The sequence below is a fragment of the Mytilus edulis genome, chromosome 12, assembly GCF_963676685.1.
Source record: "Mytilus edulis chromosome 12, xbMytEdul2.2, whole genome shotgun sequence".
Lineage (NCBI taxonomy): Eukaryota > Metazoa > Mollusca > Bivalvia > Mytilida > Mytilidae > Mytilus > Mytilus edulis.
In genome coordinates, this window is record NC_092355.1 from 73,988,699 (window position 1) to 74,132,877 (window position 144,179).

At 32.3% G+C, this 144,179-nt stretch overlaps 2 protein-coding genes and 1 long non-coding RNA gene across 4 annotated transcripts in view; all 3 read right to left on the reverse strand.

Annotated features, from left to right (window-relative positions):
• Positions 1 to 5,640, reverse strand: part of LOC139499159 (uncharacterized) — a 12,790-nt gene extending 7,150 nt beyond the window's left edge. Inside the window, exon 1 of one of the 2 annotated variants that reach the window (XM_071287843.1) lies at positions 5,479 to 5,640. The gene's annotated coding sequence lies outside the window, so the exon portion shown is untranslated. The remainder of the gene's footprint in view (positions 1 to 5,478) is intronic. The other variant, XM_071287842.1, reaches the window with a different exon arrangement.
• Positions 5,641 to 25,427: 19,787 nt separating this feature from the next.
• LOC139497836 (uncharacterized) lies at positions 25,428 to 88,425 on the reverse strand. The gene is made up of 19 exons (XM_071286074.1): positions 88,306 to 88,425; positions 87,668 to 87,746; positions 87,035 to 87,135; positions 85,652 to 85,750; positions 84,282 to 84,389; positions 75,796 to 75,858; positions 69,370 to 69,421; positions 56,846 to 57,106; positions 53,757 to 54,197; positions 41,184 to 41,335; positions 39,144 to 40,352; positions 38,085 to 38,165; positions 37,474 to 37,554; positions 36,783 to 36,862; positions 36,117 to 36,252; positions 35,748 to 35,828; positions 33,220 to 33,241; positions 32,187 to 32,471; positions 25,428 to 25,715 (listed from the first exon to the last, which is right to left on the reverse strand). Exons 1-19 carry the CDS (start codon positions 88,423 to 88,425, stop codon positions 25,630 to 25,632), a joined length of 3,537 nt encoding a protein of 1,178 aa, XP_071142175.1. The 3' UTR covers positions 25,428 to 25,629.
• On the reverse strand, positions 26,724 to 27,437 carry LOC139498087 (uncharacterized). Its single transcript, XR_011657806.1, has 2 exons — positions 27,322 to 27,437; positions 26,724 to 27,072 (listed from the first exon to the last, which is right to left on the reverse strand). It is a non-coding gene; the product is annotated as an uncharacterized lncRNA (long non-coding RNA).
• Positions 88,426 to 144,179: the final 55,754 nt, after the last annotated feature.

The window sequence follows — 144,179 nt, forward strand, 5'->3', positions numbered from 1 at the left end:
TATTGTTTTGCTTTTATTTTACTGAAATATGTCCTTGTTATTTTATAATTCATAGGAGGCTGCGGGTATAAAATTTCAGAAAAAAAATAAAGTTTTATTTTTCATTGCAAATTTTATCTATTACCTTTTGTAGTTGTTACTCTATCATATGGTACAAAAATCATTCCAAAAAATCAATTCGTGTCGGCCCCAGGTGCCTTTTAAAGTATAGATATCATTGAAAAAGCTCCAAATTATCTCCCTTTGGTGCAAAAACACCATTTTTGGGCACTAAAATTGAAATATATTTTTTAACTCATCGGTGACCTATATTTTTTATTGTTGTATTCGAAAAAGCTGTGCATAAACTAAAAAATTGTAAAATCTAAGCGATTTCTGTAATTTAGTTCATTTTTTATTTCGATATTACCGCTATTTCTCCTATTAGTTCAACAGAAAAAAAGGACATTAACAAAAATGTATGCTTCTTTCGAAGGCAGATTGTGAGCGTAAATGAACGGTGACCCCACTTTTTTATTTCATTTTTCTATTAAGTATAAGATGAAGTTCATTTATAGAAAAATATAGAGAAATCCTATATTAAATAAAAAAAATGATTTAGACCCGCGAGCACCCTTAAGTGTAAATTATTTTTCTTCTCATACATTGCACATATATACCAAAATCCCAGATACCGCGTCGGACGCAAAACAAAATTGCAAACACTAATTAAATACCAAACAAAGAATTATCTGTGTATCAATACACAGCCTTGAATTAGAATTCTGTTAAGTGTTTTATTGGCTGTTTTTAAGGTCTTTCCTCTCCGCGAGGAAAGACCTTATTGTTTTTCTAATGTTTTTTTAAGGTCTTTCCCCTACGTGGGGAAAGACCTTACTGTTTTTCTAATGTTTTTTTTTCCAACATTTTTTCTAAATGCCCTCCCACCGTTTCTATTGATGTCATTAAGACCAAATATAGACAATCGGTAGACCTCATCATGAGGTATCACCAGATGAGGCTGTGTAGGATTTCATCATCCCCTTTAGAAGTTATCTCCCTTTTATTGTTTTTTTTCGACATGGCCCCCCCTCGTTGTTTTTAAAGATATCATGACTTTATTTGGACAATAGTTAGATCTCATCATGATGTGTTACCATATGAGGCTGCTAAGGATTTCATCATTCCCTAGGAGAGTTATGTCCCCTTGAAGCAATTTCTTTCTTTTACATTTTTCTCAAAAAGTATTCAAGATAGAATCGATTTTAAAACGGCAACATGTACAAGACCAGATGGCAATGTTAATTAACATATACAATCATTTTGTTAATAACCCTTATAAGGAGTTATTTGCCTTGAAAAAATATACACAATTTTTGAAAAATTGTATCTCGAGAACCGGAAGTCGTAAAGACTTGGGACCTACACCAATAATCTTAAGTTCATGTGACCTTTAATTTGCACCCAAGGTCAAAGGTCACCGAGTGCATAAAAAAATTACGCTGCAATTTCAAGCTTTCATATTAAGAAAACGATAAGAGTTTGCTGCATACTTACAGTGTATAAAATGTTCCTCTCGACGAGCTCTACATTTTATACATTGAGCCTAAAAATGTCCGACCGTCTGTTCAAAAGTTACGACGGGATGATTCTTAAAAGTATAGTATTGTGTGTATATCTTTTTAAAGGTCACAGATATCAACCTACTATAAACTGCAAAGATGATCAGTAGTTCAAGACCTTCAATTTGAGGTCAATGTCGGGTCATGATGAAATTTCACCTTGACCTTCACATTATACTATGACCTTGACCTTGTGATATTTGAAAGGTCAAGTGGTCCTGAGTTGAATGGTGATAGTGCCATGTCTCTACGACTTCCGGTTCTCAAGTTTGGTATTGCATCATATATTTGATGATTAATTGTGACCTTGGTGAACTTTGAAATTGTCCCAATTCTTTTTCTATAATGTTGTCCTTGAACTGTAGATCATTTACCATTGAACAGATTTGAGATATCTATTGTCGTTTTAGAGATAATGCAGTTTGAAATTTTGCGAGCGGCGGCATGTATTTCTGAATCAACAACAGCTTACCACTTAAAATGTTGAAGAAATTGAAGAGGTTAACATAGTTATATTTTTTGACCAAATACCAAAAACATTCCATTTAAAAAAAACACTAAAAAATCATTTTGAAATTTTCATGTTTTGCATTGACTTTGTAAATTTCATAACTTCTATTTATATCGTTGATATTGCATCATTTTTGGCACTTTGTCAAATGGGGTCATCTGATATATCAAATTGAAGGTCTCAATAAACTCTACTTAAAAATGAAAATTTTAAACCTCTTTTTCATCCCAGGCGGACGGGTGGGGTCATTTAGTGCAAAAATTCAAATTTCTCAGATGGTAAGGTTGTCGCATATCAAATGAAAGAACATAAAGCGTACATTTCAAATTTCAAATTGACGTCCCCCAAAAATTGGTTGGATGGGGTCATTGAGTGCAAAAAATAAATTTTCTTTTACTTTAGGGTTGTTGTATATCAAATGAAAGGTCATGATGTGTACATTTGAAATCTCAAATTCCCAACCTCCAAAAATTGGTTGGTTGGGGTTATTAAGTGCAAAAATCAAACTTTTTAGAACATGGCGTTGTCGCATATCAAATGAAAGCTCATCTACCCTGTGTTACATATATCATACTTCCGATTTCAAAAATGTAGGCGGATGAGGTCATTAAGTGTAAAAAGCGAAAAGTTTCAGAAGGTATGCTTGTCGTATATCAAACGAAAGGTCGTACAAAGTACATTACGAAAACATCACTTTTACAGGAAAGACCTTTCAATTGTTTTACAAACAATTGAGATACTAGTTTTTTCTTTTTTTTCTTTTTTTTCTTCCAACATTTGTTTGACAAGGCCTCATCCCCTTTCTGTTGAAGTTATCAATACCAAATATGGATCATTGATAGACCTCATCATGAACTTTTACCAGATGAACTTTTGTAGGATTTCATCATCCCCTTTAGAAGTTATCTCCCTTTTATTGATTTTTTTCAACATGGCCCCCCTTAAATGTTTTAAAAGATATCATGACCTTATTTGGACAAAAGTTAGATCTCATCATGATGTGTTACCATATGAGGCTGCTAAGGATTTCATCATTCCCTATGAGAGTTACGTCCCCTTGAAGCAATTTCTTTCTTTTACATTTTTATCAAAAAGTATTCAAGATAGATTCGATTTGAAAACGGCAACATGTACAAGACCAAATGGCAATGATAATAAACATATACAATCATTTAGTTGTTAACCCTTATAAGGAGATATTTCCCTTGAAAAAATATACACAATTTTTGAAAAATTGTATCTCGAGAACCGGAAGTCGTAAAGACTTGGGACCTACACCAATAATCTTAAGTTCATGTGACCTTTAATTTGCACCCAAGGTCAAAGGTCACCAAGTGCAAAAAAAAATTACGCTGCAATTTCAAGCTTGCATATTAAGAAAACGATAAGAGTTTGCTGCATACTTACAGTGTATAAAATGTTCCTCTCGACGAGCTCTACATTTTATACACTGAGCTCAAAAGATTCCGACTGTCTGTTCAAAAGTTACGACGGGATGATTCTTAAAAGTATAGTATTGTGTGTATATCTTTTTAAAGGTAACAGATATCAACCTACTATAAACAGCAAAGATGATCAGTAGTTCAAGACCTTCAATTTGAGGTCAATGTCAGGTCATGATGAAATTTCACCTTGACCTTCACATTATACTATGACCTTGACCTTGTGACATTTGAAAGGTCAAGTGGTCTTGAGTTGAATGGTGATAGTCCCATGTCTCTACGACTTCCGGTTCTCAAGTTTTGTATTGCATCATATATTTGATGATTAATTGTGACCTTGGTGAACTTTGAAATTGTCCACATTCTTTTTCTATAATGTTGTCCTTCAACTGTAGATCATTTATCATTTAACAGATTTGAGATATCTATTGTCGTTTTAGAGATAATGCAGTTTGAAGTTTTGCGAGCGGAGGCATGTATTTCTGAATCATCAAGAGCTTACCACGAAAAATGTTTTAGAAATTGAAGAGGTGGACATAGTTATGTGTTTGACCAAATACCAAAAACATTCCATGGAAAAAAACACCAAAAAATCAATTTGAAATTTTCATGTTTTGCATTGACTTTGTAAGTTTCATAACTTCTATTTATATAGTTGATATTGCATCATTATTTGCACTTTGTCAAATGGGGTCATCTGATATATCAAATTGAAGGTCTTAATAAACTCTACTTAAAAAATGAAAATTTTAACCCCCCTTTTCATCCCAGGGGGAAGGGTGGGGTCATTTAGTGCAAACATTCAAATTTCTCAAATGGTAAGGTTGTCGCATATCAAATGAAAGAACATAAAGCGTACATTTCAAATTTCAAATTGACGTCCCCCAAAAATTGGTTGGATGGGGTCATTGAGTGCAAAAAATAAATTTTCTTTTACGATAGGGTTGTTGTATATCAAATGAAAGGTCATGATGTATACATTTGAAATATCAAATTCCCAACCTCCAAAAATTGGTTGGATGAGGTTATTAAGTGCAACAATCAAACTTTTTAAAACATGGCGTTGTCGCATATCAAATGAAAGCTCATCTACCCTGTGTTACATATATCATACTTCCGATCTAAAAAATGTAGGCGGATGAGGTCATTAAGTGTAAAAAGCGAAAAGTTACAGAAGGTATGCTTGTCGTATATCGAACGAAAGGTCGTACAAAGAACATTACGAAAACATCACTTTTACAGGAAAGACCTTTCAATTGTTTTACAAACAATTGAGATACTAGTTTATCTCTTATTTTTGTCGATAATAACTAAATGATTATATTAAGCATCAAGCACTATATCAGCAAAGCCCGTGGCCTATTTATTTTTCAAGTTTTTATTAAAAAGCTAAGGATAAAAATTATGACCATTATAAGACTTTTGGTGTAGCTGTTTATCTTCTGCTGCGTCTGCATGTGTGAAAAAAATGTATATCAATGTTCTTTCAATAATATGTCAACAGTATTACACTGTCACAACTATTCTTTGATCGAAAATAGTATGACAACACACATCTGGCAATGTGACAATAAAGACGGATCACGAAAAAAATACACATTTGCTTTTATTAAATGTCCTTTGTAAGATAACTATATTTAGAAAACACACACATTTAATTTGTACAAGATAACATACAGGAATATTACTGAGGGAATTGTCAACACTATTGATCAGTGGTTTGTCAGTCATTTAAAAGATAAAGAACTGATTTATAAATGATAATTATTTCTATATATTTGTTCATTGACATAACTGATATATAGCAATACACTTTTCCTTAACTTATGTAGCGAATTCTTATGTGCTTGCTTTTAATGTTAGGTGAATAAAACAAAATAGGAACTAGTTTACGTGAACAAATGGTTCGAATATCAACACTTACTCTTCCAATCAGTACGAAAAAGTTTTCTTCAAAGCATAAACAAGTCTGTACATCGGTGTGTGTTTGTCAACATTTTCCATGTGTATCTAAACCAGTTCACGCCAGGTAAACGAACTTTTAAAAAACAAATATTGAGTAAATTATCGTTCCTTGCCTTCAAGTTCATTCAGAATATTCAAAATTGCATCGCATGACTGGCAAAACATTCTGCTATTATTTAAATGTCCTTAAATGTCACACCACAACAAGCCTTGTTATCTCATTATGTTTCATGCTATGCTAATTGAAACCCATTGTATATCACGACCGACACTCGGCTAACTGAGAGATTGGTCGGTTAATCTATATTGAGTATGCGGCTATATCGGCGGTTGGACTGTTAATCGGGTTGGCTAAAGTCTTTTAATCAGGTGTTATCGAGAAAATCATTGAAAGTTAAGCATGTTTCATTATATAACTTTTTAAATATATTGTTATATAAACCTTTGTATTTTATTTGAACCGTAGTTATTAAATGATAGAATAGATTATTTAGATAACGACGGGGTTATACAGATAGTTCAATAACTATTGTGTTTAGAGTTGTTAAATACATTAATATTGATATCGAATGTCAATTTCGAATTCAATTTATCTAGAGAATATTCTTTATTTCTGTTGGCGTTTTAAAATTTACGAATATGTATCTAATGCAAAAACTTAACAAAGATAATATGCAATTTGTATGTCAGATGCGCTTTTAAATCTTCTTCAGCCTCATCGATAGCGCTCGAATCAAAACAGTATGAAAGGCAAATACGGAATTGAAGCGCAAGACAACAACACAAAAACACAGAGAAGATGTGCTTAATACCACCAACACAATTCATGATTCGGGATAGAAAGCCAGTGTTTTGAATGATCCAATATTTCATTTTGTCATGACAAGATATTGCTGCTTTTCTGTAAATTATTGGTGCTTCTTAAGAATATTAGTTCATTTACAGAAACTTTACAGAATCAGGAATGGTTTCCAAGAAGAGATCATGGTATAGCAGCTATGAACTTCCCCAAAACCATTACTTGTGCAGAACGGGAATACGCGCTCAGAACCAATATTAGTTTTGCACAGATATGTCTTTACATTGCTGTACCCCTGTGTTTACCTATAATGTCTGTCTTGTTCACCCAACGTTGTACATGTAATGAAATTTAATGCGACTGTCATACAAGTGAGAGGTTTAGCGCTATAAAACATGTAACATGTGAAGAATATGACAGTTGGTGTCCATTGGTTTGGTGTGTTTTATCATGTGATTAGGGACTTTCCGTTTTGAATTTTCCTAAGAGTTCAGTAATTTTGTGATTTTACATCTCAATAGTCTCTGAGCAGATTTAAGGTCGGTACATGTCCTAAGTTATTGGAATTAAGAAATAAATGTTTTGGAAAACAAGGGCCCAAAAATGACGAGTGATTCAATAGGAAACAGGAAAACTAATAGTACGGCGGCTTTGTGAAAAATTGTGCACATCCTGCTACAAGCATGAAATTTGGCATAGATCTTCATCAACTATTACTTTTTGATTTCAGATAGGGAGGTCTTTGAAAAAATGTCTCACTTTTGCTAAAATACAAAATAGCGCCATCATACTTAAATCAGCCCAATATCGAAGGCTAGTATGTGAATAGGTGTTATTATCATGCTACTATCATACTATTTAATTCAAACCTTTGTTTCTTACTACTTTGGGATATATTACATAGATAGATGTCTTTAAAAACCCTACTTCCGGTAAAATCCAACATGTCGGACGTTGTACTAAAATAAGCTTATTTTTTAGGAAGATAAATTGAAATGCGTTTTAACGTTATGCTACTATCATTACATTATCCAGGAACCTTTCTATGTTGCTTCTCAAGGACACAATGTATGACACGTATATCTGTAAAACCCTTACTCCCAGTAATATAAAAAAATAGTGAACATAGAAATATCTTATTATTTTTTAAAAATTCAACTTTTTTCAGCATGTGAAGAAAATGTTTTTTTTTGTCCTGCTCATTAAACTTGTGGCTTTAAGTTATCCTTCAAACCACTAATTCTATTCTGTTGTAAATGTTTAAATACAAAAGTGACACTTCTGGTAACAAAATTGGCGTAAATTTCAAAGGTAACCTTCAAGCCCTATCTTCGATGAAGTTCTTTGGATAAATTGATTAAAACAAAATAAAATCACTTAATTACTAAAACATTTCTAAAATTACTACTATTTGGCCAAACAACATGTTTATTCATGGGTACCACAACATGCACACAAGGCAGTGCAAAAAAAAGGGGGGGATTTAACCCATACACAACGACCGCGGCATTCTTTTTTACATCCACAATATACAAACTTCTAACAAAATGATTAGGCCTCAGAAACAGTTTTTTTAAAAGGAATCTTCTTTATCCCTTCTCCATCCATTAGCGCCTGAACTGGGTTACATAAGAGCCAACCCAAAGTTCGTCCCCCTAAACACCTACCTGAGTTTATTGCATGTTTAACATGCTGGAAAAGACTAGACCAAGTTGAGGCAACAACCTCAATTAGCCTTCCCCGTTGTGCAAATATTTATTTTCTTGCTTCGTTAACCATGTTAGCCCCATTTGATAAGTTTGTGCGATCTAACAGTAACACCCCGGTGATTTAGGATGATTAATCACCATTCTGTATGTTAAAGTCACATCTTCAAATGCCATCAATGTCTCCCACGCCGTTTTTTTTCCTTTTCAAGCAAACAGAGAACCGTATCACAACCGGTAAAGGCATGGATGAAAATACGTGTGTGTGTGAACACTCATTGCCTAGTTCATTTGAAAGGCCTTTGATAGATATTAATCCAAAGTGTTTTGCCTTCCCAAGGACAATACATAGTTCGTCTACCCCTATGTCACGGAATAGCGAAACAGTAATGACAGGATCATCAGTAACGACTATTCGAATCATGACTCGTTTAAGTTCGTGTTTCACTGCATAGGACACATGCACAATGATTCTAGTGTCTGCCCTGCCTCTAAACTTAGTGCTAAGCTTGAAATATATCATGTGGTGGATAAGATAGTATATCCTGAGCATTCTTTGCTACAAATACCATACGCAGCCAAGACTTCATCCACTTTTTTTACAGCTTCAAGGTATTTTTTTTAGGTAAGGACATAGTTCCCAAACAGCATACTTGTAAGGCCGCAAATACATGTTTATTCACAATCGGAGAGCTGATTTTCCACATTTACAAAGACTGTGGTATTGTTTCTTACATCCATAATGTTCTACCTCCTGATAAGATGAGGAGGGCTCACAAAGGGTTGTTCAAAAGGGTTCCCATGGATGATATTTGTTCAATCGTCATTCATAAGCGTATTCTCTTCCCCTAAATGTAGCTCTTGCATTTCGTAGAGGCCTTCAAACTACCAGTAAATGTACGCATCCGAGACAACATCCACTATTGTTACAGTTTCAAGGTGTTTCCTAACGAGTTTGCTGATTGAGTATTATGTCTTTAATTTAGTAAAATACCTTGAAACTGTAACAAGAGTGAATGAAGTCTTGCATACGTATGGTACAGTACAGCCTGTGACATCCTCTTACTAATGTCCACCCTCTTGCATGGTCAACATCCAATGGTGGACATTTATTTGGGTATTCAATATTGAGATGTTGGCCATTTATTGGGGGTCATAAATCATAGGTTGATTTTTTCTCTAATTATGTTACCTGTTAAAATCAACCTGAAGTTTTTAGCTGGTATGTTTTATTAAAATTCACCTGTACAGGTAATTTGGGTTTCTTTTAAAATTGACATTTCACCTTTTTTGGAAAATGTAGAATAAAATATTGTTTTACTAAGTCTGTTAAATTTTTATAATTTTTTGTCTTTAATTTTATTTAAATTTTTTTTTTTTTTAATTGTTATTTTTATTTCATACTGTTTTGTTTCTTATTCTTTTATAATTACTTCTTATAGTAAGAATCTTGAGTAAAAATGGCAAAAAGTCAAAGATAAAGTTATTGACTAGAATTTGAAATATACAGACTTTTAATAATTGTTTTTTAAGTAAAAGGTTTGTATAAATGTACATGTTGTACATTGTATTCAATCGTTTTTTAACATTATTAAATGAGTTATTACTATTAATAAAAACTAATAATCATGCAAGTATATTTTAAATATAAAAATAAGATGATCAATATCTATCCTTTTACAATAAATTTTGATAACATCTAATGTCCTTATATATATATATCTGAATAAAGTGAATCTTATGAAAAGAAATTATTTAAAGAAATTGTCTTGAAACTTATTAAATACGTTATCTTCAGTTTGGTGAATTTCTTTCAAAATTTGTCTCCAGAAAAAATGAAGTGCACTTCTAAAGATGGTGATACTTTTATGGTCTATTATTTAAATCATTTTTTTTCCAGTGTATTATATAGTCAATAGTGCTGGACTGACATGATACATATTCTTGGTATACATTTACTATGATTTACAAAGAATATGTCAATTGACCTAGGCCTTTCAGATAAAGTTAATAATTGCAGGGACTTGAATGAATTAAGACTCTTAAAGTCCTTAATAAAAACTGAATTTAAATCAAAATCTAAAAATAAAAATTTATGATAAAAACTGTAAACTTGATTGTGTTAATAGGTAGAGAATTTTTGGTCATAATTTAGTAATAGAAAATAGTGGACAATATGAAATTCCTAGAAGGATAGAGTGTGTAAAATTAATTACCTTCTCATTATAATGTCTCTTACCCAAGAACAAAAAGTAAAAGAAATGCTTAACCTCTAAAACATGGATCATGTTCAAAATATCATATGACAATAAAAATATTATCAAATGTTGCTGTAATGAATATTTCAAATACTTATAAATATTCTATTCAAAAAAGAAATAATGAAATGCCTAAATTTTATTTAGCTTAAGTCCTAAAGACAATCTTAATCATTTGTTAAACCATGTTGAATGCAGATCAGTTTATCTACAATAATAAAACATTTTGATTTTAGAAAAATAATTTGAGAAACACTTTGTCTATAAAAAAAAAAAAAAAGGCATGCATTGTAAATAATATTCATTTATTCTTCACTTACATGACTTACCAAAAAATAGAATTATTATAAAAAAGACTTAAAACTGATTAAAAATTATTTAAAGGGTATAATAATAAATATCAAAACTAATAGTCATGAGACATTTATTTTTTAATTAAGCTGTGTGTTCAACTAGTTTTATTATTTCATTTTATATTCATGATATTTGAAAATATATTTTGTCATTATCAGTTATTAAATTTGACAAACACATACATGTATATTTTACCTGAGACATGTGACCTGTAAGTTATATAATTTTAACACTTCAATGCATTCAAGATTTCCCTTTGTCCTTGACTAGTTTTTGATTAATACCTTGTGTATTAGAAAAGCAACAGGGGTATGATGATGGACATATAGGGCCACCATGGTCAACATAATTTTTATGGCCACCATTTATAAGATAAAGTCACAGGTAGTACTGTAGTTGTAGCAACATATGCTCAGGATGTTCAGTGTTATCCACCACGTGATGTATTTCAAATTTTGCCCTAAGTTCACATTAAGAGGCTGACACAAGAATCATGGTGCATGCGTCTGATGCATCGAAACGCGAACTTAAACGAGTCATGATTTTTTTTATCAATTTCCTGTTTACAAAACATTGAATTTTACGAAAAACTAAGGATTTTCTTATCCCAGGCATAGATTACCTTAGCCGTATTTGGCACAACTTTTTGGAATTTTGGATCCTCAATGCTCTTCAACTTTGAACTTGTTTGGCTTTATAAATATTTTGATATGAGCGTCACTGATGAGTCTTATGAGATGAAACGCGCGTCTGGCGTACTAAATTATAATCCTGGTACCTTTGATAACTATGATGTTACTGATGCTGCTGTCATCACTGTTTCGGTAATCTGTGACATAGGGGTAGACGATCTATTGATTGTCTTTGGGAAGGCAAAACACCTTGGATTAATATCTATCAATGGTCTGTCAAATGCACTAGGCAATGCGTGATCACAAACACGTATTGTGATCTTTGCCTCTACCGGTTGTGATACGGTTCTCTGTTTGCTTGAAAGGGAAAAAAGACTTCGTGGGAGACATTGATGGCATTTGAAGATGTGACTTTAACATACAGAATGGTGATTGATCAGCCTTAACCACGGGGTTTAACTGTAGGATTGCACAAACTACCATGGTGAACGAAGCAAGAAAATAACTATTTGCACAAAGGGGGAGGCAAATTGAGGCTGTTTCCTCGACTTGGTTTAGTCTTTCTCAGCATGTAAAACGTTCAATAAACTCAAGCGGGTGTTAAGAGGGACGACCTTTGAATTGGCTCTGATGCTAGTCCAGGCGATAATGGATGGTGAAGAGACAAAGAAGGTCCCTTTTAAAGAAAACTCTTTCTGAGGCCTCATCCTTTTGTCAGAAGTTTTTACATTGTGGATGTAAAAAGGGATGCCGCAGTCGTTGTTATGGGGGAAAATCGGGTCCCCCGAGCACTGCCTTGTGTGCATGTGGTGGTGACTGTGAATAAACATGCATTTTTTGGCCAAATAGAAGTAATTTTAAATATGTTTTAGTAATTTAGTAATTTAGTGATTTTATTTTCTTTTAATCAATCTATCCAAAATTCTACATCAAAGATATGGATTGAGGACTTACCTTTAAAATTTACGCCATATTTTTTACCGGAAGTGTCAATTTTTTATTTAAACATTTACAACAAAATATAATTAGTGGTTTGGGGGATAACGTAAAGCCAAAAGTTTCATGACCAGCACAAAAAACAACATGTTCTTTACATGCTGAAAAAAGTTGAATATTTAAATAATAAATCGATATTTCTATGTCCGCCATTTTTTGATATTACCGGACATAAGGGTTTTAAAGATATACGTGTCATACATTGTGTCAATTAGAAGCAGTAAAGAAAGGTTCCTGCATTATGCAATGATAGTAGCAATACATTAAAACACACTTCAATTACCCTTCCTTAAAAAAATAAGCTGATTTTAGAACAATGTCTGCCATGTTGGATTTTACCGGAAGTAGGGATTTTAAAGACATCTTATCTATATAAGATATCTAAAAGTAGTAAAACATAAAGGTTTGCTCTAAATATTATGATAGTAGCATGATAATAAAACCTATTCACATAATAACCTTCGATATTGGGCTGATTTAAGTACGATGTCCGCCATTTTGAATTTTACCGGAAGTGAGACATTTTTTTTCAAATGCCTCCCTTTCTGAAATCAAAGAGTAATAGTTGAGGAAGGTCTATGCCAAATTTCATTATTGTAGTAGGATGTGCACAATTCGTCTGATATATGCTTGTAGCCGCCGGACTACATGTATAACGATCTAATCTTTAAAATAACAATCAACGAGAAACATGTATGAACAACATCAACAAACGACAATCACATGTCAGATTTGAAAATCAAAGCATAATTTTCTGACGTTAGACACGCGAATCAATGAATGTGTTTGTAGAGAGATGTTTTTGTGTTCTGTTAAATTGTTTCTTTTAAAGTTGTTACACGATGATGACTGCTGTACCCATATTTTGACTATATTATTTATTATGTCTGTTTAGTTCACGCATCATTGTAAATATAACGGAATTTGGTGAGACTGTCAACAAAGTGAGAGGTTTGGCGCTATAAAACCAGGTTTAATCCATCATTTTCTACATTTGAAAATGCCTATACCAAGTCAGGAATATGACAGTTCTTTCCCATTCGTTTTTTATGTGTTTTGTCATTTGATTTTGCCATGTGACTATGGACTTTCCGATTGGATTTTCGATTTTCGACGGTTTTGTCGAGAATGCGATGTAGACCGTTTTTATCAGAACTAGAAAAGGGAATTTTTAAGAACACTCATTTGGAACAAAGAAAATGTTAAATGTGCGACAGTGGTGAACTAGAGAAGATGTGCTCCACGTCGTAACTACATCCGTGACGGACTTCTTTGCAAACTTTGAGCACTAAATGTCTGTGCTTTTGCAAATCTTTCGTCCATAGATGAATAAGTAAAAACTCCGTAGTAATAATATCTAGGTTAAAACTGTCGTAGATGTCTCTCCTCGAGTAGAAATCTGTTAATTACAACGAATTTCAAAAGAGATTGATTATTTAAAAAATTTGAACTGTCCTGCCTGCATTTAACATATATGCACTACTGAAAAGGGCTCATTCGTATGTATAGGCATAACCACGTAGACACAGGGAGTAAAAAGAAAATTTATCAGTGTACATATAACCCACCTATGACAAAGAATAACAAGGTTCATTTTTTGAAGGAAATGCATGATTGTAAGAAATGTACATCGTTTAATATATGACACAGGTTAAAACAAGAATGTGTCCAAAGTACACGGATGCCCCACTCGCACTATCCTTTTGCATGTTCCATGGACCGTGAAATTGGGTAATAATCTAATTTGGCATTAAATTAGAAAGATTATACTATAGGGAACATATGTACTAAATTTCAAGTTGACCGTGAAATTGAAGTCAAAAGTCTAATTTGGCAATAAAATTAGAAAGATCATATCATAAGCAACAAGTGTACTAAGTTTCAAGTTGATTGGACTTCAGCTTCATCAAAAACTACCTTGACCAAAAACTTTAACCTGAACGAACGGACGCACAGACGAACAACTGAACGGAGCTACTGGTGCGCATGCGTGACAACGAAAGACGTATCCTTTTTGGTCTCTGTAAATTTTCCAATTTTTCCACTGTTTACTTTCATAATTACTTCCTCAGGAGGGTAAGATCGTTCCATAACACTTCCAAAGTAATCACCAATCCACTTATCCATCAAGACAAGAAATTATTAGAGCAGAAATTTATTTTTCTTTCGAGTTTCCAACGTCAACAAAGAAAAAGATGGCGGCAAATATGAACTTACAGCGACCAAGCAGTTTGAGAAGGTGTGTGTAGGTGAGTTCATCTTAACACCACATTCTTCTCCATCACAACGCTATAATCATGTTAGGCCTCACCATATTCTTAACTCTGAATATTACTGGACAACTATTAAAAAATACACATCCTGTTCACCAGAAAGATCGTAAATACCAACTTACAATCATAAACAACATCGATGGTTCAGAACAAGATACCATACTAGCAAATATAAGAATGTACATCAGCTCCAGAAACAAATCAGGAATATCTCATGGAAAACTATGTAAACAATCATGTCATCTTGCATACCTATCATTGCTGCTCATTATCACATCAAATGACATAGACCTAAACCCTGGTCCAGAATCAACTATTTTCCCTTGCGGAACTTGTGACGAACCTGTTACATGGGCAGAAAAGGGTATAATGTGTGATACCTGCAACCAGTGGTATCACGTCTCCTGCCAGTCTATGAGCTCAAGAACATACAACATCCTTGCAGAGGACAGTGCAATAGCCTGGGATTGTCTCATCTGCGACTGTCCGAATTACAGCTCTGTATGCTTTGACCTAGTGCTTTCAACATCAAATTCATTTAGTATTCTGTCTGACACATCACTCAAAAGTCCACTTCCATTAGATTGCATCAAACCCATTCATGCATCCACACCAGAGAGGAAAAACCAAAGCTATAGACCAAAAACCAAAACTATACCAATCAAGATGCTTACTGTGAATTTTCAATCCATCAAATCTAAACAAGGACAAGTAAAAAATCTAGTAGAAAGTACACAGCCTGATATTGTCCTAGGAACTGAAACATGGATAGACCCAACTATAACAGACAATCAGATCTTTCCACCAAACTATCATATATACAGGAATGATCGCAACCTGAAAGGAGGAGGAGTACTAATAGCCATAAAAAATGACCATCTGAGCACACCTGTGCCTGAGCTCCACACCAACTGCGAAATTGTCTGGGCCAAAATAAGCCTAGTCGGGAATAAAGATATGTATCTGGCATCATATTATAACCCTAAAACATCAAACGAAGACAGTATCCAAGAACTTGGAATAAGTCTAGAACGAGCGAGTACAACTAAAAACGCCTTCATAGTAGTTGGTGGTGACTTCAACCTGCCAGGTTGGAATTGGTTAACAAGAACCCTAAAACCAGAATCCACCTGCCAAAAAAACCACTATAAGTTTGGTGATATCCTGGACGACAATGGTCTTGTACAGCTAGTAGATGAACCAACAAGAGGCCCCAACACACTGGACCTAGTTATTACAAATAACCCATCACGCTTTACACGTACCAAAATAATACCTGGATTGTCCGACCATGATATTGTATTTAGCGAAATAGACACCAAGCCAATATCAAGGAAACAAAAACCAAGAAAAATTCCCCTATATAGAAAAGCAAACTGGGAAACCATTAAGAAGGAGATGAATGACACCCATCAAAAGATCAAGGAACTAGCAGCAAACGGCTAAACAGCTAACTATGCTCTATAAAATAGAACACGACAAAGTGGCTGTAATTAAGGAAGGTCGTCTTATGCAACCAACACGACTGTCGAGGAACATGCACGACAAAAGTTTCCAAATTCCAGCAAGCAGAAGTGATTACAGAAAATACTCATTTTTCCCAAGAACAATCAGGGATTGGAACGCTCTCCCTCCTGGGGTAGCATCAGCACCGTCAGTCGAGGCCTTTAAAGCCTCACTGACAAAGCTGAACTAATTTATTGAAATTGGGGGAGGGGAGGGGGGGGGGGTCTGCATGCGCACCTCAGTCATGACATAATAATCAGCTCGTTGATTGTGGTCATTATCAGGCAGAAGCAGAAACAACAAGTGTACTAAGTTTCAAGTTGATTGGACTTCAGCTTCATCAAAAACTACCTTGACAAAAAACTTTAACCTGCACGAACGGACGCACAGACGAACGAACGGAGCCACAGACCAGAAAACATAATGCCCCTCTACTATCGTAGGTGGGGCATGAAAAAGGCTAGTCAGAGTAAAATTGAGAATGGAAATCAAGAAAGTGTCAAAGAGCCAACAACTTGACCATCGATCAGAAATCAGCCGGGTACCACTAATGACTCTCCAACACAGCGATCGAACCCGCACTCGAAGACAGGCTTCAGCTGGTCCTAATCAAAAATGTTAACTATTTGCGCATTTATGTATATATAGTGTCATTATGTTTTTGGGATATACAATGCAAGTACCCATGCAGCCTAGTCAACTCTTGTGTTTTTGTTAAATGTATTTATATTCAGTGGCGGATCCAGGGGGTGGTCCCACGGCGCACCGGACCACCCCCATGACGAACCTCAAATTTTTAAAGTGTTTATTTTTTCAATAACTAGCTAATTAACAAATTAACACTTAAGATTAATCCTTTCATCGCACTAATTGGTTATGGATTACCTGGATACCTGGAGGTGTCACAATGATAGAATACGGATCTATGCGTTTCACCTGTATATGTTCCGGACCATATGAGTATTTGGACCATACGCGTATGGTCATGACCATATGCGTATACTCCTATGGTCCGACCATACGCGTATGGTCCGACCGTACGCGTATGGTCGGACCATATGAGTATTATACTCGTTTGGTTATTAACGGGCCGGACCATATGAGTATTTGGTGACGTAACAACCAGAAGGGTCACACCTAATGAAGGGTTTAAAAGTATACGTGTTGATTACCCCGACCATACGCGTATGGTCGGACCATATGAGTATATACCCATATGGTCATGACCATACGCGTATGGTCCAGATACTCATATGGTCCGGAACATATACATGTAATTAAATTGTCAAAACAGCTCGTAAATATGAAGAAGTTGACTTCTTATTTTGAAAGGTAAATACAAATTATTTTTGTATTTTTAAGTGAAATTTCTATATATAATTGCATTCTCCAACTAACGGAGTCTCGGTTTTAAATTTCATTTATGTACATTTTGAAAAAAACCCAATCATTATGAATGAATTAAATTAAATTTGTTTATTAATCTCTTTGAGCCCCCCCCTTTTCCCCAAACATCAACAGCAATTCAAGCACTGAAGTTGGTACCGGCATTTGTACAAAGCGCAACATTTGATGAAATTAAACATTTTGTAGACTGGCTTTTACCATACTGATTTGCCGAGTCCATCTACAATGCCTTCCGTACTGCGTTTTTGGCAAAAGACTTGCGAGTCAATGCTTTCAAAACCAGACACTGTAGCCGGTGCTCTGAAAGAATGTTGCAAAACCGACTTTCCAATTATTTCTGATATCTTAAAAATCATAGCTACCATGGGGGTGTCGAGTTGCGAATGTAAGCGATCCAACAGTGAGTTATCACTTCTAAAAACCTACCTGAGAACAACTATGGGACAATCGCGTTTAAACGGACTTGCGTTGATGCATGTGCACTACAGTTTGGAACTAAACATAAAACAAATTAAAGATAACTTTTTTACAGCTTGCCTTATTCAGATGACAGTTGTATGTTGTGCTATTTTAGATTGCAAGATATTGTATAGAGTCTTAAATAAAATTCAGTTTTACATGTCTTTAAATTCTTTTAGCTAGGAATATGTGCATCGCATGGTGTTGTCCAAATTCATGATCTTCCATAATGTCGAAGGTATTTTTTAACCTTTTTCATACATTCAATATTCATTTGGGACCACCCCCAATTTTTTTCTGGATCCGCCACTGATATTTGTATCGATCTGATGCATTAAGCCTTTTTCAAAAAGTAAAAACACAAAAATACTGAACTCCGAGGAAAATTCAAAAAGGAAAATCCAAAATCAAAAGTCCAAACACATCAAACGAATGGATAACAACTGTCATATTCAACTGATTTTTATATTTTGTTCTTATGTTTTACTGTGACACCACTGTCAAATGATAAGGTGTCGCGGTTAGGCACCAGCTATTATAATTAACCCCATCACCTTATGTATGTGCTTCCCAAGTCTGGAGCCTGTACTTCAGTGGTTTTTCGTTTGTTGCTTTGTTACAGATTATTTTGTACATATATTAGGTCGTTAGTTTTCTCGTTTGATTAGTTTGACATCTGTCATCTTGGTTTTTATATAGAAGAGGGACGAAAGATACCAAAGGGACAGTCAAAGTCATAAATCTAAAATAAACTGACAACGACATGGCTAAAAATGAAAAAGACAAACAATAGCTAGTACACATGACACAACATAAAAAAACTAAAGAATAAACAACACGCACCCCACCAAAAACTAGGGGTGATCTCGGGTGCTCCGGAAGGGTAAGAAGATCCTGCTCCAGATGTGGCACCCGTCGTGTTGCTTATGTGGGATTTTATATAGTTGACTGTGGTATTGGCTTTGCCCATTATTGAAGGCCGTAAGGTAACTACAGTTGCTACTTTCTGTATCATTTCTTCTTTTGTGAAGCGTTGTCTTATTGAATTGGCAATCATACAACATCTGCTTTTTTGAAGTTCAGTGAAAATGGACGTCATACTCAACTTCAAAATATACAAATAAACCAAATTTATTACAATAGTGTTCTAAATTTTGAAGTTCATATATAGATAAAGATACAGTTACTTGTGCATGTTGTGTAAAACAATTCTAAGTCCCAGCCTTGGTTTTAATTTCTGTTTTCTCAAAAAAGCACAGAAATCACCCCTTGTCCTTATTCAAAAATATTGATGCAACACTATAGTTAAGTATTTTGAAGGGTCACACAATAGTAAAATGATTTTGTTTTGTTTTGTTGGTAGTGTACTTATATATTTGACTTGAAAACGCAATGCATTTATAACGGTTGTGAATAAACTGGGACCTAAATTCTTATATTGTATGTTTTTTGTGCATGCCGGCTGTCGTATATTGACGCAATAAAACAAATATCTACAAAACACTAAAGGACAATAGACCGAAGAGAAGAAAGCGGCACATTCCCACAAATGGGTATATTATGCACCAAGAAAATCCGCAACCGGAGGAGACTTAAGTTTACCCCTAAACAATAATGTAAAACAATATAATCGACCGTTTCAGATTATCATGGGTTGTCTATGTCGCTAAAACACACCCGCGTTGTAACTGACTAATGCTTGAAATAACAAAACAAAAAAATCAATGGGTATTCTTTTGCTTTGAATAATTAAGAGTTGATGAAGTTTTCACCTACACACAAGATTTTTAATGAATATTTTTAACACTAAAAGTGTTTAATTCAGATCCTGTAATGTATATAGGTTTCAACTAACACAGGCAAACTTGATTTAACAGGAGCCTGTTTTTCAGTGTATGTCATTGATTCATGTGTTTTTGTAATGTTGAAATTACTACTTAATATAATCAATTTATTTTTATCTCTAGTGATAGAAATCTTGCAAATCTCCTGTTTTTAATATGTTATTGTCATGCTCATGTCCGTGTCTGAGGTTTAAAGGAAGGAAAAACTTCTTCCTGGTAAGACAATTATAGAATCCTGGCTATCTATGTTCATGAATATAGTATTTTTGTTTTCGTTGTACAATCTGATCAAACTAAATAAAAAGCCCCCTAAATAAATCAAAAGTTGTTAATAAAATCAACGGTACCAATTTTGTTGCACCAGATGCGCATTTCGACAATACATGTCTCTTCAGTGATGCTCGTGGCCAAAATATTTGAAATCCAAAGCTTATATAAAAGATGAAGAGCTATAATCCAAAAGGTCCAAAAAGTATAGCCAAATTTGTGAAAGGAATCAGAGCTTTGCACGAGGGAGATACATTCCTTAATTTAAAATAATTTTTAATATTTTGTAACAGCAAATTTTAATAACACAAAAAATCCGTATTTTCATGCCAGTACCGAAGTACTGGCTACTGGGCTGGTGATACCCTCGGGGACTAATAGTCCACCAGCAGAGGCATCGACCCAGTGGTAGTAATAAAATCAACGGTACCAATTTTGTTGCACCAGATGCGCATTTCGACAATACATGTCTCTTCAGTGATGCTCGTGGCCAAAATATTTGAAATCCAAAGCTTATATAAAAGATGAAGAGCTATAATCCAAAAGGTCCAAAAAGTATAGCCAAATTCGTGAAAGGAATCAGAGCTTTGCACGAGGGAGATACATTCCTTAATTTAAAATAATTTTTAATATTTTGTAACAGCAAATTTTAATAACACAAAAAATCCGTATTTTCATGCCAGTACCGAAGTACTGGCTACTGGGCTGGTGATACCCTCGGGGACTTATAGTCCACCAGCAGAGGCATCGACCCAGTGGTAGTAATAAAATCAACGGTACCAATTTTGTTGCACCAGATGCGCATTTCGACAATACATGTCTCTTCAGTGATGCTCGTGGCCAAAATATTTGAAATCCAAAGCTTATATAAAAGATGAAGAGCTATAATCCAAAAGGTCCAAAAAGTATAGCCAAATTCGTGAAAGGAATCAGAGCTTTGCACGAGGGAGATACATTCCTTAATTTAAAATAAATTTTAATATTTTGTAACAGCAAATTTTAATAACACAAAAAATCCGTATTTTCATGCCAGTACCGAAGTACTGGCTACTGGGCTGGTGATACCCTCGGGGACTAATAGTCCACCAGCAGAGGCATCGACCCAGTGGTAGTAATAAAATCAACGGTACCAATTTTGTTGCACCAGATGCGCATTTCGACAATACATGTCTCTTCAGTGATGCTCGTGGCCAAAATATTTGAAATCCAAAGCTTATATTATTTCACGAAGGCCATTACGAGTCGGTTGCCATTAATGGTCTGTCTGTATGCATATGCCTGTCCCAAGTCAGGAACCTGTATTATGTGGATGTTGTTTGTTGATGTGTTACATATTTTTTTGTTTCATTCATTATTTTTGTCAATAAATTAAGTTATTAGTTTTTCTAGTTTGAATTGTTTAAAATTTATTATTTCAGGACCTTTTATAGCTGACTATGCGTTATTGGCTTGGTTCATTGTCGAAGACCTTCCAGTAACCTATATTTGTTAATTTCTGTGTCATGTGGTCTCTTATGGAGAGTTTTCTCATTGGCAATCATACCAAATCTTATTTTTTATATTTTAACAATTGAAAGCACATATGTTTCATATATTGTAATATATTGTAACTCATGACGTGTCATTGTCAGTTTATTTGTTTCGACTAGTGAGTTCGAAGGTCACTGTGGTATCTTTCTCCTCTCCTGAAACCGGAATTCGCTATGACCAACCATTCAACACTGTTAACCAACATATAATCATTGTCTTTAAATTTTGTTGGGGAAATCTAAAGTGTATGAAAGTCAAATCATATCATTTATTTTATACTTTAATACAAATTTGGACATGTATTTCTATACATGTACCGGTAACAGAGCTATATACATACATATCATGTGACAGTTAAGTTCCCTTGCCTCAACACATATCATTCAAGTGAAATGTCAGTATGATTAAACTCTACATCAAGTAGAATAACATTTGATAATACAAACATTCAGATTATATAAATGTATTTGTTAAGGATAAATTGTCATGGTGCATGCAGACTATGAAGGAAAAAAAATATACAAGCATATATACAAGTAAAGTTATCAAAGTGTCATGACTACAATTGAAAAAATCTACCTGAAAATCTATCAATATAGCTCAAAGTGTAACTTAATCAAATGAAATATGTTAAATGAATAATAAATCTGCTATGACATCGTTATCTGTTTAACAGTTAAATCACTAAATAACCTAAATCAGAATGCTCAAAAAAATTAAACGAAACGAAAGATACAATTCAACTGAGGACTATAACTTATGAATGTCCAATTGAAAGTTGGCAAATTTAAATGTGGTCTCGTAACCTTTGGCTTCTTATCACAATTTCAGTACATATTATTTAAAAAGTCAATTATGAAAACCTTGTGAACTTTCATTTGCTAGGTTCAAGGGACCCTCAATTTGGTTCAATACTCTATTTTCGCATTACAATTAGAAAGATCACATCAAAGGGAACAAGTTTAAAGATGATTGGACGTCATCTTAGTTAAAACTACAGGACCTTGACCAACAACGTTGACCTGAAGTAGAACAGACATACAAACAAAGGGTAGGTCGGACGAATGGACGCACAGACCAGAAAACATAATGCCCATGATTTGAGCATACCAAATCTTATTTGTCATTGCATTTAAAAGGGAAAAAAAGGTGCCAACTTTGGTTAAATATAAGAATAATCAATATAAATCCTTTCCCTCCAAAAAAAACATCGGTTTATGACTCACATTGAAATGAGGACCTGCAGTTTCTAACACAAGCAACATAACGTTCTTTATTTACTATAACCACGGACCATGATTTCTTAAGGCATAAGAGAAAATTTTAAATTTCCATTTGTTCTTAAATATTATCACCAGTAACATTTTTTTTCGATTTGTCAACTGGATTTGCTGAACTCTTAAATTCTATTTGAACAGAAACAACAGAACACGTTTATTACAAAACAGTTCACGACTATAATGTATGAACTGCCAAAATAAAAAAAAATACATCATGAAAATGTCATAAACAATTAATGACTAAAGAATGACCTGCATTCTGCCTGAAAATTAAACTAAATTACAAACAAATAATGCACTGAAAAGTACAACTTCTCGTGTATTAACAGGCAACTATGCTAAATAATAGAGTGTCTAAATTATTAGAATAATGACTCATATTTCTTTATTACTTTTATAATCAAATGTATTGAAGAAAAAAATGAAGGATAACATGAGGTGCATAATATACATTAAATGCAATGAACAAATTACAGAATATGGACTAAAATACATTGTACAATAACATACATTTCAATGCATCTATCAATTGATGTTTGTTAATATAATTTATACAAAACTCCAAGCATGCATTTGCTAACTGTTTATCAATGTTTATATATCAAAGAGAGAAGGTGTTGGTGGCGAGCAATTTGACCCTCCTATAATATTCAGTCATGATTTCAAGGTAAAAAGTTATCAAACTTACTGTATCAACTCAAAGGAAAGAATAGTAGAACGATATTTTGTAACCTTTTTAGACAAATGTTGAACTTTTAATAAAAAAAAAATAACATTAATCAAAATTTTGGAAAAACAAGAAAAAAATGTAAAGGACTTCAACCTTATAAATAATATATACAAATATTAAATCTACTTTTCATTTAAATCCCTTGAATGTTACATGCAGATAAAAGAGGGACGAAGATACCAAAGGGACAGTCAAACTCATCAATCTCAAACATAAAAAACAGAAAAATAGCAAATATACTTCTCATCAAAACTCTCATAAAATAGCCTTCAATTTAAAGCAGCAACTTAACCGGTTAAGTTAATATGTTATAGTGTTTCTGTTTATTTTAAATGAAAACAAGGAATTACTTGAATATTTTTTAGGAGTGTTTAATGAAAACTAATATAATTAGGGAGGGTAAGCATGGCTAAGCGGGATGAATAAGTTCCTACTGGAATATTGGTGAAAGTAAAATGAACCTTAGACATGTGTGCTAGTTAACCCTATTTAACCAGGTTAGTTTTGATCATAAACTTCTAATTTATTTTCCAGAATGCCAAATTTTTCCAGATTGAAATAATTCCTTGGTTGGAATAGATTTAATAATTAATCATTCTGATTAATCTATAATGGACACTTGCTATCAATGATTCGTTTCTAAATCACATATCCTTCTTTCAATTGACTATTAACTGTTCAAACATATGTAATTAATCTTCACCAAATTACAGCTCAACAATAAGATGCAGCAGGATGGTTAGATTAACAAATAACGAGCTGACAATTGATGTGTTTTTCAAACAAGAGTGCACACACTGAAATGTCTCGCCTTCTTTACTAATCATTGATATTATGTTGATAGTCCTAAGTATAAAGGTTTATTACAACTGTCACATAAACTTAACATGAACCAAGATAGCTAAACAAAGACCAATGAACCATGAAAATGAGGTCAAGGTCTGATGAACCATGCCAGGCAGACATATACAGCTAACAAAGCCTCCATACAACAAATATAGTTGACCTACTACTTATAGTTTAAGGAAAAATAGACCAAAACACAAAAAACTTAACACTGTGCAATGAACCGTGCAATTGAGGTCATGGTCAAATTCAACCTGCGGGACGGACATATAGATCATAATTTATTTCCATACACCAAATATAGTTGAACTTTGGCAAATAATACTAGATAAAAGACCAAAACTTAAAATTTAACTTTGACCACAAAACTATGAAAATGAGGTCAAGGTCAGATGACATCTGCCCGCTAGACATGTACACCTTACAATCATTTCATACAACAAATATAGTAGACCTTTTGCATAAAGTATGAGAAAAACAGACCAAAGCACAAAAACTTAACTATAACCACTGAACCATGAAAATAAGATCAAGGTCAGATGACACCTGCCAGTTGGACATGTACTCCTTCCAGTCCTTCCATACACCAAATATACTAGCCCTATTGCTTATAGTATCTGAGATATCGACGACCACAAAAACTTAACCTTGTTCACTGATCCATGAAATGAGGTCGAGGTCAAGTGAAAACTGTGACGGGCATGAGGACCTTGCAAGATACGCACATACCAAATATAGTTATCCTATTACTTACAATAAGAGAGAACTCAACATTACAAAAATTCTGAACTTTTTTTTCTAGTGGTCACTGAACCATAAAAATGAGGTCAAGGACATTGGACATTTGACTGACGGAAACTTTGAGCATGAGGCATCTATATACAAAGTATGAAGCATCCAGGTCTTTCACCTTCTAAAATATAAACCTTTTAAGAAGTAAGCTAACGCAGCCGCCGCCGGATCACTATCCCTATGTCGAGCTTTCTGCAACAAAAATTGTAGGCTCGATAAAAAAACAACCTATCAGTAATTTGGACTGCAAACAAAATCGTATTAAATCCGCTATATCTGGTGCACCTCTTTTATTTCTGGTCTTTGTGGTCTTCTTTAAACAGGATGTATTTGTGTAGATTTGAAAAAAAGTCAGTTGAAATTGTGTCTTCCTTTACAAAAAACATTTCCCATTTTCCCCTGCACTTTTATATTCCACTGTTTCGAACGATCTACTGGTCGCTGTGTTTTAATCTGTTGATTATTTCCAAGTAATTCTTCTGTAGACGTATTTTATAAGCTGGAACCTTTTCTAAATCTAAAAATAATAGGTACATATGTATATTATAAATCAGTCAGTCCACTTTAACAATCCTTGAAATATTTTATATTTAGATAAATTATCATTTCAGATATAAATGTAACACTCACAAACGTGTCCCTCCCCCCCAAACGTGTCCAAGTGACGTCACTGAATAAGAAAACTTGTATCAATTCAAACGGGCGCCAAAGCATGTCATTTTTGTAGACTCCCAAACGTGTCCATTTTTCAAATACCGCTCAAACGTGTCCAATCCCCCAAACGTGTCCATTATTTGGTTATTGCTATCTCATTAACGTATACGAATTTTACCATTTCATTAAAAAATATAGATAAAGTATTTTGTACTTTTTTATGCCACTAGTACAAACTGGGTAAAAATTGGAGCGTAATTTCGGCTATGTTATATTTTCAAAAATTGTAAGCAAACATGTTTAGTTAAACTATACAGATACCTGGTTAAAAATGTCCCTTTGTCTATGCGCCATACAACTTTTTTCTTTAATTATCTAAATATGCATGAAATACTGGCAACTGAACAATACGCAATCAACAATCTCAAGTTAATTTATTCTGTACAAATGTTAAAACATTAAAACTGGTATGTTTTTTTCTAAATATGCATGAAATACTGGCAACTAGACAATGCACAATCAACAATCTAAAGTTAATTTATTCCGTACAACTGTAAAAACATTAAAACTTGTATGTTCTCTCTGAATATGCATGAAATACTTGCAACTGAACAATAGGCAATCAACAATCTAAAGTTTATCTATACAATATAACTGTAAAAACATTAAAACTTGTATTTTCTCTCTGAATATGCATCAAGTACTTGCAACTGCACAATACGCAATTTACAGTCTGGGGTTGATTTAAACAGCAAATGTAAAAACATTACAACTTGTTTGTTCGCTCAAAATATGCATGAAGTATCTGCAACTGGACAATACGCAATCAATCGTAAATAAAAAATATAATAAAAAAGAATTTGTAAAACCATTTCTAGTACAATACATTTTTATTGCGCAATTCTTATTTGGTGTCTATTTATCTGAAAACAGAAGTCTGTAATATCATCTTTTACAGTGTAAAGCGTGCCTCGTCTAGGACATTTGTCTATTTTGATCACTAAGCCTCTTCTCCAAAAACCGCTACTGAAAACCGCAGTCCCTTTGTTCATAACAGGATTAGTTCTATAATCAACGATATCACCTTCATTGTAGTAAGTGTAGCTTGTTATATCGTCTAGAGAGTTTTTACTGAACAATTCTACAGGATACATTTGTTCACTATCAAAGTACTGCATGATACCAGCGTGGAAAAAAGTGGACTGGTTTCCGTTGATTTCCTGTTAAGAATAAATTAAATACATGTTATAAAACAAAACATTAGCATTAATTGAGAAAATAAAAATATACACCAAAAAAGTTTTTGTTTAATTAATCATAAATAAGCATTTTTGAAGTAATGCAAACAATCGAGCTTACATAAAATCTTAACACGAGTAATTTGAAACTAATTTTTAAATGAACAATTTTCTGTTGCGTTGTTTTTTTTTAAAGTACATGTATTGTTAATATTTTTTGTAAAGAAATACCTGTAAATGAATTCTTTTGCTTGGACTTTCTGAGCTTATTAAAGATGGGGGTCTCCCAAATCTTTTTCTATACATTTTACTGTAGTAAGGAGAAGCTGTGTTATTTTGTACCACCTAAAAATACAGGTTACACATATTTTAAATATACAAAATTATAATACATCTTATAAACTATTTGTTTTATAAATAAAATTCTAAATGAAGTGTAGTTGACCTTGCAAAACATATAAAAAAACCTATCCAAATTGTTTAAAGACCCTTTCAGTAGCATGACCAAAATTTGCATATTGGTCTTGTAAACAACGTTTTATTACAAACTGTATGGATTTATATGCACCTTAATTATTGGATATGTATTTATATCATAAGAAAAAGGTTACTACTGTCTAGTCTGAAATAATAAATGGTACAATAACTAGTAAATGTTTTAAACATAAAATGAAAATTGGTTACTGTAAGTTTTTATATGTACATGTACCTGGTTTTCTTTTTCTTTCATCATTACTACTTGGCAGCTCTGCACGTTTCACTTGTGAAATTCATTTCCTAAAAAATATTAGTAATTAACATATTAGTTTGAAATTAGCATTATGCACTGATTATACCTATACAAATTAGTTTTATAATTTGTTTCTATAAATAAGGCTGTTAGTTCTCGTTTTCGTCATTTAGGGGCTTTTCATAGCTGACTATGCGGTATGGGCGTTGCTCATTGTTGAAGGCTGTACGGTGACCTGTAGTTGTTAATGTCTTTGTCATTTTGGTGTCTCATTGATAATCATTCTGCATTTTCTTTTTTTATAGTTCAAAATCAACAGCAAGCTTACTTCCGCAGTTTATTTTTGGTTTTTTTTATTCATTCATGCGTGATTTAAAATTATACATGAAGTTTATACTGATATAGATCACAAACAGTGGTCATTTTTTGAAATTACTAAGCCAAAACATGTTCAAATATTGAAATGCTTAATACATGTTAACAGATAATAAGATCATTAAATAAAGTAAAAATGCAAAAGAAAATACATTATTATAAGTTAGGTTATACAAAAACAACATGTTATCGTTTATAAACTCAGGGAATACATACTATATTCTTTTCAGGTGTTTTATCTTTCATTATACAGTCTTGCTGCGTGTTAACTTCATTGGTTTGGTCTTCAGTTATATCCTTGGTAGGCGATGCGATGTTAGTAAAGTTTCTAATATTAAAAACTTATAAGTTACTTCTACAGACAATAATTCTAGTAGTTTACTCTAAAATTTACTAATTATCGTTGGCATTTATAAATATTTTGATGTTCCTTTAAGGATTTTAGCAATTTAGAATACGGTTTGTGTTTGGTAGGTTTTTTTATTTATAGGATTCTAACAGTTTTGACACAAATAAAATAAAAAAAGTTATTGTGTATGTGTGAACTTAAGAATTTGTTTTTAAATTGTTAAGCGTAAAACGCGTGAGGATGTAAAGTAAATCACAGAATCGCCGTCTAAACGCTTTACACAAGTTTCTTTCCCCTTTTCGGAGGAAGAACTTTTCAAAAGACTTATATGTATATAAGTAATAATGCTTTGCTACCTTTAAGCAGCTTCCGGTAATGATTTACTTTACGGCTATGAAATGTAGTACCAACAAAAATTTGCAAAGACGTGCACATCAGATAAAAATTATAATTTACGAAGACAACTAAAAGGGAAATCAATACATTTTAAGATAATTTAGTTTTTAATTTTGTTTTATCCCATCATCATGATCATTTGAAGCAAGTAGATTTAATTGCAATAGTGTATTAAGTTGACTACCTGCTAATGATAGCTGTTCATCAGACTCGTCAGTTGCCGTATCCACAATCTGCTCTTGTTCATTATTTTCTGCACTACTTTCACACTCATTTTTTTCTTCGCTTTCATCATCATGATGAGTGTTTCTTAAAAACAATCTTTCTTCTTCAGTTTAATTTTGTTACGGTATCTGAAATATACTAAAAATAAGTTTATTATAATACTTTATAACTATTTTTATTAATGTTATGGATATATAATTATAGTTCATCATTCTGTCATGACTGGAACTTATATAGTTTACGATCTTGTGTCCTTAGCATGCATGGAATATTTGTCACTGGACGTTAAGCAACCAACAATCAATTGTTATCAAGCAATGGGTTTTATAGCAATATTTTACCATAAAATAAATATTTTTTTGTATCTTTAAGAGAAGAAAGTTTAAAACTAAATACAAAATGAAAAGTGTATTACATTATTACAGTATATAATTTATTTAAACTTGGCCTAAAACTTATAAATTGTGTTTAAATGTAAATATTTTTGATAAAAGTTGTATTAAAGTTTCAATCGAAAAAAACCAACATTTTAACATAAGTTCAATAAGTATACAAACCTGTTCTTCCACCGGTGTTGCAAAATTTGATCTTTTGAAGTACATTTGATAAGAAGTTAGCGGCTTTGTAACTGAGTTAACTCTGTTGTTGTAGGTATAGTAAAAATGTGGAAGTTCCTCAACCCAATCTTTCACAGTGATCATTTTTATAAGAAAAAATGTGGTCATCGTCCGGTTAATAACAAGGCATTTTTTAAAGTCTATCTGCCATCTCCTATTTGGATAAGTGGCTGGAATTGGTCTTCTGGTCCTATTTGTTTTAGGCAGTTCAACAGCTGCATTACAGCTAGAGCAGGTAATTTCATTTTCAAATAAGATTTTGATACTCGCTCTTCTTACAGGAAAAACAGCATGTCTTATCGTCTCATATATGGTATCATTTTTCCTATGATCTGTTTCGTGATTTGTCTTAATAATCTGTATCCGCTCTGGTTTGGTTACGCATCTTCTATGCACAACATTTAGGCTTTCACTTCTTCTATAAACCTGTGTTGTTTCTTTGTCAAAATTCAATTGAATATATTTTTTTATCATTCGTTCTGTTACACCTTTTCCCATCTCTGAAATTTTCCTAGGTCCCCATTTCGGATTTTCGTCTTTCAATTCAGTAACTCTTTTAATTTCCTGTAGTTGTGCCCAAAACACTTCTGCATTAATGTCTTTCGATAGCGGTTTTGATCTTTTTTTAGAGTCTAAACGAAACCCAACATCTTCAATTGTGTCCCCCATTTTGAAATTGCCGTCAACATTATTGACGTCATTAAAGACACCTTAGCACAAAAGACGAGAGACGTTTTGGCGTTTTTAATAACAATTCGCCGTTTCAGAAGCTAATACATCCTGGGTAATATTTTCAAAAGCTTACACCAAAGCGTTTTGATTGGTTTAAAACGTTATAAACAATGGAAATTCAACCAATGACATAATGTTATTTTCACTTTGGGGTACGAACAATGAAATTACCCATGATGCTTTAGATTCTGAAACAGCCAATTATTGGACACGTTTGGGGGTTATAAAATCGGACACGTATGGGCAACGTTTAATAATTACGGACACGTTTGGGGAATTGAACACGTTTGGGGGGAAGGACACGTCTTGGAGTGTTACATACATAAATGAACATTTAAATTATTTGTATATCTTGCCACGATGTACATGTGGAATTAAGCTTGTAGAGCAATATCTTCACGAAGGACAAATGTTCTCATCATATAAGCATTTTTAAACATGTTTAAAATAACATCTTCTAGACCATAGCTGTTGTTTTTTCGCCTCTCTATCAGAAGATTTTAATATATAGGCAAAACTCGTAGAATTTCGAACAGCAATCATCAATAAACATTATAAATTAAAGGTAATTATAAGAGAATAGCATATTGGTTGAATCGCGCGACAGCTTCCCCAATTTTAATCCTGGTATCTGTGATGTGTTTATTTGTAGGGTGATTAAATTTATATGACTTCTGTTTTAAGAATTTAGTGATGTCTAAGGGTCAATAAGGGACCTATACAAATCCGCTATGTCGTGATACCTTATCACACAATTTGATATTGTTTAAATAATGAGGTAATCTTAAACACTCAACCTGGGTTATATTAATTCTGGTCAGGAATTTGGCCATTGTTATATTATAGATCGTTTCTGTGTGTGTAACATTTTAACGTTGTGTTTCCGTTGTGTTGTTTGTTTTCTCTTATTTTTGAGTGTGAATTAACATTACTATAAGACGTATCACAGTACTTATCGATTCGAGCCTCACTGATGAGTCTTTTGTAGACGAAACGCGCGTCTGGCGTATATACCATTTAGTCCTGGTATCTATGATGATTTTTTTTACTACTGTTGCCTTTATATATAGCCAGGGGACCCAACAGAGAAAAGTTGGATGAACATCGAAGTTTAAAAAAGACCATCAGTATGTCAATATACATGTTTTGATATTATTTGATTTTTTTTTTCAAATAGGATCAATGCTTTAAGATTAATCATTGCTGGACTAACAGCTGATTGATGAAAACTAATGACACATTCAGTATCAGTTACTACTGTTTATAAGAGATAACTGATAATTTCTATATTACTTAAGAATCAAATGTATTACATCCGACTTTACCAAACACTCGAGTGTCCCAATTACCGTATAGCGGGTTATTTCCGTGAGGTATACATTTTCGCTTATTTTCGCGGATAAAACTAATCGCCAAAATCAATTCAGCCAAATTTAAAATGTATATGCAGAGGTATTGATAAAGATATGAATTCGCTAAAAAATAGCCGCTAAAATATTTCGTTTACCCTATTGAATGAAAATCGCGAAATTTTACACCCGTGAAAATAACCCCTATATGGCATCTGTATTAGAACAATGACTCCGCCCGGTATACTACTGTTGTCTTTATTAATTTATAACCTTTAGCTTTAATTTAAAAATGATATACTATGCACATATATAAATCCTACCCGATTTTGAACTCAGGCTATCATTCACTGACACTTTTGTTAAATTGTCTGCAAGTTCGTTGTAACCACATTCTTGTAATACATCAATAAACATATTGTTGGTTGTCCCTCCCCTTTCAATCACTATATCTAGCAATGCTTTAGTCTGACTATTTTGCATTTTATCATGTTCAATGTTGCGCCTGTCGTCTACTGATATAACCAAACGTGTCATCATTTGATCTAAGATACCACTAATATCTAACTTTTGCTGCACAATGAAGTCATATTTATCTTTAATGGTGCCTGAAATTGAATAACACTTATATAAAGATGGGATACTTATTCATCACTGTTCTTTTACTAAATTCATTTTATTTTACTGTGTCTTTTTCTAAGACCCTTCTGTACATATTGCATGCAAATGTTACATACGATGTATCATAAACATAACAGACATGTTGTTAATCATTGAGATCGAAACAACTTTGTCTCTTTGTTAGTTATTTTATGTTATGTCAATGGACTTTTACATGTTGGTCCTTTGTTGTGCTGTAACATAATTTCCCCAGGTCCAGTAGATGATTAGACGTCCACAAACCTGTTTTAATACTGGAAAATTATGTCTGTTCTTAGTCAGGAAGATGTTATGCAGAGGTTACTGTTTTTGCTGGACTGTAGACAGTATTTATTTTTTTGGTTTAGGAGTTCATCAAATTCCTCATCTTATTTTTGTCACTTAAAATTGGTCTTCCTAATCAATGTGTACGAATTAACTCTGGGAAACTACTGTTGTCTATAACATTCATGCTGATAGATAAGGAGATCTTTATCAATATTAACCTAATATAGATGGCATATTTGCTAGGTGTTTAAAAAGACAAAGACATTTATGCCAGTCTTGCACAGTTAGAAAGTTTTTTAAAGGTAATATGGCTTTTTAGATAACAGTAGTGGTTCTAATGTAGCAATGTAATATACGGGTGTTTAATTAATATACAGGGTCGATGTATAAAAAAGGATGACAACTTAAAATAACGAAATTAACACTTACTTTTATAATCACCCTTCTGTTTCTGTAAAAAAAATGACACATTTAAAAGAACAAACTTATATTTTTTCAATAATCTCTGAATACTACAGCATGATACAATTGGTTTTGATCAAGTATGTTTGTGTTGTTCTTGTCTCATTGAAATCTCTAAATACATCGTTAGCTTCTTATATAACAGTAGTGGTTCTAATAAAGAAATGGGATAGACAGGTTTTTTATTTATATACAGGGTCGATGTTTACATTTGGTACCAATTACAATTTCCCATTTTTTCTAGTGATTGCATGGCAATCTAAATTTTAAAGATCCGTGGTGTAGTGGTTAGTGCATCAGACTATACTAACACAAAGGTTCCTTGTTCGATTCCCGTTCTGGGATGAGCATTTCACGAACTGAAATGGTATTGAGGAAACTATGATAGTCCATCGGAAGGGGACGATAAATGGCTGACCCGTGTTAAGAGAGAGCCATATCTCTTGCACTTTAAAGACACTCTTTTAGATTTCGAAAAAGAGAAGGCTAATGCCGCTACAATGCAGAACTTGCACCAGCAAAGTAGAAAGGTATAAAAATAAGTTGCAAAACTTGTTTCTCTAATCCACTATAAATAGATCTGTTTAAAATAAATCTAAAAGTAATCAGCACTTTTTGTGCTGACATGAATTGTCGTTGAAATGGTTATATTTATAAATTTACTGTTTACAAATTTTTGAATTTTTTGAAATTCAAAGGCTTTTCTACCTCAGGCATATATTACCTAAGCTGTATTTGGCAAAACTTTTAGGAATTTTGGTCCTCAATGCTCTTCAACTTCGTACTTTATTTGGCCTTTTTAACTTTTTTGGATTCGAGCGTCACTGATGAGTCTTTTATAGACGAAACGTGCGTCTGGCGTATATACTAAATTTAGTCCTAGTATCTATGATGACTTTACTTTCACGTCAACTTGTAAAACTATTTAGAAACTGATTGATTATGATCATGCTTATAGATAAAAGGATAATTGTTAAAGACTGATATTTTTTTTAATGGCCTCATTTCTACGAAAAAATTAACTTTTTGCACTTCAACAAAGATAGGTCAAAACAAAGAAAGCCATGCTAAATGTATTGAAAAAGAGATGTTAAGAACTGCTGTGTTATTCTAAGTTCATCAACTGTCAATATTATATTACAGCTGATGTAAAGATATCTAAACAGACGTGATAGAAGTGATACATATTTAAGTAAAATATTGATTAATATTTGTTTCTCCCCATTGAACAGAACAGGACATGCAATAACTAGAGGCTCTAAAGAGCCTGTGTCGCTCACCTTGGTCTATGTGAATATTAAACAAAGGAAGCAGATTGAAAATTGACTACAAAGGTCAATAACTCCTACAGGGGTCAATTGACCATTTCGTTCATGTTGACTTATTTGTAGATCTTACTTTGCTGAACATTATTGCTGTTTACAGTTTACCTATATCTATAATAATATTCAATATAATAACCAAAAACAGCAAAATTTCCTTAAAATTACCAATTCAGGGGCCGCAACCCAAAAACAGGTTGTCCAATTCATCTGAAAATTTCAGGGCAGATAGATCTTGACCTGATTAACAATTTTACTTCATGTCAGATTTTCTCTAAATTATTTGGTTTTTGAGTTATAAGCCAAAAACTGCATTTTACCCCTATGTTCTATTTTTAGCCGTGGCGGCCATCTTGGTTTGATGGCCAGGTCACCGGACACAATTTTTAAACTAGATACCCCAATGATGATTGTGGCCAAGTTTCAAATAATTTGGCCCAGCAGTTTCAGGGGAGAAGATTTTTCTAAAAGATTACTAAGATTTACGAAAAATGGTTAAACATTGACTATAAAGGGCAATAACTCCTAAAGTGGTCAACTGATCATTTTGGTCATGTTGACTTTTTTGTAGATCTTACTTTGCTGAACATTATTGCTTTTTACAGTTTATCTCTATCTAAAATAATATTCAAGATAATAACCAAAAACAACAAAATTTCCTTAAAATTACCAATTCAGGGGCAGCAACCTAACAACGGAATGTCAGATTCATCTGAAAATTTCAGGGCAGATAGATCTTAACCTGATTAACAATATTACCCCATGTAAGATTTGCCCTAAATGCTTTGGTTTTTGAGTTATAAGCCAAAAACTGCATTTTACCCCATGTTCTATTTATAGCCATGGCGGCCATCTTGGTTAGTTGGCGGGGTCACCGGACACAATTTTTAAACTAGATACCCCAATGATGATTGTGGCTAAGTTTGGTTAAATTTGGCCTAGTAGTTTCAGAGGAGAAGATTTTTGTAAAAGTTAACGCAGGACGACGACGACGGACGCCGGACGCCAAATGCAAGTGATGAGAAAAGCTTACTTGGCCCTTTGGGCCAGGTGAGCTAAAAATTGTATTTTGTATCCATAATTGCATATAGTATTCTACATTATCAACCGATTATACTGTTTAGCTATTACTTAAATATTAAGATGATGTCTATAAAATTTTAAGTTTCTTACGTTTTTAGAAATAATTCCAGTTAGGCTGGTGCATTCTGTGTTAGTGCTAAATCCTGAGGCAGCTGTAGAACTCTTTAGTGGCTGAAATAATTTACAAAAAGTCATCATTGTCTGCATTTGAAACCACAATGCCGCTACATTTAAGATCATATTACAATTCATGTGTAAGTTTAAGCATTGACGAAATAACGAATGAAACAATGTGAAATTTACTCCAGTGTATATTTACTATGAAGTAATTTTGCAAATTATGCTGATCTGATTTACTATACAGAATTGCAGAATACAAATTTTAGAATACTGTCTTTTTCCCATAGACTCCAACATAAAATACTAATATTATTGTACTATATTGTAACAGCAGTTTACATTTTCTGGAATGATGCCGGTTTTAGTGGTGCCTCCTATGTCTGATGTCAATTCTATGGCAACTTCTAAACTCTTAGGTGGCTGTAAACAATATAAAATATACGTAGAATTGTCACAATTGTCTGCATAAGAAGTCCTGACGTCAACACATTTCAATCATAGCATAATACATGTGCAATTATAAAAGGAATATGAAATGTAACAGTTTACTCCAGTCTTTCATCACATGTTTTTATTTTATGTGTGAAGAAACGAGAGTGTAAATAAAATGTTAATACATGTACAGTAACTCTGAACATTATTTGAAAAAAAAAATATAAAATAGCTAATGACTTAAAAAGAGTTATTATTTATCTTATAATCCACTTAATTCAGAAAAAAATAGTTTATTTTACTAAAATAAAGATATAGGACAGGACATTCTATTTTGAACCAATTGGACAATTTCAAGGTACTATCTACTGTGATAGAACATCTTCGAGGGTTCCCATTGATCTATATGGATTGTATGGCAATCTCAACTATAAAGACATTTTCTAAACTAGTCAGAATTCAAATACCTATACTGAATGGTAGGTGGAAATTTTCTAAATCCTGATTTCATTTTGCCTGTTCTCTTTTAGAAAATATGTAGACGATGTTTACTAAAATGTGACAGCTTCTTACGTTAATGGAATAATGTTGGTCTGAGTTGTGACTTGTATGTCAGATGTCAATCCTGTGACAGCTTCAAAATTCATTGGCAGCTCAAATGATTTACAAAATATATATACATGTTCACCACGACAGTGTCAAAATATTCTGTATTATATCACAATACATTTGTAGTTTGGAGCATACAAGGAATATAACATGTATCAATTAACTCCAGTGTATATTCACAGGTTTTAAAATGTGAGGAACCAGAGGGAAACAGATACCATCCTACAGTAGCAGTGTAAACATTATTTGAAAGTTTGAAGTTTACAATTAATTTTCAATTGTTTGAGTTGATCTTATATCACAAGTAATGAAACATAAATAATTGATTTTATATTAATATAATTAAGAAACAGTACAGACGTTTAGATATGGAACTAATTGCACAATTTAATGTAGAAAATAATATCACAAAAAACTGACACTCCTGGGAAAATTCTAAACAAAATATCCCTTATCAAATGGCAAAATGGCAAAATGGCAAAATCAAATGCTCAAACACAACGACTTTCATATTTCTGATTTGGTACAGGCATTTTTGTATGCAGAAAATGGTAAATTAAACCTGGTTTATTTGCTTAGTCAACTAAACCTTTCACTTGTATGACATTCGTATATAATTCAGAATCTGGTTCACAATAACGTTACAGCGTCTTACCTTTTCTGGGATAATGTTGGTCTGAGTGGTGCCTTCAATGTCAGATGCCAATTCTGAGGCAGTTTTAGAACTCTTGTACGGCTGAAATGATTTACACAATATACGTAAAATATTTACTATTGTCTAAATAAGAAACCACGATGTCACCACTTTTAAAATAATATCACGATATATGTTCAATCGAAGACGAATGTCAAATTGTGTGTATGTTTACATTTTTTGATATGGAAATCATTACATGAAGAATGAGAGTAAACATTTTTTTTAAAAGAAACTGCAAACATTATTTGAAATACAATCGTCAAATAGCCAATGATTGTCCAAGAGTTTTTGTTAATCTTTTATGTTATTGAATGGAATGAAGGTAGTTTTTCTACTAACATAATTCATATACAGTACAGATGTCTATATATTGCATAATTTTAATTAAGTTATTATATTTTCTAGTTGATTAACTAGAGTTCTGGGTATTTCATGGGAATCTCAAATACATTTTCAAACTCTGCAAAACCTGTTTTCCTATACAGAATGGCAGTATAAAAGTTCAGATTGCTGATTTTTTTTCGCTAGACATCTTTATTAATATTTACTATAATGTTACAGCTTCTTACGTTTTCCAGAATACTGTTGGTCTGCATGGTGCCTTCTTTGTCAGATGTTAATCCTGGGTCAACTTCTTTACTCTTAGGTGGCTGAAAATGTCAAATATAAGATAAATGAGCACCATTGTCAGCATTCTGAACTTGTACTTAATATTTTTTAATTGTTTGATGATACAAAAGATGATAATACATGGCAATATCAGTATAAAAAACCGTATGATCCCTAAATACCAATATCAACCCGATGAATATTTAGTTTTGAATAAGGTCTGTTTTAAATCTGAGCTGATCAATAGTTCAGGATGAATATGCTTTATGTTTTGTTAGATGTATGGCATTCCTTTGTGTGCATGCACCAGTTTATTGATATCTATAGCGGTTTTAATCTAAGTTAAGAAATACGGATATATCGGCAGGTCATTTATCAAATATTCAAAAAAATACGATACTTACTGTTGAATATATATTAAATAATTAAAATCACAAAATTGATGATGTGTATTTTGTTTTCATCATTAAACAAGTCAGACTATGAAAGATAGAAATAAGTAAAATAACAAACTTACCAAACTCGAAAGGACAAATCAATTCGGAATGTCACTTATCAAATTGCAAAATCAAAAGCTCACACATTAAGCTAAAGGAAAACACCTGTCATGTTCCTAACTTGGTACAGGCTTGTGACTATGTAGACAATGGTGAATTAAACCTGGTTTTATAGCTAGTTAAACATCCTACTTGTATGGCAGTCAAATTCAATTCCAAATTTAACATTATTATCTGTAAGTGATTTGAAAAGGTTAATAAACGACACTGATTGTTTTCCCCATCCTTAAATTGAAAGTTTTATATGTTTCTTTTGTATCTTAGATGATATTTGGTAAAATATTTTTTTAAACCAATCAAATTATACTCACAAGGGTGGCAGAAAAAAGACTTCAGATGTGTCTAACATATTCGACTGCTGCTAAATACTTAATTAGTATGTTAACTTCTATGATTTTAAGCGGGAAAAATACAACAAAGTGTTTCTATGTACAAAATGTGTCATTTACATATTTTACTTACACTTGAAGGGTCTGACCATTCATCAGTGAAATGGTGGAGTAGTCTACAATTTTCACAGAAATATGTTGTACCATGCTTAATACTGAAGTCATTCCGACCTTTAACAAGATCTGGCTCAGTAAGGCCACATTCCCACTTTTTCTCAAATTTTACATTTGACATCTGGAATCTAAAACTTATAATCTTGTTTATTTTATCTGTCACAAAGTCGATAATGTTTTTGTAAACACCTCTATTAGATTCTTTCACATATTCTAAAACCTGAATAAGAATAAGGCTTGGATATGTCTTTACAAGAAGTTTTCTTAATTTTAATTTTTTGTCTATCTCAAAAACAGCAGTTCCTTTGAAAAGAGCAATTTGTATTGTTTTCTTCTTGCTGTCAATCACTTCTGCAACTGTATACTTCCTACTCAGTGAAGATATCAAATGATTCATTAAATGTGGTGGTAGAAACTTAAACTTGAAACAGAACCAAGTTGATCTTTGACCAATATCTTCTGTAATATTAAACATCTCATAAATGTCACGGTCAGGTTCTGCTTTAATCATGCAAGGTACATAGTAAAAGGGATTTTCATCAGCACCCTCTGATTTGTTTGGACGTATAATGATATCAAATTTCTCCATTACTTTCAGGATATAGTTTTTATGTTTATACAAAATTGTTGTTTCTTTCTTAAATATATCTTCTAAAACCTCATAATTTAATTTTCCTGTATGGTAAAATTCATTCCACTTTTTTTGATTTGTAGTACTAGCTTGAAATTTCTCTGCTGTAACAATACATTTAAAAGCATCAGCCAGCCATTGTGTATTTATAATAATATTATCTGGAAGATCTTTGAAATAAACCAAACCTCTGAGTTCATGGTGAAATTCAAGAAAAAATTTCAGTTCTTCCTCATTTAAAGGCTCTGGTATATCAGTTGAAAAGTCCTTTATTTTCTGATAGGAAATAATCGGTAAGTCTTTTTTCTTTTCTTGAAGTCGTTGTTCCAGTTGGATGAATTTTGATGGATACTTTATGTTCCAGGTTCTCATTCCTCTGGCTAAATTTAGAATCTGCTGACGTATCTGCTGGAATGTGCTGCATTCATCGTCTTTATTGGAAATGAAATATTTACACCTTACATGTCTACGTTCATCATCCGCCAGTTCATTAGTGTACTTTAACAGATTTTCTTTGCATGCAATCTCAATCTTTCTCTAATTAAAAACAAAACATGTCACATAATAAAAATCAATTTCAAATATCGAAAAACAGTTGCTGCATCTGTATGTTATAAAAGTAATACAAGTGTCCATCATTTCATATTATATCTTTTTTTTTTATTATGAATTTGCTTTTTTTTCTACAAGATAGGAAAACTCGAATGAACAAGGGTAACTAGAATGTTCAACATGAATATTTGTTTAATTATCTACAAAAAGGGCGTACTATTTTTTCTTGAATATATATTTAAGGTGTTTAAATCAAATATAATAAAACATTAGCTAACATTTTAAAACTGTTAATTAGTCTTTAAAATTAGAGGTCAAATGTAGATTTCAGTCATGTTCACTTGATCTCATTCTGTTGTCAGATCCTTTTTACTATTTAAAAGTTTCTGTTTATCTGTTATAAGTATGGCAATAATATTAAAGAAAATTAATAAAATAAAACATGGTCATCAAAGGACAATATCTTCTGCAACATACTGTCTGATAGTTTTGTCGTAAATAAGAGCCTTACATTTTGAACATTTTGCCACTGTCAGATTTTCTTAAAGTAGGTTTTCAAATCTATTAACAAAAATTACTTTTCACCCCTTTTGTTCTTCCTTCAACCATGTCTTTCATCTTGGTTGGCAGACCGGATCATCAAATTAATTAATTCCACACTTCATACAAAATGTATTTTTTACCCATAAGAAAATACAAAAAGAACTTAGATTGGTATACTAGTAATTCCACTTAAACATAATGATGTAATCCCTTAAAGACAAGAACAAACAATAGCAGTGTCTAAATATTTTACAATGTGTAAACATGATATACCGTGTCTGTTTCCGAGGTCACAGCATCTTTCCATGTGCCAACAATAACTACTGGTGGATCATTATCACCCAATGGTTTCTTGTCAGATGTATTGTTTATCTCTTCCAGTCTACTGTAGCAATGTATTGAGTTAATCCATAGTCTGAATAAGGCTACAAAGTCAAAGAACAACTATTTTATATCATAATTTATCAAAAGTTCCTACTACATATAATTATGAAGACGGAAGTTTTGGGATATCAATTGTATACAAATCGTAAATTGATTCAGAAGATACAAATCAAAGTTTTCACAGCAACTGAAGGCATGGCATGATATACATCTTTTCTTGCATCACTCGCAAATATTACACATCATGGTACGTACTGTTTTATCAGCTTAGGTTTTGCTTTAAACATTTTTTTAAAATTATTTGTGTAAAGGGATAAATAGGTGAATCTCTTGACAAACAGACTATACAATGTGTCTTGCTCACATAACAAGATATGATAGGAATGGACATGTGACAACAATACAAGGATGTTAACAGTCGGCACTTAAGAATATTGGTATCATGATATTTAAGTTAACTTCAACCAGAATAATTGAGAAATTATAAAACTCGTTCGTGCTTTAAGAGTGGTAATTTCTAAAACGTATATATAACACTTGAATCAGGTAGTTTAACTTCTGTTTACCAACTTAATTTATTAATACTTTATTTTGCACTACGCTATATCTGTTTGACACCATTGTCTTACTTGATTTAGTGAAATATACAGTGTGTTGCATTTTAATGTTGTGTCGTTTGTTTTCTCTTATTTTTGAGATATTAAGATCAGACGTCGCACGGTACTTGTTTATCCCAAATTCATGTATTTGGTTTAGATGTTATATGTGTTATTCTCGTGGTGTTTTGTCTGATGATTGGTCCGTTTCTGTGTGTGTTGCATTTCGGTGTTGTGTCGTTGTTCTCCTCTTATATTTAATGCGTTTCCCTAGGTTTTAGTTTGTTGCCCCGATTTTTGTTTTTTGTGCATGGATTTATGAGTTTTGAACAGCGGTATACTACTGTTGCCTTTATTTATATATTAACGACAATCTAGCATGTTAAGATTAGATTTCAACATGTTAAACAATTGTCATACGGTCCCTGACAGTAAGAAATTTTAACAATTCCATTACACAACTTTATCAAAACTCGTAGTAAGTTTAGACATTATCTGATAGTGGAAATCTTGAAATAATTAATATAATCCCTGTCAGACATGCATTATTCACAAATTTAAAATGATTACCATTAATTAGAATTAAATTTAAAATTAAATTTAAAAGGCATGTAATTTTTAAATAGATTGTTACAAGTATGTTGCACTTTGCAAATACAGCTGTTTCGTAAACCATCCCTCTTTCGGAATGTTCATAGAAAACTATTTTTTGAACATATTGGTTCCCAGTTATGCACCCTGTGTTGCATCTCACGGAGACATAACTTTGGACTGTTACCCATAAATACACATTTGTACACATGTGTATATTGCTGATATTGAAATCTGTGATAACCTTACTGTCGCGGTAGGGGTAGTTAAAACATTTAGTGTTATCTTAAACTTTGAAAAGTTCAGGGCATAAACAGGTTGAAAATATGCCGTACGGCCCTATTTTTTGACCTTTGAAAACAATGTGGTGCATATAAACTTTCAATTCTATGATATGATTGTTTCCAAAACTTCATAGTAAAAGTGGTACAGTGTTTGCCACAAAAGGAGTTCCAATGGGTAATTGCATTGTCAATATTTACAGAAATGTAACCTACAAAAAAGTAATAAAAATCCAACTCTTCATTCGCTCTTTCAGATATGTGATACTCAATTCAAATGCATACTGTTGTTTATAATCAAAGTTGTTGACCAAGGTTAAGACCAACATATTAATATGATCAATAATAAAACTAAATGATAGTATCACATTTGATTAAACGTATTCAATTATATTTGAAAACCAGGAAAACGTACGATATATATTAATTTAGGGGCCAGCTGAAGGACGCCTCCGGGTTCAGGAATTGCTCACTGCATTGAAGACCTATTGGTGAACTTCTGCTGTTGACTAATTTCTATGGTCGGGTTGTTGTCTCTTTGACACAGTCCCCATTTCCACTCTCAATTGTATTGATCTTTTCTGTACTCTTATTTTGAATTGCTGTTGCATTTGTCTAATGCTAAGTTCATAATTGACAACTGTACGATAGTTTTAGGGTTTCCAGTGAAAAAATCTGTCAGATTTATCCAACTTTTCATGTAGAAAATTAAACCCCTCTTTATATTTTCAAATTGTCAGAGCTATACACACTATTGTATAAAAGCTTAACGTAATGTACATTTGACATTCATTCTAATAATACAGGGGGTTGAATTTTCAAGGAAGGGAAAATTGATCCTTTTTAATTTTCAATCCGGGATGTTGACCCAGGGTTAAATTTTCAATGATGAAAATTTCACCGGGTTCAACTTTCCTAGGGTCCAATTTTTTATATGACATCCTCTTGCCAAAATACTGCTTTATATAAACTTGCACAGTAAAATGTATACATTATTTTCTCATGTCACCGTCATTGTAAAACAATAAATAACATCTTGTAACAAAGATTAATTATTTTTAACTTTAACCTTACAATAAAGGTCTATTTTAAAGTAGAAGAAAAGTCTTAAACGGATGACAAACATTTTCTCTTCTAAAATATACAGTCCACCAAAAGATAAGCACCACCTATTTCTATTGCATTGATTGTTTTTCACTTAAAATATCAGATTATCCTCGAAAAGGAGAAAAATATTTTTGTAGCAATATTGCTAACATTTATCATCAACTTAAGTTTGGTCACTAATGCAGGTTCTGAGTCAATTGGATGTGTAAACATCTTTCTTCCGGGACAGATCCATAACTCGGCGTCTCACACTCTGTACAAACCTTCTGGACTTTAGTTGAGCAAATTAAATAAAGTCTGCAACAATTGCCCCTCTGAAATCGCTAAGATTTTGCCAAGCCGGATCTCTGCGATTAAGCTCGAGAATTCTGTTAATAGCTTCCCAAACATGTTTGATAGGGTTTATATCTGGAGACATTGAAGGCCAATTATACTTTTTAATAGTGTAAACGGCTTCTTGCTCTTTGAACTCAGTTTCGATCCTTGCACTGTGTGGTCTAGTATTTACATATATGTACAAGGGTCTTGACGCAAGTGGAGGATTGTCAAAATGATGGACTGCAATGTTTCTAAGCACCAAATACCTATATGTCCGTCCGTTCAAGCTACTCTTTAGAATATGCATACCAACGTTCAACAGTATGAGAAGAAACCTCATACTGAAACATTACTGGCAACGTATGCAGGCGTTAGGCAAATGTTGTTTTGGTCCTACAAAGTTTTTTCCCCCAGCCAAACTCGTATTCCTCCGTCTTTCGCTCGTTTCAGAAACATACTCTCATTATGACCAATGAATATTGTATTAGCTTCTCATGTTCCAGCGTGTATGGTCATAAGCCTTTGAAACCTGAGTATTCAGTGCCTCGCTATAAGTGCAGGTCACTCGACAACATGACATGCTCTTACATGTAAGTAGCCTTTATGAAGTAGACAGACCAATATTCTAACACATCCACCTTGAGTCCCATGGTATCTAAGCTTTGGGGCAGGAGTAAATAAGTTGGCTTAAGCACGTCCAATAAGCAGTCTGACATCACGATCGGTAATTAGGCGGAGTCGTTCGGATCTTGGTTTAACATTTACAGTTCCTGTGTCAACATGACGTTGCGAAAATCTGACATGATGGTGTTATTAACATTGAAATAGTTACCTATGCTCCTAATGCTTCTACAGGCATTTCACATGTCAATTGCTTGTCAATGTTTAACCACAGATAAATTATGTTTGCCATATGTCACAGTGACTTTGTGAAGGTCACATTTCCCCTTCACCAGAAATACATTTTTCAGTTAACGTTTCAGCAAAATTGTTATCTTTCTTTGTCTTATATTCATACTTCCGAAAACCCTTCTGATTATTTGTCTAGAGTATATTCTAAGTCGGATGCATCTATTTCAAAAAGAAATTTACATACAACAAAAATTTGGACCACATTCAGTTGACATGTTTTCATTAGATAGAAATGCTATGTTAGATAATAAAGGTTTTGAAATATCCCATTTTACTCCTTATAAAACACCATTATCTTTCGGTGTAGATGCCTTTGCACAGATTTTCAAGTCAAGTGAAATTTATTACGCATATCCACCATTCTGTTTAATCTCAGCAGTTGTCAAATTTATTTTACAAGAAAAAATTAAATGCACTTTAATTTTTCCTGACTTTAAACCGGTGAAGCCATGGTTTACGGTTATTTTATCTTATTCTAAAGAGATTGTTATTATTGGTTATAAAGGAGACAAGGGAGTTTTATTGTATCCTTCAAAGAAAGGGTTTTTACCAGATAAAAAAGGTCTTCAGTGCAACCTATGTGCTGCTAAATTTTCTTTAATTGGAGACAATAATACATGTGTAGATATGTATTCGAAAATAATTTCCACAAATCCCCAAAAAATCATTCCAGTGTTATTCATTAGGCGTAATTGTTAGTGCAAAACTAGTTTTAGTTCGTTAAACTTTCCATTTGTTCATGAAAACCAGTTTGAAACTAGTTTCGAACCTAACTGGTTAGCCGTTTGTTATTCTCGAACCCAAACTGGTTCCAGAAACTATGCAAACCATGTCCAGGGGTGGTTTGTGGCTTCGGTTTAGGGTTTACAATGGCGGCAATGTTGATGCAGTGTAGTGGTCGCGGAAAATTTTATGCAGATTCGATATACTAGATATGGTCAAATTGATCTTTTTAGTGGATTTTCAATGCTAATGTACTAGTATCACCTTTTTGTGTTTTTTAACTTCAAATATTTTTATATAGATAATTATTTATGTTAATTAAGAACACTATATGCATTTGTTTGGTCGTTTATTAGTTGCTGTAATTGCTATTTTTCTCAGTCTGGCAGTTACCTTCTTGTAAAAATTGGCATTAAAAAAAGTTTCAAATTGTAAATTTTTATTTGTTGTTAATTTGAAAATACTGAGATGACGATTAATGTTATGAAATAACAATCAGATAAAAAAAAATGTAAGCATTACTAAAATTCATAACTGAAATAAATTGAAATAGCCTATGAGAACAAAAGCTTTTGAAATTGTTAGAATTGTTAAAATTTGTGATTAAGTCGTCATTTCTACAATGTTCTAGGTCAGTGATGTTTGGTATAATTATATGTTGTTGCATTAAGATAAGCACAACTCATTGTGAAATAAAAAAAAATGGCTCCATTCTCGAATTGGTATGAACACTGAAACTTTTGACAGGTACATGTAACATGTTGAACTTAATTGTGACTAGGTATGGTGCACCACCATTGATAATTCATTGATATTGGTATACAGTGTTCACATCTCTTTTTAACAGAGATTGATATACTTTGACTGGGTGTGTCTGTCCGTATCTAAATTATCAAGAGATTTTTGATTTTTTTTGTCTAAATTCCAAGCAAAACTACACCTCTTTCTTTCTGCAGTGTCAAGGATTATTTAACACAAGTTTAAAATGGTGCTAATTTCTAACGCCAGTGACAAATATTTCATGCATGTTCAGGAAAACACGAGATTAAAAGTCAGGTATATAATGTAAGAATCAAGAGATGTGATATTATTGCTAATGAGGCAACTAACCAAATATGAAGTGGATGTAAGCAATTAAAGGCAACCTTAAGGCCTTCAACAATGACAAAACCAGATACTTTAAAGGTGTCTATAAAAGAGGGACGAAAGATACCAAAGGGACAGTCAAAATCATAAATCTTAAACAAACTTACAACGCCAAGGCTAAACATGAAAACGACAAACAGAAAAACAATAGTACACATGACACAACATAGAAAACTAAAGAATAAACAACACGAACCCCACCAAAAACTAGGGGTGATCTCAGGTGCTCCGGAAGGGTAAGCAGATCCTGCTCCACATGTGGCACCTGTCTTGTTGCTTATGTGATTACACATCCGGTATATAGTCTAATTCTGTAGGTTACATTCATGAAGGGAATGGGATTGTATTTACGACGTAAGGAACATATCTGATATATAAATGGCCATGAAAAGAAAACATTCAAATGAAAAAAACTAACGGCCTAACTATACAAAACAAAACAAAAATATGAGTTGAGACATGAACCAACAACAACCACTAAACAGGTTCATAAAGAATATGGCAGGTGTTGATATTAAAACGAATATGTGGTATGATTGCCAATGAGACAGCTCTTTTTAAGATACCAAATGATACAGCATAGGTCACCATACAGCCCTCAACAATAAGCAAATAGTCGGCTATAAAAGAACCAGAAATCACAAATGTAAAACCATTCAAAGGAGAAAAACCCGCAACATACATACAGAATGTGGCAGGTTTAAACATGTACAAAGCACTCAATCCTCCCCAAAACTGAAACAGTAGTGTGGCAGTACAAAAAGAAAAGAAACCGGCCAACTTACATTAAGAAAATAGACTCAAAGCGTCCAACTAAAAGTATTTACAATTACTAGAAATTTGTTCAAAGCTAGCTGCAAGTGGTACTGAAAAAAATATTGTTCCCCCAGACTGAAGCGTTTGCTATACGTTGTATCGCTACATATACATTCAAATACAATGAAGACTTTAAAAAGTCGTAGTGCAAAGGTTTTGACCATCGAAGTTTTGCATTAGAAATAATAGTTAGGACTAGAAGATTTTCTTGTAGAACCATCAGAGAAAAATGATTTTGATAACTTTCTGATATCTTTGCTTTATACAAAAAAATCAACTTCGGTTACTTAAAAAAACAAGAATGTGTCCTCAGTTTACAAATGCCCCACTCGCACTATCTTTTTCCATGTTCAGTGGACCGTAAAATTGGGGTAAAAACTCTAATTTGGCATTACGATTTGAAAGATCATATCACACGGAACATGTGTACTAAGTTTGAAGTCGATTGGACTTCAACTTCACCAAAACTACCTTTACCAAATCTTTGACCTTAAGCGGGACAGACGGACGAACGAACGGATGGACGAACGAACGGACGAACGAACGAACAAAGGGACGCACAGACCAGGTCGTTGGTGGGGCATAAACATGGATAAACTAATATCTAAGATGTCCTCAGTTTTTTATCAGTAATTTTCACAGGCACTCGTCCCAGGCACTTGTCTCAATTTCATGTCATCGAACATAGCAAAATTTTTATTTTATTGATCTTCACCAAAAGGCATTCTGGAGATTCTGCAAAAGAGACGAACATGCCCAAGTATTTTGACATCATGTTTTTTAGATAAACTTTTTGAAAAATATCTCAACCAAAACCAGTTTTAAACCTGCACCTAAACCAAAACCAATCAAAACCAGTTTTAAACAAAAACCTAAAACTAAAACTAGTTTTTCTGTAACAAATACGCTTTATGATTCGATTTTTGACAGATGTTTATGATAATGTACATGTAGTTTCAAATGGTGGTGCAAAATTGCTGGATTCTTTCCATTGTTTGGTACGTTTGATTGGTATATTAGATGCATTCATTGTTATTTTTCATTCTGAAACTAATGATTTAAATAAACATTTTAAACCTGGAGACATCCAATTAAAAAACGCAAAAAAAGATATACTGTATGTTTTCAGTTCTATACGTGCATCACAAACTAAGCATGATATAGCATTTGCTTTTTCTGGATGTATAAAAACATGCAACCAATGATGTAGTAAACTCTAGAATTAATGATTTTAATACACACAGTAACGAATTGTGTAGAAGGTTTGATTTTGTCTTTATTGATAACTCGAACATTTCAAAGAGAAGACTTGTATATACTGTACATTTAAATGAGACAGGAAGAAACATGTTTATTCAGAACCTAAATGGATTCATGAGCTAATAGTGTGAAATATAGCATAAAATTGAGAATGGACATGGGGAATGTGTTAAAAAGACAAAAACCCGACCAAATAAAAAAACAACAGCAGAAGGTCATCAACAGGTCTTCAATGTAGCGAGAAATTCCCGTAGCTAGCCCTTAAACAATTATATACTAGTTCAGTGATAATGAACGCCATACTAATTTCCAAATTGTACACAAGAAACTAAAATTAAAATTAAAAACCAATTGTTCAGAGAACCATGGTCTTTCCACCCGTAAAGATTTTTTCATATGAAAATATTAAAATTTGGTTTGAAATGTCAGTAGTAGCGTCAAATGACAGCTTATTGAACGCTGATTCAAAAAATGTATGGTTTCTATGGGGAAAAATATAGATAAGGGAGATAATTGTTTACTTCCAGTTCAAATGATGGTATTTCCGGTATAGTTTGATAGTTTAATTGACACTGATTAAAAAAATATATGGTTTTACATACTTTAACAATAATTTAGAACAAAAAATAGCTATTTCCGGTAAACAAAAGGTCACTTCCGGTTCCGTTTACAAGTTCACATTGCTTGCAACCTATTGCAAAAAGTCCCATCTCTTTATCATGTATAACATATGAAGTAAAAGCAAAGGTCAAAATCTAGAACGTGAATTTTGTCTATGACCTTGAGCTCAATTCCAAGGTCAAAAACCAAGGAACTAAAATCAAAAGACCCCAGGCCTCTACTTTATATTGTTAATGAGTTATATTATCATACAACTAATATAAGATATAAAAGGGGGGAAAAGTCGCATCAAATGTTTACGTACTTTTTTAACTAAAATTTACGTGTTATGCCATGTCACATTACACATCTTGTGAAAATATTTTGTCGATATCTTATAGGATTTCTGAAAATATGAGATAACAAGCCAAAATCATATTTTTGAACATGACCTTGACCTTTGACATTGACCTCATTTTCATTTTTTGGGACCAAGGACCTCAAATCAAAAGACCCTAGGCCACTATCACGTTTTCCAGTTACAAATTTATTTCATTTATTTCAATACAAAAGGGGAAATAACTCTCATATGAGTCTTCGTAAAGCTTCGGTGAAAATTAAACGTAACATCCTGAGGATATAACGAGCAATTTGGAAAAATAAATTTGTGGCTTTCTTTTATGGTTGCGGAGTAGATATGATAACAAGAACCAGATGCTTCGCAGGGTGCAGCTTTATACGACCGCAGAGGTTGAACCCAGAACGGTTTGGGCAAGTATGGACACAACATTCAAGCTGGATACAAATCTAAATTGGGATTGTGATTAAATAGTTGACACAGCATAGGTTTCGGACACATAATGAATGTGGTCTAATGAACTTAAAAATTTTGTTTTGCCTTTGAGAAATTCACTATGCTGTTGAATATTAATCCTCTCAAAAAAATGGTTGAAGAAATTTCTTTTTATTTATGAAATTTCAAATGAGAAAAATTGAATCCCCCCCCCCATTTTTTTTTCACATCCCCCTATCATTTATTCCAAAACTAATCCCAATTCAAATTTCTAATGGAGTTTGCAACAATAATTACTAATTTCAATACATCATAAAATATTAAAATGTAAAAATGTGCTTGTTATCACTGAATGGTAAAGATTGTCTTAATTTATCAGTTGGTAGTAAAAGTGAATATACATTGTATATTGTATAAAACAATGATTTTAGTTGATTCAACTACCTATTCTTGACAAAGAAAGATAACTCCAATTGAAATTCTTGCTATTGCACAATATTGTGCAATTAGATATTTCTTGCTATTGCGTAATACTGTGCAATTGAAAATACTTGCTATTGCACAATACTCTGCAATTGAAGATTTCTTGCTATTGCGTAATACTGTGCAATTGAAGATTTCTTGTTATTGCTGAGTACTGTGCAATTGAAAATTTCTTGCTATTGCACAATACTTAATATAATAATTTTAGATCCTGATTTGGACCAACTTGAAAACTGGGCCCATAATCAAAAATCTAAGTACATGTTTGGATTCAGCATATCAAAGAACCCCAAAAATTCATTTTTTGTTAAAATCAAACTAAGTTTTATTTTTGACCCTTTGGACTTTAATGTAGACCAATTTGAAAACAGGACCAAAAATCAAGAATCTTCATACACAGTTAGATTTGGCATATCAAAGAACCCCATTTATTCAGTTTTTGATAAAATCAAACAAAGTTTGATTTTGAACCCTTATTTGGACCAACTTGAAAACTGGGCCAATAATAAAAAATCTAAGTTCATATTTAGAATTTAGATTCAGCATATCAAAGAACCCCAAGGATTCAATTGTTGTCAAAATCAAACTAAGTTTAATTTTGGACCCTTTGGACCTTAGTGTAGACCAATTTGAAAACGAGACCATAAATTAAGAATCTACATACACAGTTAGATTCGGCATATCAAAGAGCCCCAATTATTAAATTTTTGATGAAATCAAACAAAGTTTAATTTTGGACCCTTTGGGCCCCTTATTCCTAAACTGTTAGGACCAAAACTCCCAAAATCAATACCAACCTTCCTTTTATGGTCATAAACCTTGTATTTAAATTTCATAGATTTCTTTTTACTTATACTAAAGTTATGGTACGAAAACCCCAAAAAATGCTTATTTGGACCCCTTCTTGGCCCCTAATTCCTAAACTGTAAGGACCAAAACTCCCAAAAACAATACCAATATTTCTTTTGTGGTCATACACCTTCTGATAAAATTTCATAGATTTCCATTCAATAATACTAAAGTTATGGTGCAAAAAAGTTGATTCAACTACTATTTTATACAAAGAAAGATAACTCCAATTGATTTCTATTTACTTAAAAACCAAGAAAAAATGCTTATTTGGACCCCTTTTTGGCCCCTTATTTCTAAACTGTTAGAACCAAAACTCCCAAAATCAATCCCAACCTTCCTTTTGTGGTTTTAAACCTTGTGTTAAAATTTCATAGATTTCTATTTACTTAAACTAAAGTTACTGTGTGAAAAAAAAGAATATGCTTATTTGGGCCCTTTTTTGCCCCTAATTCCTAAAATGTTGGGATCAACACTCTTAAAATCAATCCCAACCTTCCTTTTGTGGTCATAAACCTTGTGTTAAAATTTCATAGATTTATCCCTTTTACTAAAGTTAGAGTGCGAAAACTAAAAGTATCGGACGACGACGACGACGACGCCAACGTGATAGCAATATACGACGAAATTTTTTTCAAATTTTGCGGTCGTATAAAAACAGTGTTTGAGGCGATAACATTTACAAAGAAAAGTGTTCGTTTAAACAGGATCAGTTTCAAAAGCGTATAGACTGTATGATATCATATACAAAAAAACTAAGCGACATCTTTTGAAACATTTTTACACCACAAGAAAAAAATTAGGCGGAAGAAAACAAAATTAAAAAAATAATCAGAACAAATTCAACAGGTCTTTTCACAAGAAAGGTGGAAAGACCTAATAATACAATCATGCATGTTAGAGATATAGTTTAGTGATATGTAATTATTTGTTGTGGTAATAAAAATATGAATTACAACAATAAAGTTATTTAGAATTTGAAAAATTAGTTAATTTTCTATTATCAATAACAGTTGCTTGATTAATTGTTTGGTAAATATGCCAAGTTTGATTATCATGGTAAAGATACTTGGATACTGTCAGAATAAGTAGCTTTATCTGGTATTTAGATGTTGTGTCATTCGACAGTATCATGTGCTTCTTAGTTATCTTAGTATATTATAAAAAGTGTTTATGGGTGTTGATAAAATTTGCAAATAATCATTAAAAGTTTTAGTTGAAATGATATGGTTTAAGGTTTATATACATTTTGAATTTAAATTGAAATTTAAAATTTGACGGAACCATTTTATTTTGGGGTCCTATGTTTTATTCAGTGAAATTTTCCAAACAATATTGCTGGTCACTCGACAACATGACATGCTCTTCCATGTAAGTAGCCTTTATGAAGTAGACAGCCCAATATTCTAACACATCCACCTTGTGTCCCATGGCATCTAAGCTTTGGGGCAGGAGTAAATAAATTGGCTTAAGCACGTCCAATAAGCAGTCTGACACCACGATCGGTAATTAGGCGGAGTCGTTCGGATCTTGGTTTAACATTTACAGTTCCTGTGTGAACATGACGTTGCGAAAATCTGACATGATGGTGTGATTAACATTGATGATTACGCCAGACAGTAAGAACAAGATTTTACGGCATCGAAACAGTGTATTCAAAAACGTGCAGATGACCTTTAATAAAAAGCTACTTGGCGTGTTTATCGGGGTTAAATTTTTTTGGTCGTTGTAAATGTATGTTATAGGCAATTCTTAACACAAAACATTTTTGCAATAGTTAAAAAAATATTGCGATTTATATTGAGGTGGTGCTTTACTTTTTACGAAGTGGAACAGCATTGAGGACCAAAATCCCTAAAAGTTTTGCCAACTACAGCTAAGGTAATCTATGCCAAGGATTATTTATTCAGTCTGTTTGAAAACAAACTTTAAAATAAATAAAAAAAAGTATAATTGTTAAACATACTCATTTATCAAAGAATATTACCTTGTGCATTATGATCATCAGCTTCATTGAGCTTTGTAACAACAAGATACATTGCATCTTGGGACAGAAAGGTTTGATGTGTGTGGTAAAATTCTTCATCTCCTGCAAAATCCCATAGAAAAAATGTGGCATATTCCTCTGTGTCATTTACATCAACTTTAGATTGAGCGGTTAGCATATTTTCGAAATCCCTTGCCGCTTGTTCAGAGGGCTGCTGGGGAGTTACTTGAGGTTCTGATTGAGGTTCAGCTACTTCTGGAGGTTTTATTATCAGCTTGGATGCAGTCTCTGATTTCTTTGATTCATCAAAAGATGTTACTGATGTGTTGTCTTTAAAGTCTCTGTGGGATTCTATTGGTTTTTGAATTGGTCTTTTGTCCTGAAGTTTTCCTACATACTGTTTTAAAAGTCTTGCTTGAGTTTGAGTATCTTCATAGTTTTCTATGATTAAAAAATTAAATTATTATTTTTTGTCTAATATTTTGTGTAAAATACTACAAAGATATGAGAAAATTCTAAAGATAAGAGTATCAAAAAAGCATAACACATGGAGAAAGATACCAACTTCGTACTTAAAAAAACAAAATGACCACAGCCGAAGGAAAAACAACTGTAGAGAAAAAACGACATAGAATACTAAATGGTTTTAGAGAACATAACTAGAGGCTCTAAAGAGCCTGTGTCGCTCACCTTGGTCTATGTGAATATTCCATAAAGAACATAGATGGATTCATGACAAAATTGCGTTTTGGTGATAGTGACGTGTTTGTAGATATTACTTTACTGAAAATCTTGCTGCTTACAATTATCTCTATCTATAATGATTGACCCAGTAGTTTCAGTGGAAAATGTTAGTAAAAATTTACAAATTTTATGAAAATTGTTAAAAATTTACTAGAAAGGACAATAACTCCTTAGGGGGTCAATTGCTATTTCTGGGGCAGCAACCCAACAAAGGGTTTCCCAACTTGTATGAAAATTTGAGAGCAGACAGATCTTGACCATGACAGATTTGCTCTTAATGCTTTGGTTACAGAGTTATAAGCCAAAATCTACATTTAACCCCTATGTTCAATTTTAAGCCATGGCGGCCATTCAAGTTGGATGGACGGGTCACCGGAAACATTTTCTAAACTAGATACCCAAATGATGATTGTGGCCAAGTTTGGTTTAATTTGGCCCACTAGTATCAGAGCAGAAGATTTTTGTAAAAGTTAACGACGCCGAACGACAGACGACAGACAACGGATGACGGATGCAAAGTGATGGGAAAAGCTCAATTGGCCCTTTGAGCCAGGTGAGTTAAAAGTAATTTAAACTTCGCACCTCTTTCATTCTCATTAAAAAGATTCAAATATCAATAGTCAAAACATGAATTATATTTATACTAACAGTACTCACAAATTATAAATTAAAGAAATCTATTCTACAAAATAAACCCGAAAAACAGTAACATTGTTATTTATTTTAAAGTTGCTGGACCATAGAGTAAATTTAGTTAATAATGCATATTTATAGAAATTATCATTGTCTATCATAACTTATTCCAATTAAACATTGTTTTCAATTATTTTAACAGAAAACTTTAAATTGAAAGCTGCTAATTAATTACAAGTGACTGGCTGATGACACAGAAGCAGGGCTTCAAAACAGTCGTCAAACTCAGCTGATAGTAATTCGACTACAAACACACAATCATTGATATATCACATGTAGATCTTACAAACTAACTTAACAGAAAACGTAACATTGCAAATTACTGATTAGTTCAAAATCACTAATAATAGTTGCCAAACTACTGTATAGATATAACAAAGATGTGGTATCACTGGTATGAGCCAAAGAATCACAGAAGAAAGTTTGTTAACGGCTAATTTTGGCCTAACATTCAAAGTACATCAAATGAAAGATTCTTAACATTTCTGAACACTTAAGTGTCTATATATTGATTCAATTGGTTATTGTAAAACATTTGTAAAACATTTGGACTATATTGGTCATTAAAGCTTTTAAATATACCTTTTAATGTCACTTGTCATATGTTTTTTTTTATTGTCATGAAATGATAGTGGCCACGTTTGTGTTCGCTCTCAACATTTATAAATATTATGTATCATAAAATACAATGTATGAATAAATATCAAGAACAAACTCTCAATTTTACAAATGCAAATAAAAAACGACTTAAAGTTAGCAAAAATGTTCAAATAAATATTTTTTCAGTAGCTAGTTCCTAATGCATGTCAATTATATAACCTAACAGTCCATATTTATGTTACAAAAGTGTGTTACTTTCTAAAACATTTAATAGATAATTAGATATAATCAATTTAACATTTTTGTAAAAACCCTATATATTGTGGCCAAACAGGTGTCTTACCGGGCATACTTCTAGTCCATTGAAGGGAAGATAACTCCTTAAGTAAAAAAAAACATATCTTCTAATATTATTTTTTTTCAGAACTCCACCTCATAGATTTCGTTTTATGCAACATTTTTTTTTCATTAACAATATCAGCAAACTTTGTCAATATTTAGCGACATTTGTCATAATACAAGAAACTCCAAAGAGCCTGAATCGCTTACCTGCTACATTTTGCTTAAATCTTTGTCCAATGATTATTTTTGTTTTTCAATATACCTTTTAGAATTTGAGCATGAATTTCCATTTGGGATACACTTTATAAACTAGATACCCTAAAGAAAATTCAGTTTAAGTTTGAAGCTATTTGGTCCAGTAGTTTCAGAGGAGAAGATTTTTGAAATAGTTTAAGATGACATAAAACGACGACAGACGTCGACGACGGACGGAGTTTAAGTGATGACATCAGCTCACATAGAGCCTTTAGTACCCCGGTGGTCAATACTTTTTATCATCATTTAGAAAAACCATAGTAAAATCTTCTTTTTGGTAAAGTATAAGAACATTCTTTCCGCATGTTCCGAGGAAATATGTACCGATGATTCACCTCAAAACAAGACTTTAAAGAACTTGATACCAACAGATATATGAAAGACTATACCATCAGACCATTATGATAAGTGTACCAGATAAGCCACACAAATTTTTTTAATTACCAATACCATACCTTCTTGTTTATTCCATATGCCATCATCAGACATCGCTTTGCATTGAATTTTGTGAATTTCTATTCCATTTGTACTGGTAACATCTGTAATTTCTTCACCAAACAATCTTCTAATCAATGATGTCTTTCCAGCACCTTTTTTCCCAACAACTACTAAACGTATATCTCTCTTTAATTCATAGCCTGACTGAAGTAGTTTGAGGTACATATCAATTGATCTTTTGTCGGCCATTAATTTGATCTCAGTTGGAACCATATCACCTGCAATGATTTTTGTTCATGAAGATTTGGTTTATAAAGAAGAATATCACAACTTCACTTGATCCAATTAAGTATACACATATAACAATTCTTTGGTGTGCCTGTATTTCATGCATTTACTGTATTTAATTTTTAAATGTTTATTTAGAATCTGAAGTTTAAATTGGCAGACAACAGCCATGTGACATTCAAAAATTTAATATCTTATCTAATATTTTATACACATACGAATGAGCAAACATATGGACATGATAAACACTTAATGGGATTACGACACACACACCATAACAAAATAAACAGCTATATATACTAGTAGTGCAAGATTTGCCCTTCATATTCATATCGAAATTGGTGAAATCATAAAACAGAATAATGAAAACATCAAATTGGTCAATATGCACAAAAGATTTTCCATAGGCGGTTAATATTAACTTTTTCTTCTGAGGCTCAATCCATATCGTAAACTTGGATAAGTATGATGGCTTGTTTTGAAGCCGAGACATTTTCACGTGTGTGGTTAAATTTTCGAGGTATGAAGTGAGATTCATTTTCCTGTAAATTACCATACCTCAAAAAAAACCTCGTGATGCGGATCCTTGTAGTAAAGAATCCATTTTCGCACAATAAGTTCTATGAAAATTTAATACTTTGAATACATTTAATAACTTCATAGTTTTTAAAAATTTATCCTATGATCCTCTTCTTTTTAAATCAAAACATACGGGACAAAAAATATCATGGTATGTATTTCCCAAATGAATACCCTTCGTCAATATTTTATCATTGATCTTCTATGAACTGTTTCCTCTGATAGAAAGATGGAATAAAAGTTCAACACATTATCTATTTATCTGTGTCTGTGAGAGGAAAAAACTCCAGTAAATCTAGCATTTTCAAAAAGCCATTTTTTTTCACCACGCTATAGTGAACTTTTATTCATTGGGATGAACGGAAATTTTAACTGTTTTAACAAAACTTTGAATTTTTTAAATACTAAGGCTTATCTACATCAGGAATAGATTACCTTATAGCTGTATTTGGCAAAACGTTTTGGAATTTTTGGTCCTAAATGCTCTCCAACTTCGTGTTTTATTTGGATATAAATATTTTTTGCTCTGAGCGTCACTGATGAGTCTTTTGTGGACGAGACGCGCGTCTGACGTAAGTGTAAAATTTGAGTCCTGGTATCTATGAGTTGATTTATGGGCAACTACTTTGAAACTGGCTAATAGGTTTTATATATATCTCATTTAATTTCACAATAGCAGCAAACAACTGCTAGAAATGCGGGAAACACATTCGATCATTTATGGAAACAACTTGTACAAGCTGCTGTGTTTCTTGCAATTTTTGATAAGGATCATACATATTATCATGCCAAATGCCTTATACTAGATTCCCCTCCTGGCATGGTCTTCAACAATGGCCATTGTTTATTACACATCGTCATTAATGATGAATATTTCTATGAATAATTAGATGATAATTTAAATCATGTGACAAATGTGTGGATCGTATCCTGCTGAACTTTTTTTCTTTTTTAAATTTCTATTTATATTATATGTTAGAATTTTTAAGATAATTGACAAAACTATGTTAACGATATCATTACATATGTATGTTAAAGGAAAATAGTCGACAGAAAGACCATTCTAGCTTATTTGTGGATTTGTACTTGTTGGTCGAAAGTGTATGGTATTTTTTTTACAGTTTTCAGAAATACAGACCAAATAATGTGCAAACAAATCATCATTAAATGGCAATAACTTCAATAAATAGTCGTAAACAGTTTTGGTCATGTTGACATATTTGTAGATCTTGTCTCTCTAGTAATTTTCTATTAAAGATTCAATATATTTATTGTTGATTTTAAGATATGTCGAGGCAAAACCGCAAAAATGGTAAAAATTGTCATTACACTTAATTACGCTGACTCTAATAAGAAGTCAACTAAGATTTCAACACTGAATCATAATGAGGCTTAACAGAAAAAGGTTTCTCTATAAATATCATGTCTCTCTCTAAATATCATGTCGCTCTCTAAATATCATGTCTCTCTCTAAATATCATGTCTCTCTCTAAATATCATGTCGCTCTCTAAATATCATGTCTCTCTCTCTAAAAATCATGTCTCTCTCTAAATATCATGTCTCTCTCTAAATATCATGTCGCTCTCTAAATATCATGTCGCTCTCTTAATATCATGTGTCTCTCTAATTATCATGTCTCTCTCTAAATATCATATTTTTCATGATAAAAGGCAATACACAGGTGTGCTATTATCGCATGATGTGCCCGTCACATTTTCAGAGAATTAAGTTCAATTAATTTTCAATGTCATATTAGACATTTATGAAAATCATAAGGGAGCTCAGGCCTCGACAATAACATTGTCCGATTGTCCGGTACCAGAGGGAAAAAGGTTGGACAAGTAAAAGCTGTATCACGCTTGTCCGTCGGGACAAGTACAATTATTCTGCAAAAAACAAATTTCATCCAACCTTGATGAACAAGTATAATATTAAACAAAAAACAAAAAATAATTTGACATGTTTCGGTATTCTGTTTATTCAAATGCAATACATTTTTCTTCAACATGTTTACTTGCAATGGATAATTTTTAACTGTTTTTTTGTAAGGCACTTTTTAACAGTTAAAAGGTATACTATTTTAGAAAACCAGTCTTACTGATCCGAATCAATGATGCACTTTGTAGATAAGGTAACTTTACAGGTCCTACTAAAGAGCGCCCGAGAGCGCATGGGAAAAGAAGAAGCGCCCGGGGAAAGGAAAAAGCGCCCGGGGAAGGAAAATTAGCGCCCGAGAGAATAAAATAATAATATTTTATAACAATAAATGTTTTCATTAAAAAACAAAAAAATCACTGCTTGTTTTATCCTTAATATACATGTGAATACGATGCCTGAAGTCTAATATTTTCGCAACTGCATGGTGAACCCTTTTTTATGCAGATGCTGATATACATTTATTATATCTTTTTTATGAAACTAAAACTGTTTCAATGGCTGTGCTTTTCAGGGTTTTAATGCTTATTTTTAAATTTAAACCAAACTCCTGCTTTTACCCCCTTGTTTTAACTACGGTACATGTATAGTACTGCTTTATTTGCTGATGTATTATGTGTAACTCTTTTAATTTTGATTAAATTAATATTTATCTGTGAAATTTAAGTCGCCGTTTTTTTTACATTTTTCATTTTGATATCGTTTTTTGATGTCTTACATTTTATAAATCTTCCGCATAAACTGTGATCTATTATAATCAGTCTTTCGAAATAGTATTCATAAATTATATTATTGTTAAAATTGAAACATTCATTATTGTTTTATAACAAATGTCTACTATCTGAATTTGAAAATTACTTGTCTAAAATTAAAAAAAATTAATGTGCATAACTTATTTCATCAACACAAAGTTGTCTCATACCAATGAAATATCTATACATTTTCCCCGGTCGCCTTTTCTGTTCCCCGGGCGCTATTTTTTCTTCCCCGGGCACTTTTTCTTTTCCCCGGGCGCTCCCAGGCGCATTTTAGTAAGACCCAACTTTACAGGACAGTTCGTCACTTGGAAAGATTGAGCTCCAAGTTTAGCAGACAGTTAGGCACCGTATGAGACATATTTAGTAGACATGATTGATAGACAGTTTGGCAAGGCAGGAGACATTTCGGGACCAAGACAAATCAGTACTTCATTTTGCTATCTTATTTTGTTCCTTATAATAAGAAATACCATGCTAGTAATTTTTCACAAAAATATTGTTTTTTTTAATTATTTATCATAAAATTCACAAAATCATATTTGATCATAAGTATAAAAAAACAATACTTGCAATATGGTGACCTATAGTTATTAATATCTATGTCATTTGGTCTCTTGCAGAGAGTTGTCTCATTGGCAATCAGACCTTATATATATCTTCTTCTTTTTATTAATTACATTTGAATACACTTTTTTCAACTTGAAAAAAACAGGATACAAATCCAATGAGTGTAAAGGCCTATCAGATGGTGCCGCATGAGTCTAATGAGACAGGCATTGATGAAAACTAGATCCTAAGTCCTGTGACATAACAAGTTGTACCTGACTCATATTTTTGAAGAGTATTTCAAAAGAAATGCATCCAATTCTGTTCTATTGTTTGAATATGTTTTGTTCTACTTTAATGAACTTAAAATGTAATTAAAAAGGGTATTTGTAATAAGAAAAAATTGGACAAGTAACAATTTCATTCGGACCAGTAAGTTTTGGTATATGTACTTGTCCTACTGGAATTTGTAGAGGCCGTGGAGCTTACATCAATAGATATAAATAATCCATCAAAGTTTAATGAGAATTAATGAAAGCATTTTTGAGTTATTGTCCAAATACCGAGAAATCACCCCTTTGATAAGAACAAAACCCCAAAACTCGTAAACATAAAATCTAAAATTTATAAAATTCTAATGAGGCTCACATAAATAGATTTAAAAAATTTACCAAATTTTTATGAGAACTGCTGAAAGCATTCTTGAGTTATTGTCCAAAAACTGGAACATTCCCCCTATTTTATGAATAAAACCCTGTAACTCGAACATTTTTTTTGTCGAAAACATAAAATCTAAAATGTATAAAACTTGAAATGGAGCTCATGTCAATAGATATAGGTATAAATAATTCACCAACATTGCTTGCAAGTTCAGGTGAAAGCATTCTTGAGTCTGAACACTGGAAAAATCAATCTTTTTTTAATGAAAAAAAAAAACCAAACTAAATGGAGCTCATGTCAAAAGATATAAATAATTCATCAAAGTTGTATGCAAATTGGTTAAAGTGTTTTTAAGGTAATATCTAACATGTTGAAGTTGGATGGACAGACAGATGGACAACAGTATACCATAACAAGTCCCATAAACAGGCGTATAGAAATGAAAAAAATCGTAAAATTTGCAATTTATGGGCAATTACTTCTCTAAGAATTTGTCTAACAATTTAGACTTTTATATGGACAATTGGTAGAGCTCATTATTCTGAACATGTTTCCTTTCAGATTTTCTCTATTTATAACGGTTAAAAAAAACTAGACAAAACTGTTGATCCCTATGTTAAATTTTAGCAATGACAGACATTTTGGTTGGTACGCAGGGTTATCTGACAAATAATATATAACTAAATACCTTGATGATGATATTGGCCAAGGTTGGTTAAATTGTCTCAGGATTCAATTGACCATTTTGGTCTTTTGAACTTATGTGTAGATCTTATTTTGCTGTTTACAGTTTATCTCCATTCATTATAATATTCAAGATACTAACCAAAAATTTTAAAATTTCTATAAAATTACCAATTCTAAGGCAGCAACCATACAAAAGGTTGTCTGATGCGTCTTATATTTCAGTTCAGAAGATCTTTACCTGATTAACGTTTTTATACATGTCAGATTTGCTTTCAGTGCTTTAGTTTCAGGGATATAAGCAAAACACTGCATTTTACCCCCATATTCTATTTAAGCTATGGCCGCCATCTGGCTAGATGGGCAGGGTAATCGGATATTTTTTCAAACTACACATCCTGAGGATGATTGAGGCCAAGTTTGATTTCATTTGGCCCAGTAGTTGCAGAGGAGAATTTTTTTGTAAAAGAAACAGAAGCTCACTGGCTGAGTAAATGGAAACAATTTTATAATGTGAAATTTAGTTAAAGGATAAACTTGATGAACTTTCAACAACTGAATTAAAAAAGAAATCTAGAGGCTCTAAATAACATGTACGGTTCACCTGGATTTATATGCATCTTCAACAATGGACACCCTTTAACATCATAGACCAGAATATAAATCATGACTAAAATATCTCTTTCTGAGTTTATATGACAGAGAGTTTTTTCTTTTTACAGTTTCGCTCTTTCTACTAAAGTGTTGCCAAAATACACTATAATGGTTAACTTTTACAAACTGTGACATGGAAGGAGAGTTGTCACATTTACACTCATACATTTAACATCTTCTTATATCTATAACAACTATTTATTTAAGGGCAATCACTTAATTTCGACATGGGCCATGGTTTATAAACATTCTTTAAACTAATATGAGCTGATAGTTATGTAACTTTCTAAAAAATATTGATCTATTACTGTAAATAACGAGTAGTTACTATCAATCTAACTTAATTCTAAGTGTTCGGTAAACAGGAAGTTGTTGAGTGATGATCATGAAAACGCATCACACGGAATAGCTGACTTATATAAACCCAGAAACCAAATTTCAGAAATCCATTTAATGTAATTCCTGAGAAAAAAGCGACGAAAATATTATTGGACGGTCGGACAGACTGAAGACAACCCATGTGTAAAATGATGTAAGATGTAAAGTGTTTGGTTAACAGGAAGTTGTTGAGTGATTAATCTGAAAACACATCACACGGTATAGCTGACCAATATATCAACCCTGAAACCAAATTTCAGAAACCTTGTAATGTAGTTTATGAAAAAAAAATGATGAAAATTTTCAACTTGGATGGCATGTGTAAAATGATAAAATGTTTTGTAAACAGAAAGTTTGAGTGCTGATTATGAAAACGCATCACACGGTAAAATTGACTTATATAAACCCTGAAACAAAATTTCAGATATATCCTTGTAATGTAATTTTTTGAGAAAAATGGGACGACATTTTTCAGTTTGGATGCCGTATATAAAATGATGCAAGTGTTTGGTAAACCGAAAGTTGTTGAGTGATGAATCTGAAAACCCGTCCCACTGTATAGCTGACTTATATAATAAACCCTAGACCATATTTCAGAAATCCTTGTAATGCAGTCCCTGAGAAAGATGCAACAAAAAATATTCATGGGACGGACTGACGGACTGATGGATGGACTGACAGATGGACAGACAGAGGTAAAACAGTATACCCACCTTTTTAAAGCTGGGTTATAATTAACCTAAAAGTGGTACACTACACTGTAATCTCTTTATTGATAAAACATGATTGTTTTAATTTACATGTATTGTTCTAAAAAAATGCACTATGGATTAACTGTGTTCTGATACGGAGAGTTGCTATAACATGGAACTCTCATGTTTGATCATATATTAAAATAAAGAACAGAAGGTTCTGAATGTTATGAGCCATACCAATACAGCAATCTGTATCAGGAACCAAATATCTATTATAACTGCAAATATCTTTGACTTACTATTTGTGGTTCATCTTAAACTGACCTAATCACAAAGTTTAACATGTAAACTATATGCATACTTTTAAAAGTTAACAGACCATGACTGTGGGAACAAAGGCCAAATAATCTCCATGAATATGAGATGTGCTTATTCTAATACAACTGCATATCAAACATTGTTGGTCAGCCTTAAATAGATCTAATCATCTAAATTTTCAGATTTATACTTAGTTAAATCGAAAGTTGATATACCAGAAGGTTCGAAATTGACATTTTTAACAACTTGCCTTTTAGGCAAGTGACCATGATACATTACTTGTACGAGAGCATGGAGAGAGAAAACTTGTTGTCCAAATTTTGTTCTTGGTTCATAAATGTTTACTGCCATTTATGGATATAAAATCATGTAAATGCATTTCAAAACAGAATAAAATGTAGCCCATTTGCAAAATTGCAAACAAAGCTATTTGCTCCACCTAAGTTCAAATATTTATGATGAGATGTTTAAGCAAAGTATCAAAATAACATTTCAAGACATCATAATTATTTGGATTATAGTGACCAAAGAGAAAATTTGAAGAAGAATATATGGTTTAAGTCATCAGATAATATTTTTGTATTTTTCTTTGTTTATGTACACTTTGCACAATTGCTGTTTAAGAACACACTGTTTTTGGCAAGATGAAGAAAGATGCTGGGAGGTAATTTCATGATTTTTTAATGGGTCAAATTTTCGGTTTTTGTCCAACAAACTATGGCACTTTCCCTTTTACTGTTTGTGAGATAAACCAGCTGAATCGTCAAATTCCAGCCAAGGACAATTGACCACCTACTGAGCCAAAAGTTTATGTTACGCTATTCCCTATCATATCTTTATACACCAACTATAGTTAAAATATTGCTTATTGTATCTAAGGACTTAACCATCAAAACATAATATTAACTAATAGACCATGAAAATGAGATCAAAGTCAGATGAAACCTGCCAGACAGACTTGTAAACCTTACAATCCATACCTTTAAACTGACCTGTATTCTGCGGGTGTGACCCGAGATTTTCACAATTCTTAGGGATCGCCGGGACACCCGCCGGGTCATTGAATAACCCGGAAATCCGAAAAATGACCCGTTTTCACCTGGATTTCTTAGCCTTAAGATTGATTTCCTAAGTGATTTTCATTTAAAATACCGGCAAATTGGTAATTCTTTCATGAACAGGAAGTTCAGCTAGCTGCGTAAACTGTCAAATTAGGTGATCCATTTAGTGCATGGCTTCACTTGACATTTTTGGTGTCAAGCACAGTTGTTTATTAACACTAATTACCTTCTCTTAGTTCGTAAATAAATTTCACTGTTGTATTACAAACATTTTTCAACTAGAGCTACTTCCCCTTTTTTTGTCACCAATCAAAATTGTTCCCTATTTTTACGATTTTTTTGGGTAAAGAAGATTAAATCTATAACAAATAGAATTTAAATACATATTGAAATCTAACTATTTATTTTTTTCATACCTTAAGGTGTAATACCACCATTGATTTTCTCCTATTCCAAAAAATGTGCAGAATTTGTTTCAAATAAAGAAATACTTGGCATGAGTAAAGTTTTATCCTGTCCAGTTCTATAGAAAAAAATCACATAAAATTTCATTGCATATAAGAAAATAACCATCATTGGAAGTTAACCAATCAAATTTCTCCCCTTATTTAATCTGTGTACAAGGTTTAGTCACCATGTAACCTCACGATTACAAAATTTTCTATAGAAATCCCAAATAAAAAATAATGGTGTTTTGAAATACCCAAGACATATGTTTATGACACAGAAATGGTGTTACTGCAATAAAATGTAGGATTAATTACCTACAACTGTCAAATTCAAGGGAATATTTTTTTCGACCAACTTTCCTATACAACCGGATGTGACGTACCATGATTTGGTGGTATTACACCTAAATACAATTATAAAAAAAAAGTTGAAAATTATTTTTTTTCATCTATATATATATAGTAATACTTCTTTTAAGTCTTACTTTATTTTACTATATATTCTAATTTGTAGAGGAAAAGATAAATTAGTCTGGTTCATCCAATATAGACCAAATAAAAAGAGTCTGTCTCTTCATTACTATACATATCAAAATTCAATCTCTTTGTTGATAAATGAGGTTATAATACATCAAAAAGACACAAGGTACTATTTAAAGTGTAAAACAAATGTATCAAAAGCTTCTAAAAGTGCAATAAAAGTAATAAATAACCTAACCAAGTGAACATGTTTTGAGGACTTTGATTTATATTATAAGAAAAATGTCCCTAAATACTGAAATTCAGTTTGGAAAAAGTTTGTACGCATTATGACCTGAGATTTCATTCTTCAATTCATCGTCACAGGTTGACAGGTATGACAATCACCCCATAAACACAATATAGTTGACCTGCTGCTTACAGGAACACAGCGATAGAGGAAAAACACAAACACTTAACATTGACCTACATGTATCAACAATGAAAGTTAGGCTGTTAGTTTTCTCAACTGAATTGTTTCATAAATTTCATGTCAGGGCCTATTCTCATTGCTGAAAGATTGAAAAATTAAAATCTTTAGAAACGAAGGTTACAAAATAGTCTGATGAAAGAAATTGCAAAGTAACTATTGACCCGTGTAAATCGTGTAAATAGTAGTGATAACACTAATTAACGCATGATAAAGACCATCAAAGGTGTTAATTAGGCCATTAAGTTGTCACCTGAAAACAGTTACATAAACAAATGCTATAAATGTATGTTGAGTTGTCAAATATGTCTTATCAAAATCAAGCCCAGCATAAAATTATTATTTCACGTATGTACGAGAACTATGAGAATATAATTTGAACACTTTATCATACCAGAATATCAATACCGGAAATCTGACTTTCATCGATTAAAAATATTTTTTATGAGAATTAAAAGATCAAAAGTTATTACAGTATTCTCAGATTTCCCGTTATTCAATAATATATTCTCTAGATCATATCAGTAGTCAAACCTACCGATGGCGATCTTTCCATGTCTTGATTTGGACAATGATTGTTTTATTTTGTTGGGCACACAAATTCTTAGATAAAGTCATCCACGAAAACCACAAAAATTGGAACCCCACGAATAACAGAACGTTCACAGTAATTGCTTACATCCACTTTATTTTAACTTTGGTGGATATTTGTCTCATTAACAATCAAACCACATCTTCTTATTCTGATATCAAGGTCAGATGAAAACTGCAAAACAGACATAGACATAAGATATGGTTTGAGTGCCAAGGAGAAAACTCTCCATCCAAGTCACAATTTGTAAAAGAAGAACCGTTTTTAGGTCAAAGTACGGTTTTCAACATGGAGCCAGCCTTGGCTCACATGGAACAGCAAGCTATATAAAAGGGTCCCAAAAATGACTAGTGTTAAACCATTCAAACAGGAAAACCAATGGTTTAATCTCTATAAATCAACTGTTAACACAGAGATATGGGTCGCCTTTTTGTAATTTTGATAATGTAAATGTTGAAATTAAAAAAGCAATACTTTAACATGTAAGTTTTGCAAATATTCAAAGTCCATGAACCATGACTGACGGTACATGGCTAACCATCGCCATGGGAATGAGTTGTGGCAATGCTTATACAACTGCAGACGAAATACCATTGACTTAATTTAAACATATTTATTCATAGTGGATTGGGAATATTGCAATTTATATTAATTCCTTTGCACTTTGCAGGTGCAAGAGCTGCCATGTAGCGGCATTAGCCTGCTCTTTTTCGAAATCTACAGGGGAGTCTTTACGGGCAAGAGGTATGGATGTCTCAGCCATTTATCGTTGCCTTTCGACGGACTATCATCGTTTCTCAAACCTTTACTCGCAAATGGTGTCAAGGGACAGCCGAAAAATTCAGTTCCTGAAATTCTCTCCCCAAATCGGGATCGAACCAGGAACCTTTGTGTTAGTAGTCTGATGCGCTAACCACTACACCAAGGCTCTGTACCATTGACTTATCATAAGTCGTTCCCTTTAAACAAACCTAAACACAAACATTAACTTATAAACTATAGATATATGTAAAAGTTTCAAAGTCAATAAACCATGATGAGGGGGTGCGACTATTTAATCTCGAAGGCAACGAGACTTGCAAATGCCAATAAATATGCATATCATTGACTTAACATTAGGGGTTCATCTTAATCTGATTTAATCACAAACTAACACACGTGAACTAAGCAAAAGCATTAAAGTCAAGAGACCATGACTGAGGAGACAGAGCCAAATATTCTCCATGGAAATGAGATGTGCTAATCCTTATAAAATTGCATACAAGTTAACATTGGCCCGCCACTAATGGTTCCCCTTAAACTGATCTAATCACAAACTAATACCTGTTAACTAAGCAAAAGTTTCAAAGCCAAATAATCGCATAAAACAGCACACCCATGTCTCGCTTTTTGACTCCCTCTAGGCGAGACAAAAACAGGAAAAGAAACACTTATGAACCACACCAACAAACGACAACTACTTCCTTTACAATTATTCTATACTTGAAATATAGTTGATCTACTGTTTAATAGAACCAGAGATACTGACTTGACAAAGCAAAGTTTATCTGAATCACTGATCAATTACATGATTGGATTATTATCCCTTTGTCTTGCATTCAATGACTTTTGTCGCAGGTCAGACAAAATATATACTTTCTAACAGCTCTCATGTTAGGGTGTCATCTTTACAATGAATACTTTTATTGTTGAAATATTTCTAGCAAAGTAGAATACTCCTTGCTATTGCAGAGTACAAATAAGCATGTACTGTATATGACCATATAGTTTGATGGTACTTCAACTTGCTCTGTCATGTATTTTGTATATTAGAAAGCTGCTGACATTATAGCTTCATAGTTTGTTATTATCTATTATAGTGATTAATTTTTAACCCAATGCAATTAATTGGATGAAGTCGTACAGTAAACATGTTGTCATTCTGCAATTCCTAGAGTGGTTGTATAATCATGATAATGAGTTAAAGCTAATGAAATAAAGTCAACGAAAATTACCTTCTCTCCCTTGTTCAGCAGTCACACCTGAAGATTTCTCTGACATGACAGTCTGTAAAATGAGGAATATGCACTGTAAATATATCTTCAATCAAATCACTTGTAGAACTATTAACATTTTAAGATATAAACCACATAGAAATAAATATATGATACAAATGCTACACATTACATGAAATATATAGAACACATTTTCATATTTTTCAAGATAAAAAAAGAGATATAATTATTTAAAAGTTTAAAGAGAACAGGTTGTTTTTGAATTTGAATTTGCAGGTATTTTTGTCCCAAAAAAATTTACACAATAATTGGAAACTGTGGACCAAAACCTGTCATACTCTAATGATCATGTTGACAAAGTGTTATAGTGTTTAAGATAATAAAATGCTTTGCTGATCGCAGCCTGATACGAGCCTGTGGTCAAACCCTGAACAGTTGGGGAAAATTTGGACACAATATTCAAGCTTGATTCTATCTGAATTCATGGATTGTGATAACATTTTTGCCATACTATAGGTTTCTGACACAAAATAACTATGGTCAAATGCGCAATACTGTGCACACGAGAGTTTCTTCTTTAAACTTTTCAAAAATTTGAAATTTGAAAAAAATGTCGAAAAAATAAATGTGGGATGTGTCCACGGATGATGCCCCCGCTTGCATATCATATAGTTATAAAGGGACATAACTGAAGAACAGTACATGTGATACTACCCAAATTTGAACTTGATCTGGGTTTTGTGGTAATAAGCAATGTGTGTAAGTCTCATAACATTTGGTTGAGGCAAACTTTAGAGAACAGAAACAAATTATAAAGGGAAATAACTCAAGAACTGTAAAAGTGAAGCTGGCAAAATTTGAACTTAAACTTAGTTTAGTGGTAATAAGCATTATATATACATTTCATTAAATCAAGTTGAGACAAACTTAAGTTTAAAGAACAGAAACGAAAAAAATCAGCAATGTTTTCCATTTGTAAAGGGGCATAACCCTAGAATGGAAATACAAGTGCTTGCAAGCACTGAATGGTAAAGATTGCTTTAATTTATCAGTTGATAGTAAAATTGAATATTGCATTGTATAAAGCATTGGTTTAAGTTGATTCAACTACCATTCTGGACAAAGAAAGATAACTCCAATTTTCAAAGAAGATTTAAAAAAGCATTGATTGTAGTTGATTCAACTCTTATCATGGACAAAGGAATATCACTCCAATTTAAAAAAAAAATATACTTGATTGATATTTTTGAAATTTTTCAACAACTTTTTTCATTTGAAAACAGCATAAATCTAGAACAATAAAAGTGACGGCCACAAATTTCAAACTTGATCTGTATATAAAAGATATAAGCATTGTCTATAGGTTTCATAACATTTGGTTGAGGCAAACTCAAGTTAGAAAACGGAAACAAAAACTTTAACAATTTTTACATTTGTAAAGGGGCATAACTCTAAAATGGTTATAGTGACGCCACCAAAATTCAAACCTGGTCTGTATTTAGTGGTAATAAGCATTGTGTATACGTTTCATAACATTTTGTTGAGGCAAACTAAAGTTAGAGAATGGAAACCAACTTTGGGACGTACGTATGTACAGACTGACAAGGGCTGTAGCGGCGGGGGCATTAAAAATATGAACCGTTTAAAAAATATTGGAGCCCCCCGTTTCAAACTTTTTGAATTCCCCTTGGGGCATAAACCATCAACTCAATCCCAGTCTTTTCTTTGTAGTACGGAACCTTGTAGTACAATTTAAGAGAAATCCATACACTTAAACATAAGTTATAGCCTGTAAACTTTAAAAATGCTTGTTTTGGCATTTTTTGCACTTAATTCCTGCATGTTAGAAAATTATAAAAAAAAATCATTGTAATAAAGGTAACTCTAATGCAAAAAAAACAACTTTTAAATAGAAAATGACATAGTCATGGCTAAAATTAGAAAACCTTGAACAGCAAAATGTAATAGTAATATCTAAAAATAAATTACTCATCAGCATTTAACAAGTTCTAAAAATAAATTGACAGCTAACCACCTGAAAAGAATATAACTTTATAACCAAATCATTGAGAACTTAGAATTGGTTATAGGATTTGAATTTATGCTCAAGTTTTTGCTTTTGTGCAATACACTTTGCTATTGTGAATTGACACACACCCTTTTTTTTTGTAAAAAAAACAAATATGAAGAAATTTTCTTTTTAATTTCTGAAATCTGAAATGAGAAAAAATTGCCCCCCCCCCACATTTTTTGTCTCACAATTTCTTCTTTACCCCCCTTTTTTTTACCCCCCCCCACCCTTTTTCCAAAGAAAAATTCTTTCCCTCAAGTTAAGTCATAATCTCAAACTTTCCTTGGAGTTTGCAACCATAACTTCTTATTTAAATACATCATAAAAGTCTTAAAATAGAAAATGACACACTAAACAATGGCTAAAATCAATATTCCATACTCACCATACATTTAATAGTTATTCTTCTTAAAGTAAATTGACAGCTTATAACCTCAAGACAATACAAAATTTAAAAGCAATGTTAAAGGTAATCAAAATATCATATTTGGATTACCTCCCTTACACTGCTTTCAAATTGTCTTAATTGTACATTAACCAGAAAACCCTTGTGTTTCTCCCTTTTTTGTCCCTTATTCCTAAACACATGTTATTGTCTGGAAACTACAAAAAAATACTTATTTGGGCAATTGTTTTGCCCCTTATTCCTAAACTGTTATGACCAATACCCCCAAAATCAATCCCGACCTTCCTTTTGTGGTTATAAACCTTGTATTCAAATTTCATGGATTTCTATTCACTTAAACTAAAGTTATTGTCCAGAAACCAACTGTCTTCAGACGACAACACCAATGTGATACCAATATACGACTGCATAAATGTTTTTGCGGTTGTATTAAAACAGAACTGGAAATAAACAAGAGGCTCAAACGAACATGTATTGCTCACCTTAGCATTTTTTGCCATAACTAAATCTGATTCATTACTTGATTGATTGACTGTGGTTAACACAACTTTCAGCACTATTTGCTTCATCATTGCAGTCAGTTTTTATTGGTGGAGGAAGCCTGAGTAACCTAAGGTAAATTTTGAATCGAAACACGCCTTATAAACTCACTGTTGGAAGCAGTGTATCAAGATTATTTAGTGAAAATAGGAGGTAGGTAGATTTTGACTATCAGAGCATTTTTGCTACTGATAGATTTTTTTATTCAATCTGACAAATTCAATTAATGCATTTTACCCTCATGTTCTATTTTTATATCTAGGGCAGCCATGTTTTGTATTTTCAATTCCTTTATGAGTCATCCAGTAGATAAGGTTGTACTAGCAGTTTTATAGATCTTGTAATTTCTGATTATTTTTGTCATTTTCAAGTTTACTTCTCTATCATAGTTTTCACAATTAGTAAAGAAATTGTCATTTAAGGTCAATAATTCCTATGGCCCATTGTTTTGGTCATGTTGACATTTTTTAAATTGTGTATTATCTATCTCTTCTGCTTTAAAAACAGTTTTTAGATATCTCATAAAGTTTGTTTTTTTAGAACAGAGAAAACAAACATTTGGAGACTATTGCATTGCAATACAGTCCGCCACCTGTAAAAAAATCATTTAATTGAAACAAAATTCTAATTTGATCTATTAATTGTCCTGTTGTTAACTATATAACAAATATAACATCAATATCTTCAACCATGTGGGAAATAAAGTGTGGTAAACTGAGTATTTGAGTGAAGTCCAAGAACCATAACTCTGCAAAATGATTATCAGAACCAAAATAAAATTTGAGCTTGAACTAGAACTTGTCATGGCAACGCTATGCACCAAATATTAAATCAATATCCTGTTGGAACAAATATTTTTTTTCACCAAAAAGTATACAGATCATTTGACCATCATAAGAAACAACTACATGTATATTAAGTTTCATAAAATTTTGATAAGTCGTTCTCAAGTTACAGTGCGACATGTTAACGCCGGACAGACAGACAGACGGACAGACAACGGACACCGGACATTTATATACCATAATATGTCCCGTCAAAATTTTGACGGGCGTATAAAAATGAACACAAAACAAATAGGTAACACAGCAACAAATGACAACCAATGAATTACAGGCTCCTGACTTGGGACAGCAATACGAAAAAATGTGTGGAAAACCAATTGCTGTAGTGAATTTAGGAAGTCCTGCCACATGAAGAACACAAACTCACAACCTGAATGTTAAAAGCCTAGTGATACAGAACTGAGAAGTTAACTAGGTAAAGGATACTTGCAAAGTTTTATTTAGGCAAAGCCTAAAATACAATACAGTTATCTCCATTTTAATGCATTCTATATAAAAATTTAAAAAAAAAATTAATGGTCGACATACTGTCGGTGTAAGAATATCATAAAACGAATTTAAAAAACTTGCTCTCGTCTCGTTAACTCTAGATTAGAATAGAAGACATCTGCTAATTTTGTTGATTATTGAAGAAATCACATAACAATAAATTAGTGAATTGAAAAATGATGGCTTAGCTAGTTAAAGTCCCCAAATATATGATGTTGTCCAATCAAAATCATGTTAACAAATAATTGCATTACAATTGTGAAACTTTTTTTCAAGACATAAATAGATATAGGAAGATGTGGTGTGAGTGCCAATGAGACAACTCTCCATCCAAATAACAATTTAAAAATTAAACCATTATAGGTTAAAGTAAGGCCTTCAACACAGAGCCTTGGCTCACACCGAACAACAAGCTATAAAGGGCCCCAAAATTACTAGTGTAAAACCATTCAAACGGGAAAACCAACGGTCTAATCTATACAAACAAAACGAGAAACGAGAAACACGTATATATTACATAAACAAACGACAACTACTGTACATCAGATTCCTGACTTAGGACAGGTGCAAACATTTGCAGCGGGATTAAACATTTTAATGGGCCCAAACCTTCTCCCTTTTTCTAAAACAATAGCATAACATCACAACATAGAAAAAATATGATAAAATATCAATTGGCAGACTTAACTCAATCAAAAAACGTATGATTACACAATGAACGAATAAATTTGATCTGCGATATCTGAATACAAATGCACAGTTAATTAAATATTAGAGACAAACATTCATGACCAAAAGGCTAACAAACAAATTCAAACACACTGAGAAATATTTAACCAATCAATGTTCACTTTAGAAAAAAAAACTTGAAGTTTATACAAATGTTGTAAGAATAAGTGAAAAATTGAAGATATTACAAATAATCAAAGCTGGTATACAGACAAGATCCATATAAATAAAAAATGACAAAAAAGCATTATAAACAATATCAACAGGTCGAATTAACAAGAAAATACGATTTGAGAGTACTCGCAGTTACTGACAGCTAGTTAAAAGCCAAAACCAATTAATAGTAAAAAATCATGCATCAGAGACTAAAATCGACTAAAACACATCACAGGGATTTAGTATTTTAACGTCATTAATAGTCAAAGAAGACATGACTTGTGCAATGCCAAAAATAAATGTATCGACAGGTAGTAGTATAGTGAAGAGCGACTTCTATAGAAATAAAAGTTAACGTGGCTGTGTCCCCTATACATCTCGCCTCAAAAGATAATGAAATTTAGTTATGTTTTAATTTGCTAATGACAAAATCAATATTAGTGCCAATGTGAACTATATTCAGAGATCTAATTACAATATTGGTACGATAACCCTAACTTATAAGTTTGTTTAAAGGTTCGATGAGTTTACAAGGATCACATAGTGATTTCCTCGCTTTAAGTACAATATTACCATAAAATTTAGGATGAGAAATACCATTTTTAATAAGCTTTCTACAGGTATAGCCAAATTTACTAATCAAATCTTTGTATCTATGAAAGAATTTAGTAAAAGTTTTAAGTAATTTATGGTATCGAAATCCCTGACACAACAATTTACCAGTAATGCATTGATTACGTTCGTTAAAATCTATGACATCAGAACACACACGGGCAAACCGTACGAGTTGCGATATATAACCACCGTATGATGGAGCCAAAGGCACATCGCCGTCTAAAAAAGGATAATTAACAATAGGAAATGAAAAATCGTCTCTTTTGTCGTAAATTTTAGTGTGAAGTTTCCCGTTTGAAATTGAAATGTCTAAATCTAGAAAAGGACAACTGCTGCTGTTTATGTTAGATTTAGTTAAAGTAAGTTCGTTTGGGTAAATTTCTGAAGTATATTTAGAGAACTCTGGATTATTCAACGAAAAAATATCATCCAGATAAAGAATGTTTAATTGTTAAAATATTTTTCTCTTGAAGTTACTTGGTTTTGCAGCATTTGTTTTCTTAGTTTTATATTTCTTTATCTTTTCTAACTTATTTTCTACTTGAAGCATTTATAATTCAACACTATATTTGTACCTGTAAGTATTCCATCACTTCTTCTTTCATCCTTTCTGCTGCTAAGTCGTATGGAGTCTGACCCTGAAATACACATATCAGATTAATCTTTATATTGCTTTCATCTTTTTTATTACAAAGAAGACTTTTTTACATATCTTACAATTAGTAGCTGGGTTGTGTTTTAATTTAATTTTTAAAGCTGCTAACCATATCATTTTCATTTATTAAATATATCTCTTCAGACAACATTCAGATTATTGTTCACAATTTTCTGAAGACTTCAAATAGGCTATTAACTCTTTTTTTTTTAAAGGATATGAATAAATGCTTCATCTGTCCCCATTTAGTCTTTATTTTTGTTGCAGTTTGAAGAATGATAAATGCATCCTTATATCTACACAAAGGGTGTGGGATATGGGGGATTTCATCCTTAACTATCTTTTTACATTTTTTGGACACATTACAAATGTATCATGATTATTGACAGTTCTTTATATTCTTATACTATTCTCTATTCTTTATATTATTGTATCGAATTATTCTATTATTGTATCGAATTATTCTCTATTCATTAACTGTTTGCCTATATCTCGAAAAACCCTCTACACCCTCCTGTATCTTGTATCTGTATAAACCCATTCACACCCTCCTGCATTAGTGTACCCATCCACAACCTTCGAATTCTATATTTGTATACCCAATCCAAAAAAAAAAATGTAAAAATATAGTTAAGGATGAAATCCCCCCATATCCCACACCCTTTGTGTAGATATAAGGATGCATTTATCATTCTTCAAACTGCAAAAAAAATCAAGAGCAGCACGCTTCTCATGCAATCGCTTCCATAACACCAGCTCAGTTACTGAAATGATGACAGACCTAAAATGGTACCCACTTGAAATTAGGCGCTTACGTTACAGACTTGTTTTCTTCTACAAAATTATTCATGAAATTGTTGCAGTCCCTACACATAACCTTTTGATACCACTAGACAATAGAACCAGACATAGCAATCCGCACTCATTTAGGCAAATACAAACATCTAAAGACAGTTATAAATATTCTTTTTATCCACGAACAATTATAAATTGGAACTATCTGCCACAACAAATAGTATCATGCAGTACAGTAGAGGGATTTAAGAGTATGATCACAGAATCTGCTCTCATCCCAATATTCTATCCCTAACTATTCTGTTATCAAATGTATATAGTTTTATCAAAATTTATTTTTTTGAATGTACATACGTTATTTTGTTTTGTTTTCTTGATATTGTTATTTTTGATTTTTTCCTGCTAAAATGTAAATTATAAATTTTATAGTCGACGCCCGGCGAATAATCTTCAATAATTGAAGGATCGCTAGTAACCTAAAGAAGAAGAAGAAGAAGAACATCCTCCTATACTTGTATACCCCATCCACATCCTCCTCTACCTGTATTCCCCACCCACACCCTCTAACATCTGTATATCCCACTCACACCCTCCTATATATGTATACCCCCTCCCCACCCTCCTATATCTGTATACCCCTTCCCTACCCTCCTATATCTGTATACCCCTTCCCTACCCTCCTATATCTGTAAAACCCCTCAACACCCTCCTATGTCTTTATACCCTATCCAAAGTCTCCTATATTTGAATAGCCCATCCACTGTTGAGATTGTCGCTGGAACGTAACATTCGTACTTTTGTACTTGTTCATTTTTTGACGTCATATTATCATGTGACAACTCCGTGGGTGGAAATACATTTGTTGTTTATGAATATTGTTACGGGACGGGGGTGTCCCATAAGTAAAAGTTATTTATATAAGGTTAACACTGATTACTATATTATTGGTCAATTCTAGTATAGAACTGTCAACTCTGGTGCCGAGTTACAAACTAAGTTATACTGGTAGCGTAGCTGGCAAAACGGTTAATACAATGGTAGCGTAGCAGGCAAAACGGTTAAGGCAATGATCTAAATATGGTAGCACAGAAACTTATTAACATTGACTTACTAATTACATGTACAACTGACAACAAGATTAATCAAGCTTCACAATTTATTATATACAAACAATCAATACTATTACAAGCATTAATCCCATGAAAAAACAACAGATCATAAAATATACCCCCGTTTTGGTTTCGTTAATCGTTTGTCAACAGCGTAGTAAGCGTAGTAAAACATCTAGGTCAATCACGGTTTGGTCCATTTATCCAACGGGGATGCAAAGGTACATGTATTGCATCGACTGCGGCACTTTTGGTTTGCTTTGCCTTTGGTAAGTTTCCTTGGTATGAGGAGTGACTGCCCTGGTAGCGGGCCGCAGTCTATCTGAAGACTGTTGTGCACTTGCTTTTATATCTCTGTCCCACCAACGTCTCGTGCCCCTATGGAGATGGTGGGCAAATTACGTTATGCTAATTGGATGCTGATCTCAGGTCGTTAGGTCACTGATGTCAATAAACATAGTGATGCAAATGGCGGCGATCGGAATGTTGACATTCTGTCGAGTCGAGAAATGGACAAACGGGACTTATTTAAGCTTACTCTTAGCATGTATGGGCCCCGGTTACAATATTCGTGCCTTACGCTAATAAAATAACATGGTAATAAAGCGGGAACATGTGAAATAAGGATAAACAGAAGGTGGGCACCGTCGTTCAGTCAAGGGGACCCCCCATGGTCAAACAGTGAAGACGAACTCTATTTTATTATTCCCAGATACCTTACTAACAATATTTACATACAATAACAATAAAATTTGTAAGGGTTCCGCGGAACCCAGTGTCTCGCCTATATTTGCTGTAAATCGCAGGCTCAACAACAATGAGGAAAAAAATCAATAAAAATATTCCTCTTGTTACTATTTTATGATTGTAAGAAAATCTAAGTCCATTTAAAAGTAAATTACAGAAAAAAATGAGTAATTTTTTAACAAACTTTACTTCTGGATACAATCTAATGATCATAAATTAGCTTCTGTCCATGTTTGGTACAAACCCAGGATAGTTTAAGAAAGTTATTAAAATTTTAAAAACTTTAACCACAGAGTGAATGTAATGGTTCCCCGCAGAAAAACTAAGTCCATTTAAAAGTAAAATATAGAAAAAATGGATATATTTATTTACAAACTTTACTTCTGGATACTATCTTATGATCATAAACAAGCTTCTGTCTAAGTTTGGTACAAACCCAGGATAGTTGGAGAAAGTTATTAAAATTTTAAAAACTTTAACCACAGAGTGATTGTTTTGTTTCCCCGTAAAAAAACTAAGTCCATTTATAGTAAAATACGGAAAAAATTGAATTTTATTTTTACAAAATTTACTTCTGGATACTATCTTATGATCATAAACAAGCTTCTGTCAAAGTTTGGGAGAAATCCAGTATAGTTTAAGAAAGTTATTAAAATTTTAAAAACTTTAACCACAGAGTGAATATTTGTTGACGCCGCCGCCGCCGCCGACGGAATGTAGGATCGCTTAGTCTCGCTATTTCGACTAAAGTCGAAGGCTCGACAATAAAAGTATAAAGAATGTTCATTAAATGTCTTTGTATACGCGTTGGCTAACAGTAAACGACGAACGGGAAAACAGAAGAGTGTTTACTGAGTAGCCTGAAACAGTCGTATGTACAAACCTACAGCTTATACCCTAACCCGTAACAATATAATGGCTAAACAGTTGTCTTTACATACATTGCCTTAATTATCATCTATATACACACCCTCCTATATCTATATAGCCCATACACACCCTTCTATATCTGTATATCCATCCACACCCTCTTATATCTGTATACCCCATCCTTACCCTCCTATATCTGTAAACCCCATCCACACCCTTATCTATCTGTATAGTCCATACACACCCGCCTATATCTGTAACCCCATCCACACCCTTCTATATCTGTATATCCCATCCACACCCTTCTATATCTGTATATCCCATCCACACCCTCCTATATCTGTATACACTATCCACACCCTCCTATATCTGTATACCCTATCCACACCCTCCTACGTCTGTATACCCTATCCACACCCTCCTTTGTCTGTATACCCCATCCATACCCTTTTATATCTGTATAACCCATCCACACCCTCCTATATATGTATATCCCATCCACACCCTTCTATATCTGTATATCCCATCCACACCTTTCTATATCTGTATATCCAAACCACAGATACCCTCCTATATGGGACAACATCCCTAATGCGCCTTGAAATGAGGAACTCAAAAGTCATGTGATAAGAAAAAATCTCTGTGTAGTGATATTGGACATGTTTCTATTTTTAGCAAATGACTGAACTAAATTATTTGTGGTGATTAGGAAAGTAGAGGAACATAGAATAAATGTGTAAAAACTATGGAGCTATTGAATGTGTTCAAAGTATTAAATTCTCATAGAACTTATTGTGTTAAAAAGGGGATATTTTACCACAAGGAGCCGCATCGCAACAGGATGTTCGGGGTTTGCTAATTTACGGAAAAAGTAATCTCACTTCGTACCCCGAAAATTTAACCACATATGTGAAAATGTCACAGCTTCGAAACAAGCTATCATACATATCCAAGTTAACGATATGGACTGAGCTACAGGAAAAAACATTACCATTACCGCCTATGTAAAAACAATTAAAGATTTTGACCCAAATTAGAAGCTCAATTCCTGAAGTTGTCAGACTAATTTATGGATGATTTCACCTTGTACACCACTGAAAATGATGGTAAGTAGTTTTTTATTTATACCTAGATATCATAAATTGTTTAAGACAATTGTTATTGATAAAGATCAGCAAAAACTCAAGAAAATATTCGCTTTTAAAATGCATTACTGGCACGGGGCTGAACACTTGTTTTAGGCACAATCATAAATTTGTTTACTTCCGAGAGATCCGAAAGGAATTTGTTTTCTACATTCAAAAGGCAAGAAATAACTTTTAAATATTATTAAATTGTAAGTAAACATGACACAATATAGTCTTTGTTATGTTATATCACTCTGGTCTACAGGAATACCTGATAATCAAGGAAGACAACACACTTCATACGAGTAATGTGAGATTCATCATCGCATGTGCTTTTATCCAATGATTTGACCCCTGGTCAGTAGATATCATATGCACAAAAAAAACAGACAAAAACATTTACATGTTTTAAGAAAATCATGAATTATTATTTTTAATGCACATGAGCAAAACAAAAGATATGGTCATTTCTCAGTGAAAAAGGGGGAGGGTCAAACCCTTCTTGAAAACAATATTTCTGCACCTATTCAACTATTAAGCTAGTTAGCTACTACCCCTGGTTCTAATACAAAAGGTTTAAATGAAGGTGGCTAAGCCACAAGGGAGAAGCATTTGTCTTTCTTTGTGGTTAAACTTTCAAAAATAGATTTTTCTCTCTCAATATTACTTATGTATTTAAATCAAATGATAACACAGCCTGAGTATTTTTTTTGTCTTATTTCAGTTCCAGATATACCATTATTTTTTCTACCTGAGATGGCAAACTAGAGGTTTTAAAAAGTCCTGAATTACTGGTAAGCATTTTGTTTTATTAGGCAAGCTCTAAATTGTTTATTTCTGGTATTTATGCAATTGAAATTACAGTCGTGATGATAAAAATATGCTAATATGAAAACTGTTGCTATGGTCTTGGTATTAAATGAAAAGGCTTAGTTACAGATCGTTTGGACTCAATATTTCGAGTAAAATCTTGCAGCAACTGTTTCTCATGTAACACTGCAAACTATATTTAGCGCTATTTTGATCTGTCGTTATTTAATGACGCCATAATACATGTGATATCACAATGTTTCCGTTAAGACCTTATGTGGATGTCTCACTGATAAAAGGTTTCACTGAAAAACATGTAAAAAACATTTGTTCTCAAATAGAATTATCTGAAAGGACAAGTTTTGAAAGTTTGCACTATATTGCACTCTAATTATATGATATGGATGACTTTCCCAGTAGTTTAGAGTGGTTTCAACAGTATTAAATACAAGATTTCCACTAGTAAGAATAATTATTTTGGTGTTGTTTTTTTCATAAAACCTTCAGTTTTGCATAATTTCTCTGTCAAAATGCACTTTAACACACAAGAAAATTTTATAGAATGCTTTATCAGGGTCTGTGTATTGTAATTAAAGGTTATAATCAGAAGTTTTGTCCTTGTTTTGACTAGTGGAGGTAATCTGGAAGAAATTACTTATACATACTCATTGTATTCAAAATAAATAAATATAGCGACGAAAGTGTTATTGCCTTATAGTGCTAAAACAACTTTTTTTTTTTTCAGAAATGGACAAAAATACAAAGATTTATTCAGAATATTATACCGATGAAGATCACATGAAATTATTTGGAAAAATCACCCTCCTGTATACCCCTTCCCTACCCTCCTATATCTGTAAACCCAACACACATCCTCCTATATCTATATACCCCATCAACACCCTTCTATATATGTATACCCTATTCACACCCTCCTATGTATGTATACCCTATCCACACCCTCCTATGTCTGTATACCCCATCCACACCCTCCTATATCTGTATACACTATCCACACCCTCCTATATCTGTATACCCTATCCACACCCTCCTTTGTCTGTATTCCCTATCCACACCCTCCTATGTCTGTATACCCTATCCACACCCTCCTATATCTGTATATCCTATCCACACCCTCCTATGTCTGTATATCCTATCCACACCCTCCTATGTCTGTATACCCTATCCACACCCTCCTATATCTGTATATCCTATCCACACCCTCCTATATCTGTATACCCCATCCACACCCTCTTATGTCTGTATACCCTATCTACACCCTCCTATATATGTATCCCCCATCCACACCCTCTTATGTCTGTATACCCAATTCACACCCTCCTATATCTGACTACTCCATATACACCCTCCTATATCTGTATATCATATCCACACCCTCCTATATCTGTATATCCTATCCACACCCTCCTATGTCTGTATACCCTATCCACACCCTCCTATATCTGTATACCCTACCCACACCCTCCTATGTCTGTATACCCTATCCACACCCTCCTATGTCTGTATACCCTATCCACACCCTCCTATGTCTGTATACCCTATCCACACCCTCCTATATCTGTATACCCCATCCACACCCTCCTATGTCTGTATACCCTATCCACACCCTCCTATGTCTGTATACCCTATCCACACCCTCCTATGTCTGTATACCCTATCCCCACCCTCCTATATCTGTATATCCTATCCACACCCTCCTATGTCTGTATACCCTATCCACACCCTCCTATATCTGTATACCCCATACACACCCTCCTATGTCTGTATACCCTATCCACACCCTCCTATGTCTGTATACCCTATCCACACCCTCCTATGTCTGTATACCCTATCCCCACCCTCCTATGTCTGTATATCCTATCCACACCCTCCTATATCTGTATACACTATCCACCATCTCCTATTTTTGTATACCCCATCCACACCCTCCTATATCTGTATACCCCATCCACTCTCTCCTATATCTGTATACCCTATCCACACCCTCCTATATCTGTATACCCAATTCACACTCTCCTATATCTGTATACCCTATCCACCATCTTTTATTTCTGTATACCCCATCCACATCCTCCTATATCAGTGTACTCCATCCACACTCTCCTATATATGTATACCCCATCCACACTGTCCTATATATGTTCCCAATCCACACCCTCCTTATACATGAATATTGAATCCACACCCTCCTATATCTGTATATTGTTATTTTACAGTATTTCATGGTTTTTAGTGTTTACATTGATATTGTATAAATAAGGAAATCAACAAATATGAAAACAGGAATTTTAAGAAATTTGCAGTTGTCATATGAGTATCTATTTCAAATAATTGAACTAAATATTTTGAAACTGCCAATGATATGAAATAAGTAGCCAATTTTTATTTCCCCTCTTTTGAATCACATAAATATACTCTAGTTAATTTCTTGATTCAAAAAATTATCTGTCAATTCCCACCTCAAGTCTTTGTTTGCATCTGTTTAAACATTAAAAACACCATGAACGCATTGCTTAGAATATTTTGATACCAATTAATAATTTTGTTATAATTGTCAAGACAACAGATTGTTGTTTGACAGTTTATGTAAACTGGTTTTAGTCCAATGTTATTGTTTATCCATACACATTTTTGAATAAAGATAAACATTTCTGGTACAACTAATCACCCAAAATGTGCAAGTGGTCTAATTAAAAGCATTAGATGTTGGGAGATTTTGGTAAAAATATTATGTTCATGTGTTTTATAGTAAAATTTAGCCATCCAAGTCTATAAAACATTTTCATATTTTAAGTCCAATTTAAACGATCATATGACTTTTGATTATAGCCTTGAAAAAAATCCATTTAACCAAACATATCTTATACATCTTTTTAGTGATTCATTACTTAATGGTTGAACACTGTTCATATACTATAAAATATTACCTTATGTGTTGTAACCAAGGTACTGGCACCTCCTCGTTTTACTAGACATCTTGTGATCTGTAAATGTCCCTCCCCAGCAGCCTTATGTAAAGCTGTGTATCCAAGTATCTATAATATAACCAAATAACATGTAACTATTATGTACAATACTTTGTTATCAATATGAATAATATACAACATATCCTACAACTGACATCAAAACTTGTCTGATAAACTGGACAATGTTGTGTAATAAATATAAACAAAATATATATCACATGAATCAGTGGTCAAAACTGAATAAAATGACCAGTCACACTTGTATTTATATTGTATAAAAACAATAAATAAACATGGTCTGTTGTGAAATGTTAAAACTTCCACTAAACCTGATATCTTAAAAAAATATTTTTTTCAAGAAATGTGTGAAATAATTATATCAATGGATTCAGTAGAACAAAACAAGCAAAATGAGACCCCACTTTATATAATTCTTACACATATTTGTTTCGTTAAAACTGTCTGATTAACAACAGGATTTAGTGTAGATTCACCAGCCCAGTAGCCAGTACTTCGGTACTGGCATGAAAATACGGATTTTTTATGTTATTAAAATTTGCTGTTACAAAATATGAGAAATTATTATAAATTAAGGAATGTATCTCCCTCGTGCAAAGCTCTGATTCCTTTCACGAATTTGACTATACTTTTTGGACCTTTGGATTATAGCTCTTCCTCTTTTACATAAGCTTTGGATTTCAAATATTTTGGCCACGAGCATCACTGAAGAGACATATTTTGTCGAAATGCGCATCTGGTGCAACAAAATTGGTACCGTTGATTTTATTCAGTATAATCATTCATTTTAATAAAATAATTTTTTTAAAGAAACATGAAAAGGAGTTATATTTTCTGATTCAGTGGTCAAAACTGAATAAAATTACCAGTCAAACTTGTATTTATATTGTACATAAACAATAAATAAACATGTTTTGTTGTGAAATGTCAAAACTTCCATTAAACCTCAAATCTTAAAAAAAAATTTTTTTTCAAGAAATGTGTAAAATAATTATATCAATGGATTCAGTAGAACAAAACAAACAAAATGAGACCCCACTTTATATGATTATTACACATATTTGTTTCGTTAAAATTGTCCAATTAACAACAGGAATTAGTGTAGATTCAGTATAATCATTCATTTTAATAAAATATTTTTTTAAAGAAACATGAAAAGGAGTAATATTTTCTAATTCAGAACAATAATACGAGTAAAATGAGGCCCCACTTTATATAAATATTACAAATATTTGTTCATTAAACCTGTCTAATTAACAACATGATTTTGTGTAGATTAATAGTAATGCGATCAGACTAAGTAGATAACATACATCTGTGATGTCGATCTTACATCCTCTATCAATGAGGAGTCTACAGATCTCCAGGTCTCCTCTTTGGGCAGCCAACATTAATACTGTCACTCCACTACCCTGGAATAATACAACTGACATCAAAACTTGTCTGATAAAGTGGACAATGTTGTGTAATAAATATACACAAAATATATATCACATGAATCAGTGGTCAAAACTGAATAAAATGACCAGTCACACTTGTATTTATATTGTACATAAACAATAAATAAACATGTTTTGTTGTGAAATGTCAAAACTTCCATAAAACCTGATATTTAAAAAAAATTTTTTTTTTCAAGAAATGTGTAAAATAATTATATCAATAGATTCAGGAGAACAAAACAAGTAAAATGAGACCCCACTTTATATGATTCTTACAAATCTTTGTTCATTAAATCTGTCTAATTAACAACAGGAATTAATGTAGATTCAGTATAATTGTTCATTTTAATAAAAAAAAAAATTAAGAAACATGAAAAAGAGTAATATTTTCTAATTCAGAACAATAATACGAGTAAAATGAGACCCCACAACAATATTTTTTTGGTGGCTTTCTTATTAAAAAAACCTACATACATGTCATTCAAAATAATATTAAAGACATTTTGTTTCAGCAACATATCCACTGAATTGCTTTCAACAGTGATGATGAAGTTGACCTCTAGTACACAAACAAAGACATTGTATCACTACAAAAAAAATAATTATAAACTGTTTGAAGCATTAATGAAAACTTCAAACATTGACTTAGGCCACACATACAAATATTTAAGTTGGTTTGCCCAAACCCTACCCTAAGGTTGGTAGGTGGGCATTTTTTTTTTATTTTATTTTTTTTAAAGAAATTGTAGTATTTGATGTTTATTAGTCTTCATGCCTATTTGATTAAAAAAAAACTTCTTCAAATCAGGACAATAAAAGAATTTGAGACAGAGTAGGCAGCTTTTATCTGGGTAGGTAGCGTTTGGGCAAACAAACCTATTATTTATTATGGCCTTATTTTTATCCTATTTTTTCTAAATAATCCCGGAATAAAAGGTGAAATAACACTACCTAACAAGGCCTTTGAAATTGTCTCAGATTGCAGATTTTGCATTTAATTTTTCAATATTTTCTGACAGGAAAAGTTCAGGAGTAATAAAATTTATTCACTGAATGTCAACTTTAATTTATCTGAAAAAAAAATACCAAATATTTTCAAAACTCAAAACATTTGTGTGCTTCTGGGGTGCTCAGATGGCAGGAAATTGCATCTTATTTCCAAAAATTTTCTTGGGGGGGCATGCCCCCAAACCCCCCTAGCTAGTTCGGGCCGCGTTGCGGCCCTCACTGGTGATAGACGAGGACTACCAGGACTACCCAAAAAATTTTCTTGGTAGTCCTGTGGACTACATCACCTCTAATGTTAGTGTCAAACCCTGCTGGAATAATACAACTGACATCAAAACTTGTCTGATAAACTGTGTAATAAATATAAACAAAATATATATTACATGAATCAGTGGTCAAAACTGAATAAAATGACCAGTCACACTTGTATTTATATTGTATATAAACAATAAATAAACATGTTTTGTTGTGAAATGTCAAAACTTCCATAAAACCTGATATCTTAAAAAAAAATTTTTTTTCAAGAAATGTGTAAAATAATTATATCAATAGATTCAGGAGAACAAAACAAGTAAAATGAGACCCCACTTTATATGATTCTTACAAATCTTTGTTCATTAAAACTGTCTTATTAACAACAGGAATTAATGTTGATTCAGTATAATTGTTCATTTTAATAAAAAAAAAAAATTTAAGAAACATGAAAAAGAGTTATATTTTCTAATTCAGAACAATAATACGAGTAAAATGAGGCCCCACTTTATATAATTATTACAAATATTTGTTCATTAAACCTGTCTGATTAACAACATGATTTAGTGTAGATTAATAGTAATGTGATCAGACTAAGTAGATAACATACTGTTGTGATGTCGATCTTACATCCTCTAGCAATGAGGAGACGACAGATCTCCAGGTGTCCTTCCCTGGCAGCAAATATTAATGCTGTCTCTCCACTAACCTGGAATAATACAACTGACATCAAAACTTGTCTGATAAATTGGACAATGTTGTGTAATAAATATAAACAAAATATATATCACATGAATCAGTGGTCAAAACTGAATACAATGACCAGTCACACTTGTATTTATATTGTATATAAACAATAAATAAACATGTTTTGTTGTGACATGTCAAAACTTCCATTAAACCTGATATTTTAAAACAATATTTTTTCAAGAAATGTGTAAAATAATTATATCAATAGATTCAGGAGAACAAAACAAGGAAAATGAGGCCCCACTTTATATGATTATTACACATATTTGCTCGTTAAAACTGTCTTATTAACAACAGGAATTAGTGTAGATTCAGTATAATCATTCATTTTAATCAAATATTTTTTTTTAAGAAACATGAAAAGGAGTAATATTTTCTAATTCAGAACAATAATACGAGTAAAATGAGACCCCACTTTATATAATTATTACAAATATTTGTTCATTAAACCTGTCTGATTAACAACATGATTTAGTGTAGATTAATAGTAATGTGATCAGACTAAGTAGATAACATACATCTGTGATGTCGATCTTACATCCTGTATCAATGAGGAGTCTACAGATCTCCAGGTGTCCATACCAGGAAGCCATCATTAATGCTGTCCATCCACCTCTCTGGAATAATACAACTGACATCAAAACTTGTCTGATAAACTGGACAATGTTGTGTAATAAATATAAACTAAATATATATCACATGAATCAGTGGTCAAAACTGAATACAATGACCAGTCACACTTGTATTTATATTCTATATAAACACTAAATAAACAACATGGTTTTTTTGTGAGATGTCAAACTTCCATCAGAACTGTCATGTTAATTTTTTTTTGTTTTTTTTTAAGAAATGAATAAAATATTTACATCAATGGATTCATTACAAATCTCTGAGTAAAATGACATCTCACTTTATATAATCCTAACAAGTATTTGTTGATATAATGATTAAATCTGTCTGTTTAACATGATTCAGAATAATGATCAATTTTTTAAAAAGTAACTTTTTCAAAGAAATATAAAAAATAGTAACATTTCCTGATTTAGTGCGAGTAGACAAACAAAACGAGACCCCACTTTATATAATTCTGACAAATATTTGTTGTCCATTAAACCTGTCTAATTAACAACATAATTTTGTATATATTAAGGAATGTGGTCAAAGTGAAGCAATAACGTACATGTGTGATATTTGTTTTACACCCGCTGTAAAACCTTGGTGTAAAAAATGTTCTTGTAAATATTCAAAATAAGAACTTTATCAACTATAATTCAAAACAAACAAAAACAATTAATGAGAGAGAAAAAATACCTTTATGCATTTTTTTTCTCTCACTATAACTGTTAAATTAAAAACAGATTTTGATTTAATATCAAATTCAGTATAATGATATAAATATCAGTTTCCATACAGATACATTATTATATTATGTTCTGAAGTAACATGTAGTTGTGTGTTTTGTACTGGTAATGTACAATCTGTTCCGTTCTGAAGTAACTTGTAGTTGTTTGTTTTATACTGCTTATGTACAATCTGTTAAGTTATGAAGTAACTTGTAGTTATGTACAATCTGTTCCGTTCTAAACACTATATTATGTTCAGAAGTAACTTGTAGTTGTGTGTTTTATACTGCTCATGTAAAATCTGTTGTTTTGTGAAGTTATGTTCTAGAGTAACCTGAAGCTGTATGTTTATACTGCTTATGTAAAATTTGTTATGTTCTGAAGTAACTTGTAGTTATGGGTCTTATACTGCTTATGTAAAATTTGGTATGTTCTGCAGTAACTTCTTGTTGTGTGTTTTATACTGCTTATGTAAAATTTGTTATGTTCCGAAGTAACTTGTAGTTATGGGTCTTAAACTGCTTATGTAAAATTTGGTATGTTCTGCAGTAACTTCTTGTTGTGTGTTTTATACTGCTTATGTACAATGTTATTTCTGAAGAAACTTGTAGTTGTGTGTTTTATACTGCTGGTGTACAATCTGTTAAGTTATGAAGTAACTTGTAATTGTGTGTTTTATACTGCTTATGTACAATCTGTTATGTTCTGAAGTAACTTGTAGTTGTGTGTTTTATACTGCTGGTGTACAATCTGTTATGTTCTGAAGTAACTTGCAGTTGTGTATTTTATACTGCTGGTGTACAATCTGTTCTGAAGTAACTTCTTGTTGTGTCTTCTCTACTGCTGGTGTACAATCTGTTCTGTTCTGAAGTAACTTGTAGTTGTGTGTTCTATACTGCTGGTGTACAATCTGTTATGTTCTAAAGTAATTTGTAGTTGTGTGTTCTATACTGCTGGTGTACAATCTGTTATGTTCTGAAGTAACTTGTAGTTGTGTGTTTTGTACTGCTTATGAACAATCTGTTATGTTATGAAGTAACTTGTAGTTGTGTGTTTTATACTGCTGGTGTACATTCTGTTATGTCTTGGAGTAACTTGAAGCTGAATGTTTATACTGCTTATGAAAAATTTGTTATGTTCTGAAGTTACTTCTTGTTGTATATTTTAAACTGCTTATGTACAATTTTATGTTCTGAACAAACATGTTGTGTGCTTTATATTGCTGTTGTACAATCCGTTATGTTTTGAAGAAACTCGTAGTTGTTTGTTATATACTGCTGGTGTACAATCTGCTATGTTCTGAAGTAATTTGTAGTTGTGTGTTCTATACTGCTGGTGTAAAATCTGTTAGGTTCTGAAGTATCTTGCAGTTGTGTGTTCTATACTGCTGGTGTACAATCTGTTATGTTCTGAAGTAATTTGAAGCTGTATGTTTATACTGCTTATGAAAAATTTGTTAAGTTCTGAAGTTATTTCTTGTTGTGTGTTTTATACTGCTTATGTACAATTTTATGTCCTGGAGAAATTTGCAGTTTGTGTGTTATATATTGCTGGTGAACAATCTGTTATGTTCTGAAGTAACTTGTAGTTGTGTGTTTTATACTGCTTATGAACAATCTGTTATGTTATGAAGTAATTTGTAGTTTTGTGTTTTATATTTCTTATGTACAATTTGTTCTGTTCTGAAGTAATTTGTAGTTGTGTGTTTTATACTGCTTATGAACAATCTGTTATGTTATGAAGTAACTTGTAGTTGTGTGTTTTATACTGCTTGTGTACATTCTGTTATTTTTTGGAGTAACTTGAAGCTGAATGTTTATACTGCTTATGAAAAATTTGTTATGTTCTGAAGTTACTTCTTGTTGTGTGTTTTATACTGCTTATGTACAATTTTATGTTCTGAACAAACTTGTAGTTGTGTGTTTTATACTGCTGGTGTACAATCTGTAATGTTAGGAAGTAATTTGTTGTTGTGTTTTATACTGCTGGTGTACAATCTGTTATGTTCTGAGGTAACTTGCAGTTGTGTGTTCTATACTGCTGGTGTACAATCTGTTATGTTCTTAAGTAATTTGTAGTTAAATGTCTACACTGCCGGTGTAAAATATGTTATGTTCTGAAGTAATTTGTAGTTGTGTGTTATATACTGCTGGTGTACAATCTGTTATGTTCTGAAGTAATTTGTACTTGTGTGTTCTATACTGCTGGTGTACAATCTGTTATGTTCTGACGTAACTTGAAGTTGTGTGTTATATACTGCTGGTGTACAATCTGTTATGTTCTTAAGTAATTTGTAGTTGTATGTCTATACTGCTGGTGTACAATCTGTTATGTTTTTAAGTAATTTGTAGTTGTATGTCTATACTGCCGGTGTAAAATCTGTTATGTTCTGAAGTAATTTGTAGTTGTGTGTTATATACTGCTGGTGTACAATCTGTTATGTTCTGAAGTAATTTGTACTTGTGTGTTCTATACTGCTGGTGTACAATCTGTTATGTTCAGACGTAACTTGTAGTTGTGTGTTCTATACTGCTGCTGTACAATCTGTTATGTTCTGAAGTAATTTGTAGTTGTATGTTCTATACTGCTGGTGTACAATCTGTTATGTTCTTAAGTATCTTGCAGTTGTGTGTTCTATACTGCTAGTGTACAATCTGTTATGTTCTGAAGTAATTTGAAGCTGAATGTTTATACTGCTTATGACAAATTTGTTATGTTCTGAAGTTACTTCTTGTTGTGTGTTTTATACTGCTTATGTACAATTTTATGTCCTGAAGAAACTTGTAGTTGTGTGTTCTATACTGCTGGTCACAGTGTACAATCTGTTATGTTCTGAAGTAATTTGTAGATGTGTGTTATATACTGCTGGTGTACAATCTGTTATGTTCTGAAGTAATTTGTAGTTGTGTGTTTTATACTGCTGGTGTACAATCTGTTATGTTCTGAAGTAATTTGTAGTTGTGTGTTTTATACTGCTGGTGTACAGTCTGTTATGTTCTGAAGTAATTTGTAGTTGTGTGTTTTATACTGCTGGTGTACAATCTGTTATGTTCTGAAGTAATTTGTAGTTGTGTGTTTTATACTGCTGGTGTACAGTCTGTTATGTTTTGAAGTAATTTGTAGTTGTGTGTTCTATATTGGTGGTGTTAAATCTGTTATGTTCTTGAGTAACTTGTGGTTGTGTGTTCTATACTGCTGGTGTACAGTCTGTTATGTTCTGAAGTAATTTGTAGTTGTGTGTTATATACTGCTGGTGTACAATCTGTTATGTTCTGAAGTAATTTGTAGTTGTGTTTTCTATACTGCTGGTGTACAATCTGTTATGTTCTGAAGTAATTTGAAGCTGAATGTTTATACTGCTTATGAAAAATTTGTTATGTTCTGAAGTAACTTCTTGTTGTGTGTTTTATACTGTACAATTTTATGTTCTGAAGAAACTTGTAGTTGTATGTTTTATACTGCTGGTGTACAATCTGTTATGTTCTTAAGTATCTTGCAGTTGTGTGTTCTATACTGCTAGTGTACAATCTGTTATGTTCTGAAGTAATTTGAAGCTGAATGTTTATACTGCTTATGACAAATTTGTTATGTTCTGAAGTTACTTCTTGTTGTGTGTTTTATACTGCTTATGTACAATTTTATGTCCTGAAGAAACTTGTAGTTGTGTGTTCTATACTGCTGGTCACAGTGTACAATCTGTTATGTTCTGAAGTAATTTGTAGATGTGTGTTATATACTGCTGGTGTACAATCTGTTATGTTCTGAAGTAAATTGTAGTTGTTTGTTATATACTGCTGGTGTACAATCTGTTATGTCCTGAAGTAACTTGTAGTTGTGTGTTTTATACTACTGGCTTACAATCTGTTATGTTCTGAAGTAACTTGCAGTTGTGTGTTTTATACTATTTATGTACAATCTGTTCTGTTCTTAAGTAACTTTCAGTCGTGTGTTTTATCCTGCTGGTGTTCAATTTGTTATGTTCTGAAGTAACTTGCAGTTGTGTGTTCTATACTACTAGTGTACAATCTGTTATGTTCTGAAGTAATTTGTAGTTGTGTGTTCTATACTGCTCGTGTAAAATCTGTTATGTTCTGAAGTAATTTGTAGTTGTGTGTTCTGTTCTGATGCCGTACAATCTGTTATGTTCTGAAGTAACTTGTAGTTGTCTGTTTTTTACTGCTAATGTACAGTTTATAATATTCTGAGGTAACTTAAAATTTTGTGTTTTATACTGCTAATGTACAATCTGTTCTGTTCTGAAGTAACTTGTAGTTGTGTGTTTTATACTGCTTATGTACAGTCTGTTAAGTTATGAAGTAATTTGTAGTTGTGTGTTTTATACTACTTATGTTCAATCGGTTTTATTATGGTTATGTTCCAAGGTTAATTGTTGTCGTGTGTTTTTGTACAATATTTAACATTTTGAAGTAACTTGTAGTTTTATACTGTTTTACTGTGCTATGTTTTGAAGAAACTTGTAGTAATATTTTGTGTGTTTTATATTGTATTTTTAAGTAACATGTAGTTTTACACTGTTTCACTGTACACTATTTTTAACTAGTAACATGTAGTTTTACACTGTTTCACTGTACACTATTTTTAAGTAACATGTAGTTTTACACTGTTTCACTGTACACTATTTTTAACTAGTAACTTGTAGTTTTACACTGTTTCACTGTAAACTATTTTTACTTAGTAACTTGTTGTTTTACACTGTTTCACTGTACACTATTTTTAAGTAACATGTAGTTTTACACTGTTTCACTGTACACTATTTTTAACTAGTAACTTTTAGTTTTACACTGTTTCACTGTACACTAATTTGAACTAGTAACTTGTAGTTTTACACTGTTTCACTGTACACTTTTTTTTTTACTAGTAACTTGTAGTTTTACACTGTTTCACTGTACACTTTTTTTTTTACTAGTAACTTGTAGTTTTACACTGTTTCACTGTACACTTTTTTTTTTACTAGTAACTTGTAGTTTTATACTGTTTCACTGTACACTATTTTTAACAAGTAACATGTAGTTTTACACTGTTTCACTGTACACTATTTTCAACTAGTAACTTGTAGTTTTACACTGTTTCACTGTACACTATTTTTAACTAGTAACTTGTAGTTTTGAACTGTTTCACTGTACACTATTTTTAAATAGTAACTTGTAGTTTTACACTGTTTCACTGTACACTATTTTTAACTAGTAACTTGTAGTTTTGAACTGTTTCACTGTACACTATTTTTAAATAGTAACTTGTAGTTTTACACTGTTTCACTGTACACTATTTTTAACTGGTTACTTGTAGTTTTACACTGTTTCACTGTACACTATTTTGAACTAGTAACTTGTAGTTTTACACTGTTTCACTGTACACTATTTTTAACTAGTAACTTGTAGTTTTATACTGTTTCACTGTACACTATTTTTAACAAGTAACTTGTAGTTTTACACTGTTTCACTGTACACAATATTTAACAAGTAACATGTAGTTTTACACTGTTTCACTGTACACTATTTTCAACAAGTAACTTGTAGTTTTACACTGTTTCACTGTACACTATTTTCAACTAGTAACTTGTAGTTTTACACTGTTTCACTGTACACTATTTTTAACTAGTAACTTGTAGTTTTACACTGTTTCACTGTACACTATATTTAACTAGGAACTTGTAGTTTTACAGTTTCGCTGTACAGTATTTTTAAGTAACTCGTAGTTTTACACTGTTTCACTGTACACTATTTTGAACTAGTAACTTGAAGTTTTACACTGTTTCACTGTTCACTATTTTTAACTAGTAACTTGTAGTTTTACACTGTTTCACTGTACAGTATTTTTAACTAGTTACTTGTAGTTTTACACTGTTTCACTGTACAGTATTTTTAAGTAACTTGTAGTTTTACACTGTTTCACTGTACACTATTTTTAACTAGTAACTTGTAGTTTTACACTGCTTCACTGTACACTATTTTTAAGTAACTTGTTGTTTTACACTGTTTCACTGTACACTATTTTTAAGTAACTTGTAGTTTTACACTGTTTCACTGTACACTATTTTTAACTAGTAACTTGTAGTTTTACACTGCTTCACTGTACACTATTTTTAAGTAACTTGTTGTTTTACACTGTTTCACTGTACACTATTTTTAAGTAACTTGTAGTTTTACACTGTTTCACTGTACAGTAGTTTTAAGTAACTTGTAGTTTTACACTGTTTCACTGTACACTATTTTTAACTAGTAACTTGTAGTTTTACAATGTTTTACTGTACATTATTTTTAACTAGTAACTTGTAGTTTTACACTGTTTCACTGTACACTATTTTTAAGTAACTTGTAGTTTTACACTGTTTCACTGTACACTATTTTTAAGTAACTTGTAGTTTTGTGTCTTTTATTGTTCATGTACCATAAGACTACATATCTTAGGATGATTTTTCTATGAAGTATTTTACTCACATCTTGATAATCAATGTCTGCACCATTCTGTAGACTTAATTTTAAGGCTTCTATATCTCCACGCTGACCAGCTATAAGCAGTTCCTGTAAGTAAAACATGAATTTTAAATTTAATAAATTGTGTATTAAATAATTGCTGTTAATTTAGGTAATAATTATTCTTCTGTTTAGCAATGACTACATAAATCAGTAGTATCCTTCCTTAATAAAACATTCAGACAGAGAGAAATTCTATAAATAGCATATGAATTACATAATTGACAGTTTAAACAAGGATTCTGAAGGTACTACATAAATAATACACTGTCTACTACTGGAAAGTAATTTGCAGAGTATACACTCATACTTAAAAAAAAATTCAATAAATTTCTTACTGAAAAAACTTTAAATTGCATTTTTGTTTGTCATCAGTTACTCAATACAGATTCAAATTTTTTTATGTAACTCAACTGCCACTCAGTATTGTATGATAATAAGCAAAGTCTTCCCATGTAAGTTATTGACACACTAACCTCAGAGAATATATATTTTAGTGTCACCCGTCTTATGAGTAGAATATAAGACAAGTAAGTGTCACCCATGTAATGAGAAGAAGATAAGACGATCAAGTGTCACCTATGTAATGAGTAGAAGATAAAACAATCAAGTGTCACCTGTGAAATGAGTAGAAGATAAGACAATTAATTGTCACTCATGTTATGAGTAGAAGATAAGTCGATTAAGTGTTACCCGTGATATGAGAAGAAGATAAGACAATTAATTGTCACTCATGTTATGAGTAGAAGATCAGACAATCAAGTGTCACCCATGTAATGAGTAAAAGATAAGACGATCAAGTGTCACCCTCATAACGAGTCGAGGATAAGACAATTAAGTGTCACCCATGTAATGAGTAGAAGATAGAACAAGTAAGTGTCACCCATGTAATCAGAAGAAGATCAGACAATTAAGTGTCACCTGTGTAATGAGTAGAAGATAAACCAATCAAGTGTTACCCTCATAATGAGTAGAGGATAAGACAATTAAGTGTCACCCATGTAATGAGTAGAAGATAGAACAAGTAAGTGTCACCCGTGTAATGAGTAGAAGATAAGACGATAAAGTGTCACCCTTGTAATGAGTAGAAGATAAGACGATCATTTGTCACCCGTGTAATGAGTAGAAGATAAGACAAGTAAGTGTCACCCGTGTAATGATAGAAGATAAGACGATAAAGTGTCACCCTTGTAATGAGTAGAAGATAAGACGATCAAGTGTCACCCTGATAATGAGTAGAAGATAAGACAAGTAAGTGTCACCGGTGTAATGAGTAGAAGATAAGACGATAAAGTGTCACCCTCGTAATGAGTATACGTAGAAGATAAGACGCTAAAGTGTCACCTATGTAATGAGTAGAAGATAAGCCAATTAATTAAGTGCATACCTGTCAACTGACCCATATTCTGCGGGTGTGACCCGAGATTTTCACAATTCTGAGGGATCACCCGGGACACCTGCCTATCATTGAATACCCCCGGAATTCTGAAAATGACCCATTTTCACCCGTGTTTCTTAGCCTTGAGATATATTTATAATATAAATACCGGCAAATTCTTAATTCATCCATGAACAGGAAGTTCATCTAGCAGTGTAAACTGTCAAATTAAGTCACCCATTAAGTGCATGCAGGGCTTTCCATTGAAGACGGTAGCCGGAGAAAATCCGCCATTTACGGTGGCTTCAAGTGCCGGCTACTTCACTGACAAAAATATAAATTCAAAAAGAAAAAAATATCTTTTTAAAATGTTTACAGGCAGCCAAGAGACGTATTGTCGCAAAGTCACGGTCACGATAAACAAGGATGAAAAGTCAGTGTTTACCTTGAGCTAAATATAGTTCACTTGAATTCAGGTCACTGATTGGTTGTCTTTTTAAAGTCAGAATGCACCATTTCTTTTCAAAGATAACAAGAGAGACATTCTGGTGGTTTTTGAACGATAACAATAGAAACGTTCTGATGGTCATGAACTCGTTTGCTTTTTTTGGGCTTTTAAAACGTGAAGACAATCAGATAGGATGACAATCTTACATGTATGTTATGGAATAATATCAGTAAAATTAAAGAAAGTGTAGATCATATTGTTCAGAATCTGGAAAACAGTTTCTTTTGAAGTTCATTTTTCAAAGCCCACATGGTGAAAAAAAATTTTGTTTAAGGTTACAAGGTTATATGTAAAGTCCCGTTTGAAAGAAAGATTAGTAAATTATACGATATAGGTTTTTTTAAATTACATACTACTTAAACCCCTTATTTGGCATATGAGGACAAAAAAGGGGGGTCACTGTAACCCAGCTCTGTTGTTAACCTGAAATATTTTGCGGATTTTTATTTCATATTAAGAACTCTTAGACCCCCCTTCTCACAATACTTGATAAAAATGTAAATTATTTTGCTTGTTGTTTATTGGCTAATTATGGTCTGAATACCTTAAGGGCTGTTCCAGAAAATACTATGTCCCCCCCAGGGAAGGCAATTTTTTTAAATATTATGTGGGTGGTTGTATTTGAAATACCAAAATGCAAAGGGAGTGCAATTCTAATAAAATTTTATTTCTGTGGGTGGTGGGGGTTAAAAAAAAGTGCCGTCCCTGGGGGATATATTATTTTCTGGAACAGCCCTAAGTGGCACCTGTGTAACAAGTAGAAGATAAGACAATCAAGTGTCACTCGTGTAATCCATTAGAAAATAACACAATTAAGACGATCTCTGAGTTATAAGCAACACCTTGGTTTGTCAAATGTTTTGAGTGCTTAATTGCTTTGTCCCAGTTTTATATTTTTTGTTTGATCTGTGTTCTTCGATTAAATAGTTTTGTAGTTCACCTAGATTCTACTAGGTTTTTTTTCTTAACTAGTTTTGTAGTTCACCTAGATTCTACTAGGTTTTTTTTCTCAAATTATCATACTTTTATCTAATTCAGTACAATAATAGGGAACAAAACCACACAAGAGGACTATTAGGTAAATCTTACCTCATTCCAATCCTCCATTATATCCTAAAAATAGAAAAGAAAAATTATATTCAATATATACTGTTGAGTTATCATTGAGGTACATGTATTATAGTTACTGCAAATTAAAAATACATTATCATTATTGGATGTAATATACTGACCTAATATTTTCAGATACTAATTTTAATTAGATAATAATAGCATTGAAACAGTCATTTATATCAACTTTTCTGCGCTATTAGAAGTTAATGAACTGAACTCATACCCTATAGGATCTGATCACATACCTCAATGAGGTACAAATGTATTCTACTAGCAGGATGTGACTCTTTCCATCGAACACCAGAACATCTATTGCACTTTCCCAGGCCTAAGAATTTCAAAATATTTATTTACCAGCTTTAAGACAGACATAATAAAGTGCTGCGCTTTAGCGCATGATACGCCCGTTGCTCTTTAACTTGTCTTTTAATGAATTTATATGATCAACTAGAAATAGTGTGAGCCCTGTCAAATACCCCCCCCCCCCCCAATAATAAATAAAAATGCACAAAAAAAATGGCACTATTAAGGCTACCTCAAATTTAACTAAGTTTGTTGTCTTAATTTTTCATCCATACATTCTATCTTGATCACAACACACTTTCTGAGTACCAAGTACCTTTTATATTTATAAAATGGAAAGGGAGCTTATGTGAGTTATTGTCTGAAGTGTGGACGACCGACGGACAGACGGACAGACAATGGTATACCATAATACATCCCGTCTGAAAGACGACGGGCTTATAAAAAATTCATGGAACCTATTTTTTACAAGAAATTTAATGTTTTAAATTGAACTTAAGATTTAACAAATTTTATGTTTTCATCAGATTTTATTTAGTATTATTTGTTACATCAATAGATATAAACAATTCACCAAAGTTTCATGGACATTGGTGAAAGCCTTTTTGAGTTATTGTCAGAAGTGTTAAAAATCCCCCTTTTTTATGAATAAAGCCCAATAAATCCAAAACTTAAAATCTGAAATTTATAAAAATTGAAAGGGAGCTTACATCAATAGATATAAACAATTCACCAAAGTTTCATGGATATTGGTGAAAGCCTTTTTGAGTTATTGTCCGAAGTGTTAAAAATCCCCCTTTTTTATGAATAAAGCCCAATAAATCCAAAACTTAAAATCTGAAATTTATAAAAATTGAAAGGGAGCTTACATCAATAGATATAAACAATTCACCAAAGTTTCATGGACATAGGTGAAAGCCTTTTTGAGTTATTGACCGAAGTGTTAAAAATCCCCCTTTTTTATGAATAAAGCCCCATAAATCCAAAACTAAAAATCTGAAATTAAAAAAAAACGAAAGGGAGCTTACAACAATAGATATAAACAATTCACTTAAGTTTCATGGAAATTGGTGAAAGTGTTTTTGAGTTATTGTCCGAAGTGTGGATGACGGACGGACAGACGGACGGAGGGATGGATGGACGGACGGACAACATTATAGCATAATACGTCCCCTTCCGGGCGTATAAAAACAATATCAAATATCAAGTAACAGTTTCTTAAAACACTATCCATAATCAACTAGAACTGTCAAATTAAATTCAATTGTTATTTTTACTCTGTATGTGCCTGTCCACAGCCATGACCCAAAATGCAAAGGGAGTGCTGTTCTAATTAAATTTTATTTCTGTGGGTGGTGGGGGTTAAAAAAAGTGCCGTCCCTAGGGGGGACATAGTATTTTCTGGAACAGCCCTAAGTGGCACCTGTGTAACAAGTAGAAGATAAGACAATCAAGTGTCACTCGTGTAATCCATTATGCCCGCGTCACACTGTCCCGATTTTCATATACGATGGACACCCGAATGCGAAAATTGTAAGTTCGTACGAAGTTGGTCCCGATCTCGTTAAAATACCAAAAAGTGACCGAAGCAAGTACGATGAATAACGAAGTCTATACGATGGTGCCGAAATTATATACGATAGCAAAAGATGGACATACGAAGGTTAACCGAAGACGGGTATTTAAGCTTCATATCTCAGTCGAAGCCTACACGATGGATTACAAAGGCTATACGATGGATTACGAAGGCTACACGATGGATTACGATGATGGCGCAATGGCCATACGATGTCTAAAAGATACGAACAGAATTTCGACAACATATCGTTTATGTACAAGTCTGCCATGCATGGCGGGAAATCGATCTTTTTGTCTAATTCTTATAAAACTTAGTTTATTATCCCCTCGCCTACTACATGTAAGTTGCGTGTAGATAAAATTGTTATGGACACTTTAGAACCAAAATGCTCAAAACTTGGTATGTGTTACTCGTTAAGAATATCTTAAGCGCTATTGACTTTAAAGTTCAAAGGTCAAGGTCACAGTGGCAGTTGTAATACAAGGCAATATCACCCTTGTGTACACTCTAAAACCAATATGCTTCAAAAGATTTTAATCACATTTGGTATATTGTTCCTCCTTGTAATGATCTGACATTTTTTACGTTCAAGGCCAAAGGTCAAGGTCATGCAGATGGACTTGTTTTTTCTCCTTGAAATAGCATAATACACAGGAAATTGGTTGCTCATATTTTTACCTGCTGGTTCTAAAGACAATATTAAAGGTATTTCCAGTTACTGAATGTTTTGGTTGATTTCTAAAAAAAATAGTTTATGTATCAAATATGCATATTCAATTTACCATTTTCTGCATGTGTCATATACAAATATAGTGTCCATATTTGTCCCCAATATGTTACATACGAGGGGATGCCACGCTCGGCATTGCCTTGTTTGAACTGTAAAATGTGAGCACTAGTCTGAATAATCACCCATAAGTATGCCCATGTTTACTGATCTATCTTAAAGGTAAGGTAATGGGTTCGTTGATCCCTTTTATTCAAAAGAGCTCTTTCCAGGAGAATATCATAAGAATATAGACAAAAGGAAGGATGTGGGGGGAAGCAACAAATGCGGCAAAATATGACATATAGAAAACAAAATGGTTATGGAGTAAACATTCGTGTGACAACAACTCGGACGACACATAAAAAATCAGAATAATGAAGAAAAAGTTTGTGTACCTGCAGTGTTGGTGTACGTGGCGCGTTTATGATTTTCATTATGTTACTTGATATGAAAAATTGACCAAAAATAATATTTTACTTGTAAAAGTAAATCCTGAGCCTGTAATAGCTGTTCTTGTTCCATTTGAATTAATAGAAACAACGCTGTCGCCTTTCTTGTTCTCATAGAATCATATGATATGAGCTCCATGTTTTGTGAACGTCTTTCTTAACTGTCGTATTAGACTGACCAGCTAGCAGTGCATATCGCGCATGGCACTTTAAATGTATTTTAGCGCGAAAATTAACTTACATTTAGCTGGATTTTTTGCCGTCGTAGTTCCATCTTGTCGCCTTCGTACTTTTATTCGATGGCAACACGACGGGATTACGAGGTCTTCACGAAGTCGTGTTGCCATCGTAAGACCTTTGGGTATCTTCGTGATTCATTCGTGTAGACATCGTAATGTCAAAACTGCCCGATGGAAACGATGGAAACACGAATGCAATACGATGTGCAAAGATGCATTCCCGGTGACATTACGATGGTGAGGATGGTGATACGAACTCAATACGAACCCTCAACATCGGACGCACCTTCGGGGATTTTTTAACATGTTAAAAAATTTAGAACCCTTCACGAAGTTGTCCCCGAAGGCTAGAAAAAGTGGCCGATGGTTCTACGATGGTTAAAGATGGCACTACGAATAGCCCGATCTGGATACGATCAGTCCCGATTTTGAAAATTTCCATTATCGTGTTGCCATCGGCGTAAAAATCGGGACAGTGTGACGCGGGCATTAGAAAATAACACAATTAAGACGATCTCTGAGTTATAAGCAACACCTTGGTTTGTCAAATGTTTTGAGTGCTTAATTGCTTTGTCCCAGTTTTATATTTTTTGTTTGATCTGTGTTCTTCGATTAAATAGTTTTGTAGTTCACCTAGATTCTACTAGGTTTTTTTTCTTAAATAGTTTTGTAGTTCACCTAGATTCTACTATGGTTTTTTTCTCAAATTATCATACTTTTATCTAATTGTACAATAATAGGGAACAAAACCACACAAGAGGACTATTAGGTAAATCTTACCTCATTCCAATACTCCATTATATCCTAAAAATAGAAAAGAAAAATTATATTCAATATATACTGTTGAGTTATCTTTGAGGTACATGTATTATAGTTACTGCAAATTAAAAATACATTATCATTATTGGATGTAATATACTGCCCTAATATTTTCAGATACTAATTTTAATTAGATAATAATAGCATTGAAACAGTCATTTATATCAACTTTTCTGCGCTATTAGAAGTTAATGAACTGAACTAATACCCTATAGGATCTGATCACATACCTCAATGAGGTACAAATGTATTCTACTAGCAGGATGTGACTCTTTCCATCGAACACCAGAACATCTATTGCACTTTCCCAGGCCTAAGAATTTCAAAAGTTTTATTTACCAGCTTTAAGACAGACATAATAAAGGGCTGCGCTTAAGAGCATGATACGCCTGTTGCTCTTTTAACTTGTCTTTTAATGAATTTATATGATCCAACTAGAAATAGTGTGAGCCCTGTCAAATACCCCCCCCCCCCAATAATAAATAAAAATGCACAAAAAAAATGGCACTATTAAGGCTACCTCAAATTTAACTAAGTTTGTTGTCTTAATTTTTCATCCATACATTCTATCTTGTTCACAACACACTTTCTGAGTACCAAGTACCTTATATATTTATAAAATGGATAGGGAGCTTATGTAAGTTATTGTCTGAAGTGTGGACGACCGATGGACAGACGGACAGACGGACAGACAATGGTATACCATAAAACATCCCGTCTGAAAGACGACAGGCGTATAAAAAATTCATGGAACCTATTTTTTACAAGAAATTTAATGTTTTAAATTGAACTAAAGATTTTACAAATTTTATGTTTTCATCAGATTTTATTAAGTATTATTTGTTACATCAATAGATATAAACAATTCACCAAAGTTTCATGGACATTGGTGAAAGCCTTTTTGAGTTATTGTCAGAAGTGTTAAAAATCCCCCTTTTTTATGAATAAAGCCCAATAAATCCAAAACTTAAAATCTGAAATTTATAAAAATTGAAAGGGAGCTTACATCAATAGATATAAACAATTCACCAAAGTTTCATGGACATTGGTGAAAGCCTTTTTGAGTAATTGTCCGAAGTGTTAAAAATCCCCCTTTTTTTATGAATAAAGCCCCATAAATCCAAAACTTAAAATCTGAAATTTATAAAAATTGAAAGGGAGCTTACATCAATAGATATAAACAATTCACCAAAGTTTCATGGACATAGGTGAAAGCCTTTTTGTGTTATTGACCGAAGTGTTAAAAATCCCCCTTTTTTTATGAATAAAGCCCCATAAATCCAAAACTAAAAATCTGAAATTAAAAAAAAACGAAAGGGAGCTTACGTCAATAGATATAAACAATTCACTTAAGTTTCATGGACATAGGTGAAAGCCTTTTTGTGTTATTGACCGAAGTGTTAAAAATCCCCCTTTTTTTATGAATAAAGCCCCATAAATCCAAAACTAAAAATCTGAAATAAAAAAAAAACGAAAGGGAGCTTACGTCAATAGATATATACAATTCACTTAAGTTTCATGGAAATTGGTGAAAGTGTTTTTGAGTTATTGTCCGAAGTGTGGACGACGGACAGACAGACGGACGGACGGACGGAGGGATGGACGGACGGACAACATTATACCATAATACGTCCCGTTCCAGGCGTATAAAAACAATATCAAATATCAAGTAACAGTTTCTTAAAACACTATCCATAATCAACTAGAACTGTCAAATTAAATTCAATTGTTATTTTTACTATGTGCCTGTCCACAGCCATGACCTATAAGGTAGTTGTGTACCATATTTATTTTTACTTCATTGTTGTTTTTGGCTGTGGATTTTTTCTTTTGAAATGTTTCACATTTTATCATACCAAAACTATTTATAGATGATTATATGGTATGGGTTTTGCTCATTGTTGTAGGCTGTTGGACGACCTAATATTGTTTATACCTTTGTCCTATGGTCTAGGAATAATTGTATAACTGTTAATAATACCACATCTTTGTCCTATGTTCTAGGAATAATTATATCATTGTTTATCATACCACACCTCCTTATTATCATATGGTATGGGTTTTGCTCATTGTTGAAGGCTCTTGGACGACCTGTCATTGTTTATATCTTTGTCCTATGGTCTAGGAGTAATTGTATCATTGTTTATCTAACCACATCTCCTTATTTTTATATGGCATGGGTTTTGCTCATTGTTGAAGGCTGTTGGACGACCTGTCAATGTTTATATCTTTGTCCTATGGTCTAGGAGTAATTGTATCATTGTTTATCTAACCATACCTCCTTATTTTTATACAATAAAATGATCACAGATACCCCCTCCCTCTTAACATACTTAATGTACTTACAAGATAACTACCCCCCCCCCCCTCCCACTAACTTAACATACTTAATGTACTAACAGGATTGAAGCTTGAAATTCTTTTCTGTTAGTAAGTTTTAAAATTTGCTTAAAAATATGTTAAGTCCAGGACCATTTGAATTTTCAAGTAAAAGATCCTCCTCAAGAAATTCCTGAAAAAAGTACTAATGTAACAGATTGTAGGCCATGGACCTTTGTTTTCCAAAATTCAAATATTCTCTCACAGAAATGAAAGGTTCCTGACCATTGGGTCCACACTAATTTAAAACTATGAAAAGTAAAGTAAGAATAATGTAATGGTGTGTTATATTGCCATATTTAATGTTGTTGCTTACTCCTTTATATTGACCTGATTGACCTGTACACATCTCCTATATATTGACCTTTACACATCTCCTATACATTGACCTTTACACATCTCCATTGTTGCTTTGTTGGGTTGCTGTCTCATTGACATTTATCTCACTTTATTTTTCTTTAGCACAAGTTAAATGCTTAAGTTCAACCAATCTATTTTTGAAGGCAAATAACACTGTAATGATGTCATGTGTCTTGTTTACTATAAAAACATTGGTGTTATGGTATTTTGAATGTAAAAACTATATGTTGATTATCTCCCCTTATAGAGTTTGAATATATTTTACATTGGAAACAAATTTCAATAGTAAATGATCCTATATAGTTCACATATAATGTACACTTACCTATAATAACAACTTGACTGGACAAGGATCACTTTGACTGGACAAGGATCACATTGACTGGACACGGATCTAATAAATACAAATAATAGATGTTCAAAATAAAAATATGGCTAAAAAAGAAAAAGACAAACAACAGTACACAAAACACAAAATTAACAAGAATGTGTCCATAGTACACAGATGCCCCACTCGCATTATTATTTTCCATGTTCAACGGACCGTGAAATTGGGTAAAAAATCTAATTTGGCCTTAAAAGTAAAAAGATCAACCAAAAGGGAACATGTGTACTAAGTTTCAACTTTAACTTCATCGAAAACTACCTTGACCAAAAACTTTAACCTGAAACTCACACTTTTAATTTTTATGTTCAGTGGACCATAAAAATGGGGTCAAAAGTTTAATTTTGTTTTAAAATAAAAAAGATCATATCATAAGGAACATGTGTACTAAGTTTTAAGTGGATTGGACTTCAGCTTCATCAAAAACTACCTTGACCAAAAACTTTAACCTGAAGTGGGACGAACAGATGGACAGACGGACGGACTGATGAACAGAGGGAAGGATGCACAGACCAGAAAACATAATGCCCCTCTACTATCGTAGGTGGGGCATAAAAATTAAAATGATTAAAGACTGAGCAACAGGAAACCCATCAAAAGTTGAGGGTTATCTCAGGTGCTCCACATGTGTTGCTCATTAATAAGAACAAAGTTTTCATAGGTTGAATACAATGTTGACCTCTTTCATTGAATGGTTGCTGTCTCATTGCCATTAACATCCAATCTTTCTTTCCTACACTGCAAGTGACTTCTTAAAAATTCTTACTCTTTAAGCAACTCACAATGTAATGATTGCAATGTTTTGTTTAGTTTGGACTCCCAAATGAAATTAATTTTGTAATTATGTCATGTTATTTTTTTGTGTCCAATTTATTTAACAAAAGTAGATGAGTGCAAAATGTTAATCCTGTTTAAAAAGAATTAAAAATCAAAGTGATGGAAATCACTCATGGAAAGATTGGAAGAGTAGCTTAAATAATTTCAAATCATATTTAGATATGGGGCGGACAAAAAAGAACAGAAATAAGCGCTAGTGTAATGCTACTTTGAATTCACTAGTTACAATGTAGTTCTTGATTATCTCCCCTTTAAGAATGTTAACATTTGCAATTGAAATATATTTCTGAAAAATCAGAATTTCATTTGATAAACTAAATAACCAAACGTTCCAAAACAATTTGACTATAATGTTCACTTACCTTTACTAATTAGTAATAAATTGACTGGACTTGAATCAAATAAAAATGGACAGTAGATCTTTAAACTGAAAATATAAAATAGCTCAATTTCAGTTTCAGATAAATATCGGTTGAACCATTTCTGAACATGTATATACTTTTTAGCATGTAAGCTTGTGACAAGTAACTTGTTGTGTAGATTTCCTGGTTAACTCTTTTTCCTTCTTTAAAAAAAATCTTTATACAAGAAATGATGCTGCTACGAAGTCTCCCAAACAAAGCTCTCAAAATTAGTCATTCCCACGGTCTCTTGCAATTGACATTGGGCAAAGTCCAATAAAAATTGGTCTGGTCTAGTATAAAAGTGATATGCACAAGTAACGTCTAGGTATTACACCTGTATGTCATTCACTTCTTCTAGAAATCATGTACAAGTTCTCAAACAGGCAGGAGGTAGGGGTAAGAGTGACCCTAGTGGACTAGCCTTTTATTTCATCTGATTTGTTTTATTGTCCAATACAAGAATATATTATATGGCAAAGGGGTGGGGATCACAACCGTTTTACAAGTTCTCAAACATGAGGAGATGGGGATGACCCAGAGAGACTCCCACTATATTTCACTTGATTTGTTTTGTTGCCCCATAAAAGAATATATATGGTTTAGGGGTGGGGATCTCGACCATTTACAAGTTTTCAAAACTAGAGGCTCTAAAGAACCTGTGTCGCTCACCTTGGTCTAAGTGAATATTAAACAAAGGTCGCAGATAGATTCATGAAAAAATTGTGTTTTGGTGATGGTGATGTGTTTGTACACTGTTAGTAAAAATTTACAAATTTTATGAATATTTTTAAAAATCATAAACTATAAAGGAAAAAAAATTATCTCCTTAGGGGGTCAATTGACCATTTTGGTCATGTTGACTTATGCTGTACATTATTGCTGTTTACAGTTTATCTCTTTCTACATGTTCTATATATACAATAATATTAAAGATAATAACAAAAAACTGCAATTTTTTTTTAAATTACCAATTTAGGGGCAGCAACCTAACAACGGGTTGTCCGATCCATCTGAAAATTTCAGGGCAGATAGATCTTGACCTGATAAACAATTTAACCACAAAAGGGCAAAGCAGGACTTATTACATGATTTTGATGAATTAGCCAGAAAAATGAGATGTCGTTACTTATATCATGGTAACTTGGATGAAATTCATCCCTTCAGAGTTAAATCTGGACATACGCCACCTTTAAGCTGAACACCCTTGAAAATTACCTGTTTAATACAAAGCACGAACTATCTTCAATGCAAATTCGAAAATTTCGAAACAATCTAAGTCTTTCACAGAGGTCCGGCATTTCTTCTCTGTTAAATGATGAATCATTAATCATTAAGAAAGCCGATAAAAGTAACAATGTTGTTATTTTAGATAAGGTCAATTACCTTCTTGAAGGCGATCGCCAATTAAATACACAGCATTACACCAAATTGGAAAACTTTGACCTAAAAGCACTTACATGTAATATCAATACATATGTCAAAGGCATGTACTCCAAAGGTGTTATAGATTACTCCACATTTAATTACCTTAATAATGGTAATCAAATTGATTATGGACCTGGGTATATGCATATCTTGCCTAAAATACACCGATTAAATGAATCGGAATTAGTAAAAATCAATAAATATGGGTTTAACATTGATAACATAATGCCGCCATGTCGGCCAATCATATCTCAGATTGGTACTGTCACAGAATTTATTGGACGCTATATCGATTATTTTTTAGTACCTATGGTACAAAAACAACACACGTATATAAAGGATACGTCTGATCTAATATACAAGTTGGAAAGAATTAAGCCTAATGCAGATTGCTGGCTGTGTAGTTTTGATGTAGTATCAATGTACACTAATTGTCCGATTGATGAATTATTATCGGCAGTTAGAATTTCGTATGATCAAATTGATAAATCAGATTACAAAATCAAATGCCCACCGACGGATGATTTAATCTATCTCCTCAGATCAATTTTAGAGAACAACATTTTTGATTTTAATGGACAGCTATATAAGCAAAGAAAAGGAGCCGCAAAAGGAGCCGTGCCTAGCCCGGAAATCTGTGATATACTCATGTATAAAATTATGAAAGAAATTCTTTCTAAGGTTGAACATAGAAAAAATATATTTTTCTATGGAAGGTATCGTGATGATATTATATTAATATATCACGGCGATTCGAAGGAAATAAAGGATTTGCTAAAGTTAGCAAATAATCATCATCCGTTCCTGAAATTCACACTAGAATTCTCATCTAAAGCAATAATATTTCTTGATGTTAATATTTTCAAAGGAACTAGATTTTCTAATGAAAATATTTTGGATGTAAAAACACACTTTAAACCGACAAATGCCTTCCTTTATCTAGATCGTAAAAGCTGTCACAGCAGACATGTGTTTGCAGGGTTTATCAAGGGCGAAGTAATCAGATACATTAGAACAACAAATAATGATGTTGATTTACAATATATTTTGTTACAGTTCAGATCGAACTTATTAAAGAGAGGATACAAGGAGATTGAAATCGAAAAGTACATAACTGAGGCATTATCATGTAATAGATCTGATTTAATAAGAAAAAAGGCCAAACAAAATACAAAGGAAATTCCTTTAGTATTGGCAACGAAATTTAATCCATGCATTCATAAATTAAAACAATGCATTAGTAAACATTGGGACCTACTAAAACAGGATGCAGTTTGCAAGGAAATATTTTCAAGCAAACCAATAATAGCTTATAAAAAGCATAAAAATATTGCAGATCTATTGACAACGACAAAATTAAAATAAATTGATATAGGTAAATCCCTGATGATGGCGGGCCTACAATGCTTAAACCCTTTCATAAATGTTATACAGTTATCATTAGCATATAATACAAAAACCGCCGAAACATTATATTAATGTCGGATTGATTAAAAGCAATTGAAAGTCTAGTAATACTAGCATCATGTGATCAATATTTTGTAATTTAATTACAATAAAGTACTTATAGTATGTATACGGAGTCTTCCGAATAAGATTTTTTGCTATCGGAATTCAGACTGATGTTGGAATACGTGGATGTTAGGTGTCACTTTTATTCACAGATTTGATCTAAATGCTTTGGTTTTTGAGTAATAAGCCCAAAAATGCATTTTAACCCTATGTTCTATTTTTAGCCGTCACAGCCATCTTGGTTGGATGGCTGGGTCACCGGACACATTTTAAAAACTAGATGCCCAAAAGATGATTGTGGCTAAGTTTGGATTAATTTGGCCCAGTAGTTTCAGAGGAGAAGATTTTTGTAAAAGATTACTAAGATTTTTTAAAAAATGGTTAAAAATTTGTAAGGGTTCCGCGGAACCCAGTGTCTCGCCTACTTTTGCTGTAAATCGCAGGCTCAACAAAAATGAGGAAAAATATTCCTCGTGATTCTATCTTATGATTGTAAGAAGCTTCTGTCCAAGTTTGGTAAAAATCTAGGATAGTTAATTAATGAATCTATTAAATGTTTTAAAAACTTAAACTGCAGACTGTATGTAATGTTAACAGGAAGAAAATCTAAGTCTATTTTTAAGCAAAATACAGAAAAAATGGAGTTAATTATCTTTTTACAAAATTTACTTCTGGATACTATCTTTTTTTCATAAACAAGCTCCCTTCCAAGTTTGGTTGAAACCAAGGATAGTTTAAGAAAAATATTAAAAGTCTAAAAACTTTAACCACAAAGTGAATGTAATGTTTCCCCGCAGAAAAAAACTAAGTCCATTTATAAATAAAATACTGAAAAAGTGGAATTTTATTTTTACAAAATTTACTTCTGGATACTATTTTATGATCATAAATAAGTTTCTGTCCAAGTTTGGTACAAACCCAGGATAGATTAAGAAAGTTATTAAAATTTTAAAAACTTTAACCACAGAGTGAATGTAATGTTTCCCCGCAGAAAAACTAAGTCCATTTAAAAGTATAATACGGAAAAAATGAATTTGTTTTTTTACAAAATTTACTTCTGGATACTATCTTATGAACATAAACAAGCTTCTGTCAAAGTTTGGTTGAAACCAAGGATAGTTTAAGAAAGATATTAAAAGTCTAAAAACTTTAACCACAGAGTGAATGTAATGTTTCCCCGCAGAAAAAACTAAGTCCATTTAAAAGTAAAATACTGAAAAAGTGGAATTTTATTTTTACAAAATTTACTTCTGGATACTATTTTATGATCATAAATAAGCTTCTGTCCAAGTTTGGTACAAACCCAGGATAGATTAAGAAAGTTATTAAAATTTTAAAAACTTTAACCACAGAGTGAATGTAATGTTTCCCCGCAGAAAAACTAAGTCCATTTAAAAGTATAATACGGAAAAAATGAATTTGTTTTTTTACAAAATTTACTTCTGGATACTATCTTATGATCATAAACAAGCTTCTGTCAAAGTTTGGTTGAAACCAAGGATAGCTTAAGAAAGATATTAAAAGTCTAAAAACTTTAACCACAGAGTGAATGTAATGTTTCCCTGCAGAAAAAACTAAGTCCATTTAAAAGTAAAATACGGAAAAAGTGAAATTTTATTTTTACAAAATTTACTTCTGGATACTATCTTATGATCATAAACAAGCTTTTGTCCAAGTTTGGTAGACACCCAGTGTAGTTTAAGAAAGTTATTAATTTCAAAAACTTTAACCACATAGTGAATATTTGTTGACGCCGCCGCCGACGACGGAATGTAGGATCGCTTAGTCTCGCTTTTTCGACTAAAGTCGAAGGCTCGACAAAAACTAACTATAAAGGGCAATAACTCCATTTTGGTCATTTGACTTATTTGTCAATCTTACTTTGCTGAACATTATTGCTTTTTACAGTTTATCTCTATCTATAATAAAATTCAAGATAATAACCAAAAACAGCAAAATTTCCTTAAAATAACCAATTCAGGGGCAGCCCGATTCATCTGAAAATTTCAGGGCAGATAGATCTTGACCTGATGAACAATAAAATCCCACGTCAGATTTGCTCTGGCGGCCATCTTAGATGGTTGGTCAGGTCACCGGAAACATTTTTCAAACTAGATACCCCAATGATGATTGTGGTCAAGTTTGGTCAAATTTGGCCCAATAGTTTCAGAGGAGAAGATTTTTGTAAAAGTTAACGACGATGGACGCCAAGTGATGAAAAAAGCTCACTTGGCCCTTCAGGCCAGGTGAGCTAAAAAGGGGGATAGTAAGTCAATGTAAAACTAAAAGCACATGTTCGACTTGTTAAACTGTTTTCTTTTTAACTGGATTATAAATTTATTTATCTAATCTAAATTATCATTAACTTTTGCTGAATCTAATTTGAATAATTCAATAAATCAATTGTCTATCTTCAGAAAGAATTCTCCTGTCAGGTTTGTTGATCTACCTGTACAAGATCAGGTACAAGTGATAAGCGATCTTAATCCGGATATCCCTCAGGCGTTAGAACTGTATTGGATTATAATACAATAAGCCTAACATGCCTAAGGGTTATGCAATTACACAAAAATGTACATGCATTTTATTATAATTGCTAAAAAATATGGCATCAGGCTGTAAAAATTGAAAACAGATTTGAACGATGGCGCAAGACAATTTAACGATTGCGCTGGTCATTTGACAACGACGGAAGATATTTGAACGATGGCGGGGTGCCATCATTAAACAGGTCATGGAGATCCCTGGGTAGTCCATGATATACTAGTTAGAGTCAGATGGGGGGGGGGGGGGGGGGGGGGCAAGGGGTCCTACTTCCCCCTTTTTTGTGGGTGGGAAAAGCTTGGTTATTTAGGGAATCACTGGAACAAATTATGGCTGGAAGCAGGCCCGTCTTAGGCAGTCAGTGGATCCGCCACTGCTTCTAAACTATGACTATTTAAGTAAGTAAGTAAGTAGAACTTTATTTTGATTTGGCATATTGACAAACATTACAAACATAAGCTCTAATGAGCTTTTAACCAAAAATAAAAACAAGCAAGTGGATAATATTAATAGTATAAAAATATGCAAGTGTTCGGTAGACAGGAAGTTGTCGAGTGATGAATCTGAAAACGCATCACACAGTATAGCTGACTTATATAAATCCTGAAACCAAATTTCAGAAATCCTTGTATTGTAGTTCCTGAGAAAAATGTGACGAAAATTTTCAACTTGGCTATCATGTGTAAAATCATACAAGTGTTCGGTAAACAGGAAGTCGATGAATGATGAATCTGAAAACGCATCACACAGTATAGCTGACATATATAAATGTTGATACCAAATTACAGAAAGGGTGGATGTGTAGTTCCTGAGAAAAATGTGACGAAAGTTTCATGGGACGGACTGACTGACGGACTGACAGACAGAGGTAAAACAGTATACCCCCCTTTTTTTAAAGCAGGGGTATAATAACAAATAAAACAAGGCATGCAGCATGCAAAATAAATAATAAAAAGCAGCACCAAATTTAACTCTAGCAATAACATGTACATTTGTATCTTGCTAAAATACCAAAACATATATATGAAGCACTATTTTTTTTAAATTTGCAGTTTAAAATTATTTTTTGAATAATTAATAATTTATAAAGTAAAAATTTCAAATCTTGTATATTAATAATATTTAAAAATGTAAAAAACAAAATTTCAGTTGCAATGCAAGTTGTTAATGCAGCATACAAAGCAATTGTAAAACAAATTATCTACAGGCAGAGCAAAAACAGCCTGTTCCACTCCAGGACTGAACAAGATTTCTAAAATGTGAGAAGCTGTTAAAAGTCCTGAAATGGTCTAGTAAGCTATTCCATAAAGAAGCAGCAGCAAAACTGAAAGATTTTTTTCCGTATGAGGTAGTTCTTACCTGACATTTGCCTGTGGGATTTCCAAAATATTACTGTATCTAAAAGAATATTTAGTGTGTTAAATTTGGAGTAAATTTTGTAAACATGATTATTTACAATTCTATTAGTCTCAAGTGCCATAGTCCTATTGTTCAGTATTACATGTGTATATTTTCAGGGGTTAAACAATCCACTAGCCCGACACTAGATCATTTACGCCTCGGGCAATTAAAATGTGTAACCCGATGCCCGACGGACTAGTAACAAAAAATTCTTGACATTAACAAAATAGAAAGTGGAAAATCCCTTCATCACTATTCTATGTTAGCCAATCCGATTCAATTCAGTCATCCTGGTTTCCAAGAATTTGAACTGGTTTGTACAGGTCCTATTGTACATATTTTAATCAAAGAGCAGATTGCTCAGGGGGATACAATTGCCATTGTTTTCATTGACACATGTATACATGTGGCTGGATAATATTATTTTCAAAACTAATTCAACTGCACATGTAAAATGAAGATAATCTGAAGTTACCAAATAGCCAATCCCAGATACAAGTGTAGGAACAATGTACTCATTGTGTTTTATTTTTGTATTCTCAGAGTGAGAGAAGGTATTTCACTTCGTATCTTAACACCTATTTACGTACAATAATTCTAGGATGAACCCACAGGCACTTGTTTCTATCCATTGGAAGACCCACTATCAACGTATATACTCGTAAATATACGTTGATAGTGGGTCTTCAAATGGATAGAAACAAGTGCCTGTGGATGAACCCCATTCCTAACTCTTTTAAAAATATTTAATTTCCTTTGGGTCAGTGGTCATGACTCCTTTCCGTACACATTCCTCGGTTAAAATTGCGATCGTATTTAATATAACACGACGTTTATCTACAGAACAAGTTTTCTTCAACATGTTTTGTTTACAGAATTTCCGGAAGGGAGAAAACTCGAAACGATAATATGGAAGACTCCATTTCGCCGTAAGGGGTGTTGCGATGTGGACTTACATTTATTTTAATTTGAATGATGCATATGATTTAAAATTATGAAACAACAATAACCCTCAGTAACAGACAAACATAGAAACGATCCCATGAGTTTTAAATCAATCAATTGAGGTGGGAATGATCAATCCAGAGCAACCATTCAATCAAATACCCCTTAAAGTCAAGAAAACTATACGCATGCACATAATTACATAAACAAACCCTGAAGCAAGAACGTATATTAAATGTTAATTAAACGACCTAGATGGTTCTTTAATTCTTTATGAAAGTACTATATCAAATATCAGTTTCATAACGGTGACATATAAGAAAAACTCCACTTCAGTTCTTATATGACAGAAATAGATTTATCGGAATTCAGAGAACTCTCGCATTTTTATCAAAACTGGGGAATTCCCTCTGACGTGTTTCTAAATTTATAATAACACTAAATATAAATACTGCTTGGTTTTCCGTGTAGTTAAAAACACGCATATAAGTCAAGAGAAATATCAAACATGAATATTATGAAAAGAACATTATAGTAAAGTTGTTTAAGTTCAACCCCTTTGTTTGTTTTTATCTTTTAAAGCAAGACAATCATAAGAATATGAGATGTTCCTTAATGTTTAGAATAAAACGATTGACGTGAGGGCAATGCTCTGAGCCACCGGTATAAGTCTAAAGATTGCTTGAAAGCAATCGTATCCCAAAAACAGAACAAATAACTCTGGGTGGCCCGGTATCATGTGTTGATTGCAATTGTCGTACTTTAAATATCGATTTATCATACCATGACATGGGGTATTGTACATTGCTTATGCCGAGATTTTCTATTATAATTAATGGTATTTAGGGGGATGATGTATTGATCAGTATTGACCTGTCTTTTCTCTTGAGCACGAAACCATGCAACAAAATATTTCTTAATATTCTAGTACGGGAACCCCAGGAACTTCGTCAGTTTCAAAACAAACTAGAGGCTCTAAAGAGCCTGTGTCGCTCACCTTGGTCTATGTGCATATTAAAAAAAGGACACAAATGGATTCATGACAAAATTGTATTTTGGTGATGGTGATGTGTTTGAAGTTCTTACTTTACTGAACGATTTTGCTTCTTACAATTATATCTATCATGAACTTTGCCCATTTGTAACAGAGAACTATATTTGGTAAAAATTTACATAAATTTACCAAATTAATGAAAATATTTAAAAATTGACTATAAAGGGCAATAACTCCTTAAGGGGTCAATTGACCATTTAGGTCATGTTGACTTATTTGTAGATCTTACTTTGCTGAACATTATTGCTGTTTACAGTTTATTGCTATCTATAATAGTATTCAAGATAACCAAAAACGGCAAAATTTCTTTAAAAATTACCAATTGGAGGGCAGCAACCCAACAACCAGTTGTCCAATTCATCTGAAAAATTCAGGGCAGATAGATATTGACTTGATTAACAATTTAACTTCTTGTCAGATTTGCTCTAGATGCTTTGGTTTCATAGTTATAAGCAAAAAACTGCATTTTACCCCTATGTTCTATTTTTAGCCATGGCGGCCATCTTGGTTGAATGGCCAGGTCATTGGACACATTTTTCAAACTAGATACCCCAAAGATGATTGTGACCTAGTAGTTTCAGTGGAGATTTTGTAAAAGATTACTTAGATTTATGAAAAATGGTTAAAGATTGACTATAAAGGGCAATAACTCCTAAAGGGGTCAACTGACCATTTTGGTCATGTTGACTTATTTGTAGATCTTACTTTGCTGAACATTATTGCTGTTTACAATTTATCTCTATCTATAATAGTATTCAAGATAATAACCAAAAACAGCAAAATTTCCTCAAAATTACCAATTCAGGGGCAGCAACCCAACAACCGATTGACCGATTCATCTGAAAATTTCAGGGCAGATAGTTCTTGACCTGATAAACATTTTTATCCCATGTCAGATTTCCTCAAAATGCTTTGGTTTTTGAGTTATAAGCCAAAAACTGCATTTTACCCCTATGTTCTATTTTTAGCGGTGGCGGCCATCTTGGTTGGTTGACCAGGTCACGCCACACATTTTTTAAACTAGATACCCCAAAGATGATTGTGGCCAAGTTTGGATTAATTTGGCCAAGTAGTTTCAGAGGAGAAGATTTTTGTAAAAGATTACTTTAATTTACGAAAAATGGTTAAAGATTGACTATAAAGGGCAATAACTCCTAAACGGGTCAACTGACCATTTTGGTCATGTTGACTTATTTGTAGATCTTACTTTGCTGAACATTATTGCTGTTTACAGTTTATCTCTATCTATAATAATATTCAAGATAATAACCAAAAACAGCAAAATTTCCTCAAAATTACCAATTCAGGGGCAGCAACCCAACAACCGATTGACCGATTCATCTGAAAATTTCAGGGCAGATAGATCTTGACCTGATAAACATTTTTATCCCTGTCAGATTTGCTCTAAATGCTTTGGTTTTTGAGTTATAAGCCAAAAACTGCATTTTACCCCTATGTTCTATTTTTAGCCGTGGCGGCCATCTTAGTTGGTTGACCGGGTCACGCCACACATTTTTTAAACTAAATACCCCAATGATGATTGTGGCCAAGTTTGGTTTGATTTGGCCCAGTAGTTTCAGAGGAGAAGATTTTTGTAAAAGTTAACGACGACGGACGACGGACGCCAAGTGATGAGAAAAGCTCACTTGGCCCTTCGGGCCAGGTGAGCTAAAAACGGTAGAAGGGAGTAACGAGGCTAACAATTCATCCCCCAAAAATTCTAAATACGACAGGGAAAATCCGTGGAAAAAATTAGACTGTCCAGGACAGCAGGGCTGCCAAAACGAGGCTGAAAATTCATTCCCCAAAAATGCCAAATACGACCGGGAAAAGTGGGGGGAAAAATTATACTGTCCAAGACAGCAAGCCTGCCAAGTCTTTAGGGCGAGACTCACACATTTCCATGCTTATTTGGCGGCATTTTCCTTTGATCTTTACAATTTGGCAAAAAAATCACACATTTACTTCCTGAAAAGTTGGCAGAACTGGGATACAATGATTCCCCTCGAAGGTTGGCTGTTGCTGATGAAAAAAAAAGACGATGCTCTGTGAATATTACCGTTAGTTGCCCCAAGCACGCCAATAAAAAGTCTGCTTTGAATGTGGGAACAACTAAGTTAGGTTACCAACAGAATAAATATCAATTCAACAAAAATTATTAAATACAGTGTATAATGTCTCCTTCAAAACAAAGGACACCCACTTTGTATTATGCAGCAAACTCTTGATTTTTAAGGCATAATCAGTCAGGGATATAACTCTATAGGGTTATTACAGGAAATAACTTGCGCGTGTTATTACAGATACTTTCATGAGTTGTCTACTCTTTATTCCTTAAATTTTCTTAATCTGTAATAACATATGTTTGTTATTTGTAAAATATTTTAATCTATAGTGGGCTCTAGGGAACTCTTGAGACTTTGCGCAGAAACTAAATGCATAGCATTTGTAATACTTACACTTTATCATAGTTTTAAAAATGCTTGCATGTAAAGTAACTTTCCAGCTTGTATGCTAGTAGAGGGCAAGCACTTTATTTAATTTCACATATTATAATCAAAGCTGCATAAAGGCAAATAATTTAAGCAAGTAAGATTTTAGACTTGAAAATAATTAAACAGTGATAGTATTTCTCTATTTTATTTTTCACTTTAATTTCTCTCTCTATCTGTTTTACAGTTCACCGACCCCTGTGCATTTTGAATGGTTAATTCAAATTAAACTTTGATCATGTGTATAAAAGTTTCAAAGCAATTATATATCAGCTCTTGGAATGTTAATGGATTATTTAAAAGAATAAGTGGTAACAGAGTTTGTAAACTAGATGATGCTAATATTTGTCATATTATGACTGCAGACATTGTTGGTCTTTCAGAAACTCATATCCCCGCCAATGAGATTTTAAACTATGATGGTTATAAATGTTTTGTAAACTGTAGATCATCTGATTCAAATAAAGTTAGAGGTGGTTTAGCTACATATTTTAAGAAGGAAATATTATCAGGTGTAAAGTTGATGGATAAATCAATGGATGATATAATGTGTTTTTTTTCATTTTCATTTTTCAGTTTTGATAGAAATGTATTTTTATGTTTTTTTTTATATTCCTCCTTCAAACTCATCTTACACAATAAGAACAAATTTTGATAAACAAATTTTTGAGAAACTTGAAGCAGATATTGCGAAATATAGTATATTAGGGAATGTAATCCTTATGGGAGATCTAAATGCACATATAAACTGTATTTAAAAGAGTTAGATTTCATAACAAATGAAGTAGATGACAGTTTAGACAACTTTCTTCCCACTAATTATGTGGCAGATAGTGTATGCAAAGTTAGAAATACTCAAGTACACCAAAAAACTAATAACTATGGAAAATTAAAACTTGACTTATGCACAGAATCTCAATTAAGTATCCTTAATGGAAGAACTCTTGGTGATTCAAAAGGTAAAATCACTTTCTATAATCATAATGGTGTGTCAATTGATGACTATTGTTTATGTTCATCTGAATTTTTACCAAGTATTGTCAATTTCAGTGTAGGACAATTTGAACCAACAATATCTGATCACTGTCCAATTTCAATAACTTTACATTCTCAATTAGTGAATAAGTCATGTGATAATTATGTTAAGCCAACTCTTAGAAGAGTTAAATGGACTACTAAACGAGAAGAAATTTTTAAGTCCAATATGTTGAAAGTGAACTTTAGAACTATAAATTCTGATGTAGATAATTTAACCCAAAATATAGATGCGAATAATACATGTAATTCCAATGTAACTCAAAGTGTTAATGACACCGTCTCCAGTATATCATCAATATTATACAATGCTGCTTTTTTAAGTAATACTAATAAGACCCCTGGTAAAGACAAGAGAAGTAAAAGAAGAAAAATAAAAAAGCCATATTATGATAATGAATGTGAATCTAAATATAGGTCCCTAAAGAGTCTGACTAGAAAATTATGTACTGAGCCCTGGAATGACAGTCTTAGACACAAAGTATTATATCATAAAAAGGAACTGAATAAACTTATAAGGAAAAATATAGACAATTAAGACATAAAATGATAAACCAGATTATAGATTCAAATAAAAGCTGTCCAAATGATTTTTGGAAAACAATTAAGAAACTAAAAAAGGAGAACTTCAAGGATCTTATATATATAGTTCTAACATACAACCTAAAGAATGGTTTAAATATTTTAATAAATTAATGAATATTGATTATGATAAAAATGTATGTCTCTTTGACACATTCCCCATTTCCATTCTCAATTTTATGTAATGATAAGAAAGAGTATTGTCATTGGCTACCATCAAAGTCCAAATTAAATTTGCAAAAACTTTAATTGGAGTAAATATATCAGCTGTCAAATTAGCAGTACTAGCTGAACTTGGTATGTATCCAGTTTTTATAGAAGCTTTAAAACTGTCAATTGGCTTCTGGCTGCATGTCATAAAATCTGATAACAATTGTTAAAAAAAATTATTGTTTACTAAAAGATGTATATTGTTCCAACCTGCAATTAACCAATGGATTTGCTAAAAAGATTGAACAGTTACTTGCTACATTAAATTTTTCACATGTTCAGAAAAATCATGATACTATTTCAAAAAAGCGTTTATTATATGCAATTCATACCAAACTTAATGATAGATATCTTAATTATTGGAAAGAAAATATATTTTGTGATAATAAATCAGTACATGGTAATAAGCTGAGAACATATATATAGACAGCTTAAAGAAAATTATAAATTGGAAACCTATTTATTGTTAAATATAGACAGAAAAGTAATAGGGCATTTTGCTAAAATTCGTATTAGTAATAGTGTTCTTAGAATTGAACAAGGGCGTCACACTAAAACCCCTGTAGAAGAAAGAATTTGTCCTTTGTGTCTCTTAGAAGTAAAAGATGAATTTCATTTCACTTTAAAATGTACAAAACTAAATATAATTAGCGACCAACTGTTTTCCAGAATTAGTGAAATAGTTCCCTCTTTTTTCAATATGACTAATGAAGCAAGATTTAAATTTTTGTATACGTGTGTTGAGACTGATATAATTAGAATTATTGTTAAATTTATAAGCGACATGCACATTTCTAGAAATGCTCTATAATTTTAAGCACTAAATAACCAATTCCACATCTAATGTTTATAAATTTGGTATGATATATATATGTTTGTATGTTTGTGTATCAATCCTGTAATTTTGGATTTTAAACCAATAAAAATTACTTACTTACTTACTTAGCCTTGAAAACTAAATTTAAAATTAGATTACACAAACGTAATACATTTTTGATTAACCATGGTAAATTAATGAGACAAGGCTTTTTAGAGATAGACTTAGCTGTAATAACAAGGCTTAGTTATTAAAGGAATGTAACTTATTATATGAGACACTTGGGAATTACTGAGAAGCTTGCACAGAACCTCATTACATGCTCTGGTCATTATTTCTTACAATGAATTAAAATACATTGTAATTAAGCATGATCTATGTCTGAGCAAATGCTTTGGAGTAGCTGTGATAACACCCTTTAGTTATTATAGGCATATTTCTTTCTGTAATAACATAGGTGTACAATGCATAATTGACAAACTATGAACTGTTATATCTTTCTGTAGTTAAGTATACATAAAGACAATCGTAATATCAATAGAACTTGTATACATTTTAACTAAACTAATGATGTTTATCACATATTTGTTATGAATACCGTAGGTTTTGCATATGCAATAACATCCAAATTGCCCGGGGCAAAAAAGACATATCCATATTGTGCCCTGTTCCAAATGACGTGACGTCATTGCATCCTCAGAAACATGTTTGTGATTATTTGCTTAAGATTTTACCTTTTATGTATCATAAAATTGTTATAATTTACGTTTTTTCTCTTTTCTGCAGAACTTAAATATGTGATAAAAAGATTATAACATGTATTTTCCATATTGGCCCGGGTATCATCCCTCGACCAATATCGGCCCTCGACTAAAGCCTCGATGCCGATATGGGAGTCACGGGATGATACCAGGGCCAATATGGAAAAAGGCATGTTATAATCTATACATATTGTCCCTTTGAAACATGTAACATACATATGTTATCATAGTTCTTTGATATTTATAGTCCACAGTAACAAATGTACATGTATGTTATTTTTCCGTAATAACCCTATAGAGTTATATATATGACTGGTAATAGGGCTAGCAGGTCAGTTTTAATGGACTAGCAGTTCTTCCAACAGGGCTAGTAAAATCCTGCTGCCAATAAGTCTTGGGCTAGTTAGCTGTAACAAAATTTGTTAACCCCTGATTTTAAAGTTGTTTGGACCACAGGTACTCGGTTAGCAGATTAAAATTTTGTAAATCAATGTTTTTAATTAATTTTTTATTATTTCCTGTCTATTTGCATAACTTTATTAACGTATTTAACGTTGCCATCACTATTTCTTTGTTTTCTGGCAATATGCAGTTTACTATCCATATCTGTATACTGAAAAATCCTTTACTATCCGTATACGGATATGGATAGTAAACTACACATTGCCATAAAACAAAGAAATAGTGACTAGGATATTTCAGTATACGGATATGGATAGTAAACTGCACATTGCCAGAAAACAAAGAAAAAGTGACTAGGATTTTTCAGTATACGGATATGGATAGTAAACTGCACATTGCCAGAAAACAAAGAAATAGTGACTAGGATATTTCAGTATACGGATATGGATAGTAAACTGCACATTGCCAGAAAACAAAGAAATAGTGACTAGGAATTTTCAGTATACGTTGATGGCAACTTTAATTACGTTAATAAAGTAATGCAAATAAACAGGAAATAATAAAAAATAAATTAAAAACATTGATTTACAAAATTTAAATCTGCCAAGTCGGCGCGAGTCCCTGTGGTTTGGACCACCACTGCACCAGCTGGGACCAACATTTCAACTTGCACGTCTTATTTTAACAAACACAACATATTGGATACATCTTCGAGTATGTTTGACAAAAACCGTCTATTCTTACCATTTTTTTCACAATCGTCATAGGAAACATACTTTGACAGGCGGCGGGAAACGATGTCTACAATGCATAATATACAACTCGTATCAGGACTTGTTTCCGGAATTTTTTCTGATAGGATTTTTTTAAAACATGTTAAAGGGGCACTAGCTGTCAAATTCATGGTCACCGATTTGACTCAAATTCTCATATTTGATTTATAACAATGTAAAACATTTATCCAAACTACCAAAAGTCCAAAAGAGACAGTTTATAGCGCATGGGGTAGATAATATGTAGGTTCGTTTCGTGTGAATTTTAGTACAGACGCCATCTAATTAACTATCGATTTGACCTCAGATGACCATATAAGCGATGTGAACATAAATAAAGATATGAAAAGATTAAACCAACACGTGCAATTGGATTTTTATAGGCCTGTTTGATTTAATTTTATAGATTCAACATATATGTTTCTCGTTGTTTTCAACCGTATAAGAATGATTTCATATGGATCGAATAAGTGATCAAATGGTTTACCGTAGTTTCACTTTCATTGTTGACATTCTTTTTCTTTAAAAATAACCACTACACGTACAATGCATGCGTTGTCAATCTCTAGCTAGGGCTTAAACTGAAGTTCACATGAATACGGATTTAATGAGGCCGACTGATTCACTTGCAAGTGAATTAGCAAATATCAATGTTTCTTTGCTTAATTTGACAAATTTGAACTATTTTGGCTGCTAAAAGCGAATTATTATTTCACTATTTCACTTTCATAATTGATTTAACAAAAAAAATCAAAATTTTATATATCTCGTAGCTAGTACCCCTTTAAAGCAAGGATTTGTATAATACAAATCCTTGTTTAAAGTAAGACAGGTTGCCAGTGGCGGATCCAGAGGGGGCGTAGAGGGCGTACGCCCCCCTTTTTTGCTGGCACTTTTTTTTTTTTTTGTACAATGATTTATCAGCCTAGACTTCGTGAACTTTGCCGTGCATTTATTTTTTTGCGCCAATTCTTCACTTATAAAGATATTTTTCGCTCGTTTTCACCAAAAGTTTCATTTCTGTAAATGTGTTGTTTAGTTTAAGTAATCAAGGACATCAAAAGCACTATTTTGTGTCAGAGTAGGGCTACTTTTACAAATTGGAGGGAGTTATTGGTGGTCTGACACCTATAAAATGCGCCTCCTCATGGGGTTTTTGATTATGTGATTACTTAAACACCCCCATGAGGGACCTCCCTTATCGCTTTGTGTCCGTCAATACTGGACATCACATAGCCTTTGATTCTCGAAAGAAAAAAAAATGATGTCACAATAGAAAATGTCTGACGCCACCAAGGAAAAGTGATTGCTGTATTACGTCAATAGTTTTAGAAATTTAACTAAAAAATGAGAATTTACACATTGACATGGCATGTTTCTTCAAATCACTATGTTGTTGCATTTCAGTGGCAACTGCTAACCTTCATAAAATATTTCTGAACCAATTTTCAAAACCAGCAGGCCAATTTGCTCGTTTTAGCTAGCAGAACACAGAAATTCATTAAAAGTGGAAATTGGGAAAAAAAATGTAGCAATACACAGTTAGGAGTTTAGTTTTGCGTTTTGGCCATTGAATATGAAAGTGTTTGTACAATAAAATTGATTTTAAGATAGTTGAAGAATAATATAGCCTTCCAAGTGGGTTTATATGAACATCTGGTCCGAGACCACAATTGTCGTCCTTTTCGTTGTTCCGAATATAGTCCCTAATGTTGACAGTGGGTTACTTGCCATTCATTTTTATACCCCTTCCAAATTTATTTCTCCATGTTTAATGCCTCAAATTACATGTAGAGGGTGAAATTACACTGTAAAAAAATTGGGTCCAGAATTTTAAAGGAAAGTAGTGATTTAGTCCAGCTGAAAAAGGTTAAAAATTACTACTTCGGAAGCTGTCAAAAGATTTCAAGACGCCCTAAACATAAAATTGTTCATATTTTGAGTTAGAGACGATGAAGTTTTCTATAATTTTGATATAATTTGTCACAAAAGTAGTACAACACACTGTACAAATTTCTTTGACAAAGCGCAGGTGGGATTTTTTTTTATTTTCATTTATGTTCTTAAAGAAATGCACTATGAAATAATTGTGGTCTTGGACCATCTATATTGTTTTTAGCATATTTTATGGGCCATTTTTGTGTTTGACAGTCCGTATTTTCACATCTTACGCCCATAGGTCCAGAAATCATTGTAGTGTTATTCAACAAAGATTTGACCCTCGATCTTCGATTTTATGGAAAAAATGAGCAGAAATACATATGATTTGTTTTGGACCTCTTGATAGATCATAAATGTCTATGGTTTCAGGAAAGGTATCACTGTAAATGATTGAAATTTTCCTTTGGACCAAATTTTGGAGACTTTTGGGACATTTTCACCCACCCCCCTTTTTGCAATATTTTGTATTAAAAAAAAATGCAGGTTGTTGCCAAAAAGAGATTATATTTCACCATCATAACTATTGGAAATCAAAAATCTATGGAAGATGCTCTTTCCATAAATATACACATGCATAACACAAATATTAATTAAGCCTTATTTGTTAAAAAGGAAGGGAAAGAGGGTGGTTAAAAATTATGAGTGTCAATTTGATATTTTTTTTCCGAACTGTGTATTGCTACCAGAGTTCAAGTGTAGCAGATTCCTAAATAGCGAAAAGGTCTGTTTCCGCTCGTCGGTAGTAGATAAATTCCGTTTTCTGAAATAAAGCCGCCCCTAGTTTGAAAAATCCTGGACCCGCCCCGAGTCTGGAATATTGACTGCTCCATAGTCTTACATGGTAAACAAAAATGCTGCACAGAAACAATAATATATGAAAAGCCGTGAGGGGGATTATACCTTGTCATGCAAATTTCAATCACTCACGTGCTTTGATTTAAACCCCTCAGATGCCAAATTGTGCCAGCATTTCCTCAATTTTACACATTAAGACAACAAAAGACCTATCAGAAACCGTGAATATGGGCACCCTTCAGATATATTTTGAGCCAATCGGGCCGAAGAAATGGCTTTTGATATACCTCAGAAAAAAAACATCCACCCTTTTTAAGATATTAAATGACTCTGAATTGTCCAATGTACTAGTACTAAATGTGGTCATGTGAACAGTTTTCTTGAAAGAAAACAAAAAATGTTGCATTCCAAAACATTATTTGCTTTGCAGTATGAAAATCACATAGAAAAAATGAAGAAAAAATCTGACATTTGGTGGTCAATCGGCATTACTTATACAAATAAATTATTCAGTAGTGACCGATGTCGACAATAAACCACCAATTGATAGTCATATAAATCGTAAACAAACGTTGTAAATTTATGGAAGTACAACACAGAAAAACACAAAAATAAATAATAACTATTAAAAGAAAACAAAAAATAAGGGATTTTGAAATAAAGAGGAGGGCAAAAAAAAATGTCATGTCTATAAGTTCAATGACACTCCGGAAGGCGCCTGCTACTAAAAATAGTACTCTAGATAGATGCTGATTTTCTCTTTACTAAGCATTTTATATCATGTCAATGTTGTTTACTTTTTTCATTTTTTTTTTAATGAACAATGTTTAACTATACCTCAGAAAAAGACGAATGATTTGTGCCTAAAGTTTTAATTGTTGTTTTAGTGTAGGTGTTGTCATCCAGAGGAAATAAATCAATAAAAGAGAGGCGAAAGATACCAGAGGGACATTTAAACTCATAAGCCAAAAACAAACTGACAACGCCATGGCTAAAAATGAAAAGACCAACAGACAAATAATAGTACATAAAAACAACATAGAAAACTAAACACTGAGCAACCCCATAAAAACTAAGGTTTATATCAGGTGCTCCGGAAGGGTAAACAGATCCTGCTCCACATTTGTTTTTAGCATATTTTATGGGCCATTTTTGTGTTTGACAGTCCGTATTTTCACATCCTACGCCCATAGGTCCAGAAATCATTGCAGTGTTATTCAACAAAGATTTGACCCTCGATCTTCGATTTTATGGAAAAATGAGCAGAAATACATATGATTTGTTTTGGACCTCTTGATAGATCATAAATGTCTAACCCAATAAAAACTGAGGTTTATATCAGGTGCTCCGGAAGGGTAAACAGATCCTGCTCCACATTTGTTTTTAGCATATTTTTACATAAAAACAACATAGAAAACTAAACACTGAGCAACCCCATAAAAACTGAGATTTATATCAGGTGCTCCGGAAGGGAAAACAGATCCTGCTCCACATTTGGCACCCGTCGTGTAGCTCATGTTAGTACAAATCCGGTAATAAGTCTAATTCGGTAGGTTTCATTTGGGACTTTTTTGTCTAGGTTACTTTACTGGATCATTCAAATTGCGTGTGCAATGAATAAGTATTATTCTTATCTAGTTGGACCTTTAAATAGATTAACCTTTCAGTGTTAGCAACCCATTGAAATAGCACCGATAGTTATTTCAAATCATTCATTGCGCGATACACAAAGACGATTGAAATACCTGTAAGACTTGTTTATAAGTGTATTTTAAACAAAAAAAATATGTACATCTTACGAGGCTTTCCAAGTTTTATTATGAAGTCCAGCTTTTCTATTTGATATACTATGATTTAAATAACTTAGTAAAATAATAACTTGAATAGTTGTCTTCTCATATTCCAGAATGAGGTGCTCAAAGGGTATACATACTTGTAACATATGATATTTAGCACCATGCAGTAGCAGATGGAGGCTTTCATAGAGGGAGGCGGAAATAGAGGTGTAAATTATTTGAAGCAGGCGCTCAATATTAAAAAAAAAACTTAAAACTTAAAACACATGTTTCAAAATAAGATATATCCCTGATACGCCCATGTTCACAAAAATCTACATTATTTTACTCATAAACAGTCAGGGGCATTACTTAAACAAGTAACAATTAAAATTACCTAAACAAGTAATGTTGAAAACGAGGCTAATTTAAATATAACTTATACAAGTTATTTTTTCTGAATATTACTTTTATAGGTGTCCAAGAATACAGATTTTACTAGCTTTAAATAATTTTCACAGTTATATGGTTATTTTTCCCTTAATATATAAAAACTAATTATTCAGAAACACTAATTAACTTTCCGACGCACTTATCTTTCATACCGACGCTTCTGGGTCAAAGATTGGTCTCTTGGGACTATTAAATTATCGTTTTCCTCTAAAATCTTGAAGGTAGACTGATATAAATAGATAGATACTTGTGAATTTATTAAGACATGAAGTTATTTATAATTTGTAACCTAAATCATTTACATATGTGCCTAAGATAAGTGTAATTGCTATTTTTTTCAAAAATGTTTAAAATAACTTGTTCAAGTAATATTTTTGTCATTATTTTCAAAGTAACCCTATATCTTTATACTCCTCTCAAATCTGATAAATTCTTTATTTTATGATATAAAATGTTGTTTAAAATCATGAAAACTACATTTAGTCTATGTTTCTATTAAAAATTAAAATAACTCTATTAAGTAATTTCATTATTTTTTCAAATAAAGAATTACTTATATAAGTAATTAAAAAAAATAACTTGTTTAAGTAACGCCCCTGTTTATTTATTCTCTATTCATAATGTTTTATAGCAAACAATTATTATCTCTTCTTTTATGTTTGCCTTTTGCCTTTTTCTTTTCTTTTTTGTCGCCTTTCCTCTGTACATTTTAGTCATATTCATTATTATATATAACAAGCGGTCGTATGAGTCTTGTGCAGGATTGGTTAGATTCAACACAAGAGTTTATATTAGCCTTTAATTTTATTGGTTAGATTAAAGAAAACGCTCGTCTGTTTAGTTTTCTACGGAGTCGCCTACTACTGAAAGATCACTCTTAGAGATTGTTTTCTATAATCGAAATCTTAACTTAAAGCACACCATGTCATTTTGATGTTGAGTACATATTTTTTTAATTTTGATAACTAAACTAATCTTCTAAAAAAAATAGTGTGTGTCGAAAGTTTTATGTTTGTAGTGCCGGGTTTGGCATGCGGAAACATGAATCTATATGTTTTGTCTTATTCACCTGACTGGATCATTCAAATGTCGTAAAGTCAATGATACCTGTGCAAATAAAAGAAATATTCATCTTCGTTTTAAAACCCCAGTTCTATTGTTATACTTTGTTGTTAGATGGACATTCAAATATATTTATCTTCGTTTTAAAACCCCAGTTCTATTGTTATACTTCGTTGTTAGATGGACATTCAAATATATTTGTCTTCGTTTTAAACCCCAATTCTATTGTTATACTTTGTTGTTAGATGGACATTCAAATGTATTTATCTTCGTTTTAAAACCCCAGTTCTATTGTTATACTTCGTTGGTAGATGGACATTCAAATATATTTATCTTCGTTTTAAAAGCCCAGTTCTATTGTTATACTTCGTTGTCAGATGGACATTCCAATATATCTATCTTCGTTTTAAAACCCCAGTTCTATTGTTTTACTTCGTTGTTAGACGGACATTCAAATATAGTTATCTTCGTTTTAAAACCCCAGTTCTTTTTTTATATTTCGTTGTTAGATGGACATTCCAATATATTTATCTTCGTTTTAAACCCCAGTTCTATTGTTATACTTCGTTGGTAGATGGACATTCAAATATATTTATCTTCGTTTTAAACGCCAGTTCTATTGTTAAACTTTGTTGTTAGATGGACATTCAAATATATTTATCTTCGTTTTAAAAGCCCAGTTCTATTGGTATACTTCGTTCTCAGGTGGACATTCCAATATATTTATCTTCGTTTTAAAACCCCAGTTCTATTGTTATACTTCGTTGTTAGACGGACATTCAAATATATTTATCTTCGTTTTAAAACCCCAGTTCTATTGTTATACTTCGTTGCAACATGGACATTCCAATATATTTATCTTCGTTTTAAAACCCCAGTTCTATTGTTATACTTCGTTGTTAGATGGACATTCAAATATATTTGTCTTCGTTTTAAACCCCAGTTCTATTGTTATACTTTGTTGTTAGATGGACATTCAAATGTATTTATCTTCGTTTTAAAACCCCAGTTCTATTGTTAAACTTCGTTGTTAGATGGACATTCAAATATATTTTTCTTCGTTTTAAATCCCAGTTCTATTGTTATACTTCGTTGTCAGATGGACATTCAATGTATTTATTTTCCTTTTAAACCCCAGTTCTATTGTTAAACTTCGTTGTTAGATGAACATTCAAATATATTTATCTTCGTTTTAAAACCCCAGTTCTATTGTTATACTTCGTTGTTAGACGGACATTCATATATATTTATCTTCGTTTTAAACCCCAGTTCTATTGTTATACTTCGTTGTTAGATGAACATTCAAATATATTTATCTTCGTTTTAAACCCCAGTTCTATTGTTAAACTTCGTAGTTAAATGGACATTCCAATATATTTATCTTCGTTTCAAATTCCAGTTCTATTGTTAAACTTCGTTGTTAGATGGACATTCCAATATATTTATCTTCGTTTTAAAACCCCAGTTCTATTGTTATACCTCGTTGTTAGATGAACATTCAAATATATTTATCTCCGTGTTAAGACCCCAGTTTTATTGTTATACTTCGTTGATGATGGATATTCCAATATATTTATCTTCGTTTTAAACCCCAGTTCTATTGTTATACTTCGTTGTTAGATGGACATTCCAATATATTTATCTTTGTTTTAAACCCAAGTTCTATTGTTATACCTCGTTGTTAGATGAACATTCAAATATATTTATCTCCGTGTTAAGACCCCAGTTCTATTGTTATACTTCGTTGATGATGGACATTCCAATATATTTATCTTCGTTTTAAAACCCCATTTCTATTGTTATACTTCGTTGTTAGATGGACATTCAAATATATTTATCTTCCTTTCCAACCCCAGTTCTATTGTTATACTTCGTTGTTAGATGGACATTCAAATATATTTGTCTTCGTTTTAAACCCCAATTCTATTGTTATACTTTGTTGTTAGATGGACATTCAAATGTATTTATCTTCGTTTTAAAACCCCAGTTCTATTGTTATACTTCGTTGGTAGATGGACATTCAAATATATTTATCTTCGTTTTAAAAGCCCAGTTCTATTGTTATACTTCGTTGTCAGATGACCATTCCAATATATCTATCTTCGTTTTAAAACCCCAGTTCTATTGTTTTACTTCGTTGTTAGACGGACATTCAAATATAGTTATCTTCGTTTTAAAACCCCAGTTCTTTTTTTATATTTCGTTGTTAGATGGACATTCCAATATATTTATCTTCGTTTTAAACCCCAGTTCTATTGTTATACTTCGTTGGTAGATGGACATTCAAATATATTTATCTTCGTTTTAAACGCCAGTTCTATTGTTAAACTTTGTTGTTAGATGGACATTCAAATATATTTATCTTCGTTTTAAAAGCCCAGTTCTATTGGTATACTTCGTTCTCAGGTGGACATTCCAATATATTTATCTTCGTTTTAAAACCCCAGTTCTATTGTTATACTTCGTTGTTAGACGGACATTCAAATATATTTATCTTCGTTTTAAAACCCCAGTTCTATTGTTATACTTCGTTGCAACATGGACATTCCAATATATTTATCTTCGTTTTAAAACCCCAGTTCTATTGTTATACTTCGTTGTTAGATGGACATTCAAATATATTTGTCTTCGTTTTAAACCCCAGTTCTATTGTTATACTTTGTTGTTAGATGGACATTCAAATGTATTTATCTTCGTTTTAAAACCCCAGTTTTATTGTTAAACTTCGTTGTTAGATGGACATTCAAATATATTTTTCTTCGTTTGAAATCCCAGTTCTATTGTTATACTTCGTTGTTAGATGGACATTCAATGTATTTATTTTCCTTTTAAACCCCAGTTCTATTGTTAAACTTCGTTGTTAGATGAACATTCAAATATATTTATCTTCGTTTTAAAACCCCAGTTCTATTGTTATACTTCGTTGTTAGACGGACATTCATATATATTTATCTTCGTTTTAAACCCCAGTTCTATTGTTATACTTCGTTGTTAGATGAACATTCAAATATATTTATCTTCGTTTTAAACCCCAGTTCTATTGTTAAACTTCGTAGTTAAATGGACATTCCAATATATTTATCTTCGTTTCAAATTCCAGTTCTATTGTTAACTTCGTTGTTAGATGGACATTCCAATATATTTATCTTCGTTTTAAAACCCCAGTTCTATTGTTATACCTCGTTGTTAGATGAACATTCAAATATATTTATCTCCGTGTTAAGACCCCAGTTCTATTGTTATACTTCGTTGATGATGGATATTCCAATATATTTATCTTCGTTTTAAACCCCAGTTCTATTGTTATACTTCGTTGTTAGATGGACATTCCAATATATTTATCTTTGTTTTAAACCCAAGTTCTATTGTTATACCTCGTTGTTAGATGAACATTCAAATATATTTATCTCCGTGTTAAGACCCCAGTTCTATTGTTATACTTCGTTGATGATGGACATTCCAATATATTTATCTTCGTTTTAAAACCCCATGTCTATTGTTATACTTCGTTGTTAGATGGACATTCAAATATATTTATCTTCCTTTCCAACCCCAGTTCTATTGTTATACTTCGTTGTTAGATGGACATTCTAATATATTTATCTTCGTTTTAAACCCCAGTTCTATTGTTATACTTCGTTGTTAGATGGACATTCAAATATATTTATCTTCGTTTTAAAACCCCAGTTCTATTGTTAAACTTCGTTGTTAGATGGACATTCCAATATATTTATATTCGTTTTAAACCCAAGTTCTATTGTTATACTTTGTTGTTAGATGGACATTCCAATATATTCATCTTCGTTTCAAACCCCAGTTCTATTGTTAAACTTCGTTGTTAGATGGACATTCCAATATATTTTTCTTCGTTTTAAAACCCCAGTTCTATTGTTATACTTCGTTGTTAGATGGACATTCCAATATATTTATCTCCGTTTTAAAACCCCAGTTCTATTGTTATACTTCGTTGTTAGATGGACATTCCAATATATTTATTTTTGTTTTAAACCCCAGTTTTATTGTTATACTTCGTTGGTCGATGGACATTCAAATATATTTATCTTCGTTTTAAAAGCCCAGTTCTATTGTTATACTTCGTTGCAACATGGACATTCCGATATATTTATCTTCGTTTTAAAACCCCAGTTCTATTGTTATACTTCGTTGTTAGATGGAAATTCAAATATATTTATCTTCGTTTTAAACCCCAGTTCTATTGTTATACTTCGTTGTTAGATGGACATTCCAATGTATTTATCTTCGTTTTAAAACCCCAGTTCTATTGTTAAACTTCGTTGTTATATGGACATTCAAATATATTTATCTTCGTTTTAAAACCCCAGTTCTATTGTTATACTTCGTTGTTAGACGGACATTCATATATATTTATCTTCGTTTTAAACCCCAGTTCTATTGTTATACTTCGTTGTCAGATGGACATTCCAATATATCTATCTTCGTTTTAAAACCCCAGTTCTATTGTTATACTTCGTTGTTAGACGGACATTCAAATAAATTTATCTTCGTTTTAAAACCCCAGTTCTATTTTTATATTTCGTTGTTAGATGGACATTCCAATATATTTATCTTCGTTTTAAACCCCAGTTCTATTGTTATACTTCGTTGGTAGATGGACATTCAAATATATTTATCTTCGTTTTAAACGCCAGTTCTATTGTTAAACTTTGTTGTTAGATGGACATTCAAATATATTTATCTTCGTTTTTAAAGCCCAGTTCTATTGTTATACTTCGTTGTCAGATGGACATTCTAATATATGTATCTTCGTTTTAAACCCCAGTTCTATTGTTATACTTCGTTGGTAGATGGACATTCAAATATATTTATCTTCGTTTTAAAAGCCCAGTTCTATTGTTATACTTCGTTGTCAGATGGACATTCCAATATATCTATCTTCGTTTTAAAACCCAAGTTCTATTGTTATACTTCGTTGTTAGACGGACATTCAAATATATTTATCTTCGTTTTAAAATCCCAGTTCTTTTTTTTATATTTCGTTGTTAGATGGACATTCCAATATATTTATCTTCGTTTTAAACCCCAGTTCTATTGTTATACTTCGTTGGTAGATGGACATTCAAATATATTTATCTTCGTTTTAAACGCCAGTTCTATTGTTAAACTTTGTTGTTAGATGGACATTCAAATATATTTATCTTCGTTTTAAAAGCTCAGTTCTATTGTTATACTTCGTTGTCAGATGGACATTCCAATATATTTATCTTCGTTTTAAAACCCCAGTCCTATTGTTATACTTCGTTGTTAGATGGACATTCAAATATATTTATCTTCGTTTTAAACCCCAGTTCTATTGTTATACTTCGTTGTTAGATGGACATTCCAATGTATTTATCTTCGTTTTAAAACCCCAGTTCTATTGTTAAACTTCGTTGTTATATGGACATTCCAATATATTTATCTTCGTTTTAAAACCCCAGTTCTATTGTTATACTTCGTTGTTAGACGGACATTCATATATATTTATCTTCGTTTTAAACCCCAGTTCTATTGTTATACTTCGTTGTCAGATGGACATTCCAATATATGTATCTTCGTTTTAAAACCCCAGTTCTATTGTTATACTTCGTTGTTAGACGGACATTCAAATATATTTATCTTCGTTTTAAAACCCCAGTTCTATTTTTATGTTTCGTTGTTAGATGGACATTCCAATATATTTATCGTCGTTTTAAACCCCAGTTCTATTGTTATACTTCGTTGGTAGATGGACATTCAAATATATTTATCTTCGTTTTAAACGCCAGTTCTATTGTTAAACTTTGTTGTTAGATGGACATTCAAATATATTTATCTTCGTTTTAAAAGCCCAGTTCTATTGTTATACTTCGTTGTCAGATGGACATTCCAATATATGTATCTTCGTTTTAAAACCCCAGTTCTATTGTTATACTTCGTTGTTAGACGGACATTGAAATATATTTATCTTCGTTTTAAAACCCCAGTTCTATTGTTAAACTTCGTTGTTAGATGGATATTCAAATATATTTATCTTCCTTTTCAACCCCAGTTCTATTGTTAAACTTTGTTTTTAGATGGACATTCATATATATTTATCTTCGTTTTAAAACCCCAGTTCTATTGTTATATTTCGTTATTAGATGGACATTCCAATATAGTTATCTTTGTTATAAAACCCCAGCTCTATTGTTATACTTTGTTGTTAGATGGACATTCCAATATATTTATCTTTGTTTTAAAACCCCAGTTCTATTGTTATACTTCGTTGTTAGATGGACATTCAAATATATTTATCTTCCTTTTCAACCCCAGTTCTATTGTTAAATTTCGTTGTTAGATGGACATTCAAATATATTTATTTTCGTTTTAAACCCAAGTTCTATTGTTATACTTCGTTGTTAGATGGACATTCAAATATATTTATCTTCCTTTTCAACCCCAGTTCTATTGTTATACTTCGTTGTTAGATGGACATTCAAATATATTTATCTTCGTTTTAAAAACCCAGTTCTATTGTTATACTTCGTTGTTAGATGGACATTCCAATATATTTATCTTCGTTTTAAACCCAAGTTCTATTGTTAAACTTTGTTGTTAGATGGACATTCCAATGTATTTATCTTCGTTTTAAAACCCCAGTTCTATTGTTATACTTCGTTGTTAGATGGACATTCAATGTATTTATCTTCCTTTTCAACCCCAGTTCTGTTGTTAAACTTCGTTGTTAGATGAACATTCAAATATATTTATCTTCGTTTTAAAACCCCATTTCTATTGTTATACTTCGTTGTTAGACGGACATTCATATATATTTATCTTCGTTTTAAACCCCAGTTCAAATTGTTATACTTCGTTGTTAGATGAACATTCAAACATATTTATCTTCGTTTTAAACTCCAGTTCTATTGTTAAACTTCGTAGTTAGATGGACATTCCAATATATTTATCTTTGTTTCAAACCCCAGTTCTATTGTTAAACTTCGTTGTTAGATGGACATTCCAATATATTTATCTTCGTTTTAAAACCCAAGTTCTATTGTTAAACTTCGTTGTTAGATGGACATTATAAGTTATATGGTTCGCTACTGACCCCATACGGATCCATAGAGGGTTAGTAAAATCCATAGGGGGTGAGGCCGGAGGCCGAGTCCCCTATGAATTTTATTCACCCTCTATGGATCCGAAGGGGGTCAGTAGTTAACCGTATAACGAATTTATCGGACGCTGGACTTTTTCTGCGGCGTTTTGTTGAAAAATAAACAATGAAACACAACAACATTAATAGATGACGTCGCCATTAACGCGTCACGAACCCCATATGAAACTTACTAACCCCATACGGTCTCATAGGGGGTCACCACGTGACGGCGTTTAACCAATCACAACGTGATAATTCATCTGTGGTCCGATAATCTAATATATTTATCTTCGTTTAAACCCCAGTTCTATTGTTATACTTCGTTGTTAGATGGACATTCCAATATATTTATCTTCGTTTTAAACCCCAGTTCTATTGTTATACTTCGTTTTTAGATTGACATTCAAATATATTTGTCTTCGTTTTAAAACCCCAGTTCTATTGTTATACTTCGTTGTTAGATGTACATTCCAATATATTTATCTTCGTTTTAAACCCAAGTTCTATTGTTAAACTTCGTTGTTAGATGGACATTCCAATATATTAATCTTCGTTTTAAACCCAAGTTCTATTGTTATACTTCGTTGTTAGATGGACATTCAAATATATTTATCTTCGTTTTAAACCCAAGTTCTATTGTGATACTTCGTTGTTAGATGGACATTCCAATATATTTATCTTCGTTTTAAACCCCAGTTTTATTGTTATACTTCGTTGTTAGATGGACATTCAAATATATTTATCTTCGTTTTAAAACCCCAGTTCTATTATTATACTTCGTTTTTAGATTGACATTCAAATAAATTTGTCTTCGTTTTAAAACCCCAGTTCTATTGTTATACTTCGTTGTTAGATGGACATTCCAATATATTTATCTTCGTTTTAAACCCAAGTTCTATTGTTATACATCGTTATTAGATGGACATTCAAATATATTTATCTTCGTTTTAAACCCCAGTTCTATTGTTAAACTTCGTTGTTAGATAGACATTCCAATATATTTATCTTCGTTTTAAACCCAAGTTCTATTGTTAAACTTCGTTGTTAGATGAACATTCAAATATATTTATCTTCGTTTTTAACCCCAGTTCTTTTGTTATACTTCGTTGTTAGATGGACATTCAAATATATTTATCTTCGTTTTAAAACCCCAGTTCTATTGTTAAACTTCGTTGTTAGAAGGACATTCCAATATATTTATCTTCGTTTTAAACCCAAGTTCTATTGTTATACTTCGTTGTTAGATGGACATTCAAATATATTTATCTTCGTTTTAAACCCAAGTTCTATTGTTAAACTTCGTTGTTAGATGGACATTCCAATATATTTATCTTCGTTTTAAACCCAAGTTCTATTGTTATACTTCGTTGTTAGATGGACATTCAGATATATTTATCTTCGTTTTAAAACCCAAGTTCTATTGTTAAACTTCGTTGTTAGATGGACATTCCAATATATTTATCTTCGTTTTAAAACCCCAGATCTATTGTTAAACTTCGTTGTTAGATGAACATTCCAATATATTTATCTTCGTTTTAAACCCAAGTTCTATTGTTATACATCGTTATTAGATGGACATTCAAATATATTTATCTTCGTTTTAAAACCCAGTTCTATTGTTAAACTTCGTTGTTAGATGGACATTCCAATATATTTATCTTCGTTTTCAACCCCAGTTCTATTGTGATACTTCGTTGTTAGATGGACATTCAAATATATTTATCTTCGTTTTAAACCCCAGTTCTATTGTTATACTTCGGTTTTAGATGGACATTCAAATATATTTATCTTCGTTTTCAACCCCAGTTCTATTGTTTAACTTCGTTGCTAGATGGACATTCCAATATATTTATCTTCGTTTTCAACCCCAGTTCTATTGTGATACTTCGTTGTTAGATGGACATTCAAATATATTTATCTTCGTTTTAAACCACAGTTCTATTGTTATACTTCGTTGTTAGATGAACATTCAAATATATTTATCTTCGTTTTAAAACCCCAGTTCTATTGTTAAACTTCGTTGTTAGATGGACATTCCAATATATTTATCTTCGTTTTTAACCCAAGTTCTATTGGTATACTTCGTTGTTAGATGGACATTCAAATATATTTATCTTCGTTTTAAACCCTAGTTCTATTGTTAAACTTCGTTTTTAGATGGACATTCCAATATATTTATCTTCGTTTTAAACCCAAGTTCTATTGTTATACTTCGTTGTTATATGGACATTCAAATATATTTATGTTCGTTTTAAACCCCAGTTCTATTGTTAAACTTCGTTGTTAGATGGACATTCCAATATATTTATCTTCGTTTTAAACACCAGTTCTATTGTTATACTTCGTTGTTAGATAGACATTCAAATATATTTATCTTCGTTTTAAAACCCCAGTTCTATTGTTATACTTCGTTCTTAGATTGACATTCAAATATATTTGTCTTCGTTTTAAAACCCCAGTTCTATTGTGATACTTCGTTGTTAGTTGGACATTCCAATATATTTATCTTCGTTTTAAAACCCCAGTTCTATTGTTATACTTCGTTGTTAGACGGACATTCATATATATTTATCTTCGTTTTAAATCCCAGTTCTATTGTTATACTTCGTTGTTAGATGAACATTCAAACATATTTATCTTCGTTTTAAACCCCAGTTCTATTGTTAAACTTCGTAGTTAGATGGACATTCCAATATATTTATCTTTGTTTCAAACCCCAGTTCTATTGTTAAACTTCGTTGTTAGATGGACATTCCAATATATTTATCTTCGTTTTAAAACCCAAGTTCTATTGTTAAACTTCGTTGTTAGATGGACATTCCAATATATTTATCTTCGTTTAAACCCCAGTTCTATTGTTATACTTCGTTGTTAGATGGACATTCCAATATATTTATCTTCGTTTTAAACCCCAGTTCTATTGTTATACTTCGTTTTTAGATTGACATTCAAATATATTTGTCTTCGTTTTAAAACCCCAGTTATATTGCTATACTTCGTTGTTAGATGTACATTCCAATATATTTATCTTCGTTTTAAACCCAAGTTCTATTGTTAAACTTCGTTGTTAGATGGACATTCCAATATATTAATCTTCGTTTTAAACCCAAGTTCTATTGTTATACTTCGTTGTTAGATGGACATTCAAATATATTTATCTTCGTTTTAAACCCAAGTTCTATTGTGATACTTCGTTGTTAGATGGACATTCCAATATATTTATCTTCGTTTTAAACCCCAGTTCTATTGTTATACTTCGTTGTTAGATGGACATTCAAATATATTTATCTTCGTTTTAAAACCCCAGTTCTATTATTATACTTCGTTTTTACAATTCAAATAAATTTGTCTTCGTTTTAAAACCCCAGTTCTATTGTTATACTTCGTTGTTAGATGGACATTCCAATATATTTATCTTCGTTTTAAACCCAAGTTCTATTGTTATATATCGTTATTAGATGGACATTCAAATATATTTATCTTCGTTTTAAACCCCAGTTCTATTGTTAAACTTCGTTGTTAGATAGACATTCCAATATATTTATCTTCGTTTTAAACCCAAGTTCTATTGTTTAACTTCGTTGTTAGATGAACATTCAAATATATTTATCTTCGTTTTTAACCCCAGTTCTTTTGTTATACTTCGTTGTTAGATGGACATTCAAATATATTTATCTTCGTTTTAAAACCCCAGTTCTATTTTTAAACTTCGTTGTTAGAAGGACATTCCAATATATTTATCTTCGTTTTAAACCCAAGTTCTATTGTTATACTTCGTTGTTAGATGGACATTCAAATATATTTATCTTCGTTTTAAACCCAAGTTCTATTGTTAAACTTCGTTCTTAGATGGACATTCCAATATATTTATCTTCGTTTTAAACCCAAGTTCTATTGTTATACTTCGTTGTTAGATGGACATTCAGATATATTTATCTTCGTTTTAAAACCCAAGTTCTATTGTTAAACTTCGTTGTTAGATGGACATTCCAATATATTTATCTTCGTTTTAAAACCCCAGTTCTATTGTTAAACTTCGTTGTTAGATGAACATTCCAATACATTTATCTTCGTTTTAAACCCAAGTTCTATTGTTATACATCGTTATTAGATGGACATTCAAATATATTTATCTTCGTTTTAAAACCCAGTTCTATTGTTAAAATTCGTTGTTAGATGGACATTCCAATATATTTATCTTCGTTTTCAACCCCAGTTCTATTGTGATACTTTGTTGTTAGATGGACATTCAAATATATTTATCTTCGTTTTAAACCCCAGTTCTATTGTTATACTTCGGTTTTAGATGGACATTCAAATATATTTATCTTCGTTTTCAACCCCAGTTCTATTGTTTAACTTCGTTGCTAGATGGACATTCCAATATATTTATCTTCGTTTTCAACCCCAGTTGTATTGTGATACTTCGTTGTTAGATGGACATTCAAATATATTTATCTTCGTTTTAAACCACAGTTCTATTGTTATACTTCGTTGTTAGATGAACATTCAAATATATTTATCTTCGTTTTAAAACCCCAGTTCTATTGTTAAACTTCGTTGTTAGATGGACATTCCAATATATTTATCTTCGTTTTTAACCCAAGTTCTATTGGTATACTTCGTTGTTAGATGGACATTCAAATATATTTATCTTCGTTTTAAACCCAAGTTCTATTGTTAAACTTCGTTTTTAGATGGACATTCCAATATATTTATCTTCGTTTTAAACCCAAGTTCTATTGTTATACTTCGTTGTTATATGGACATTCAAATATATTTATGTTCGTTTTAAACCCCAGTTCTATTGTTAAACTTCGTTGTTAGATGGACATTCCAATATATTTATCTTCGTTTTAAACACCAGTTCTATTGTTATACTTCGTTGTTAGATAGACATTCAAATATATTTATCTTCGTTTTAAAACCCCAGTTCTATTGTTATACTTCGTTCTTAGATTGACATTCAAATATATTTGTCTTCGTTTTAAAACCCCAGTTCTATTGTGATACTTCGTTGTTAGTTGGACATTCCAATATATTTATCTTCGTTTTAAAACCCCAGTTCTATTGTTAAACTTCGTTGTTAGATGGACATTCCAATATATTTATCTTCGTTTTAAAACCCCAGTTCTATTGTTAAACTTCGTTGTTAGATGGACATTCCAATATATTTATCTTCGTTTTAAACCCAAGTTCTATTGTTATACTTCGTTGTTAGATGGACATTCAAATATATTTATCTTCGTTTTAAACCCAAGTTTTACTGTTAAACTTCTTTGTTAGATGGACATTCCAATATATTTATCTTCGTTTTAAACCCCAGTTCTATTGTTATACTTCGTTGTTAGATGGACATTCAAATATATTTATCTTCGTTTTAAAACCCCAGTTCTATTGTTATACTTCGTTTTTAGATTGACATTCAAATAGATTTGTCTTCGTTTTAAAACCCCAGTTCTATTGTTATACCTCGTTGTTAGATGGACATTCCAATATATTTATCTTCGTTTTAAACCCAAGTTCTATTGTTATACATCGTTATAAGATGGACATTCAAATATATTTATCTTCGTTTTAAACCCAAGTTCTATTGTTATACTTCGTTGTTAGATGGACATTCCAATATATTTATCTTCGTTTTAAGCCCCAGTTCTATTGTTATACTTCGTTGTTAGACAGACATTCAGATATATTTATCTTCGTTTTCAACCCCAGTTCTATTGTTATTTTTCGTTGTTAGATGGACATTCAAATATATTTATCTTCGTTTTAAACCCCAGTTCTATTGTTATACTTCGTTGTTAGATGGACATTCAAATATATTTATCTTCCTTTTCAACCCCAGTTCTATTGTTATACTTCGTTGTTAGATGAACATTCAAATATATTTATCATCGTTTTAAACCCCAGTTTTATTGTTATACTTCGTTGTTAGATGGACATTCAAATATATTTATCTTCGTTTTAAAACCCCAGTTCTAGTGTTATACTTCGTTGTTAGAAGGACATTCCAATATATTTATCTTCGTTTTAAAACCCCAGATTATTTTTATACTTCGTTGTTAGATGGATATTCCAATATATTTATCTTCCTTTTCAACCCCAGTTCTATTGTTAAACTTCGTTGTTAGATGGACATTCCAATATAGTTATCTTCGTTCTAAACCCCAGTTCTATTGTTATACTTCGTTGTAAGATGGACATTCTAATATATTTATCTTCGTTTTAAACCCTTGTTCTATTGTTATACTTCGTTCTTAGATGGACATTCAAATATATTTATCTTCCTTTTCAACCCCATTTCTATTGTTAAACTTCGTTGTTAGATGGACATTCCAATATATTTATCTTCGTTTTCAACCCCAGTTATATTGTTATACTTCGTTGTTAGACAGACATTCAGATATATTTATCTTCGTTTTCAACCCCAGTTCTATTGTTATACTTCGTTGTTAGATGAACATTCAAATATATTCATCATCGTTTTAAACCCCAGTTTTATTGTTATACTTCGTTGTTAGATGGACATTCAAATATATTTATCTTCGTTTTAAAACCCCAGTTCTATTGTTATACTTCGTTGTTAGAAGGACATTCCAACATATTTATCTTCGTTTTAAAACCCCAGATTATTTTTATACTTCGTTGTTAGATGGACATTCCAATATATTTATCTTCCTTTTCAACCCCAGTTCTATTGTTAAACTTCGTTGTTAGATGGACATTTCAATATATTTATCTTCGTTTTAAAACCCCAGTTCTATTGTTAAACTTTGTTGTTAGATGGACATTCCAATATATTTATCTTCGTTTTAAACCCCAGATCTATTGTTAAACTTCGTTGTTAGATGGACATTCAAATATATTTATCTTCGTTTTAAAACCCCAGTTCTATTGTTATACTTCGTTGTTAGATGGACATTTCAATATATTTATCTTCGTTTTAAACCCCAGTTCTATTGTTATACATCGTTGTTAGATGGACATTTCAATATATTTATCTTCGTTTTAAAACCCCAGTTCTATTGTTATACTTCGTTGTTAGATGGACATTTCAATATATTTATCTTTGTTTTAAACCCAAGTTCTATTGTTATACATCGTTGTTAGATGGACATTCAAATATATTTATCTTCGTTTTAAACCCCAGTTCTATTGTTATACATCGTTGTTAGATGGACATTTCAATATATTTATCTTCGTTTTAAAACCCCAGTTCTATTGTTATACTTCGTTGTTAGATGGACATTTCAATATATTTATCTTCGTTTTAAAACCCCAGTTCTATTGTTATACTTCGTTGTTAGATGGACATTTCAATATATTTATCTTTGTTTTAAACCCAAGTTCTATTGTTATACATCGTTGTTAGATGGACATTCAAATATATTTATCTTCGTTTTAAACCCCAGTTCTATTGTTATACATCGTTGTTAGATGGACATTTCAATATATTTATCTTCGTTTTAAAACCCCAGTTCTATTGTTATACTTCGTTGTTAGATTGACATTTAAATGTATTTATCTTCGTTTTAAAACCCCAGTTCTATTGTTATACTTCGTTGTTAGATTGACATTTAAATGTATGTATCTTCGTTTTAAACGCCAGATCTATTGTTAAACTTCGTTGTTAGATGGACATTCCAATATATTTATCTTCGTTTTAAACCCCAGATCTATTGTGATACTTCGTTTTTAGATGGACATTCAAATATATGTATCTTCGTTTTAAACCCCAGATCTATTGTGATACTTCGTTGTTAGATGGACATTTAAATGTATTTATCTTCGTTTTAAACCCCAGTTCTATTGTTTAACTTCGTTGTTAGATGGACATTCCAATATATTTATCTTCGTTTTAAACCCCAGTTCTATTGTTAAACTTCGTTGTTAGATTGACATTCAAATATATT

Bases quoted from the DNA above. Each gene is read 5' to 3' on its own strand.
- LOC139497836 (XM_071286074.1), bottom strand. From the start codon at position 88,425: ATGTCAGTTGTATTATTCCAGAGAGGTGGATGGACAGCATTAATGATG. The intron at 85,751-87,034 runs GTAGTCCTGGTA...GTATTATTCCAG, and splicing joins CTACCAAGAAAATTTTTTGG to GGTAGTGGAGTGACAGTATT. The intron at 35,829-36,116 runs GTAAACTGCTGT...AAATTATTTCAG, and splicing joins CCGGCATCATTCCAGAAAAT to CCACTAAAGAGTTCTACAGC.